Source organism: Arvicanthis niloticus, chromosome X, assembly GCF_011762505.2.
Source record: "Arvicanthis niloticus isolate mArvNil1 chromosome X, mArvNil1.pat.X, whole genome shotgun sequence".
Lineage (NCBI taxonomy): Eukaryota > Metazoa > Chordata > Mammalia > Rodentia > Muridae > Arvicanthis > Arvicanthis niloticus.
This window is the reverse complement of record NC_047679.1, coordinates 112,894,701-113,037,290: the sequence shown is the minus strand read 5'-3', so window position 1 is coordinate 113,037,290 and position 142,590 is coordinate 112,894,701. Positions and strand designations below refer to the sequence as shown.

At 42.5% G+C, this 142,590-nt stretch overlaps 7 protein-coding genes and 2 pseudogenes across 8 annotated transcripts; 4 read left to right on the top strand and 5 right to left on the bottom strand.

Moving 5' to 3' along the window:
- Positions 1-20: 20 nt before the first annotated feature.
- On the bottom strand, positions 21-16,784 carry LOC117695135 (cancer/testis antigen 55-like). Its single transcript, XM_034486003.1, has 7 exons — positions 16,691-16,784; positions 16,186-16,252; positions 11,806-11,909; positions 3,278-3,339; positions 1,530-1,674; positions 783-895; positions 21-215 (listed from the first exon to the last, which is right to left on the bottom strand). The coding sequence occupies exons 1-7, from the start codon at positions 16,782-16,784 to the stop codon at positions 21-23; spliced, it is 780 nt and encodes a 259-aa protein (XP_034341894.1).
- Positions 16,785-20,275: 3,491 nt separating this feature from the next.
- Positions 20,276-24,578, bottom strand: LOC117695134 (cancer/testis antigen 55-like). Its single transcript, XM_034486002.2, has 4 exons — positions 24,400-24,578; positions 21,871-22,015; positions 21,124-21,236; positions 20,276-20,543 (listed from the first exon to the last, which is right to left on the bottom strand). The coding sequence occupies exons 1-4, from the start codon at positions 24,568-24,570 to the stop codon at positions 20,349-20,351; spliced, it is 624 nt and encodes a 207-aa protein (XP_034341893.2). The 5' UTR covers positions 24,571-24,578; the 3' UTR covers positions 20,276-20,348.
- A 7,646-nt stretch (positions 24,579-32,224) lies between these two features.
- LOC117695402 (X-linked lymphocyte-regulated protein PM1-like) lies at positions 32,225-43,780 on the top strand. The gene is made up of 11 exons (XM_034486275.2): positions 32,225-32,318; positions 32,757-32,823; positions 33,373-33,397; positions 35,190-35,205; positions 36,321-36,440; positions 36,867-36,930; positions 37,188-37,222; positions 39,582-39,699; positions 40,381-40,480; positions 42,912-43,010; positions 43,575-43,780. The coding sequence occupies exons 1-11, from the start codon at positions 32,225-32,227 to the stop codon at positions 43,710-43,712; spliced, it is 876 nt and encodes a 291-aa protein (XP_034342166.2). The 3' UTR covers positions 43,713-43,780.
- An 8,143-nt stretch (positions 43,781-51,923) lies between these two features.
- LOC117694062 (uncharacterized) lies at positions 51,924-55,718 on the top strand. The gene is made up of 3 exons (XM_076918225.1): positions 51,924-53,519; positions 53,679-54,490; positions 55,635-55,718. Exons 1-2 carry the CDS (start codon positions 52,100-52,102, stop codon positions 54,470-54,472), a joined length of 2,214 nt encoding a protein of 737 aa, XP_076774340.1. The 5' UTR covers positions 51,924-52,099; the 3' UTR covers positions 54,473-54,490; positions 55,635-55,718.
- On the bottom strand, positions 55,160-55,740 carry LOC117695412 (large ribosomal subunit protein eL37-like; annotated as a pseudogene).
- An 18,443-nt stretch (positions 55,741-74,183) lies between these two features.
- On the top strand, positions 74,184-85,641 carry LOC117694030 (synaptonemal complex protein 3-like). The gene is made up of 9 exons (XM_034484757.1): positions 74,184-74,257; positions 77,855-78,003; positions 78,773-78,833; positions 79,076-79,110; positions 81,077-81,194; positions 81,952-82,051; positions 82,477-82,575; positions 85,044-85,148; positions 85,349-85,641. The coding sequence occupies exons 2-9, from the start codon at positions 77,868-77,870 to the stop codon at positions 85,397-85,399; spliced, it is 705 nt and encodes a 234-aa protein (XP_034340648.1). The 5' UTR covers positions 74,184-74,257; positions 77,855-77,867; the 3' UTR covers positions 85,400-85,641.
- A 3,920-nt stretch (positions 85,642-89,561) lies between these two features.
- On the bottom strand, positions 89,562-102,635 carry LOC117694112 (cancer/testis antigen 55-like). The gene is made up of 5 exons (XM_034484871.2): positions 102,416-102,635; positions 100,008-100,189; positions 94,069-94,210; positions 91,643-91,755; positions 89,562-90,339 (listed from the first exon to the last, which is right to left on the bottom strand). The coding sequence occupies exons 1-5, from the start codon at positions 102,504-102,506 to the stop codon at positions 90,148-90,150; spliced, it is 720 nt and encodes a 239-aa protein (XP_034340762.1). The 5' UTR covers positions 102,507-102,635; the 3' UTR covers positions 89,562-90,147.
- Positions 102,636-109,101: 6,466 nt separating this feature from the next.
- LOC117694580 (small integral membrane protein 10-like protein 2A) lies at positions 109,102-130,171 on the top strand (annotated as a pseudogene). Its single transcript, XR_013106085.1, has 6 exons — positions 109,102-109,630; positions 110,497-110,641; positions 111,199-111,599; positions 112,035-112,171; positions 112,520-112,625; positions 127,010-130,171. The product of XR_013106085.1 is annotated as a small integral membrane protein 10-like protein 2A (transcript).
- A 2,447-nt stretch (positions 130,172-132,618) lies between these two features.
- Positions 132,619-137,873, bottom strand: LOC117694579 (cancer/testis antigen 55-like). The gene is made up of 5 exons (XM_034485549.2): positions 137,275-137,873; positions 135,503-135,687; positions 134,961-135,102; positions 133,900-134,021; positions 132,619-133,193 (listed from the first exon to the last, which is right to left on the bottom strand). The coding sequence occupies exons 1-5, from the start codon at positions 137,423-137,425 to the stop codon at positions 132,999-133,001; spliced, it is 795 nt and encodes a 264-aa protein (XP_034341440.1). The 5' UTR covers positions 137,426-137,873; the 3' UTR covers positions 132,619-132,998.
- Positions 137,874-142,590: the final 4,717 nt, after the last annotated feature.

Sequence of the window (142,590 nt, the reverse complement as noted above, 5' to 3'; positions counted from 1 at the left end):
CAGTGATCCAGAAGGATCGGTTAATACAGAGAATCCACTGGAGTCATAGACACCACTCTTCGAGTGTAGTGGGATTGGATGCTGTCTACCACAGTAGTGTTCACAATGTCGTACAAACCCGGTGTATATCCAGGGAGAGTATGGAGAGAGTCGAGGGTGAAAAACATGGTGGCTTCTACCACGCCATTTCTTCCATCATTGCAAGTAACACAGACCTATGATGAGAAACGATGACAATGAGTCTAGGGAAGGATGTAACCCAACACAGATGGCCCTCCACATCCCCAGAAACCCAGATCCAATCAGCAGGTCCCTCACCCCATCATACCCTCACACTCTACTTCCCTGTCTCTACAACTCATTCTCAGACTGTCCTAACCAAGGTCTGACCAACCTTCATCAGTAGGTTGCCACACCTCAAACCTAGTGCTCTCAAAGTTTCTCCACAATTTTCTCACAGCCAAGACAATTTTCTTACTGTTGTCCACAGAACAGCATAACATCAAGAAAAACACACAACTTAGGAATTAAGCATACACAGACACACACACACAAATGCACACACACACACAAATGCACACACACACACACATACACACACACAGACAAACACTATATTATTCTCTGCTTATTTCCTTTTCAATCAGTAAACAAATGTGTCCACTCTGGCAGAAGTTATACTGCCAAACATACCACACAACACCTTGGTGAGGAAAGGGAACAGTGAGTAAGAAGGAGAGGCAGCTGCCTACCCATGACAAGACAACATCAAGGTCAATTACCTCTTCCATATTCTGAGAGTTGAGGGGGCTCGCAGAGTGGATATTCATGTTTGAAGTGCCCGGGTTCATGGAATACTCAACCAGCAGCAAATCTCCATTAAATGGCCTGAATCCTAAAACAACCATTGAAGTGAGATTATGTATTAATACAGTCAGGTCACAGGACATTTCTAGGGCCTTACTCACTGCCATATGCTGACTAACATTTCCTGCACGTAAACTAATTTTTCAAACACTTAGACCTCCTAAATATCTTCCTATAGCAAGGAAAGCAGAAAGCTATGTAATCACTGATTCTTTACACTGATGTGTTCCCCAGGCATCGAGAAAGACATGTGATGCAAATATTTTCAAGATAAATCGCTTATAGTTATGTAATGCTGTCAATGATTCAATTTTGAATGTATCCTGGGGCAGTGTCACAAAGACTAGAATCTCAGAACCCAGAAGCTTAGTGGCTGGGTTTCCTAATCCCATGCACAATTCTCAGATATGTATGAGTTTCTGGTAACTTTGAGGAACCCTATGTGGAAAACCAAAGTTAAAAAGCTACTTGGCAAACAAAATCAACTGAATCAAAACAACCACATGGCCACATGGTGATGGTCATCACAGGGGACAGGAGCTCTAGGCAATATTTAAAATACTACCCTTTCCCCCTGTATTGTACCCTACTTTCAGTTTCAAGGACCCTCAAGCCCAATACTTATATTTCTTGTTCTATGTTTTGAAAGCTATGACTCCTACCTCCAGAAAACATGCATAATGGGAAAAACGTGTCCTTGCTGATATAGATGTTGTCTTCAGTTACAGAGGTGACACATTTGATACAAAGCCTTCTGCCAAGTTTTGATGGCTCACTGCCCTCAGGAAGATTATTCATAGCTTTCACCTATAAGAGGAGGCAGTGAGTGCAAGTGGAATAAAAATTTCATGCAGGAGATTGTCCCCTTACCAAGGACTCCCCATCAGAACAACAGCATTTACTCCTGGGCATAGAAGGGGTGCTGTTATACCTGTACTGAAGTGAATGGAAACTATGAGTTTTGGAGAAGTTTTTAAATAATAATCAGGAAAACCAGGCCTAAGAAATTGTCAGACACACCAGACCCAGTAAAGGTGCAACTCCCTCATTTTAACCTCATAAAGAGGTGTGCACTTATCACTTTGATAGCAATGGCCCTTAGTGACCTATTTTCTGACACTTGATGGATTAGTCATGGATTGACAGGGACAAGCAAAGAATGACCCTGGCTCTTCAGCTGAGCTCATTCCTTGTTGTTGATAAGTCTACTTACCTGCTTTTTCCAGTCCTGCAGATTACCCCTGTGGCCCTCATTCAAACAGTCCACCCATTCTTGACCCGGGAGAAAGTCCCACTCTATTGCTCTGCATATCTACATAGAACTGTTTCTTTGATGAAAATTCACTGATCCACAACACCTGACTTTACAGAAGCAGTTCCTTCACTACAGTCTGTTTCAGGTTCTAATCTTATCAATAAAGACTCTATTTACATCTCATTTCTGAAAGCTCCCTAAAATCTCCTTCGACCTCTTTAACCTTTTTCATGCAATATGTAACCTGTAAGTTTTGTTCATTTACATATTGATTGTGATGTGTTATATGAGAAATAGGAATAGTGATTAAGACTGAAGAAAAAAACCTTTGTAATCTTGTCCAGATTGCCAAAGAAAGATGATTTTCTGGCAAAATACCACCATTGTAATCACTACATTTTATCACTTTATTGTTATTTGACAATTTCTGACATTGTGGGAAAGCATCAAAGTTTGCCTAGGTTCCTGACAAAGTGCACTTATGAGAGAACTGATATTTTTAAAATATGTGGAAAACAAAAACCCAGAATTTTAAAGAAAATGTAAGAGAATAAATACATATTTTACTAGTAAATATATTTTTGTGATTATGGAAAAATCTATAGAGAATCACTGTATGACAACATTGACTGAATCTTTTTTTAAAAATGGGATTTCACCATGTAACTGGGGCTGGCTTGGAACTCTGCAGATCAGGCTGGCCTTGAACTCATAGAAATTTCTCTGCTTCTGACTCCAGAGTGCTGGAACTAATGCAATATACCACCATGCTCACCCAATGTAGTGGTTTGAATGGTGACTTCTGTAATGAGCTCAGATATTTGAACACTTGGTCCCCAGTTGGGGGCACTGTTAGGAGAGGTTTAGAAGGTGGGAGTTGCTGGAAAGAAATGGAAATTTTAGAGATTACCAGCATTTCTAACCCTGCCTCTTTGCTTTGTGATTGTATTTGAAGAGGTGAGCACTCAGCTACCTGTCTCAGTCACCATACCTGCTGCTTTCTCCTATGCCTCACGGCCATGATGGCCTCTTGCTTTTCTAGAACCATAAGCCCAAATAAATGCTCTTCCTGAAGTTGCTCTGATCATGGTATTTTATCACAGCAAGAAAACAGTAAGCAGTACAGTAAGAGACTCTGGATAAACTCAGCCATACCTTGATTGCTTTGAAGATATGATTTCTTGGGTTTTCTTCTACAATTGCAAGGACATTTGTCCCTAGAAGAAAAACTATGACCCAGACAACTTTGTTTTTTAAAGAAAAGCATTCAGTTGGGTTTGCAGAAGCTCAGTCCATTATCATTATGGTAGTGAACATGGCAGCATGCAGGCACTTGTGGCAATTTAAGTGATTCTTAGACACAATTTGGTAAATTTTATGGATCATAGACTATTTTGTTTCCATAGAATTGGATTTGTATTTTACTAAGCACACAAAAGAGCATATGCATGTAAAATAGGATTCTTGAATATTTTCCTTCAAGAAAAAAGGGTTGTGTTGTGGCACACACCTATAGTACTAGTTATCTGGAAGGCTGAGAAGTGAAGATCAGTTGAGCCCTGGAGTTCAATATTGATATGGGAAATATCATTTGACTCTGTCTCAAAAACAAGAAAAGGTAGAAATCTGCAGCATAAGATAATACAATGCCCAATTTAACACCCATAATAGTATTCTGTACCTTTTGTGAATGATAAAAATATTCTGAAGCCAACACATAAATTTAAATAATCTTTATTGATGATAAAATTATTTGACAGCATTAGAGAAACAATTCATCATTACAATAAAAGTTGAAACTTTGCTACAGAAGAACAGCTGCAAGTCACATGACTTTTTACATTTCAGTTGAACAGTTCATTAATACAGATTTTTAAAGACTTCTGAGAATTTGCAGCCTTTTGCTGTTGCTTTTTCATTAAAAAAAAGAGGTAGTAAATATGCTCAATTTTGAGATAAGCACAACATCGATTTCATCAAATTAAAACTTAAAAATCGTGGGTACTTTGCAGGCTGAGGTTAAGCCCAGAAATGAGAGACCAGTCTGGGTTGCATGGTGAGCTCATGTTTTAAAAATCAAACAAAGCTAATCAAAGCAAATGTCGATTTAACCGTCTACAATTGCACTTTGCATCTTTGGTGACTGATAAGGAAATTTCTGATGCCAAAACAAACAATGTTTAGTCATAAAATTGAATTCCCATTGTTGGAGAGAAAAAAAATCTCACTAAAAACAGAGTTAAAACCTTGACACAGCAAAATAGCTACTAGTCATGAGCCAGGTAAGATTTTATTTAAACTTAAATTTCTACCATGGCTCCAGCTACATAAGTAGCACAGGGTAGCCTTGTAGGGCCTCAATGGGAAGGGAGGCCCTTGGCCCTATGAAGGCTTGATGCCCCAGTGTAGGGGAACGCTAGGGAGTTGAGACAGGAGTGGGTGGGTGGATGGGGAAGCACCCTCATAGAAGCAGGGTGTGGGGGATGGGTTAGGGGGTTGTGAGGTAGTAAATAAAATAACAAATAAAAAATGAAAAAATATAAAAAGAAATGCTTTTCAGCTACCATTAGAATTATATGGTACCAAACAAGTTCAAGTTTTCTTCAAAGACTCATCAGAATAATATGGATTGAAGAGACTTTCGAATATTTACAATCTCTTGCCGCTGCTGTATCATAAAAAGAGAAAGTATGATGAATTTTAGTGTTATGCATATTTCAATAAATAAAACACTTTAATATTTCTGTTAAATTATGTCATTTCAAGGTTAAAATATAACTTACAGTTTCCATCATTTGTTTCTTTTGATACTCAGCAAGTTCTTTTTTAAGTTCAATGAATGAAGCACTACATACATTATCATTTTCATTGGCCATGTTATTCAAAATCTAAAACACAAAAGGCTAGTTCAGTTATTATCCATGTTTCATCTTCGTTTCTAAATTGCAAAATTCATTTTCACAAGTGAGAATTTATCAGTATTCAAATAATGCTCATTATCTATTCCAATGTCCAAAAAATGTAAATAATACAAGAATAAAATGTAATGAAGTGAAATACAGCAGACTTGAGTACAATGTTGTTAAAGAGACAAAAATATTTCTACAAAACAATAGTTCAATGAACTCTTAATGTCAAAATGGTGCAGAAATGTTATGCAAAGTTGCAAATGATTCCTAGATTCTCTGAAAGCTCTAGAAGGATAGAAATCTAGAGATAAACATGAGGAACACAGTGAGACTCTGACTCAAAAGAGAAAAGAAAAAAAAATAACTGAATAAAGACTAAAATATCCCAAGCCAGGCAGTGGTGGCGCATACCTTTAATCCCAGCACCTGGTAGGCAGAGACAGGCAGATTTCTGAGTTTGAGGACAGCCAGGTCTACAGAGTGAGTTCCAGGACACCCAGGGCTACCCAGAGAAACCCTGTCTCAAGAAAGCAAAAGAGAGAGAGAGAGACAGGAGAGAGAGAGAGAGAGAGAGAGAGAGAGAGAGAGAGAGAGAGAGAGATATTAAAATCAGTAAGATAATTTTGAAAATTTCTAGTAAGCTTCAAAACATCATGGTATATTTTATTTGGATGAATGGTAATGTGACATGAATTCACCAAAGGAAAAAATGATCTGTACTGTGTGATCTTTTGATTTATGTAAGGTAAAATTACACTGTTAAGGAAGGGTGAAGCTACGTGATGAGAGAAAGAGAGAGAAGGGGGACATGGAGGCAGATGTTCACTTGTCTCCACCAGTCAAAGATAGTTTATATATCTAGGTTGGGTATTGGGTTACACTTTTGATTGAGCATTACCAAACTCATAAAGCCTTTGATTAACATTTAAAAAATGTATAAAGGCAAAAAGGGAAATTATACCCCAGAAGAGCAAGAAAGTAATCCTTTTTCAACAAATCCAAAAGAACATAGCCACACAAAGATAATTCCACCTATCATAACAAAAATAACAGGAAGCAACAATCACTGTTCCTTAATATCTTTTAACATCGATGGCCTCAGTTCTCCAATTAAAAGACATAGGCTAATTGACTGGATATATAAACAGGACCCAGCATTTGCTGCATACAGAAAACCCATCTCGGTGACAGAGACAGACTCTACCTTAGAGTAAAAGGCTGGGAAACAAATTTTCAAGCAAATGGTCCTAAGAAACAAGCAGGAGTAGCCATTCTAAAATCTCCAGCCCAAGAACACAAAGGGAGGGACTCATGGCTCCACCTGAATAAGGTAGTTGAGTGTGGCCTTGCCGGGCATCAGTGGAAGTGGGCAGCCTTAGTGCGTGAAAGTTTGGATTCCCTAGTGTTGGGGAATTTCAAGAGCAGGGAGGCAGGAATCGGAGGATGGTGGGAACCCATCCTCATAGCAACTCCCATTTAGAAATACCTGAGAGGAGTTAAAAGTCAACACTCCAGATTACCTTACATGAATAATTGGTTTTCAAAACATGAGAAGTTCACAGAATTGAAGTTAAAAACATTTCTGTATTAATGTTCATTTTGATTAGAGACCTGTCTGGTCCTGACAGCTTCCTGTATTGGATTCTAGGAAGAAATTCAGCATCTTTTGATTTACTCCAGTCATGGTGAGACAGCCACTAGGCAAGAATTGCCTCTTGTCATCTACAGACAAATTACTGTCCAGAAAAGGACACACTTGCAGAATAGTCGACTGATTGTATCTGCCTAGACAGATTAATCAGCCCTTAATAATTCTGCACCACTAAGGTCTGTCAGATGATCCTGGGCCAGAAGGCTGAAGATCAGATGCTCCAACATTTTGTAGTATAGGGACTGTCCAGGTGTTCAGCGGTCTCTATAAATTGGCTAAGGTTTAGAAGCTATGCTTAGTGCTTCCCATAATTTCAGTCATTCTGAATTTCTCACGGCATTGAAAACTTAGAGTCTCATAGCCAATCTTGGCTATTTACCTTGAGAGAAAAGATTTGAGTCGATGGTTTCCAGCAGACATTCATTCTAAAGCCAAGAAAAAAGCCAGGTTCAGAACTAAGTGCTTTAGTTAGGAGAGATGACAGAGGTTCTGGTTAGTCAACAAAATGATGGACTGGGTATTAGGAGTATCTTGTACCTCACTGGTACAAATAGGCATAATTATGGTCTAATTGTATTTTGAGAGAAAAGTTTTATTTTAACAGGAAGGGTGATATGTAGGAAGAGCTAAGGTGGGAGGAGTACTGAGAGTTAGAGAAGGAGTAAGGAGAGGAGGAGAAGGAGGAGAGCAGAAGCTAGGTGATGAAAGAGAGAAGGGGGGGCATGGAGGCAGATGTTCACATGTCTCCACCAGTGAAAGATAGTTGATATATCTAGGTTGGGTATTGGGTTACACTTCTGATTAAGCATTGCCAAACTTATAAAGCCTTTCATTAACATTTTTAAAAAGTTGTATAAAAGCAAAAAGGAAAAGGGAGCATGTGATAGGACTTTTCTAGGGAGGGGAAATGGGAAAGGGGATGGCATCTGAAATGTAAATAAAATATCCAAAAAAAATAAATTTAAAAAACTATTTAATATTTAGACCAACATTTAGTAATATGCTTAACTCTCCATCTGGAAATATCCTCAACTGTGTAGTCTTTCTTGGCCATCTTTAATGATTATAAAGTAGCCTATAGAGTTAGAGTTAGTTTGGACAGTGTAACAGTTGTAGAACTGATATGTCAGAAAATATTTCTACAATACATTTAAATATAAAAACTGAAGGTCTATAATGTCAACTCAGCATTTCCTATTCAACAAACACTGGGGATGCACATACAGAAGATAATGTAGAAATAATGCATAGACTTGATCTCAGATAAACAGAAAACGATGACTTAAGTGTTAACCAGCTATCAATATGATGCATGAGAAATACATGTCAAGGTAAAATTCTTAATTTGCCATTTCCTACATTGAATAATCATCATAAAACAAGTAGAACACTATAGCTATATTTAATATTTTTGTCTGAAACAATTCAACCTGAAAAGCAGTTAAAATTTTATACTAAAAATGTCTCATCAACTTTCAAAAAACAGTATACACATATTTTCTGAGGTATTATGCTTCTGGATATGTACCTGTATGTAATGCATATCCACCTGCCTAATTAGTTTCATTCTCCGGTTCTGTTTAATTTTATGCTGTATTAGTAGCATTTGTTGTTGCTGTAAAATATCCTACAAATATAAAAGAAAGCTTATGTAGTAAGAGTTTTTGTAGAATACTTTAGTTGTTCTTCTAGGCATCATATATTATAGGTAAACACTATTTCTATAACCTACACTCCCATCCCTAAAGCAAAATAATAATTCCATACTGAACTCAAAAGCAATAACTTCAAAATGAATACATTCAACATTTTATTTTGACAAGTACATGTCTAAGTAATTTTAAAACTCATTAATATGCAGTATAATGATCCCACTAGTCACTAAATAGGAATTATTTAACATTCAAGACAGCATCACAGTATGTTCCACATGCTGGCTTGTGCCTCTTCTTTCTCAGCTTCCCAAATATTGGACATTAACAGCATGCAGGTTAAAACAAGTAGAAATTTTTAGAGTCAAGTAATAGCTTATTCTTTGATATCTCAGTGCTTACAATATAATTAGTTACAACACTCACTTTTACATGGTTAAATACTATGTCTGGAAAACTCCAGCTAGACTACCTAGTGGTAACATTTTCACAACCTGATGATCTTATTTCACTAAGTATGCAGAAACAAACAAAACGGCAAATCTCACTTCACCAACCTATATCTGTCTATGCTCTCATTTCTCAGGGTCCAGCATACCCGCACTTTAACAAATTCTTGTCACATGCCCATTCAGTCCCAACAATCCAGCTTTTACATCCTCCTCATTTTTTATTTGACTCTCTAGCCAAGCCAGTTGACACCAGACTGTCATAACATCCTTTGCAGGATAAGGCATGAGGAACACAAGGCAATGCCTAGGAAACTTAATGAAACCTTGTCTTAAAAGGAAAAGTAAGAACTATCTGAGAATATAACTTAGTGTTAAGAGTTATTTACTAACTTGTATGAAACCCTTGGTTCTCACTTCAGGGCCCCCAGACCAAAAAAGGTAAATAATTCATTTGTCTAAAAATTATTGCAATACAAATTCACAGACCACATGAAGCTCAAGAATAAGGAAGACCAAAGTGTGGGTGCTTCCATCCTTCTTTAAAGGGGGAACAACATAATCACGGGAGGAAATATGGAGACAAAGTGTGGAGCAGAGACTGAAGGAGGGGCCATCCAGAGACTGCTCCACCTGGGGATCCATCCCATATACAGTAACCAAACCCAGACACTATCGCTGATGCCAAGAAGTGCTTGCTGACAGGAGCCTGGTATAGCTGTCTCCTGAGAGGCTCTGCCAGAACCTGACAAATACAGAGGCGTGTGCTTGCAGCCAACCACTGGACTGAGCACAGGGTCCCCAATAGAGGAGTTAGAGGAAGGACTGAAGGAGCTGAAGGGGTTTGCAACCACATAGGAAGAATAAAAATATGAACCAACCGGACCCCACAGAGCTCATTAGAGACTAAACCACCAACCAAAGAGAAAGAACACATGGAGGGACTCATGACTCCAGCTGCATACATAGCAGAGGATGGCCTTGTTGGGCATCAATGGGAGGAGAGGACCTCGGTCCTGGGAAGGCTGGATGCCCCAGTGTGGGGGAATGCCAGGGCAGGGAATTCGGAGTGGGTGAGTGGGTGAGGGAGCACCCTCATAGAAGCAGCGGGAGGGGAGATGAGATAGGGGATTTCGGGGGGATTGGGAAAGGGTATAACATTTGAAATGTAAATAACCAAAATAGCCAATAAAAACTTATTCCAATACCACATAAGCATGCTATTTCACTTAGCTAAGAATCCAAACCAAATAAAAACCAAATAAACACACAAAACCTCTGAAAACCTCTAATTCATTTGTTCTAATACTACTCAGTCTTCCCTTAGTGTTCTGTAATGTGTCCATTTTAAACTGTTTTTGTTTTATTTTTGAGACAGTCTTGCTATCTGCTCTGGACACAGGCTAGATTCGAGATATACTTGCCTCAGCCTTGTAAGTGTTGGAACTTATGTTGTACAACACCACACCTGGCTCCAATTAGTTTTGTACTCACTTTTCCAACCAAATCATTCTATGCAATGCACCAATGACTTCCCATTGTTAAATCTAGCTTATTTTGCCTATAAGCAGTTTATGGCACACGTAATGGTCTCTTCTTTACAAATAGTTCCTTTAATTGGATAGTTTACTTTCTACCAACTAGGCTGCTTGTCTGTCTTCTTTACCAGTTTCTTCTCAGTCTCAGAACTCTAAACAATGAAGTACACAAGTAGCCTGTCCTCCGACTTCCCATTTACACCTTTAATTAGTCCTTCAGTGATTCCATCTAGTTTTTATGGTTTAAAATTGGATCGAAGCTGAGAATTTTCAACTTTGTATCTTTAGTCCAGACTTGTTCTGGATCCCTGACTCATATACCAGTGGCCATTTCAATATCTTCCTACCAACCTTTCCTGTGCACCTCAAATTGAGAATTTCCAAGACTGTGCTGACCTATCATTCCAAAGTTACTTGATAAGGTCATTCCTCCCAGATCTTAGATTTTAAAAAATTGATGATTATAGGCAATGAAAGAAGAAAATATAAAGAGTAACTAATACACTTGTACATTATATGAGTAGGGGGGCTGACTTGTACTGCAGGTCTAGACATTAAAAGTAAACCATTTTCTGGGCTGATGTTGTGGTTTACCAATAGTGTGCTTTTACTGCCTTGCAATAGGCCCTGGCTTCAGTTTCAAGACATAAAAAAATGTTGGAGAGGGCCTGGCTTCAGTTTCATGACATAAAAATGTTGGTGGGCATGGAGACTCGGGGGAGAAAGGGATAAAGTTGATAAAAGAAAATGAAGCAAAGAAAGGAAAAAAGGGAAAGAGGGAGAGAGATGGGGGAGCGAGAGAGGGATAAAGGAAGGGAGGGAGGGAAGGAGGGAGGAAAGAAGGGAGATAGGGAGGGAGGGACGGAGAGAGGGAGGGAGGGAGATAGGGAGGGAGGGAGGGAAGGAGGGAGGGAGGAAAGGAGAGAGGGAGGAAATGAAGGAAAGCAAAGCTAAACTTAACCATGTTCCTACTACAGTGTTTTGTTCAGACATGAGCAAATGACCACAAGTAACTTATTGATGTTTTTCTATAGGAATTTTTCAACAGTAGCATTGAGAAACCTTGTCTCAGACCACTGCATTTTCTAAAGTTATAGTAACCACAGGATTGAAAGAATTAATTTTGTAATCGCAACAAAGTCTAGAGGATACTACCTAAGTAATACTTCCTGTTTCCTATTCTACTGCATCTAAAGCTAATTTACCCCTGATTTAGCAAGAAGTAAAACACCTTTATTCTTTAAAAAGGTTTTTTTGTTTGAAATTAAAAGAAACCCAACTAATATGAAGCGTCCAATAGATTTTGTGAGTATGATATGTGCCTATACTTGTGTCGTTTACATATGGTTCTGCAGGACAAGAACAAAGCCAACGATGGGTAGTACACCATGGTTTAGTCCTGCAGATGAGAGGATGAGATGAACATCCTGATTCCTACTTGAGATTTTGTTATAAGAGATTATTTATAAACCTAATTGTGATACCAACAATTAGGTTGTCTCGCTGTTTTTCACATCTCTGCTTATCCAAGTCCCACTGCTTAAACAGATCCATAAACTGCTGGTAATACTTATTGTAAACCTTTAGCCTGTAAAAAATAAGAATAAATGCTTACATTTTATATCAATATGAAATATCAAAAAAAAAAAAACTGAATCAACATATTGACATTCTGAAAAAGAAGAAAATTATAACTGTTTAAATACTCTGATGGGAACCCAAGAAATAAAATTAGGCCTTTTAAATGTCTTTTTATTCGTTTTTTCCACAGCTGAGGACCCAGTCTTTGGCCTTATATTTGCTAGGCAAGCACTCTACTACTGAGCTAAATCCCCAACTCCCAAATTTAGACGTATGTAGATTCTGGAAGTGCTTCTTATCCTAACTAAGAGAAATGCCTTCCCATATGGTTTGCCTCTTGAAAACCAAAGAGTTTTTATCCTGTGTGTGTGTGTGTGTGTGTGTGTGTATCTTAGGAAAATCAGTTTCACCTACAAACAATTTTTCTCCTGGTTCTAATAAAAAAGTAAATTATTTCTAAGTCAGAATATTTCACTAAGCCCTTTTGCACAGCCAACTTTTAGTACAAAGAGTAGTTAAGTCAGTTCAAATATACAAATTTAATTTAAGACATAAAATTAACTCTTCTATACATTGACCATACAATCAACTAAAAGACATTTAATAGTTTATATGGCAGCTACCACTTCCTCAATTAATATCATGAATTACTTTAAAAAATAATAACCCTCTCAACTGGTATTTGGGAGGAAAAAATGTAATCTTCACTGACTTCCAAATAAATATATGTCAGTTCTATGACGGCCTGGGGTTATAACACTACTTGCTTACAGGAAACATTTTCGCTGGAGATTCCAATAGACAGGTGATAATATTTCCTAAGTCATTTGCACCACCAATATATACTGAGAAATGATAGAAATATGGCTCTAAAATTACCAGCAAACTTAAAATTGCTTTTGTCTGGTTTTCCAAAATTGTCTCATTTTGTAGCTACTCTCTTTGTAAACCTTTTGAGAGTACATTTGGATTCTTCTTCTCTTCTCGAGAAGAGAATTGTTAACATTATCTGTATTGAAAATAAAGGGTAATATTTAACAATTTCTATTGTTCCTAAACATTCAAGTATGTACTGATATGGTTAAAGATTATTAAACAATATGGATGATATTTTTAAATTAAATTGAAATATAACACCAACATGGTACATAAAAAAGTATCATATGTTTGCTAGGTGATGGTGGTGCACACCTTTAAACGCAGCACTTGGGAAGCAGAAACAACTGGATCTCTGAGAGTTTGACTCTACAGAGTGAGTTCCAGTGTAGCCAGGGCTAAACAGAGAAATCCTGTCTTGAAAACCCCCAAAACCCACAAAGTTTCATATTTTAGTGTACTTAGAAGTTTGCATTTTCAGACTAGGGATGTACAACAAGTGAAGTCAATGCAAATAAAATGAAGTACACAAAACTCTGGAATCTGAAATATTTTTGGACCTATATATTTTGCATATGAAATATTCGACTTCATCTCAGTTCTGATTTTCCTGGTTGAAAATACTTCTAAAATTGAGACATGATAATAAACAACCCAGGAAAAAACAAAAGGGCCAAGGTTACATTTTAAGTGCTTCACAAACACTTAGCTAAAAGGGAAATATTTCTAAATTTAAAAAAGTGCTGTCCAACTGAAATATATAGTGTGTTTCTGTACTGTGGTTAACAGTCAAGCTTTAACTAGATGATCCTGAACATACAATCTTAGAACTCAAGCTTTAAAATACATAAAAATACTCTTAAGAATTAGAATCTAAGTCATCTTTAAATCAAATAGCAAGATATTTGTATGAAATAGGCTCAATAATCAGATAGATAGATAGATAGATAGATAGATAGATAGATAGATAACAAAAAGAGGCAAAAGACCAAAGACAAAAAAAGAGCTTTGGTCTGGAGAGATGTCTTAGTGGTTAAACTGCTTGTTGTGGCAAGCAGGAAAGCCTGAGTTAGAATTTCCACAACCCACATAAAAGCCAGGTGTGATGGTGTGTGTCCTTAACCATAGCACTTAGGGGTAGAGAGAGGCAAAGCCCTGGGACTCTGGCCATTCACTCTCACTGAAATGATAGCTCCAAATATAGAGAAATCCTGTCTCACAAAAAATAATTTGGGGGATCTAAGTAAGATTGCTCAGTAGTTAAGAACATTGACAGCTCTTCTAGAGAACCACGGTTCAATTACTACCAACCATATGATGCCTCGTAACCATATCCAAAGGATCTAATGCCCTCTTTAGGCTTTTGAGGGCACCAGGCAAGCACATGGAGCATACATACATGCAGGCAACATACACACACACAAACACACACAAACACACACACACACACACACACACACAAGATTGACAAAGACATTCCAATTTCAAACTCTGGCTGCCACATGCTCCCACATAATTGCCACACAAGTGCACACCTGCATAAAACACACACTCACAAACACAAGAATGAAAAAATAACTCATGTAAGCATAATCGTGACAAAGACATTCCAATTTCAAACTCTGGCTGCCACATGCTCCCACATAATTGTGCATACAGGTGAACACCTGCATAAAACACACACAAACACAAGAATGAAAAAGTAACTCATGTAACCATGGAGATAATTTAGAAATAGTTTAAAATCATTTCATGGAGCTTTTCATAGGGCATTCTTAGTAGGAAGTAGGGCAGTGCATAAAAATTCAATAGTTCAAATAATGTTTGCAACACATGTTTTTCTACCATAAATAGGAACTCTTCTGTAACTAGAATCAATCTGTACTATTAGATACAAGTTTATTCTTTTAAGTATCTATATACATAAATTTATTAAAACAGATTAGAAAACAAATTCTTTCTCACCACCAAATAGAAAATTATATCTCTGGGAAAACTCCATGATATCAATAATTCTTATAAAAGAACAAATTGTTATTACCTCTTTTTAAAAGAATACTGTTTCCCGAACTGTGTGTGGGGTCCCAGGCCTGTAATTCTAGCACCCGGGAAGCTGACAGAGGACATCTATAGATTAAGCCTAGACTTGCCTTCATAACAACTTCCAGGGCAGTTGGAATTCACAATAAACAGTAAGACCCTGTCTCAAAACCGAGCAAGCAATCTACAAAATTAACAAAAGACTCAACAAAAGAAACTATTAAAATGAGGTCATTCAATTGAGAAACTTCAGGACTTTCTGTTCCACAAAAATTTATTTTAATTCTGATTTTTTTATTTATATGTATGAATGTTTTCCATGTATGCATGTGTGTTTAATGCATGTGTGCTCACAAAGATCAGAAGAGAGGCTCCGATCTGGAGTGATACATGGTTATAGATGATCTAGAATTATGGACTGTTGTAAGCTACCAGGTAGATGACGAGAACCGAATAGAAAAAGGAATTCAGCAAGAGACTCACAAAATAAATTTCGTGAATGAGAGCTGATGCACAGAAACACGCCTGGGTACTACCACTTAGTCTGGGAATAAAAAGAATTGCAACTCTGTCCCATTTGTTCTTGCTTCTAAAGATCTAGTTGAGTCACACACATCTAAAAAGTATCATTTTCACTTTTTAAAAAATGATGGAAAAGTTCAAGTGCAAAAAATTGTTTTATAATCACAAAACTTGTGTAAAATCCTGTGAGGAGAAGGCATTAAATGACACTTAATGCAGAACACTGATTAACATTTCATTTTATAGACACTGATATATAATTTTAAACAATTTTCTGAAAACATTTAAATCTCCAACATGACATGCCTCCAAATTAATCCAAAATACTGTGTATTTCATCTCTGTGAAGAAAGGACAATAAAAAATTAAAGCTGGAAATATAGTTGACGGGTGGGGCGTTTGTCTAGCACACACAAAGGTTTACACAGAAAGTCCTTTAAATTATTCATAATAAATACGTATTGTTTTGGTTTGGAACAAATGTCATATGCATATAAAATACATGTTGGACAACCAGGGTGAATTTGTGTTAATTATATTTAACAATTAATACATGTATGACCCACACTACATTCTTCATAACTCTCCTACTCTTGCTGAGACCCTTCTTCTTCTTTCTAGCTGGTACCCCTCTTATTTTTATGATTTTCCCTTTTGCTTTGTGTGTGTACATGTGAAGAGCTCATGCAGGTGGTCCTATTGTCCTAGTTGCTATGTGTTTGTGATTCCAAGGCCTCAAGGAATCCAGGCTGGGCTTCAACTGGATATAGAGCTAGTGTAGGGATCACAGACACTACTTTTGAAGTACTCTATTGAGCTGACAAAAAAATATTTGAAAATATTACCCCATATCTTCATCTGTTTCTACAGAAGATGATTTATCCTCATCCTTGTCAGGTGCTGGGCTCTTTTCTGTATTGACAATAAGAAATGGAAACATTTGAAATTATGCTATAGTAGTAATAGTTAATAAAGTACTATCGATTTGCATTCCCCTGGAAGAATTGATCATATGAGTTTATGAAGCAGCTTTAGAAATGAAATAATTTCTTTGCAGGTTTTATGAAATAAATACACAATTTGCCAACATTCTATAGGAACACTGTTCAAGCCTTTTCCTGGGGTAAAATCCTAGCAAGTTATTTTTTCTCAACATACTGGGACTACAGTGCCAAGAGAAACTACCTGCATTGCTAAGACTCTGCTATAAGAAGAAATACTTATAGATAAAATTAGAAATGAAGTATATGAAAACCTTTAGCAAAGTTTTATTCCATTTCAGGTAGCTAGGTAAAAGTCCAATGAACTACAGGACACACTCAATGGCCAACACTGAATAATATGCTTTACCTTCAGAAAGATCGTTCTCAGTAAAGTTTATATCATCATCTTCTTCATCATCAAAGTCAAAAAGTATTAAGCACTCCTGCTTTGGTACTGCCATGACTTTCTTAAGGTCCCTTCTTCTATTGGTAAACACTCAGATGTCTTCTTAGTTACAGATGAAAAAGAAGAAGAAGAAAACTCCAGTTATCTGAATCCAAAGGTTTCACTTAAATAGTAAAAAATGTCAAAAACTCAAGTAGTTATCTTAGCACAATAAAAGATCGATTATTCCCTTTTTAAACATTCATTTTAAACACTTTCTCTTTATCACAGAATTTTGTATGCATAGTCAATATGGTGGCATATACACCTCATTTTCCCTTACCATCTCCTCCATGTATCCCACTTAACATGTCCCTCTCCCTCCCAACTGTGTTTTAAAAACCTTTTTAACTTACTTCTTTAAAAAAAAACTTCTTTGAACAAAAGTTAACAATCTGTCATTTCTCAACTTAAAAAAGGCAAAACCAGGCCAACCTATACTATGTGAGTCCTCCCCCCTTTAAAAAATGATCAAAACGTGTTTGAACTTAACTCCCAGGACATCTGAAGTTTGTTCCTATCTCCCACAGATTCTTTTACAACAAAACATGAGCAATTCTGCATGTGTGTATCTCAGTGTTAATGTAAAATCACAGTGCTATCCAGAAAAATAATGAACATGACAGTTGTCCATTCATGACAAAAACACCCAATGTTCCAGATACAACCACCACCCACCACCACCACCCACACAGAAAGGCCTTATTTATATTGGAGAAACTGGGGATTGGGTGAAGCTGACAATTTCAAACATCTGAAGATTGTAAGTTCAAGGCCAGCCCAAGCCAGGTCAGCCTGAGCTACAAAGGCAGATCCCATCCTACAAAAGTAAAACTGACAGAAAATGCTGAACTTGGTGGTGCACATCTATAATCTCATAGGTGGGCGATTGAGACTGGAGGATCAGTGGTTAGAATCCATCCCAGATGCCTTCTCAATGTCTTGCCACGTCTCTTTTTGTTTTTCATTCACTCTTCCTTCATTCCTGCCATCCCCCGCCCTGTCTCCAACGTCCATACCGAACGTCCACACCACAGAGACGACAATGAAGAGGGAGGAATCCTCAGTTTGTTTCTAATGGACTCTGGACACCATACAGGACAAGCACCAGGGACCCAACGGCTCCTCGCCCACAACCCCCAGTCCTGCAGTCAGCTCTCTGATCCTGTCCCGAGGCCCCAAGAGTGTGTCCTCCAAGCATTCCCAATCCTCGAAGGCCCAGGCCTGTTCAGTCCTCTGCCATTAGGATGGTACTCCACCTCCATTTTACTCTGAGGCCACGGGAAACGCCAACCAGGATTTTCCTCACATAGTGGCCGCCAGGGCTTGAGATGCCCCACCCCATCACACCTTGATTAATTACTGTCCAACCACCCTGACTGTCACTTACGGGGGCTCCTTCACAACCGCACCCTCTCAAACTCGGCTCCTCAGAGGTGACAAACCGTTACCAGCAGTGCGGCCCTGGGTCCTCTGAGGACTCTTTGTGATTTGAGCTGGAGAAAAGCTGGTCCCACCCAGGGACTGCGCTGATTGGCTGAATGAACCCTGAGCATGGGCACGTGGAGCACAAGGCACTGAGGGTAGAAGAGAGTTCAGATTCTCTCAACCTGTATAGTTATGCATAAATACTGAGCCATGATATGGGTGATTTGAGCCCGGTCCTCTGCAAGAGCAACAGGTGCTTTTAACTGCTCAGTTATTTATCCTTTTGTTCACTTACACGTACTATTCTGACCTCTTAGGACCACGGGCACACATCTGTTCTGTTTAAACACATGCAGGTCAAACACTCACACACAGAAAATAGGGATTTTGTAAAATTAGGATAGTCCCCTATAACTCCTTTCTTCCTATTGTCTTGTCCAGCTTCCTTGTGAGGAATTGTTGTTGGGATTTCTGGGAAACTGAATTATGAAGCCATTTTCAGTTGGGGAGAGGAAACTTTGCTGCACCAGCATGTAATGGAGTAGGCTTCTTGCCTCAAGTTCAGCAGCATTTTATATTTAGAAGAGCAGAATTGAACAAAGAGGGAGTACAAATACAAAAGCATGTATAAATGATGGCAACAGGGCAGGGTAAAGTTACATACATGACCCCACCTCCTCAGAACCTGTCCTTGAAGATACAGTAACTGTGGCAGGGTCAGCTCAAGAAAACTCTGTCAGCACTGGAAAATTTCTTTTGTTAATATGTGGCACTTTGGGGATCTTATATCACATTGTCTCCTGTTTGTCAGAATCCTTTATAACCATTCTAAAGGACTCGTCTTATAGTGGTAGAAGAACTGGAGTCTGTTTCTATACTGTTTCTAGTTGTGACTCCACAATCTCCATCCTAACTCCTCCAGAGTCACTTTTCTCATCCTGGAAGATGAGAGGCCTGGAGACCCTATGATGTGATTGGGTTACATTAGGGACACCCATTAGAAAGGAAGATATCAGCAAGTCACTCCAGATTATTAGTGTATGTGTGTTGCTTGAATAACCAGCAAGGCAGTTGCTGCCTGGAAAATCATACCCAATTCATCTGCAATTAAAAAAAAAAAAGATGTGGGACAACAGTCTGGAGATGTTGGCAATTATCCCAAACAGGGTGGTGGCTACCACAATGGTGGTAAGAAGGTTTATGGCTGCTCTGAGTATGGTGGGGTTACCAGTTGTGGTGAATTGCTGATAAACATAATCAAATAGGCTTTGTCTGAGCATCCCCTCCTTCTAGAGACTGGATGGCCTTGGAGTTTGACACAATGGACACAAGAGCACTGGATGGCTCAGCACTGGAAACCTTCAAGGGATCTGAACCTTAAGCCATCTGAGGTGAGAGATCTTCTCTAGTGGTCTGTGGGCAAAAGAGCCAATAGAAGCTTTGGCATGAGTGAACTCTTGGGTGGCAAGGCAGAATATAAAACCAACATTGGAGCTTGGGGTTCTGGGTTCTGAGTGTAGGGATGGTCACACAAGCAGGAAGTGTATATGGTGAAAGTTCTGAATCTTGATCCACTGCCTGGAAGATAGGTGGCTTTTACAGGGTTGAACCTCTAAATGATTAGGACAACAGTGGATTCCTAAATGGCATGCAATTAAACCCGATCATCTGGGTGAAGCACAAGGATGTACAAGCTACTAATATAAAGCAACTGGTCAGATAGCCTCAGTCTCCAGTGTAGGCACCCTTAACACCTCAGATGGCAACCAGGTTCAGGATTCCTTCTGAAAACTAGAAAATGATGAAGGAAAGACAGACAACTTCTCAGAAGTACAACAATCTGAAAGCAATTTTCATTGCACCACCTCTGAACCTAATAAAAGTCTGCTCAATCTTTTTGTTTGAAGTAGACCTGAGTCGGATCTATCATTTCTCTGAATTGACTATTTTGTACATGATCATAGGAAGAAAATCTATAAATAGCACGATATTTACCAAATGGAGTGCAGATAGAAAATTTAAATTATCATAGAGAAAAAAACGTTGGAAAGGCAAAAGAGTCATAGCTCACAGATGTTTGGATTACATGCCCATACTATTTTATTACACCATGACCGCAGACAGAAGTCTGAAAATGAATGACAAAGCCTGGTTAGTTCACCGTTTCCAGTGGGGTCATTGATACTGCTCTCCAAGAACAGTGTGGTTGGATACTGTCCACAGCAACAACGTCCACTATGTCGTATAATCCTGGTATATACCCAGAAGGTATGTGGAGAGAATCGAGGGTAAAAAAAATGGTAGATTCCACCACACCATTTCTTCCATCAATGCTGGTAACACAGACCTATGATGAGAAATGATGACAATGAGTCTAGGGACCTATGTTACCCACCACAGATCGCCCTCCACTCCCCCAGAAACCCAGCTCCAATCAGTAGGTCCCTCACCCCAGCATAACCTCACACTCTACTTGCTTGTGTTTACAACTCATTCTCGGACTGTCCTAACCAAGGTCTGACCTGCCTTCATCAGCAGGTTGCCACACCTCAAACCTAGTGCACTCAAAGTTTCTCCACAATTTACTCAAAGCCAAGACAATTTTCTTACTGCTGTCCACGGAACAGCCTAAAGTCAAGAAAAACACACAACTGAGGAAGTAAGCACACACACACCCACACACACAGAGAGAGAGAAAGAGAGAGAGACAGAGACAGAGACAGAGACAGAGACAGAGACAGAGACAGAGACAGAGATGAATACTACACTATTCTCTGCTTATTTTCTTTTCATTCAGTGAACAAATGTATCCACTCTGGCAGAAGTTATACTGCCAAACATATCACACAAAATCTTGGTCAGGAAAGGGATCAGTAAGAACGAGAGGGAGCTGCCTACCCATGACAAGACTCATGGGGGTCAATTACCTCGTCCATATTCTGAGAGTTGAGGGGGCTGACAGAGTGGATATTGATGCTTGAATTGCCCGGGTTCATGGAATACTCAACCAGCAACAAATCTCCTTTGAATGGCCTGAATCCTAAAACAGCCAAGGAAGTGAGATTATGTATTAATACAGTCAGGTCACAGGACATTTCTAGGGCCTTACTCACTGCCATATGCTGACTAACATTTCCTGCACGTAAAGTAATTTTCCAAACACTTAGACCTCTTAAATATCTTCCTATAGCAAGGAAAGCAGAAAGCTATGTAATCACTGATTCTTTACACTGATGTGTTCCCCAGGCATTGAGAAAGACATGTGATGCAAATATTTTCAAGATAAATCCCTTATAGTTATGTAATGCTGTCATTGATTCGATCTTGAATGTACCCTGGGGCAGTGTCACAAAGACTAGAATCTCAGGACCCAGAAGCTTAGTGGCTGGGTTTCCTAATCCCATGCACAATTCTCAGATACGTATGAGTTTCTGGTAACTTTGAGGAACCCTATGTGAAAAACCAAAGTTAAAAAGCTACTTGGCAAACAAAATCAACTGAATCAAAACAACCACATGGCCACATGGTGATGGTCATCACAGGGGACAGGAGCTCTAGGCAATATTTAAAATACTACCCTTTCCCCCTGTATTGTACCCTACTTTCAGTTTCAAGGACCCTCAAGCCCAATACTTATATTTCTTGTTCTATGTTTTGAAAGCTATGACTCCTACCTCCAGAAAACATGCATAATGGGAAAAACGTGTCCTTGCTGATATAGATGTTGTCTTCAGTTACAGAGGTGACACATTTGATACAAAGCCTTCTGCCAAGTTTTGATGGCTCACTGCCCTCAGGAAGATTATTCATAGCTTTCACCTATAAGAGGAGGCAGTGAGTGCAAGTGGAATAAAAATTTCATGCAGGAGATTGTCCCCTTACCAAGGACTCCCCATCAGAACAACAGCATTTACTCCTGGGCATAGAAGGGGTGCTGTTATACCTGTACTGAAGTGAATGGAAACTATGAGTTTTGGAGAAGTTTTTAAATAATAATCAGGAAAACCAGGCCTAAGAAATTGTCAGACACACCAGACCCAGCAAACGTGCAACTCCCTCATTTTAACCTCATAAAGAGGTGTGCACTTATCACTTTGATAGCAATGGCCCCTAGTGACCTATTTTCTGACACTTGAGGGATTAGTCATGGATTGACAGGGACAAGCAAAGAATGACCCTGGCTCTTCAGCTGAGCTCATTCCTTGTTGTTGATAAGTCTACTTACCTGCTTTTTCCAGTCCTGCAGATTACCCCTGTGGCCCTCATTCAAACAGTCCACCCATTCTTGACCTGGGAGAAAGTCCCACTCTATTGCTCTGCAAATCTACATAGATCTGTTTCTTTGATGAAAATTCACTAATCCACAACATCTGATTTTACAGAAGCAGTTCCTTCACTACAGTCTGTTTCAGGTTCTAATCTAATCAGTAAAGACTCTATTTACATCTCATTTCTGAAAGCTCCCTAAAATCTCCTTCGGCCTCTTTCACCTTTTTCATGCAATATGTAACCTGTAAGTTTTGTTCATTTACATATTGATTGTGATGTGTTATATGAGAAATAGGAATAGTGATTAAGACTGAAATAAAAGACCCTTTGTAATCTTGTCCAGATTGCCAAAGAAAGCAGGATTTCCTGGCAAAATGTCACCATTGTAATCACTACATTTTATCACTTTATTGTAATTTGACAGTTTCTGACAATGTGTAAAAGCATCAATATTTGCCTATGTTCCTGACAAAGTGCACTTATGAGAGAACTGATATTTTAAAAATATGTGGAAAACAAAAACCCAGAAGTTTAAAGAAAACATAAGACAATAAATACATATTTTTTTAGTAAATATATTTTTGTGATTATGGAAAAATCTATAGTGAATCTCTTGTACGAGAAGATCAAGAAGTAAAAATTATAACTATCATTATGATGTTAAAAAATCAAAATAACATTAGGACTCTGCTTCTCTGTTTTCAATTTTACCATGATTTTATAATGATAATAATAGTAATAATAATAATGCATCTGATTAATACTGGCAAAGGGATCTTCTGTGGCCTGCTATTGAGACTCTCAATTGGAAAAGTGTAACTAAGAATAACTTGACAATAGCCATCAATATATAAATAGTTGAACTGAAGTGAGACTTACATCTGTAAGTCATTCAAAATTTATAGTAGTATTTAAAAAATTGATTTATGTTAAATGTACTTTAGTTGGGGATGAAGAGTTAGCTCAGGGTTTAAGAGCACTTGGTGTTCCTGCAAGGGATCCGGTTTAAATTCACAGCACCTACTTGGAGGCTCACAACCTCTTCTACCACCAGGTACGCATGCTGATCACAGATACACATACATGTAGGCAAAATACTCATACACATAAATAAAAAAATCTAAAAATTAAAGTAAGCAAGAAAGTGTTCTTTAACTGCCATAGAAAAGTGTATAAAACATACTTTCCTGCTGATTCTGCTAGTTGGATATTGAATAGAAAATAGCTGCTTAGTATATGATAGAAGTTACAGGATTATACAGAACCTTCATTTACATGTTGTTGAAATACTAAGAGAAGAAAAATATTTAGAAAGCAAAGAAGCATCACTGCATTGAAATATTAGAAAATCAAACCCATTAATCTCAGAGAAGTGGAATGTCAACTTTGACCATATAGCAACATTGTCTGAATCTTTTTTTAAAAATGGGTTTTCACCATGTAACTGGGGCTGGCTTGGAACTCTGCAGATCAGGCTGGCCTTGAACTCATAGAAATTTCTCTGCTTCTGACTCCAGAGTGCTGGAACTAATGCAATATACCACCATGCTCACCCAATGTAGTGGTTTGAATGGTGACTTCTGTAATGAGCTCAGATATTTGAACACTTGGTCCCCAGTTGGGGGCACTGTTAGGAGAGGTTTAGAAGGTGGGAGTTTGCTGGAAAGAAATGGAAATTTTAGAGATTACCAGCATTTCTAACCCTGCCTCTTTGCTTTGTGATTGTATTTGAAGAGGTGAGCACTCAGCTACCTGTCTCAGTCACCATACCTGCTGCTTTCTCCTATGCCTCACGGCCATGTTGGCCTCTTGCTTTTCTAGTACCATAAGCCCAAATAAATGCTCTTCCTGAAGTTGCTCTGATCATGGTATTTTATCACAGCAAGAAAACAGTAAGCAGTACAATAAGAGACTCTGGAAAAACTCAGCCATACCTTGATTGCTTTGAAGATATGATTTCTTGGGTTTTCTTCTACAAGTGCAAGGACATTTGTCCCTATGTTCAGAAGCACATTGTCACTGATTACGTCCGTATTGAAGAAGATGGTTTCATTAATCCAGCCATAGTCATTACACAGAGAGGTCACAACTCCCTGAATAGACATCAACTTGGAGTTCTCTACAACACAAGTAAACAAAGGTCACACGGGTTCATGTCAAATGCAAGCACCCACTATAGACAAGTTCGTTTTTGAACACCCTTGTAGATATGAGCACATAGCATCACTCCTCTGACCATAAGACAACAGCCATCACTGCATCCTAAGTTTGTGACTCACGAATGGCACCTCCATGGCATCTATTTCAGCTGTGGCTGACCTGTTCCAGTGGGAACACAAGTGCTATGTTCATCTACCTGCTCAGGAAGCCCCTTTAAACTCCCACTGTTACTAGTATATGCCTGACTCAACAGCAGCAGCAAATGCATAGCCATAGCTCTACATTCTCCAACATCCCTTCTGACAAAGCATTAAAAGATATGTGCAGATGTAAGGACACGTCGCCAAATTTCCTTTTGCTCTTCATAAGTCTTATGGGTAAGTACTGTTTGGGGATCTGCCTCCTGTACCATGCTGGGACAATTGGTCACCTTCCTCTATAGTGCCTTCCTTACAACCCTGCCTCCTGGCTTCAGATACATGTGTTCATGGAAAACAAGGCTGAATTCACTCTCAAAGTGCGATGTTCCCTTTCTCTGGGGGATAGCCAAAGACATCTTTCAAGGGCAAGATGCGAAGGCAGGGACATTACAGCCCACAAAGACTTGTGTCACGTGTTCTGTGAGTTGATCCAAACACCCTCCTGCTTTGGCATACCACAGGAGCTTGGGGCACAGTTCAGTACTGGCCTTACTTGGAAACTCAGGAACGTCCTCTTGCTCAATGGCCACTCAGGTTGGTGGCAGGTCCCTCTCAGGTCTTTGTGCCCCTTTGCATCTTAAAGTGGAGGAAAGACTTTCTGAGGAGTCTCCTTGAATGGGGGTAGTGTGAAAAGTAGACTCTCAGAGGCATACCTTGAGTCCATGCATATGTCTTTTCCTCCGACTCTGTTTTCCTCAGAAAGAGTGATGTAATACGGCGCCAAAGCGTCTGCATACTGGCTTGGGCAGTGTCTTAACACTTACAGATGATTCATCAGACCTCCTTTGAATGACTCTCGCGATCTCTACCCATTCCAGAGCTTCTGTGAAATGATAGTGAATGGTTAAAGAGAGGCTCTCAGTTGAGCTTGGGACAGGGCACCTTCTGGCTGCTGCCGTAAGCTTCCCATAAGACTTTCTGTTCAGATCATACAGAGGCTAGACCTAGTCCTCCTAGGGCTTCTTGTGGGTCCCCTAACAAGTGGGGTGAGGGCTGTCTCAGTCTCTGTCTCCTACCATTATATCTTCTTCCCTTACCTGGGCTGCCTGGTTGTGTCTCAATGGGAGAGAGGACGTGTCTAGTCCTGCTGGGTCTAGTTGTCCCAAGACAGGGTAGTATCCAAGGGGGGCTCCCCTTCTCTGAGGGAGAAAAGGGTAATAGGGGGAGGATTTTGTAAGGGTGGGATGGGGGCGAAAGGAGGGAAGGGGGGGCTGTGGTTAGAATGTAAAATGAGGGGAAAATAAACAAATTATTTTTTAAAAATCTCCCTGCTCATGGAGAGCCCACCTCTTTGAACCCACCAGCTAAGGAGAGTCAATCCTGAGTGTAACCTACTACCAGCCAAGGAGAGACAATGGTATGCATACGTCACTGCTTATGTCATTGGCTACAGCCAATGAGCTGCACTGGGCAGACATTTGTGCCCGCCCACCCATTATGAGGGATTAGCGCACCAACAGGGAAATCTTTGGAAAATCTGCTTGCAGTTTTGCCCTTGGGTACTCACTTTGGTTTTATGGGGCTGGCTGTTTTTCACATTCTCATGAGAGGGTCAGGACTTTGTTTGTCTTAGGAGGTGTGGCAAAAGCTTGTATCCCTGCTCTGCCCACTAAAAATCGAGCTTGGTGGTAGATATAAGCACTAGTCACATAGTGGTATTGTTTGAATCAGGGACAGTGTGTGTGTGTGTGTGTGTGTGTGTGTGTGTGTGTGTAGGTCCCCTGTTATATGAAAGTTTGGGGATAGCATGTCTATTGTTTAATGTGCATTGATGCTTTGCCTGCCTGTTTGTATGAGGACGTTGGGTTTCCTGAAACTGGAATTGAAGACAGTTTTGAGTCTCTGTGTGGGTGTTGGGAATCAAACCCAGGTCCTCTTAAGCACTGAGCCATTTCTCCACCACACCTCTACCTCCCTATTTCATAGTAAGACATTGTTTATGCACTGCAGTAAAATTCTATTTTGTTTGCAGTGTTACCGTGTGGGGGCTAGAATTAACATTGAGAATATATCAGTTTTATGTGTCAGTTAACCTCTAAAATAAGTATTGTGGAATTGCTTGATAATATTTATACCACTTAAAAAATAACTTTAGGGCTGGTGAACTGGCTCACTGGTTAAAAGCACTCTTCTAGAGGTCCCGAGTTCAATTCCCAGCAACCACATGGTGGCTTACAACCATCTGTAATGCGGTCTGGTGACCTCTTTTGGTGTGTCTAAAGACAGCTACAGTGTACACAAATACATAAAATAAATCTTTAAAAAATAACTGTCTGGGACCAAGCACTGAGCAGATCCTGGGTGGCAAATCTGCCCCACTCTCACAGAACCCAGAAGAAGCAGGACTCCCAGGAGCTCTAACCCAGGCAGTATCTTAGGTAAGCAGACAACAACACCCGCCCCAAACAGGGAGTAACTGGGACCCACTAGGACACAGGAAGTCACTCCTGGACAGGAGCACTGGTTCTTTCCTGTCTGGACCTGAGCACTGAGCATTTTGGGGCCCCAGCTCTTACCCCAGAAGTAACACCCACCCGACACAGTTCTGATACATCCAAGATAATAGGAAAGACAGGCTCCAGTCAGAGACAGGGCAGGTATCACTAAGGAGATCCAGATTGCGAAAGGCAAGCTCAAGAACATAAGCATCAGCAACCCAGGGCACTTGGAATCATTAGAACTTAGTTCTCCCACACAAGAAATTCCTGATTCCCCATAATATTAGGAAAACAAGATTCAGATTTAAATTCATTTCTAATGATGATGATAGAGAACTTTAAGAAGGACATAAATAACACTCACAAAGAATTTGAGATCATAGGTAAACAGGTAGAAGCCCTTAAAGTGGAAACACAAAAATCCCTTAAAGAATTACAAGAGAATACAATCAAACAGGTGAAGGAATTGAACAAAACCATCCAAGACATAAAAATGGAAGTAGAAACAATAAAGAAATCACAAAGGGAGACTACCCTGGAGTTAAAAAACCTAGGAAAGAAATCAGGAGTCATAGACACAAGCATCACCAACAGAATACAAGAGATAGAAGAGAGAATCTCAGTTGCAGAAGATACCATAGAAAATATTGGCACAACTGTCAAACAATACGCAAAATGCAAAAAGTTATTATCACAAAACATCCAGGAAATCCAGGACACAATGAGAAGACCAAACCTAAGGATAGCAGTTATAGATGAGAGTGAAGATTCCCAACTTAAAGGGCCAATAAATATCTTCAACAAAATTATAGAAGAAAACTTTCCTAACCTAAAGTAAAAGATGCCCATAAACATACAAGAAGATTACAGAATGCCAAATAAAGTAGACCAGAAAGAAAAATACCTCCCGTCACATAATAAGCAAAACACTAAGTGTGCAAACAAAGAAAGAATATTAAATGAAGTAAGGGAAAAAGGCCAAGTAACATATAAAGGCAGATCTATCAGAATTACACCAGACCTCTCAGCAGATACTATAAAAGCTAGAAGATGCTGGACAGATGTCAAACAAACCTTAAGAGAATACAAATGCCAGCCCAGTAATTGTAGTTTTCTTTAAAACACATACAGATGAACTCTCACCCAACATTCAGAAATAAAGATTGGCTGAAAATGTATCTCAGTGTTAGAGTGAAAGCTATGAGTTTCATCTTCAGTGGTGCAAACAAAACAAATAAACAAAAAACACCAACCAATCCACAAAATAAACAAAAAAAAAACTACCAAACAACCAAACAAACATAAAATACCAGTAAGCCTCACAAATGAAATGTTGGTTTGTCCAGTTTGTCCAATTAACTCCAAACCATAAACTGAGCAAGAAACCCAATTGCTGTTGTGAGGAAACAAACAAAACCAGCGTTAAGAATTTGGGGAGCCTAATCTTAGGTGTGATTAGAGAAATACAAAGAGTGGCTACAGCAACAGAACAAACCTCTCGCAGAGGGGCTAGAGAGATGGCTCTTTTGGTAAAGTGCTTTCCTTGTAAGTATATAGACTTAAGGTGGGGAGCCTAGAATCCACTTTAAAAATGCAGGCTGCAGCCCAGTGCTGGGTAAGTGGAGACAGCTTTCTGGCTAGCCAGGCTAGTGGAATAGGTGAGCTGCAGGTTCAGAGAGTCCTTGTCTCAAGATATAAGTTGGATCGTGATAAGGATATACATGCCCTCCAGCTACACAGGCAGGCATGCATCTACACACACATACAAACACACATACACACAGAGGAGGAAGAGGGAGAGGAAGGGAGAGAGGGAGGGAGGGAAAGAAACAGGGGGAGAGAGACAGAGAGAGACAAAGACAGAGAGACAGAAAGAGAGAAAAAGAAAGGGAGACATGATTGCACACAAACATAAGTGTATTCACATATGTACACAGGGACATGTGGGCACACATATACATAACTTAAAATTATCATGTTTTTCAAGACTGTGTTTCTTTGTGTATGTCTGGCTGTCCTGGAACTTACTTTGTAAACCAGGCTGGCTTCAAACTGAGATCTTCCTAACTCTGCCTTCCAAGTGCTGGGATAAAAGGTGTGTGCCACCAACACCTGGCTTCAAAACTTTGTTTCACTTAGTGTGTGTGTGTGTGTGGGGGTATTTTTTCTCGTTAGGATATTTCAAAAATCATCAGGATATAAATTTCCTTAACCTACTTATAAGATTAAAGCAATCCCTATAAAAATATGTCAGTTATTTTCTGGAGACAGGTAAGTTCACAAGAAGCGTCATTTAAAGAAAAAATTTCTGGGACTGGTGGGAAGGCTCAGCAGTTAAGAGCACTGGCTACTCTTTTAAAGGTCCTGAGTTCAATTCCCAGCAACCATATGATGGTTTACTACCATTTATAAAGCAATCTCTTATCCCCTACTGTCATGCAGGTATACACATTGACAGAGCACTCATATATTCAGATAATATTGTACGTAACTAAACACATTAAAATATTTCTATTATTATTATTCTATAGGCACGTAATATTTTCTTGCCTTTTCTTTGTACCCAAATGGCCCAAAGATCGCTCTTTGCTCTTTTTCAAAGTTATAGGATTTTGAAAAACTGATGCACAAGTAGGAAAACACTGAAAGCAAACAACTTTTGGGAGAAATGCCCTAGTCCACATAAAGTGAACAAAAGAGTGGTTGGAAAAATGGAAAAATAACTCAGCAGTTGAAAGCACCTGTTGTTCTTGCAGAGGACCAGGCTCAAATCACCCATATAGTGGCTCAGGATTTATGCATAACTATACAGGTTGAGAGAATCTGAACTCTCTTCTACCCTCTGTGGGCAACAGGGAGGCAAAGTGAAAGGGGCGGGGCCTAGCATACTCTTGTAATCAAGCTCAGTAATAGGAGGGTGGAGAAAGGAGGGTTCCAGAGGTTGTAGGGGATCTGGATGCTCACTTCTGATCTCTGAGAGCAACAGCCTAGACTCATGTGGTACGCATATGTACTTGCAGAGAAAAGTCCACACATTAAATGTATAGAAAAATAAATAAAAAACAAAATGCCTGCAAGAGCCTCTACAGTTGAAATAAAGTAGTGTTTCGTGTGATACACATTTGTTTCAAATGTTTTTTTAAGTCTGTAAGGGATTATAAACCTACAAACTGGAATACATTTGTCCTAAAGCTGATAGCTCATTCGCAGGTCCTGAAAATTTGCTCAAGACTCTTCGCAGGTTTGCCCTTCAATGAGAGGGATGGGTGATCCATGTGCACATGCCCAGGGTTTATGGAGCCAATCAGCGCAGTCCCTGGGTGGGACTGGTGCCTTGCAGTTTATGTGAGCATGCGCCAGGTTTATTCAGCCAATCAGCTCCGTCCCTGGGTGGGCTCAGTGCCTTGTGCTCCACGTGCCCATGCTCAGGGTTCATTCAGCCAATCAGCGCAGTCCCTGGGTGGGACCAGCTTTTCTCCAGCTCAAATCACAAAGAGTCCTCAGAGGACCCAGGGCCGCACTGCTGGTAACGGTTTGTCACCTCTGAGGAGCCGAGTTTGAGAGGGTGCGGTTGTGAAGGAGCCCCCGTAAGTGACAGTCAGGGTGGTTGGACAGTAATTAATCAAGGTGTGATGGGGTGGGGCATCTCAAGCCCTGGCGGCCACTATGTGAGGAAAATCCTGGTTGGCGTTTCCCGTGGCCTCAGAGTAAAATGGAGGTGGAGTACCATCCTAATGGCAGAGGACTGAACAGGCCTGGGCCTTCGAGGATTGGGAATGCTTGGAGGACACACTCTTGGGGCCTCGGGACAGGATCAGAGAGCTGCCTGCAGGACTGGGGGTTGTGGGCGAGGAGCCGTTGGGTCCCTGGTGCTTGTCCTGTATGGTGTCCAGAGTCCATTAGAAACAAACTGAGGATTCCTCCCTCTTCATTGTCGTCTCTGTGGTGTGGACGTTCGGTATGGACGTTGGAGACAGGGCGGGGGATGGCAGGAATGAAGGAAGAGTGAATGAAAAACAAAAAGAGACGTGGCAAGACATTGAGAAGTCATCTGGGATGGATTCTAACCACTGATCCTCCAGTCTCAATCGCCCACCTATGAGATTATAGATGTGCACCACCAAGTTCAGCATTTTCTGTCAGTTTTACTTTTGTAGGATGGGATCTGCCTTTGTAGCTCAGGCTGACCTGGCTTGGGCTGGCCTTGAACTTACAATCTTCAGATGTTTGAAATTGTCAGCTTCACCCAATCCCCAGTTTCTCCAATATAAATAAGGCCTTTCTGTGTGGGTGTTGGTGGTGGGTGGTGGTTGTATCTGGAGCATTGGGTGTTTTTGTCATGAATGGACAGCTGTCATGTTCATTATTTTTCTGGATAGCATTGTGATTTTACATTAACACTGAGATGCACACATGCAGAATTGCTCATGTTTTGTTGTAAAAGAATCTGTGGGAGATAGGAACAAACTTCAGATGTCCCAGAAGTTAAGAGCAAACACATTTTGATCATTTTTTAAAGGGGGGAGGACTCACATAGTATATGTTGGCCTGGTTTTGCCTTTTTTTAAGTTGAGAAATGACAGATTGTTAACTTTGGTTCAAAGAAGTTTTTTTTAAAGAAGTAAGTTAAAAGGTTTTTAAAACACAGTTGGGAGGGAGAGGGACATGTTAAGTGGGATACATGGAGGAGATGGTAAGGGAAAATGAGGTGTATATGCCACCATATTGACTATGCATACAAAATTCTGTGATAAAGAGAAAGTGTTTAAAAATGAATGTTAAAAAAGGGAATAATCGATCTTTTATTGTACTAAGATAACTACTTGAGTTTTTGACATTTTTTACTATTTAAGTGAAACCTTTGGATTCAGATAACTGGAGTTTTCTTCTTCTTCTTTTTCATCTGTAACTAAGAAGACATCTGAGTGTTTACCAATAGAAGAAGGGACCTTAAGAAAGTCATGGCAGTACCAAAGCAGGAGCGCTTAATACTTTTTGACTTTGATGATGAAGAAGATGATGATATAAACTTTACTGAGAACGCTCTTTCTGAAGGTAAAGCATATTATTCAGTGTTGGCCATTGATTGTGTCCTGTAGTTCATTGGACTTTTACCTAGCTACCTGAAATGGAATAAAACTTTGCTAAAGGTTTTCATATACTTCATTTCTAATTTTATCTATAAGTATTTCTTCTTATAGCAGAGTCTTAGCAATGCAGGTAGTTTCTCTTGGCACTGTAGTCCCAGTATGTTGAGAAAAAATAACTTGCTAGGATTTTACCCCAGGAAAAGGCTTAAACATTGTTCCTATAAAATGTTGGCAAATTGTGAATTTATTTCATAAAACCTGCAAAGAAATTATGTCATTTCTAAAGCTGCTTCATAAACTCACATGGGCAATTCTTCCAGGGAAATGCAAATCGATAGTACTCTATTAACTATTACTAACATAGCATAATTTCAAATGTTCCCATTTCTTATTGTCAATACAGAAAAGAGCCCAGCATTTGACAAGGATGAGGATAAATCATCTCCTATAGTAATTGATGAAGATATGGGGTAATATTTTCAAATAATTTTTTTTGTCAGCTCAATAGAGTACTTCAAAAGTAGTGTTTGTGATCCCTGCACTAGAGAGGTAGATTCAAGAAGATCAGGAATTCAAGGACATCCTCAGCTCTGTATCTAGTTGAAGCCCAGCCTGGATTCCTTGACGCCTTGGAATCACAAACACATAGCAACTAGGACAATAGGACCACCTGCATGAACTCTTCACATGTAAACACACAAAGCAAAGGGGAAAATCATAAAAATAAGAGGGGTACCAGCTAGAAAGAAGAAGAAGGGTCTCAGCAAGAGTAGGAGAGTTATGAAGAATGTAGTGTGGGTCATACATGTATTAATTGTTAAATATAATTAACACAAATTCACTCTGGTTGTCCAACATGTATTTTATATGCATATGACATTTGTTCCAAACCAAAACAATATGTATTTATTACGAATAATTTAAAGGACTTTCTGTGTAAACCTTTGTGTGTGCTAGACAAATGCCCTATCCGTCAACTATATTTCCAGCTTTAACTTTTTGTTTTTCTTTCTTCACAGAGATGACATATACAGTACGTTGGATGTATCTAATGGTAACTTATTTTTTGGAGATTTTTGCCTGGTGTCCAAAGAGGCTCGAATAAGACAACAAATATCTATAGACCCTATAACATAGGGGGATACTTTTATGTTTCACAGTAATTGTAGTTTTCTTTAAAACACATACAGATAAACTCTCACTCAACATTTAAAAATAAAGATTGGCTGAAAATGTATCTCAGTGTTAGAGTGAAAGCTATGAGTTTCATCTTCAGTGGTGCAAACAAAACAAATAAACAAAAAACACCAACCAATCCACAAAATAAACAAAAAAAACTACCAAACAACCAAACAAACATAAAATACCAATAAGCCTCACAAATGAAATGTTGGTTTGTCCAGTTTGTCCAATTAACTCCAAACCATAAACTGAGCAAGAAACCCAATTGCTGTTGTGAGGAAACAAACAAAACCAGCGTTAAGAATTTGGGGAGCCTAATCTTAGGTGTGATTAGAGAAATACAAAGAGTGGCTACAGCAACAGAACAAACCTCTCGCAGAGGGGCTAGAGAGATGGCTCTTTTGGTAAAGTGCTTTCCTTGTAAGTATATAGACTTAAGGTGGGGAGCCTAGAATCCACTTTAAAAATGCAGGCTGCAGCCCAGTGCTGGGTAAGTGGAGACAGCTTTCTGGCTAGCCAGGCTAGTGGAATAGGTGAGCTGCAGGTTCAGAGAGTCCTTGTCTCAAGATATAAGTTGAAGTATGATTGTGAAGACAGCAGATGTCTACTTCTGGCCTCCATGTACACACATATACTGGAATGTACACATATGATTATGTTTAATATATACAATTCAAAATCTTTTTTGCTTAATAAGAAAACAGGATATTTAAGCATCCTCAGCATGTCATTTTTTTCTCAATCAATTTTTAAGATTAAGACAATTCATTAAAAATATGGTAGTTTTTTTCTTTTTCTGGAGAGAGGCAAAATTCTGAAATTGTCATATTTTTATAATGTATACTATATAATAAAAATAAGCATCAATCAAATGATCCAGCATACATTAAAATAGACACAGGACAGGTCTGGAAATATAGCTTAGAAATTGAGAGTACTTGTTGCTATTGGAGAGGACCAAGGTTAAGTTCCTAGTACCCACATGGTGGCTCACAACCATTTTTAATTCTAGATCCAGGAGATTTGACATTCTATTCTGGTTTCTAAGAGGCATGCATGTTGTATAAATACATACATGCAGAAAATGCTTACATTCATTAAATAAATAAATTAAAACAATTTAGAAGTACATGCAACAGCCCCTTCAACTGAAATAATAGGAGAGTCTTCATCGGGGTTCATATTTTACACAATTATTTTAACTTTCAAATTAGTATTGCAAACTTGGAAATTGGAAAGTATCTGGGTAATTTTCTAGTAGTGGCAGCTAGAATAATACCTTCTTTTGCTGCTTCGATGACAGATGACTCAGTGACCCTTACTAGGTATGTGCAAACATGGCCAGTCAGCAAGGGACTTGGTTAAGATTGTTTTTCTCCTGTCCAAATCCTGTTACCCAATATGCCTTGTGGTAGCTATGAAGCCAAGTTCTTGAGGAAACCTTGCCCGTGGAGTGACGTGTTGAGAGATGATTAATCATGGTTCAGCTGGAGGGGGGGAAGGGTAAGGTGGGGAAGGGTGAAGGGGTAGAGGTGTTACTTCAGGCTTGAGATGACTCTCACTGGACTCTAGAAGGTACTGCTTCCTGGTTCACAGTTGACTTTACCCTCTTAGGCATCTGAGGAGAAAAAATGGAGAACTTTGCTAAGGGCAGGAGTTTAAACAGAATAGCTTCTAGCAGAAAGCAGGAAGGCCTAGTGGATTGGAGACCCTGAAAGCCTTCTCCAACCTGGGGATGTGAGGTGTGAGTAGAGTGAAGGTCATTTTAGGGTCAGGAAAGGACTAGAACTCCACCCCCAGGAATTCCTTAGAAACTGAAGACTGGTCTTCATTTTCCTCTACCTGGTGTTTTAAGGCCAGATTGTTGAAATTTGTATATATAGGCCCCAAATTGCCTCAAAATCCTGAGGCTCCTCTCAACCTCCGAAGTGCTGGGATTCCAGACATAATTCAGTGCAGGCTGCTTTTCTTTATGTGTTGTTTTGGTTTAGGGAAGTAAGCTCTAACTCTGCCCTGAAACTAAAGTCCTTATAAATGTCCTGGGGCCTGAGGAAACATGCCTGCTTTCTTTTTTATTTTTAATTTTTCGTTTTTTTTTTCATTGTTGAAGAATGAACCCAGAGCCTCTTGCTGTAGCAGTGAAATATATGTCCAACCAGGCAGAACTTTATATTTTTAGATTTGCTTTAGGTTTATATTGCTATGGAAAATTTGGGGAACTTGCTTGTGACAATAGCAACTCTGATTTTATTTGGAGATTGATATGTAAACACATTTGCTCACATTTATTAAAAACCTAGCAGAAATGAGACCAAAATGCACATCCCCCTATGATTAGGTATAAACCCACTTGGAGTCACAGTTGAAACCATCAGTGTGTGTGTGTGTGTGTGTGTGTGTGTGTGTGTGTGTGTGTGTGTGTGTGTGTGTTTTAACCTGAAAAATGACAAACTCTTAGTCCTATAAACTAAGGAAGCCCAAAATATTTTATTCAACTAAAATCATTCTTTTTAAAAACATGTTTATATTAAAGTTAAGATTATTAATGGCTATTTTTGAAACCAACTATTCTGTTCAGTATTTAAATACTAAGTTGTTTAGTATTAAAGCAGAAGGTAATAGAAATGTGGTTTTATCTTTAAACCCTTCATGCAATTATTAAGTGCTGTTTTTATAAAATCATTCCTTAATGTTATTTTATATTTCAATTTTATTAGTTTAAGTGAATTTTTTTTATTCAGATTGCTTGAGAAACTTTTTTTTATTTCTTTTTGTTTTAAATCAGAAAGTCTCTTTGTGGAAAGGCAGGATTCTGAAGACTTTTTAGAGTCACCAATGGAGAATTGGTGCTTATCAAGTGATGAGGAAGTAGGTAAGAATGCTTCAGAAAAGGACATTTTTGAAGGTACCAGATATCTAATGTTGGACATTGATGCTACACTTCATTTTTTTTCTCTGTTGTTCTTTTTAGGGTTGTATTGGAGATCGAAAATCTCATATTATATCTTTTGCCTTTAATCACAACATGTAGATAAATAACATAATTTAGTATGACCTTGTCCAGAAAGGCTTAAAAACATATTTTCAGAAGATAATTATAAATTACTTGATTTTGTTTAACTTTCAGACAAATAATAGATCTACTTTAAAACCTAATGTTGACAGTATGCCTGAAAAATCATAAAGTAGTTCATTAAAATTTTAAGAATAGCATTTATTTTAATATTTTATTTTAAAATAAATAAATTTTATTTGTTTTAATAAATAATACATTTATTTTAAATAAGTAAATTTATTTTAATAAATAAATTTTGTTTTATTACCAACACAGAGCAGAGTTCAGTTACTCATGATGCTGGGAATTCAAATCCAGAAGAAATAATCGGAGATACACGGTAATATGTTCAAATTTATTTCCTGCTTAGTTTAAGTACTTCCAGAAAAGTTGAATTGATTGTATAACAAGTAATCTATATTAATAATTGGCATATGATGTATATTCCAAAACAAGAATTACATAAGATGAATCCTCAATTTGAATGTTTTTCTTAGATGGGGATCAGTTCTTATGTTAACACTTGTAGGGCAAAAGCTGGACCATCAAACTGCATTCCCAACATCTTTAATTTTTAAAACTTTAATTTCTTCACAGGTATCAAGTGCAAAATATTCTGGGAAAATTTAAAGGTACATTTTTAGATATATAATTTATTTAAAACTGTATAGTATTAACATAATTTATATAATAGGAAACATTAGTTAATATATAATATGACTTCTTAATGCCTTATTCCTATTTATAGAATTTTGTAAATATTTTTGATTTAGCATCATGGATTTTTTCCCCTATGGTACAGAAAGTGAAAATGGTGTTTTTTTGAACAGGTGTGACTTTAATGAAACTTAATTTTTATTTTTTGTATGTTTATGTCTATGGTACATATATACACATGTATACATGTAGAGGTCAGAGGAGGATGTTGGGTGCTATTCCTCTATTACTTTCCACCTTATTCCCTTGAGACAGGCTCTTTCACTGAATGTGCAGCTAGACAGGCAGCCAGCAAGTCCTAGCAATTCTCACTCTGCCTATTACAGTATGCCATTACAGGAACAAGCATCCATGGTTGGCTTTGTATATGGGTGCTAGATTTAAGCTCAAACCTCCTCCTTTCATAGTAAACCCTCTTATCTACTGAGGCTTCTTCCTAGCTGCTTTGAAGTGATTTTTAGAAGAAAAAATAGATGTAAACATTTTTACAGTTCCATGTATTCAAAGCTAAGTGATATATGCACAAAATTCTGTATATACAACAGTTTTTCATTGACTCAGTGTTAATTTTATATTAAGTCAGTTTCTTTTCTAGGACTCCTCTCTATATGGTACCATGTAAAACTGAATTCTTTAATGTAACCCTTCTTCATTATTTTTTTTAAATTTTATTTTATGGGTATGGTTGTTTTGCCTGCATGTGTATCTGTGCACAACTTGTGTGTATGGTACCTGAGGAGGCCAGATGAAGGCACTGAATCCCCTGGAACTGGAGTTAGAGGTTGTGACCACCTTGTGGGTGCTGGGAATCCAACCTCAGTTCTCTGGAAGAGCAGTCAGTGCTTTTAACTGCTGAGTCAGCTCTCCAATCCCCTTAGTGTTTTTAATAAAATAAATTATGTAACTGAAAGTGAAAGCCAACTTTACTAACTGGTGAGAGAATGATACTCAGATCCCAAAGAATCTTTTTTAAATTATATGTAATTGACAGTTACATGACCTTTCTTAGAAGGCAATACTTTTGTACTTCAGGTTGGCCTGAATTTTCCTATGCAACCTATGTTGACCTTTACAGTGGAAATCTCCTGCTTAAGCTTTTCTAGACTAGAATCATAGGCTCAAAACATCTTACATGACTTAGGAAACAACGCTCTTAACATCTATTTTTAGACTTATTTATTTTATGTGTATCAGTGTTTTGCTTACAGGTATATATGTGTGCCACATGTGTGCTTGGTGCCCATAGATTTCAGATGACTGTGTCAGATATCTTGGAACTGGAGTCACCTATAGTTGTGAGCCACCATTTGAGGGCTAGACACCAAACCTGTGTCCTTTGCAAGAGCAGCCACTGCTTTTAACAGCTGAGCCATCTCTCCAGCCCTGAAACAATGTTTTATTTAAAAAATTAGTGGTTTTTTTATGGTTACCCATTTTATCAAATCTTTTTGATAACTGAAGAATTTGCTCTATTTGAAAGAGGCAGAGTAATCAATTTATAATCTGTTTTATATAGTACTATATATGTTGAAAGTATTAAATATGCGCACCATAACATAGGTTCATCCTAATGCCTGAAAGCTAACTATGTATGCTACAAAGGTACTAAACATTTTCTGAAACATTATAATTTTTATGAACTTCAGTACTTACTGGTGAAAATGTCCTACAAAAATATTCTTCAATTAATAGCATTGATATTTATGTAAAGTACTTTTTCATTTTTATTTTTGGAAAAGATATGTTCTAAAGTATAATTGACTATACTCTTTAGAAATAATTTTATTAGATTTAAGCAAACTTTGGGAATTCCCATGAAGAAATCAAAGCCCATCCTTGATTCTTTCTTTGTTTTATATATTCGTTCTTTTGAAAACTGTTCTTGAAGTTTAAAATTATTTTCCTTAGGGAAATCAAAATTATTTTCCTTAGGGAAATCAAAATTATTTTCTTTAGGGAAATCAAAATTATTTTCCTGAGGGAAATCAAAATTAGGATAAGATTAGATATTTATTAGCCAAAATACATGGGAATGGAATTTTCTGCATTTTGGAACATTTCTGTAGACTTTACTGGTTGAACATCCTTCATCTAAAATATAAAACCCGAAGTATTCTAAAGTATGAAGCATTTGGTATACCATGTTGTTGATATCTTTGGATTTAATTTTAAGTTTCCTTGGCATTATTGAATGAATTTTATCTATATTTATATTACTTGAATACACGGAATCAACTAAAGTTTCTTCAACATGACACTTTATCTTTAATTTAGGTGACATTCACAAGACTCTTTATATAAAGAGAAAACACATGGAAACTTATGTCAAAGATTCTTTCAAAGGCAGTAACCGAAAATTAGAACAAGGTTGGAAAATCAACAAACAGGAAAGGTAGAGTTGTCAGTTTTATAGAGTCACATTTGTATCATTTTAAAAATTATATGTGGCTGAAGTTTTAAAAGATAGCCATGTCTGAGCCTTTAGTAAAAATGTGTGGCTTTAATTTTGTCTAAGCAGTTAACCCTATAACTTCATGCCTTCAAAGAAACTAGATGTAATTCTTAGAAATCTGTGAATTTTTTTTATTTTCTCCTTTAAAAAATTGTTAATGAGATTTTAAATTTTGATTTACATTCATTGTGAAAATATAGGAATCTTGCAAAAGGTCTTAGAAATGTAATTTATGGTTTATTATGTTTAACAATATAGAAAAGATCAATTATATATGCAGACAATTTGTATATTTTAACTGAAGTTTTGCACTATGTCTTAACTGAGCTAATATAGGAAAAATAAATTAGACCCTATATTTAGTAGAAAATAATGAAAAAACCCTACTTGGAAATACAATTAATTTTCTGAAAATTTTATATATATGTTAAAACTTTTTTTAATTTTGAAAAGATAAAACATAAAAGAAGACTTCTCTAATAATTTGTTAAGGAAAAATCTCTAATGATTTTTTTACTGCTGTTTTTCTTTTTATAGTATGAAATGGTGAATTTAATTTGTTTTGAGTGTTCTTTTCATATTGCTATGAAATGTGACTGCTTTCATTATTTTGCTTTACAGGAAGAAGATCAACAACAAATTTTTTAAGCAGTATATAACTACGTTTCAGAAGTTTGATGTGGATATACAGAAATTCAATAACAAACAAGAAAAATCAGCTGTTGGTATCATAACTAACTTTATAATTAATCTAGTATAACTGAGTATCAAGTAGGAACGGAGAAACTAGCCTTGTGTTGGGTACATGAAAGTAAACTAAGTTTCATTATCCATCCTTGGCTCTATTCTAGTCCTACTGAGTTATAAACCAGAGATGTATGATCACATACTATATCAATGAAAACTACTGGGCATTTTATATTAGACCAGATCATAAATTTTCAAGAGGCAGACATTTGCTGAAAGATGAAGGGAGGATTACCAGTTTCTATAAAAAGAATAACAATAGATCAACCTCAGATGCAGTTGAAAGGAGAGAGAAAGGTTACTAGTGTCATCTGGACTCTGTTGTTAATATTAGAAAACCCACTCAAACTGGTAAATCAGTTCTTACAATTCTAAACTTAGTACAAATCAAGTAACAACAGTGGATGGAAACAACCTTTTTCAACACCCCTGGCAGAATATTCCTATGGGGGGATATCACCAAATTATTTTAAATCATCTCTCCATTACTGTACCAATGACTGTGGTCAGCACAGGATTTCCAAGTAAGATCTGAGATGATGACTGTATTAACTCATTTTGTATTTGCTTGGTTAGTAGTCTGGGAAGGTCTCAATTTGAAATGAACAGGAGCTCCATTCCTGCCTGGAAGATGTTGAGGAAGTTCAGAAGAGAGATAGGGGCTAAAGATACAAATAAATAAAGACTCCAATTGAAGGCAGTTTTTAAACCTTGAAATATGGATGAAATCACAAGGGGGAGTAATCATCCATATAAGTGCGGAGTCTAAGGATAGACCCCCCCAGAATAATTCAATATTTGTACTTCTGCATGAGGTGGGGTCAGAGGGAACCAGTAAAGGAAGAGAACAATTGGTAGCAAGTAAACTACCATGAGTGAAGGAGACCTTTGAAGGAAGAAAAGACCACTAATTGTGTCATATGCTGCTAATGGACAAAATAAGATAGATTTGCAGGGCTGGGAGATGGTTTAGTTGGTAATCTTTCTCCTGTGCAGGCAGGAAGACCTGAGCTTATATTCCCTGCATATGCATACACACATACCACCACCACCAACACCAACAACAACAACAACAAAAAAAAAAACAACCCAGCAAAACAAAAACAAACCACCACAACAAAAATGTTGGTGTGGCTGTGAGCGTTTTGCAACCACCAAACTCAAATTTGGTTCAGAGATAAGAAGAGTTCCTGAGCTTCTTAGCCACCAGGTCTAGACTAATGGATGAGCTCAAGGTTCAGTGAGATCCTGTCTCCAAAAAAGTGGGGTGCAACCCAGGAAGACACTCACTGTTAATCCTTGGTCTCCATATGTATATACACGCACGTTTTTTTTTTTTTTAAAGGTGAACTTGGCAATGTGGAGGTCATTGTACTTAATCAGGATGAGTTGAGTGGAAACATGGAGTCCAAAACTGCTCACAGGGAATAAAAGACAAAATAGGAATGTTAGTAGCCCAAGGACAAAAGGTGTACATAAGGCTTGTTTTAATTTTTTCGAATGCAGATTACATGGTTGTGTGCCAACATAAAGAATACAGAGAGAAATTTATTTACTACTTCCCTGTGTTACTTGAGACTGGAACCTAAAGAAAACCAATCTACCACTAAAGTTTGTCCCCAGACATCTTTTTACACTTTATTTTGAGGCAGGGTATCTTTAAGTGATCAAGGCTATTCATGAACTTGCAATCATTCTAACTCAAACTTTATAAAAGTCAGTTTTATAGGCATCACACTGACAGGCCCAGCTTGAGTCACAAATTTAAAATAGCAGTTATAATTGCTGAAATTCTTGACAATAGTTGAGACAAGTGAAGATACTGAACTTAGTAAAGAACAAGTATAAGACATCCTTAAGAAAGGAAGAAAACAAAGAGAGAGGACATGGAATATACAACTTAGGTGAGTGGTAGATACAGAGATGAGGTAGTGAGCCATCTCCTGGGATTGCTTCTGCTGTTTAGTAAAATGAGTCAATCACATGGTAAAAGCATTAACACTAGCTAGAGTTAAGCTTTCTAGGCTTAGGATTTTACCAAGTACATGTTTGCATGGTGCATGCCTATAAACATAAGTACTTGGGAGGCTAAGGCCTGTGCAGCATGGCAAATACTTTCTCATAAAAAAAATGTTCTTCTAACAGACAATTGGTAGGATAATTGTGTTTCATGTTACTGTAAAAATGTAAGTAAAGTATATTTAGTCATAATAGTTGTTAAAATGTTAAATCAGTTGGAAAACTTCCTTTTACATTTTATACGGAATTATTTTGGCTCACTTAAACATTTTAGGGTTGGAGATACATTAAGGGGTTGGTTGTCAGCTTAGGATTCATGGTGCACAACAATAGCAACAAAAAACGAACAGAAGGGTTATAGTAATGTTTTCCTTTTATATTTGTAGAAGAATTATCAAAAGAAACAAAAAGCATTTCAACTGTCAAAAACTAGTCAGAACCAGGCCCTGCAAGCAATTAGAGACATGCATAATAAGTTCATGAAGGTATGTTGTACATGGTCCATAAAATGTCCTTTGGAAACTAAATATGTTTTAGGAATCATGAAGATATTTTTATTGGATATTTGCTTTATTTCCATTTTGAATGCTATCCCCTTTCCCAGTTCCCCTCCCTCCTCCCAGGAAACCCCCTATTCCATCCCCCTACCCTGCTTCTATGATGGTGCTCCCCCACCCACCCACTCCTGCCTCCCCTTCCTGGCATTCCCCTACAACTACACTGGGGCATAGAGCCTTCATAGTCCCAAGGGCCTCCCCTCCCATTGATGCCCGACAAGGCCATCCTCTGGTTTTATCTACTTACTATTTTGAATTATTTCTGACTGAGGTGACTGATATATCTGTAGAATCCTAATGGTTTTGTAGGAATTATTCAAGACATGAAATGATAAATTGGGAATTTGATGTCAGATGTACCTCATAGTTTATTATTAACACTATAATTATTCTGCTTAACTAAACGTAGCACGTCTATGCATCAATTCCACAGAATCTTTCATCTTTGTATCCTTGGGGATTTGTTTAGTAAGAAGTGCTTTTCTGTTTTAGAGTTTGAAGAACTTGGAGACCAACAACTATGATACACTTTTTGATGTCGATGGTGAACTGAGAAAAGAAATGTCTGCGTTTAAAACAAACATCATGAGACATACTCTGAAGTACTCTTCTCTCAATACTTCAGACTAAGAAAGCATGCATATTTTTCACTTGCTGATACATTTGTAACAGCAAAGTTAAAAATTCACTCGGTTTTTTGTCTCCCATGAAACAGCAACAGGGAGTGATTGCAAACGTTTGAAAGACTTTAATCCTTGTTATTCTGATGATTCTAAGAAGGAAGTTGAACCTGAAAGATGTAATTGCAGTGTTAACTAGAAGGTATACCCTTAGAATCAAAATAGAAATCCTTTACTTTTAAACATCTTAAATAATTTTCTTGTTTAAGTGTAAAAGCCTCTTTATATTAACTTCCAAATAAAATCTAAATGAATAACAACTGAGTAACAAATAGTCCATTGTATTGAACCCCACACACTAATGTAGTGATTTTGTTTTAATTTATTATTTAATCTTTTTTTACAGTCCAGACTTTATTGCCCTCCAGGTCCACCCTCTGACTGTTACACATCCCATACCTCCTCCCCCCACCCCCTACCCTTGGCTCCAAGAGGATGTCCCCATCATCCCTACCCCACTCTGCCAGACCTCCCCATTCCCTGAAGCCTCAAGTTTCTTGAGGTTTAGGTTGACTGAGTCCACACCCTGCAGTTCTCTGCTGTATATGTGTTGGGGGCCTCATATCAGGTGGTGTATGCTGCCTGGTTGGTGGTCCAGTGTCTGAGAGATCCTGAGTGTCCAGGTTAGTTGAGACTGCTGATCCTCCTACAGGATCACCCTCCTCCTCAGCTTCTTCCAGACTTTCCCTAATTCAACCACATGGGGCTTCTGTCCATTGGTTGCCTCTAAATATCTGCATCTGACTCTCAGCTGCTTGTTGGGTCTTTTGCAGAGCAGTCATGATAGGCCCTTTTTGTGAGCACACCATAGCATCAGTAATAGTGCCTGGCCTTGGGGCTTCTCCTTGAGTTGGATCCCAATTTGGGTCTGTCTCTGAACCTCCTTTTCCTCATTATTTTCTCAATTTTTGTCCCTACAGTTCTTTCAGACAGAAACAATTCTGGGCCAGAGTTTTGACTGTGGGATGGCAACCCCATCCCTTCACTCTATGCTTTGTCTTTCTACTGAAGGTGGACTCTACAAGTTCCCTCTCCCCACTGTTGGGCATTTCATCCCTTTGAGTCCTGAGAGTCTCTCACCTCCCAGGTCTCTGGTACTTTCTAGAGCCCCCCCCCCCACCTCCTACCTCAGGAAGTTGCCTGTTTCCATTCTTTCTGCTGGCCTTCAGGGCTTCAGTCCTGTCCCCCCACACACAATACCTGATCATGTTCCCCTCTTCCCTTCTCTGTCCCCTTTCCCACCCAGGTCCCTCCTTCCCCTGTAGTGATTTTCTTTTTACCTTCTTAAGATTTCCAATTATTTTTTATTCATAAAGATGATTGAAATTTATATTTTGGATTTATTATCTTATCAGTTGCCAAAGGTACAAGATACAAATATAGGAAATAATGGTTTGACTTGATTTCACTTCATTTGATTTTTGAGATAGGCACTTATGTTGTGTGTTGTCCAGGAGGGTCTAGAATGTTTAGGGTCAAGGTAATCTCAGCATTCCATGTAGGTGCTGTTACAGGTATATGCCAATATACCTGGCTTACATTGCTTTTTAAAAAGTCCCACAAAATCTCCTATAACCACTATATAATTAACACTGTCAGCTCTGAGAAATGAAAATATTTCCTGTTGACCTATAAAATTCATTGAAAGAAAGTATATTGTGTCTTGAAATGAACCAAACTGTGAACTGTGAGCATACAGGCTATTCTGCTGGCCAGCACTCCCTAGTTATTGCTTAACCTCATGACAGGCCACCACTGACAGGTGTGACAGGTGTATGCCTGGCAGGATAAAAGGACTGGTCAGCCTCTCTGTTCCAGGCCCAGCCCCCTCTCTCTGTTTCCATTGTTCTTGTTTCTCTCTCTCTTTTCTCAGCTTCCCCTCCATCTGTTCTCTGCCCCGACTTTTTTCTGCTCTCCGTGGCTCTGCTGCTGTCTGTCTGGCTCTACCCCTTCCCCAGCTTCTCACTCCTCTCCTCTCCCATAATAAATCCCTTTTACACTAAGTCTGTTGCATGGTGTAATTTCTCAGGGGCACATCTTGGCATGGGCCAACCAAAGGTACCCGCTTGCCACATTATATTCCATAACACTAACACATTGAATGCAACTGACAAAATCTATAAATATTAGTTTGACATATGGATTTTTCTATTTCCATAAAGGCATCAAAACATCATTTCATTGGGCTTGGCCTTCAGGTAAATGGCACCTACGTTACTTAATGATTAAGAATACTTCACATGTGTCTTCAAAAAAATGATCAAGAATGCCTTCTATTTTGATATTCAGCAAATATATAGAAGTTTGATTTTTAGATTCATTCTTAAGCTGTTAATTTTTATTCCTCATTATTTAAAATATTTATACTTAGAATTGAAATGTTTGTTTTACCAAATAATCGGTATTTAAACATTTCTTTTAAGTCAATCACACTTACTATTTTTTCTAAAATGACTTAAATGAATTAAGCATTCTGAATAAGCCATCAAGTGTCTGCCTCTACTGTTGTTCATCTTATTTTGAGATATTTCTTATTGAACCTAGAGCTGATCATTTCAGCTACACTGCTACTTCTGCTAACCCCAGCATCTGTCTCTCTGCACTCCTCCAGTGCTGGCACACTTAGTATTTACTGTGTGTGCTGGGGGATGTGAACTCAGGCCCTCATGTTTGTGCAGCAAGCACAGTTACCCGGTTAGCCAACTCCCTAGTTCCTGTCCTACTATTTTCTAATTGACATTAAACATCTTATCATTTTTAAAATAAAAACAATACCCTACTTTATGCCTTGAGCTCCAGACTTGTTTTTCTCCTTGCAACAATGTATGTCTATCTGTTGCCCTTTGACACACATAAATCCACAACCTTGTTTCAATGGCTATAGCATTGTTCATTTAATCCAGCAATAACAAAAGCAGGAGTAGCAGGAGCAGCAGGTGCCACAGGTCCTCCCAGGAGCTCTCCCTTTCAAGAGTCCCTAGAATTTCAAACATAAGCTATCTGCAGCTGGGGACAGTCTGAAGCAGCCCCATATTCCACACCTGGGATTAAAACAAAACATTCTCATATAACGTTACTGGGTTATTAAAGAAACCAAACTTCTCACACATTCCTTCCCTATAGGGCGGATGGAGGATCCTACAACTCAGAACTAAATAAAACTTCCAAGTTTTAGGAAGCTCAGAAAGCTGTGAGGTTTGTTGGGGTCCTCCCAAAGGCTGGAAAAGAGGCAAACAATCACTAGGGTGAATAGATTATCTCTTTGGTGGAGCTGCCTGCTGGTTAAGAAGAGAGCTCCTGGGGACAAGGGTTGTGAGTTAGCACTCACGCTGGGGTGGCTTCTCTGTGATGCAGCTGCATTTGGAGTGAATCCTGTTCCTGTAAAGAACCTCCAAAACTCACTGGTTCACAGGGGAATGCTTAGGTAGAACTATTTCTGTCACTGGTGCCCTATCAGGAGTAAATAGGCAGCTAACTGGACCTGTTGTGAAAGTTTCTATTAGCATTTCTTTACTTTCTATGGACAGGGTACATAGTGACTACTTGCTATTACTGATCTGGCCCTGCTTTGTGGGCCCAGCCTGCTTACTCTGTTATCTACTGTATTTGTCTGACTCAGTTGGGCCAAGGAATTACTTGGACCGTACTTTATTTAGCACATCCACTTTTCAAGTATAACAAAATCACCTATGCCATCTGCCAACATGGGAGACACTATGTTTTGATACACAGTGCTCCACAACAGAGGAATGATTAGAAGTCCAGAGCCATCTCCTAGGACGAGGGACAAATGATCCAAAAGATACTACTCTCTAACCTAGGGCAACCAGTGCCAATACTTTTATATGTGTGTGCAACCATAGTTTACAGCTGATCAACTTCATTGAACAATTGGCAGGACTCCACTGGGAGTGGGAAGCTAAGCCAAATGATAACTACATGTGTGAACATGCTTCAAGCTCAGGCCAGATGCACCCTTAAAGCCCATTTTTACTGTTCCTACTGGGAGCATATCTTAGGAGGTACCTGGCAGGAAACGTGCAAAATGGTGTTCCTTCAAAAGGAGCCTGCTGCATCAGACTGTCAGCTAAGAACCTGATAACCTTTGCATTTCAGTATCCCCAACTTAAGAAACCCTGGATGGTTTCTGAGTTCGAGGCCAGCCTGGTCTACAGAGTGAGTTCCAGGACAGCCAGGGCTACACAGAGAAACCCTGTCTCAAAAAAAAAAAAAAAAAAGAAAAGAAAAAAACAAACAAACAAACAAACAAACCCCGGATGGAAAACTAGCTGGCAGATTGGAATGGGCAGGAACACAGACAGGGACTGTGTGTTATATTTCAAGAGAGTTTCTGTCATGCAGAAAGCCACATCCAGGCCTTGTATTCTTTTTATGAAGAAATAAAACACTTCTCATTCCTGCCATAGCAAGAAATCTGTTTTTGGTCCTGGTAGACACTATAGCCCAGAAGCTAAGGGTCTATTTTGGCCACATATGTAGAGAAACTAATATGGAAGATCAGTGGCCTTAAGAGACAAAAAAAGAACTAGATTCCTGCAATCCTTAGTATGAGACAAGGTGCCCCAGTCCTGCTATAGACGTTTGACTCCCTAAAAATTTAATTATTGGGGCTGGGTATGGTAGGAGCACAGGCCTTTAAACCTAGCACCCCAGAGGCAGAGGCCTCTGTGAGTTTGAGGCCAGCCTGGTCCACACCATGAGTTCTAGGTCATCCAGAGCTACATAATGAGACCCTGGCCAAAACCAAAACCAAAATAAAACTTCAGTTATTGGGGAAAACTGTCTTGCCTAGTGGAAGTGTGATTTAACACTTCTGTTGGAAGCCCCACATGCCTGGGTCAAATATTCTATAATGCAGTCACTTAGGAAATCCAATGATGTGGATCCCCAGACTACTTTGAACGAAACCTCTATCCCTTGTCAAGTTTCTCTTATCTCTGACAGGCCTGGAACAATGTCAATGCAGATATCAGGTACCATGCCCTCAGTGTACTATACTGGATATGTGAAGGCACATCCCAGATTATACTTCCTCCCAACTCATCAGGATTGTGTGTGTTGAGGTCTATCCATACAGCTTTCTTCCTGTTCCCACTTACCAGAGGGGACCAGTTGGAAATCTTAAGTACTGGGAGTCTCGAAGTAAATGGTGTGCCCTACAAAGTGGCAACTAGAAATACAGTGAATGGCCACCTGAGTGTAAAATTTATTATTATGGTCCAGCTACCTGGACAGAGGATGGGTCCTGAGGCTACCATACCTACCGTGTATATGTGAAACCATGTTATCATGGTAAGGCACAGTTGAAGCATAAATACATATGCTCTGCACCTGATACCTGCATTGACATTGTTCCAGGCCTGTCAGTTGAAATGATTATTATTATAATATTATATTGTGATATATAAAATTATTATTAACCATACAATACAGGTGCAGTTGAAATTATTACTAATATAACCCCAAAGGCCCTAAATATATTGTTGTGTAACAGTTTCCTCAGAGGATTGAAACATTCCACCCTGCAGGAAGCTCCTTAAGCAGGGAGATAAACAACTCAAAAGCGCTTCAGGAAGCTCCTTAAGCAGGAAGGTAAACAACTCAAAAGAGCTTCAAGGAGTCCCCCAAACTGACAACATTCCCAAGGCTCCTCCCTGCCAGAGAAAGGAATAAAAGCTGAGCGCCTCTCTCCCTCTCAGAGGCAGAAAGCTGTGGCTGAGATGAGAAGACCTGCCCAGGAAGAAGCAGAAAGCAGCGGAGGTGAAGCTGCCTTGCCTGGAAGAGGTTTAGCCCAACTGCTGCACTTGGAAAGGACCCTCTCCAGCCTGTTGAGCTGCCTGCAGGCAGTGCAGTGAGCTCCAGGTTCCCAGCTTTGTGAGCTGCCACCATGCTGGGGTGGGCTTTGGTGATGAAGCTGCCTTTGAGTCAGTTCTGCTCCTGTAAGTAACCCCTCCCCCATATTCCTGTAAGTAACCACGATAAAACTCATTGGTCAACCAAGTTGGACTTCAGTGCCATCTATACTATAGTCTGTCGTGGGTTCTTTCTGGAGTGAATAGAAGTATGTGTTGGACAATGGTGGTATCCCCACTTTAGTCTGTCATGGGCTCCCTGTCTGAGGTTAGGAGATAAGTGTGCTGCATCTCCCCAGGAAAATCTTTGTCATAAAACATCCAATAGCCATACTACTTCAGTACTCAGTTTGCCCCAGAACATTTTTTTTCTGAGCATAAATACATATGCTCCGTTTGAGATCCAGCGAATCATATAGTCAACCCTAATTCTACCAGAGTGAATGCAATAGCCCAAATCTGACCTTCATTATTACAGTTTATTCGCTTGGTGTGTGTGTGTGTGTGTGTGTGTGTGTGTGTGTGTGTGTGTAAAAACAACTTAGTGAAATGGTTCTCCCTTTCTCCAGTGTGGATTCAGGTCTTGAACTCCAGTTGGCAGGCAGGGAAACAAGAAATTTGACTTGCTGAGCCAGCTCTGATTTTGACATCCTTAATGCATACAACAGGAAATGGCCTAAAATTCAAATTATATTTATTTATTCATTCATTCATTTATTCATTAATTTAATGTGTGTGCACATGCATGCGCTCGGCGCATATTCTCATGCCACAGTACACATGTGTGGATGTCAGAGAACAACTTGCAGAAATTGATTTTCTTCTACTATTTGCATATGGGGGATCAAACTAAAGTCTTTAGGCTTGGCAGTAAGCACCTATACATGCTGAGACATCTTGATAACCCTAGTTCTACCACCTTGGATGTGTGCAGCAGAAAATGGGCTTTATTTTATTTTATTTTATTTTATTTTATTTTATTTTATTTTATTTATTTGAGGAGAGGCACATTTCACTCACCACTGCACAGACCTGGCAGCCAAAAAGAGAACTTATAAGAATTGTTTCTCTGCTTCTTTTTTGGTTTTTCCAGACAGGGTTTCTCTGTGTAGTCCTGGCTGTCCTGGAACTCACTCTGTAGACCAGGCTGGCCTCGAACTCAGAAATCCGCCTGCCTCTGCCTCCCAAGTGCTGGGATTAAAGGCGTGCACCACCACCGCCGGCGCTTCTCTGCTTCTAAATCATGGATTTGGGAACTCCAGCTCAGTTCACCAGATTTGGTATCAAGTGTCTTTTTACAACCCCTCAGCCATTTTACTAGTATTAATTCTACCATGTTGAAAAATATAACCCCCTAATGGTTTAATTTATTCATTTTTTCTTTGTTTGTTTGTATGTGAGCACAAGGGCACAGTAAAATCCGGTCTCAATTTCCACTGTGGAGCTCTGGACTCAAATTTAGGTTGTCAGATTCAGTGGCAAACCCCTTTATCCACTGAAGCATCCTGATGACTGTAATTCCACCTTCAATGCATACAATAAAATTGTCTATTTTTAAATTACATTTATGTGTTGGAGTGTAGGGAGGTGGGTCATGCACACATGTCATGGCACACACAAGAAAGTCAAAGAACTGGAGGAAGTGTGTGGGCAGGTCCAGGAGCACCCTCATAGAGGTAGGGGGAGAAGGGAGGGGATAGAGGGTTTGTGGAGGGGAAACTGGGAAGGGAGATAACATTTGAAATGTAAATCAATAAAATAACCAATAAAAAAAAATGGGAAAAACGAAAGAACTGGAAGAAATCGGTTCTTTTCAGGGTGTGGATTGCAGGCTTCAGTTTGTCAGCAAGTCTGTACCAGCTGAACCGTAGGGTATGTGGAGGTTGTGGGGAGGAGTGGGGGGTGTAGGGACATTGACCGGACTACTCTTTACATGAACATGGGAGTTGTGGGATTGTGTGGAGTCTAGTGATTCTCTTTTATTGCTTTACTCAAATATTAGAAGAACAAACATAAAAATCTTAACACTGATAAATTAGAGTAGAGCCCTCCTGACGGCCTGAAAAGCAGCTTTGCTCACTTCTTAGTTCCAGAGGCTCACATGCCACTAGGGGGCATATATCGCTCAACAGAATGCATGCTCATAAGCTAGGCGCTAAGATCTTTGCTGCTACTCCTCATCCTCCACTTGGTGGCGTACCTGCATCTTCCTTCTGCCTTACGTTACTTTCCATCCCCCCCCCCCGCCCCCCCTCCCGGTGGGCTGGGACTCCAACTTTTGGCTCCTCCTAGCTCCTCCTACTTGCCCTTTTTGCCTCGTGTTTTGAGCTCGCTGGCTCTGCCTCCCTCGAAGGTTTCTCCGGGTCCTCCTTACTTATAGCTCAAAACGGAGCAGGACACAGGACAATGTCCACACTTCTACGGACTCTCTACAATAAAGACAGTAGACAAGACCGAGACAACGATGGCCAACAACAACCTGAACCGCCCGCTCAACACTAATGCGGCTGATCCTTCCAACTCCAGCTCAACGCCTGGCACCACTCCGCCACCGCCGCCACCACCACCACCGTCTTCCGACAATCCGCAAGAGCTCATCCACCAGGCTCCCAGTGCCTTCAGCCGCACCGAGGACTGGTCGTTCAGTTTCGAGAGAGAAGTGAACAGCGGCATTAATGGTCAGTTGGGGGCAACTGGTGCGGTGTCCCGTGAAGCTCCCCAGGAACCCTCAGGGGCTAACACGGTGCTGCAGGTCCACCCAGGGAATGGCGAATATAGCCTGCAGCAGAAGCCTAAGCAGCAGAAGGCGAGCAGCTCCCAGGCCACTTCTGAGCGCTACAAGACTGAACTGTGTCGGCCCTTTGAGGAAAGCGGCATTTGCAGGTACGGCCACAAGTGCCAGTTCGCACATGGCTACCGCGAACTGCGTACCCTGTCAAGGCACCCCAAGTACAAGACGGAGCCTTGCCGCACCTTCCACAGCGTTGGCTTCTGCCCCTATGGCACTCGCTGCCACTTTATTCACAACCTGCCTGAGCAGCAACCTGTGCCTTCCGAGAGTGCCTCCGAGGAGCTGAGCTCCTTCAATGGCTCCAATGAGCAACATTTGGGCGTTAACGAAGAACAGCAGCTCAGACTGCAGAGTGACAACCCTTCGGGCTTCCTGTCGGGCAACAGCCATGCCCTCCAGGCAACTCTGCTGCTCAACCAACAGGCGATGCTCAGGATGATGTGCTGCAGGACCGCCTCCCCTACTCCGCCCTTCTACGACGCTGGCAAAGGCCCGTGCAACAACAACTGCGCCAACAATGCCTTCCACCAGGAGCTAGATGGCTTCTCGTCTGCTGCCGTACAGAATCCTAACTTTGCTACCACAACTCCCACTGCCTCCTACAACAACCAGCAGCAGATGGGCCTGGCAGCTTCTACTCAGTTCCAGATGCCCCTTGCCGGGCCGACGCCTTCAGCCACCATCCTTGGCCAGGCTGGTGTTGGCCCCACAGCTGCTGCCCTCGCTCCTGGGGCTGCCCTCACTCCCGGAGCTGCCCTTGCTCCTGGGGCTGCCATGGTTCCTGGGGCTGCCCTCGCTCCTGGGGCGGCTGCCCTCGCTCCTGGGGCTGCCCTCGCTCCTGGGGCTACCATGGCTCCTGGGGCTGCCATGGCTCCTGGGGCTGCCCTCGCTCCTGGGGCTGCCCTTGCTCCTGGGGCTGCCATGGCTCCTGGGGCTGCCCTTGCTCCTGGGGCTGCCATGGCTCCTGGGGCTGCCCTTGCTCCTGGGGCTGCCATGGCTCCTGGGGCTGCTGCCCTCGCTCCTGGGGCTGCCCTCGTTCCTGGGGCTGCCATGGCTCCTGGGGCTGCTGCCCTCGCTCCTGGGGCGGCTGCCCTCACTCCTGGGGCTGCCGCCCTCGCTCCTGGGGCTGCCGCCCTCGCTCCTGGGGCTGCCGCCCTCGCTCCTGGGGCTGCCGCCCTCGCTCCTGGAGCTGCCATGGCTCTTGGGGCTGCCATGGCTACTGGGGCTGCCATGGCTACTGGGGCTGCCCTCGCTCCTGGGGCTGCCCTCGCTCCTGGGGCTGCCCTCGCTCTTGGAGCTGCCATGGCTCCTGGGGCTGCCATCGCTCTTGGGGCTGCCATGGCTACTGGGGCTGCCCTCGCTCCTGGGGCTGCCCTAGCTCCTGGAGCTGCCATGGCTCTTGGGGCTGCCATGGCTACTGGGGCTGCCATGGCTACTGGGGCTGCCATGGCTACTGGGGCTGCCCTTGCTCCTGGGGCTGCCATGGCTCCTGGGGCTGCCCTCGCTCCTGGGGCTGCCCTCACTCCTGGGGCTGCCCTCACTCCTGGGGCTGCTGCCCTCGCTCCTGGGGCTGCCCTCGCTCCTGGGGCTGCCATGGCTCCTGGGGCTGCCATCACTCCCAGGATTGCCCTTGCTCCCGGGGCTGCCATCACTCCTGGAGTTTCCATTGCTCCAGGAGTTGCCACAGCCTCTAGCGGTGTATTGGCTCCCGGTGCCTCTGTTACAGCTGCCCGTGCTGCAACTCCAAGTGTGGACAATACATCCTTGACCACTATCACTACTGCCACTGCTGCAGAGCATGCCACACCACACTTCACCTTCCAACTGCCAGTTGTCGAGTCTGAGTCCGAGTCCGAGTCCGAGTTGCTCGAGTTCGATGTGATCACCAGCACCCTGGATTCCCTGTTTGTCTCTGATGACGACGATGATGATGAAGAAGACGGCTTTCTGAGGGGTTCCTCGAGCTTCAGCAACCTCAGTGATTCTGAACTCAATTCCAGCCGCCGTCTGCCCATCTTCAGCCGTTTCTCAGACTCTGAAAAATGAACCAAAAAGATGCCAGTGGTGAGGAAGAAGTGGTGTTGTGGTGTTGGGGTATGGGGGAAATCTCTTGCTGTTTCTTCCCTGTTGAAAGCACTGGGAGTGGGGGTGGGGGTGGGGGTGGGGTGGGAGTGGGGGTGGGGGTGGGGCTGGGGGTGGGGGTGACAAAGCCACAGGTCAATTTGAGGGCCTCGCTGAAAGCTTGGTCTCAGAACTATAAACGGGGGCAGTGCAGGGGAGGAACCCATTCCCATTTTGGTTTTCTTGTCTTGGTTATTATTTTCATTGTTATTATGGAGTTTAATTCTTGTTGAAAGGAAAGGTAGGGAACTTTTTGGGTTAAGCATTGTATGGTTGTGAGGAAGATTAAAAACAACAGAAACCCACACGTTTTTGTGAGACACAATAAAAAAAAATCAGCCTAGTAGAATTTTTTTCTTGATAACTTTAGCTACATCTCTGATGTGGGAATTCTTACCTTGAAGTGAATGGCTTAGAATTGTCTTAGACCAATGTCAGCAAAGCAAGTGGCCCCTCCCTTGCTATACTTTTAGAATTTAACATTTTTGCCAAGAGTATGCCTTGATAATAACCCTTGACTGCTCCATAGTCTGTGATTATTTCTGTCTGTTTTTTTTAAACAAAGTTAGAAGTGTCTTGGGAGGACAGAAGCTTGCCTTCCAAAGTTTGATACTGGTTTCATCACCACCACTTAGCTTAGAGCCATTTCATGGGCTCTCTGGAACCCCCGAGGAGAGATTAGCTTAAGCTGTTGGAGAATAACTGCTTAACTTTTAAGTGTTTTAGGTAGATTTGCACTGCTGTGCCACATGTCAATGAAAAGAAAACCGTTTGTGTTCCTGTGAAGAATATATGCTGAAAGTTCTGTTCTTGCTGTGACCATCTAGCTGATGAAAAGCAACAGTAGACACATTCTTTTCTTTTTTGAAACCAGAACATTTATTTTATGACTGATTGAAATCCTCAGGATGAACTGGATGCTGCAACAGCTGCCCTCTTCTTGGGTTTAGGTGTTGTTCCTTCATGGAATCCATGTCTGAATCTGTGGTAGACAATCTTCAGTTTAGGTGCCTCATCCGACCAGTCCCGGTAGTGTTTCGTCTCTTAGCCTTGGCACACTAGTTATACTTTCTCTTGTGCTTTGCAGGTGCCATAGGACGTCTTCTGAAGGTGGTGGCCTGGGGGCCACAGCAGCAGCGCAGCGTGTGCTTCTTATTGCGACACTTTCCAAAGGATGATGTTCCTTTCATCATCCTACTTCTACTAGTGAGGCCAAAGAGCTCATTCTTATATTATACTTGTCATTATTAACTGATAGGGTGTAAAGATGTTCTCTCCATGGTTATATACATATATATATATATATATATATATATATCTTCTGTAACTTCACTTGGTTATTTTACTGTAAAAGAACAAAGTGTAGTCTATTAAATGTTTTCTTTCGCAATTTCATATATGTGTAATGGCTCCAGTTATTTCTCCCTCAACCCTCTCTTATCTTCCTCCCAATATTGTCAGTACTATGAGGCAGAGTGGCCTCATTGGAGTTGGTATAGCCAGACACCAAATTCCTCTCTTACAAGTACCTCTACGAATTGGTCCCTTTCCAGTGATCGGGTGTTTTTGTTTTGTTTTGTGATATAGTGAGCCTAACCAGGGCTATCTCTGTGGATACATGTCTGATGATATTGACTCTCCCTCCCTTTACTCCTTCACTAGCTAATAGCTCAAAGGTGTAGGATCCCACAAAACACCTCCATTCATTAACTGAAGATAGTGCATAATTTCACTAATTTCCTTCCATGTTTATATAAATTTCAAAATAACACTATTTTTTAAGAAAATTAGTGAGAATGTGTGGAGGCCAGAAGGCCACAAACACTATCTGTGGTAATAAGTTATTTCTTTCTACCTCTTGGATCTTGGAGATTGAACTCTAGTCCTGAGGCTTGCTGGCAGGTACCTTTACTCAGTGTTAAATGAAGACAGTAACCATTTCTGCTCCATATGATTCTTGCGACTACAGTTTCAGGTCTGGGTGACGTGTTCAAATAGAAATGCAAAGGTTTATGGGCTGAAAAGATGGCTCCTCAGTTAAGAATACTGGTTGCTTTTCCCCAGCACCCTAATTAGAATCTCCACACTCAAACATGGGCTCCCACAGGTCTGAAACTCTAGTTCTAGAAGATCAGATGCCTGCTTCTGCCCTCTACTAGCACCAGGCACATGAGATGTACACACAGACAAAACAACCATACATATAAAATAATTTTTAAGTGCTAATGTTATGATTAGCACTGCTTAGTAAACATTATCATCATCATCATCATCATCACTTTGATGGGAGGGGACAGGGTCTCACTGTGTAACCTTGACTGACTTGGAACTCACTATTTAAACCAGGCCGGCCTCAAACATCTAAAGATTCACCTGCCCCTTTGGTTGTTTTCTCATTTTGGGGAGTTTTTGGTGCAGAGGGCTCACTATTATCATAATGCAATATGTATTTAGTCTAACTTCAAAAATCCACACAGCTTTGTTATCATCTCAACACTACTTAAAAGTTCAAAGTCTGTCGGTGTTCTTTTTTATTTTAATTTTATTTTTTACTTATTTCCTTTACAACCCTCTCACTGTTCCACTCCCAGACACCTCCTCCCACAGCCTTTCTCCCTCCCCATCCCCTTCTCTTCTGAGCAGGTGGGAACTCCCCCACCCTGGAACATCAAGTCTCTAAAAGGCTAGACACTTCGTCTCCCACTGAGGCCAGACAAGGCAGCCCAGCTAGAAGAATATATCCCACAGACAGGCAACAGCTTTTTGGGTAGCCTCCCAGTTGTTCAAGACCCATGTAAAGACAGTGATGTGTGGATGGCAGTTTTACTAGGACAGTTTTACAGAGACAGGTTACGGACAGAGCAAGCCAGACACAGGTTAAGACAGAACAAGCCAGAGAATGAGAAGGAGCCAGAAGATTATAACATATTGCCAAATTAATATGAAGCCAATCAGGAATTCAGGCAGAAGCTGAGAGAATTCAGATTGACTCAGTCATCTTGGAAGATTAGACAGTACAGGGGCTAGAAGCTTCCAGGCCTAGGTGTAGGGATAGTTAGAGCAGTGAAAGAGACATTTTGGACTCCTCCCAATCCCTGTATTTGGGTACAGCTCTCATCTAATCTCTTTATCTGAGGAAATAAAAGAGGCATTTAAATTCTTCAACTCCTCAATGATTGGGAAAGTCGTGAGCTGATAAATCAGTCTTGGATCTCTTATATTAGCTTCTGAAATATTATATATTTATATTTTTTATATTTGGATCTGAAATATTTGTTTCTCATTGAGATTAAAATTTCCTTAAATTGTAACTATTTTTGAAATATTTGATGTGATCTATTATGATGAAATAAGAATAAGCAGTTATAAAACAAAAATTATAATAAAAGAACATTTTGTCACCTCAAAAAAAAGTTCAAAGTCTCTTCTGAGACTCATAGCAATATCTTAATTGTAACCCCTTGTAAATGATACAATGGCACAGGATATACATTACTATTACAAAAAGGAGGAAAGGGAGTCTAGTGAGGAAATACTGGACCAAAGGAAACCAGCTGGGCAAACTCCAAACTCTGCATCTCTATGTCTGATACCAAAGTACTCTTCCGATCTCCAACTCCTTTCAGCTTTGCCTGCAACGCACATTTTTCTCTTGAGCTGTTTCTATATCCTGTTAGCAGCTTTCCTTGGCAGCTATCCCAGGGCTCTGGCATCTCCAACATCTTGGGGTCTCCAAGGCAATCCAGGCTTCACCTTCATGGCTTTATGCAAAGGCCTCTCTGGGCCTCCATTGCAGGGACATACCTGACACATCCCTGACGCACACCTGACTTCAGTGGTTTTCCTTAGCCATCATCAACTCTAAAGCCAGAAGTATAAGTTCTGTTGCTTCCTGGGAATGGAACATAGCCCTTTTGTTCAATTGCATTTGCATCAGCTTTCTGTTGTTATTACTTTTCACAAGGTGAAAGCTTAGCTGGGTAATGTTGTGCCCTGAAGTCACCACTCCCTTTATCCCACTTAGTATCAGGGTCTTCTTCAAACTTATCTCCTTGAGACCTGAACTTTGTCTTCTATATTACATTTTCTGCTTCTCCTTTTCTCTTTAAACTGTACATTTTGTATTTGTCCTTGCCCAGGTTGCTCCTTTTCATTATAGGTTTGCAGAAAAGTGACCACTAATAATCATATGACATAGTCAATACGAAGATTTCTTGAAATCTCTGCTGTTGCCATTAATCTAAAATTTAGCCTAAGGCATATTTTTAGAACACAGGCAGAAAGCAGTCATATTTTTTGCAAAAATATCACAAGAATGGTCTCTAGGCCACTTACTAATATTCTTCTGCTCTGAAACTCCTTAAGCTGGGCCCACAGCATTCCATACCCAAATCCCACCTGGAGAGAGCTGGTCTCTCAGGAGTGTTGGTATACCTGTGAGCACAGGTAAGACCTCCATTTCTGCTCAAATTTCTGGCCTAAGAGAGACCTGCCAAGAGCCATCAGGACACAAAAACCAAGGAACAGCTGGAGACAAGATTCTTCCAGTTTCCATCTGTACCCCTGAGCTGACACTGAGCCACAGTTCTCCATACCCAAATTCCTTCTGGAGAGAACATGACTTCCAGGAGTGCTGACACACAGGCTTACAGGAGGGACAAGCCACAGTCAGAGAACGCAAGACCAGCTAATACCAGAGATAATCAGATGGCGAGAAGCAAGGGCAAGAACATTAGCAACAGAAACCATGTCTACTTGACATCATCAGAACCCAGTTCTCCCACCACAGTGAGCTCTGGATACCCTAACACACTGGAAAAGCAAGACTGGGATTTAAAATTACATGTCATGATGATGATAGAGGACTTTAAGAAAGACATACATAACTCCCTTAAAGAAATACAGGAGAATACAGGTAAACAGGTAGAAGCCCTTAAAGATGAAACACAAAAATCCCTTAAAGAATTACAGGAAAACACAGCTAAACAAGGGGAAGGAATTGGACAAAACCATCCAGGATCTAAAGTGGAAATAGAAACAATAAAGAAATCACCAAGCTCCCTACCCTGAAGATAGAAAACCTAGGAAAGAAATCAGGAGTCATGGATGCAAGCATCACCAATAGAATACAAGAGATAGAAGAGAGAATCTCAGGTGCAGAAGATACCATAGGAAACATTGACACAACAAAGAAAATGCAAAACGCTCCTAACCCAAAACTTACAGAAAATCCAGGACACAATGAGGAGACCAAACCTAAGGATAATAGGTATAGATGAGAGTGAAGATTCCAACTTAAAGGGCCAGTAAATATCTTCAACAAAATTATAGAAGAAAACTTCCCTAATCTAAAGAACGAGATGCCCATAAACATACAAGAAGCCTATAGAACACCAAATAGAGTAGACCAGAAAAGAAATACCTCTCATCACATAATAATCAGAACACCAAGTGCACAAAACAAAGAAAGAATATTAAATGCAGTAAGGGAAAAAGGCCAAGTAACATATAAAGGCAGACCTATCAGAATTACACCAGACTTCTCACCAGATACTATAAAAGCCAGAAGATCCTGGGCAGATGTCATACAGACCCTAAGAAAACACAAAGGCCAGCCCAGGCTATGATACCCAGCAAAACTCTCAATTACCATGGATGGAGAAACCAAGATATTCCACGACAAAACCAAATTTACACAATATCTTTCCACAAACCCAGCATTACAAAGGATAATAGTGGGAAAGCTCCACTACAAGGAGGGAAATTATACCCTAGAAAGACCAAGAGAGAGAGAGACCCTGACAATGAAGTAGAAGGAAGAAAGAGCAAATGAAGCAGGACACAGAGTACATAGTACCATGTTAGTGGAAGATGTATATGCATGGGCAAAAATAGAACAATATGCTAAGAATTTCTTCAAGTATGAAGTACCATAGAAGGTACATGCTATGGTTAAGGAAAAGAAGAATGAAGGGGTCTTCTAGACATTGCAAGTTCTTGCCAGATGTGGAGAAGGCAGACAGCTAGTTTTCATAGAACATAGCTTATAGTGTAAGGAAGTTGGGCCTATTCTGTTGGCAATGGTGAACTCAGGCTGGACAACAAATAGATGCACAGTTATCATATTTGCCAAATTAAATAATAATATAAGCTATCTTCCTGTTGAAGTTTTGGTTTTCATTGACGTCTAGGATTTTCTACTTGTTTCCTTTATCTCTACAGTGGGAAGGATGGCCTCTTCACTGAACAAGCTAGATACAGAGATGTATGGCCTGTGAATTTACGTCTTTCTGAGCCATTCTTTCTTAGCTACTCAACTGGCTTGTTCCCACAGTTTATTCACATCTTTGCTTAAAAAATGCCACCTTGTTGGTAAGGCCATCTTCTAAAGGCCTTTCTGATTTCTCTATACAAAACTCTGACAGCTGTGCCAGGCTTTGTAAACAACCTGGTGGGTAAACAAAATTCACAGTGAAGGGTGCCTGCAGGTTGATACCTCATCTTCATTTCTTTAAGTGTACTTGTTTGTCTTTTTACATGCTTTCTAATTCTGCAAGGCAAGCAAAGTTAAACATTATATCAGCAATGTAATAAAAACTTTTCACAGAGGGTAGATGGGATAACAGGTCACCATCCCATAACAAACAGTGGGATCTGTGAAGACCACATAAGAGCAATATTCAGAACGCCATTCAAAGTGAATAGGAATTGGTTTGGGGAATTAGCAGGTAATGGAATACAAAAAGTAAAGAAAGAAAAAAGAAAAAGGAAAGAAAAAAAGAAAGGTTCAACACAAGATGAAAATTTCCTATCATTTTTTATCAGCTATTTTGTCAAAAGAGTGATATTGGGTACAGTAGTATGGCTAGGTCAAAGTACTTTTTTTTAACTCTATATGACTGCTTTTACAATTCTCATTTTCAAGGTGGTGGTGTGTGGTATGTGTCCCAGCAATAATTCACTCATAGAACATTCTTCTTGCAGAGGAGAAATGTGCAGAGGATATACTTGGGGTGACTGCTTACTCCTAAACCAAACCTAGTCCTTTCCACATGCACTATTTTACTCTGATATTCAACTTCTGTCCATCTGTCCCAGTGCTTTTGGGGTTACCACAGATTAATATCTTCTTGGTTCCAGTATTCACAAAAACCCAAGTGGTTTGTTTTTTTTTTTTTTTTTCATATTAAAAAAGCACCAAACAATTGGCAATTCATTGAGCCTCTGGTTGCTACATGTGGCTACCCTCAATCTTGGGTCACTTTGGCCACAATATTAGGGAAGTTGTTAGTATGTTTCCCATCTCATGAAATTTCTTTAGTCTTTAGTCTACGGTGAGGACCACATGGCTACCACTGTTCTACATTACTTCGTCTATCCCTTTGATGAGCTGCCACTGGGTGCCTCAGAACCTTCCGAACACTCACAAGCACATTTTGTTTCTCATCAGTTTTCTCCTAGAAACACTAGCTCAACATAAATCTTGCCATATTTTCTTTTCTGTAACCTGTATAGTAGGTCCTATCTTCTACTTTTTTTTTTTGTTTACCCCCTCTGTATGCTTCAGCTTGTTATGAATCCAATTCAAATGCTAATCTATGTCATTCAGATCTACAATAACCTCTTTTTTTTTTTTTTTTTTTTTTTTTTGGTTTTTCGAGACAGGGTTTCTCTGTGTAGCCCTGGCTGTCCTGGAACTCACTCTGTAGACCAGGCTGGCCTCGAACTCAGAAATCCACCTGCCTCTGCCTCCCAAGTGCTGGGATTACAGGCGTGTGCCACCACTACCCGGCCTACAATATCCTCTTATACCTCTAAAGACCATGTTTAATCATCAATATTACACCCCCATTTTAGTTTCTATTGCTGCAATGAAACACCATAACCAAAAGTAACTTGAGCAGAAAAGGGTTTATTTTGCTTACAAATCCATATCACAGCTCACACAGAGCAGGAACCTGGAGGCAGGAGCTGATTTAAAGGCTGCTTACTGGCTTGCTCCCCATGGCTTGCTCAGTCTGCTTTTGTTTTTATTTTTTACATATACCTCTTCTCCAGAGAGAGAGAGAGAGAGAGAGAGAGAGAGAGAGAGAGAGAGAGAGAGAGACAGACAGACAGACAGACAGACAGACAGCAGGCCTCCCACAGATAAACAGAACATGGCATAACAAATTACAATAAGACTAGGTACAAAACTTCATATCATCAGTCTGATTTCTTACAGAAGCCAGGACCACTAGGGCATGGATGACACCACCCACAATGGGCTAGGCCCTTTGCCATCAATCACTAAGTAAGAAACGACCTAGGTTTGCCTATGGCCTACAGGCTTGCCTATGGCCTAATTTTATGGAGTCATTTTCTCAATTGAGGTTCCTTCTTCTCAGGTGACTTTACCTCGTGTCAAGTTGACACAAAACTGTCCAGCATACCCCCTCTGCCTAAGGCTCAGGGACAATCATGGAAGAGATGGCAAAAAGATTATAAGGGAGAAATAAGGCAAAACACTGTCTTCTGGACATGTCAGAACAATTGCAGTTACGAATTCACAAAAGCTGTGCTTGCCTCCAGAAGACCAGTATAAAATCAAGCCAGTCAACATTCCATTATGAATTGCAAAGAGGCTCATGATCCCCTCCTCTTAGCTGAGGAGCTACTGGTTGTTGATAGCTACTAGAAGAGGAAGAAACAGATTTCATTAAGAATGTGGCACCCATTTAATCAATTATTAAATGATTAATAATTAATCATATTAAGAATATGATTAATCATAATCATATTCATTAAGAATAGGTCAGACATACTCCAGTGGATGTCCCTATACCCATGAATTGAAGAAGAAGAAGGAGGAGGAGGAGGAAGAGGAGAAGAAGAAGAAGAAGAACAACAAGAAGAAGAACAAGAACAAGAAGAAAGAAAGAAAGAAAGAAAGAAAGAAAGAAAGAAAGAAAGGAAGGAAGGAAGGAAGAAAGAAATTGGTAGAGGATGGACCTGGGGAAAGTTAGAGAGAAAAGTAGGTTGAATATGATTATATATACATTAGGTATATTCATGAAGTTTTCAAAAACTTAATAACATATTTTAAAAAAAGATTATATCCCATGATGGGCAGAGCAAAGCCACTAAACATCCATACCAGTGCTAAGTCTCTTGCTGAATCAATCTTTTTACCTTCTACAATGGATAGTCATTTATAGCCTATAAAGCTGGGCAGAAGAAATTACTTCCATCATGTCAAGTTTCTTCAGTAATGCTTGCACTTAATTTGTCTTCTGGTTCCTGATATTAGTGGAAAACTGAGGTAGTAACAACTAAGAATCACTAATAGATTGTATAAGCCAGGGATTTTGTTCCTTCATATTGACTCAGGATATAAAGCTTTTATCTTGGGGAGAGTTTAAGCACATTATTCAATTTCTCTATTTCCACATCGCTCAGACAAATTCCATCCATCCTTATGTCCCATACCCTCAAGAGATAGGTTGTAAGAGGCCCTTTCATTGTTGTTAAAAACTCTCCCTTAAAGAGACAGAGAATGCCCTGAGCTAAGCAAATATCAAGGCCAGGTCTGCATGCTGCCTTTTACCTCCCCAGTGGTAAAGGTTAGATCTAAAGGATGACTTCTGTTACTCCTACCTTGTTCTCCCCCTACCCACACCCCTTACTGTCTAGTTCATCTCATTGGTTCCAAGTTTTGGGTCTCCAGAAGTGCTCTTCAGCACAGATCCATTTTGCACCATCACACCTCTAAATCCAACTGATTTTATGAAATGACAAGCTGACACCTTCATGTCATCTCCCCACCTCACTTTTCCTGCCAAATCAGAATAATGAGGAGAATCACATCCACTTGTCTTATCCTTGTTGTAGTTTCTTTCAACAAGTACAGCTTCTTTCTGGGCAGAGAATGTTGTTTTGTAGGGTGGCGATAGGTTCTGAATGGATAGTGTCATGGAAGTATGCAGGTATCACAAAGGCAATGAATTTATTCTGGGAAGATTAAGTAGAACAGATATTTGGATTTAATGGACCATTCTACGGCTATATTAACATAGTCTCTTGTGGCTAGAATTGATATAAAAGCTTTAATAGACACTGGTGGATATTTATAACCACTACTTCTAGCTCACTGAATTCCATCCAAAAGTGAAGGAATGCCAAATAGTGTACTGTGACTTGCACAAAGCTACCTACTTGCAGACCTACTCCTGGCAAAGCACTCAGGAAAAAACTGGCTACATAAGCCCTTCTCTGTCTGCTGAAGCAGTTGAGATGTTTCCCCATCACAAGCTTGGCACAGTGACATTCTATGAAATTTAGAACTATTAGCAGTCCATTGAACTCCTGATTCCCAAACATCCCATAGAGCATCTGGTGGGAAAAATTGCTCCAGGACTAAAAATAGAACCGAACTTCCAGAGTGTGGCTATTGGTACTTTGCTGTGGGCAAATCAATGATATCTAGCATATCTTTGAAAGTTACCAACCTGTGTGCTATCCATGCCAAACATGTAACGATAATGCCAAAAGCCACAGAGGTAGCATACTATGTATGTAGTAAGTGTCTCAAGAACCCAGCATGAAGGGGAAAGTTTCATTCTCATATTTTTTCATTGGCTTGTTTTCACTGGTACTAAATGTTTGACAGTTTCCCCCACATACTGCAAAGGTATGTACACATATGGTTTGCTAGGAGAAAAATAATGGAGAAAAAAAATCAGATAGCAGCAGTTCCTCTCTTTTCATGTTTGTAAGAAGTTTTAGTATAAATGCTGAATATAAAGCATAAATGTAAGTCAGAATTTTATAGTGAAAGTTTTAGCTGTTCAATATTATAACAATTATAAATAAGCTCGTGGGCTAGGGAGATGGCTCCGCAGTTCAGAGCATTGGCTAGTTTTCCAACATCCATATAGTGGCTCGCAACCATCTATAGCCCCTTTCCCAGGAAATCCAATGACCTCTTCTGACCTCCAAAAGCAACAGGCATACACATGGTACGCACAAGTACATGCATACAAAACACTGGTATGCATAAAATAAAATAAATCTAAAAAAGTGTCATTTTTATCAAAATAAAATGCATTGATTAAATTTATCTCTTAAAAAAGGCTAGACAATCACGGAGATAAATACAGTGGAAAAACCTCAGGGAGAAAATTGTTCCTCTAAGAAAGAAGAGGTCCCTTTATAACAGTTAATAAATTTATCTGGCCTGACCTCTTGGGTTACTTGAATAGGACTATATTTTAACAGATGTCAGACCACTATTTTGGGATAATAAAATGTATAATGTCATGTCCTTCTTGAGACTATTTAAGGTGAGGCACCAGGACCAAAATAGAAGTTAGTCTCTACTTGTTTTTATAAGGCATATAAAAAATTAGGCATGTTCCAAGCATTTCAGCTCTAGAAAAGGAGAAATTTTGCTGTTATTTAAAAAGAAAATTATTGTTTTGCCTCTACAGAATTTACACCTATCTAGAAGTTTAATAGTGATCACAGTGGACAACAGAATCATAAAATATTCATAGACTAATTAACCTAATGATATTATTAGTATAGAACTTAATACATAAGTAGTAAATGGCCTTCAGAAGTTTTAAAGTTTTGGAATAATTAGTTCCAGTGAAATTCTACAGAAGAACAGAATGTGCCTTAATCCATTTGTACTACTGTACAAGAATATATGAAACCAGATAATATTTAAAGAATAGAAATTTCTTTTATTATATACCTGGTATCTGAGGCTCCTAAACTGAATTTGCTAGCAGTACAGTTGTCTAATAAGGACTGCTCTGCTCCTAACACAACATTTCCAACAATGTGCCTTCTGAAGGGGAGGAAATTCAGGTTCTTAAAATGCCAGAAGGCAGAATGGTAATGGTAATGACTTCTCCCCATCTAGCCTTTCTTTTATAAGTCTCATTCACAAAGGTTCTACCCCCATGAGTTAAATCACTCCCCAAAGAACTCACCTCTTTACACCATTAGATTTCTGGCTAAGTTTCAACATGAATTTGGGAGAAGAGAAAAACTCTAGTATCCTTTGCTACAGAAGAAGGAATGTTGTCCATGTTGCCCAATCCCATGAAATCTCCAAACACTCAAGACCTGAAGAGAGACTTTCAAAATAACTGTCTTAGTTGGGCAGTGGTAGTGTATGCTTTTCATCCTAGTTACTCAAGCGACAGAGGCAGGCAAATCACTAATTTTGATGCAAGTCTGATCTATAGACTAAGTTCAAGAATGTTCAGGACTCCAAGACTTGTTTTTTTTTTTTTTTTAAATCAATGAGGATACCCGAGGCAAAAATAATATAACATACTCTTGGTTTGATAACCTGTTAGAAGAAGAAATTTGGGTTAGAATTCAGACCCTTCCTCCCTCCACCCTGTGGAGGCTATTCCTCCTTCCAGGCTATCTCATCTCCATATGGCATATGTGTGTTGTCATACTCTGGAGCTAGACTACTGGGTATCACATTCTAGTTCCTGGATGTAATGCTGTAAAACTCATCTTTCTCTTATGAAATGTGGGCGAGCCAACACTGGAGGCTGTTCCACTGACTTGGGTGGAGAATCAGGAGATCAAAATTTTTCTCGACTATGTATAAAGTTTGAGGCTAGTCAGGGCTACATAAGACGCTATCTCAAAAGTCAGCAATATAAGCAGAAACATTTGTAAGTTATTGCCAAATATACAAAAAAAGCATGAAAATAATGACACAAGGGATAAGGATTAGAAAACAAAGTATAAGCACTCGTGAGATAAAAAAAAATTAATAAAACTATGGGGAAAAGTCAATGTCAATCTAATATTCTCTAATTTATTGAGGTTAGCACAAATTCTGACAACCAAGCTGACATCAAATAGAGGACATTGTGTGCCTCATGAGAAACAGAAAAGAAACCCAGCAAACCAATTTCAATTATTTCAATTGTTCTCCCAAATAACTTCTGTGACCAGAGTAGTTTGCTCCAGGAATTCAAGGTAGGCTGAACACTTAGAAAGCCCTGGAATTCTTCATATCAGCAATATTAATAGTATAATAACAATTCAGCTCAGTGATAGTGAGTAAACCATAAAGTTTGGGATGGCAGTAGTATTCAAGGGGGACTCTGAGACATATTACTAGGAAGTAAGGACTTTATTCTAAAGGTTACTAATACCATGGAAAGACAGGCAGCAGTATGGTACAGATGTTGAGAGGAGTTAAGGACCCTAGCACCGGAGACAGACGATATGGTAGGTGCTCTGAAGAGAGGAAATCAGGGCACACATGGCAGCTGCAGGGCTCTCTTCCACATTTTAGATGATGGGAAAGGCTTCACAGCACAAGCCTGGAGTCAGGCTTTCTGACTTCTATGCAGAAAGCAAGGAAGAGGTAGGCAGGAGGATATGTAGCCATCATAACCCCCTTTAACTTAAACTCACTTCTCCAGGTGAGAAATCTTGGTACCTAAAATGTATGTTACCTAGGGATTTAGAGATTATGTCTCATTAAGGTGCCTTTCTGTATCCATGAAAGGAGAAAGGGTATGCTAGCTATTGTGGTCTAAGCAGTAGCTGGATTCTGATATCACATTCTTTTGGTAATAATTTATTCTCTGATAAGTATGTATCAGAAAGTAAAGTCACAGAGTGACTTTATACTAATTTCTATACAAATGGATATTTATAATAGTTTAATTGACTGTATGAAAATTATAGTGATCAATCAGACTTTCAATCTGTTTGGAATTACTTCATTTTCTTCCTTCTCACAGAGTCTCTTGTGTTCTTCCATCTTATTTTGGACCTGACTCAAATTTTTCCAAAGAGTGTGTATCAAGAAGAGGTATTTTACCTTTCTTCAGGTGGTGACTGAAGAATACACCAGTGATAATATGGAATATGCTCAAAGTATATAGCATATGTCTATAAAAATGACCTTGTGCAATGTGGTATAATGCAATTATAATTAAGTGAAATAAAATAATGACCTTCATTTCTAAAATAAAATTAAAGATCCAAAAGGGGAAATTCTAAAATGTATATAAGAAAAATAGAGGGAAAAAAGAAAGAGTTCACAAAGAAAATATTTTTAAAAACTCAAATTAGAAAATCTCAAGGAAAGAAAAAGGAACAGCAATGTTCAGAACCTTAATCCAAACTAAACAGAGAACAAAATAAGGACAAAGGTTCATCTAGTTTCTGTCACATATATAGGCACAAAATAATTAACAAATAACACTACATGCATTCGAAACCCACTAAATTGTGGTCATCACACATTTATTACCAGATGGTTAATTTGTTTTAACGTGAGGAACACATATAAGTTTTATTCAGCATAACACCTTAAAGGGGAAAGGCATATGATCATTCAAATACATATAGAAATACAATTTAGTAAGTGGTAATATATTTATGAATTAAAATACAACAAAACAAAGAACAAGCAAAGGTCTCTTAACAAATTAAAAGCAGAAGGTAAACATTCAAAAGGGGAAACTACCAGAAAACCTACATAAAGCATCATCATTAACAGAAACCACAGAAGCATGCTCTTAACAATGGGTTTAAAACCTCCAGCCTGAGAACACAAAGGGTTCCACATGTATAGGTAGTTCAGGGTGGCCTTGTCAAGCATCAGTGGAAGAGGAGGGCCCTGGTCCCTGAAAGTTTGGATTCCCTAGTGTTGGGAAATTTGAGAGCAGGGAGACAGGAATGGGAGGATGGTGGGAGCACACCCTCATAGAAAAAGGATGAGGGGGGATGGGATAAGTGGTTTTGGAGAAGAATGGGAGAGGAGATAACATTGAAAGGTACATAAATAAGATAGCCAATAAAAAACCAGATAATGGGTCTGGCAAAAAGCCGAGACTTTTTGTTAACAATTTATTATGGGGATTTTGTATGATCCTCAAGGACAAGGTATTGTAGAAGAGGCCCATGGAATTTTAAAAAGATTGGTGAGGCATACTGTTGCTGAGATAAAGAATGATGCCGATAAAGAATGTGAGCTTGCTGAGTGCCCTGACAAGGGTGACTGGGGAGCTGTATTGGACATATGTTCCTGACCCACCTTTGCTTGACTATATCCCAGATGGAACAAGCTGCCTTGCCTCAAGTTTTTAGACCTTGTGGGATAGAGAATTGAAAAGAGAAACTATGTCTCTTGTATTCTTCTTAAAGGTGACCAGCTATTAGGACTCAATCATGGTCTAGAAATCAATCCAATATGGGAAATAACAGTCTACTTTTGGAAGACTGGATCTAGACTTTGTCAGAGACATATTTGGAAGCTAGCTGTAGCTCACTATGATGTTATGATAGCAAGAGATAATGTTGGGACAGTATCTGGATTTCAAACAAGAGTTAGTGCATGTTTTAAGGCTCTTTTAATTGTCAAGCTAAAATTGGTTTTTTCTCTTCTACAGTATTTATTGTAAAAACCATTGACTGTATCCAGTTATGTTAGTGTGTTGAAACCTGGCATGTCTGTTACCGGGGTCTATCAACCAGCTTTTTTCTCACTGCCCTGAGTATTAGAAAACCTTGATTCTCTGAATAAAGCTTGAAAGTGCTGGAAGAAATGAGTTAGGCTTTAAGCAGAAGCAAGAGGGTAGCGGGCTTGATTATTGCTGGTATAACAGCTTTAATTCCATTAATTGCTAGCACCACTGCTTCTTCAATAGCATTGACACAAGGAGTTACGACTACTATTTTTGTTAACCATCTAGCAAAAAAAAATGTTACTAGTGTATTGAGTATACAAAAGGATTTATATAGGTATCTGGAACAACGAATGATGCTCTATAACCCATTCAAATTATCTGAAGGAGGTTCAGGGTTCAAGAGTTAGGAGCCATCTCAAGTGTCATGACAAATACCATTGGAGTAGTGTTACTTTTGAAATTCACAATGATTGTCATTATAATTAGAAAAAAGTTTAAAGACACCTGTAGGATATTTGGCATAATCCTAACAGCTCTCTGGATGTTTTAACTTTGCATAGTGAGATTATGAATTTAAAGAATGCTGCTCTGTTGAGCTTTGATGCTGCAGATAATGCTGATAAAATTATCCATGGCCTGAGGTCAGTATTTCCATTTTGGTCAAACCTCAGGAATTACATATATAGCTTGATCAGGATAGCCCTTCTTGTTTTGGGAATACTTTTATTCCTTCCCATTGTGCTAAAGCTTATCTTTAACAACATCAACATGTTGACAGCCAAAGTACATGGCTTGAACCTGAAAATGGATCCCCAGATAGAGTTATTAAATCAACAGGCTGGCAAGCCAAGGATGGGTAAGATTCTGCACAGAGCTTTACCAACCTAAGACAGAAGTGCATTGCCTTTGATAATGCATATTTGATGATGAGTAAGAAAGGCATTCTTGTCAGAACTACCTAAGACAGGCTCAGACTTGTTTATGAAATAAAAAAAGGGGAGAGGCTAAGAGCTTCTGCAGCTGCTTGGCAAGAATCTGACATTGGCCAAGAACAAGGAAGTAGGCTTCAGGCAGGACTATGACATTAGGCTAGAACAAAAAAATAATTGCAGATAGGAATCTAAATATTAGTCTAGAACAAAGAAGTAATTTCAGGCAGGAATCTAAATCTTAGGCTAGAACAAGGAAGTAGGCTTCAGACATGAAAATGCCTTTGGCCTAGGACAGAGAATTTGGCTCAGATATTTTGGTCATCCTGATAAGCCCCTAGAAACAGTGATCACTTGAATGATCACAGAAATTTGTTTATTGTCTTGCTTGTTCTTTGACTAATTGTGTTTATTGTATTGTTTTTCCTTGACTATTTGCATCTATTGTATTGCTAGTACCTCAATCTACAACTGACCTTAATACTTGCATGTAACTAAAATGGTATGAAAGCATAAAGGAAGAGGGGGTATAGGATAGGGGGTTCTAGGGAGGTGAAATGGGGAAAGGGGATGACATCTATATTGTAAATAAATAAAATGTCCAATAAAAAAATGAAAAAACCCAATCGGTTTAAAGGAAAGAGTATCAAATATTGATAGTCTAGTCATTCATAATAAAGCATCTTGTCAATATAATCAAAAAGGGGAGAAGGAGAAAGTAAGAGTTGGAAAGTAAAAAAAAGTCATTACTTTCAAATAATATTATTCTTAAATACCTACATTTTCTAAAGTAATTTACAGATTAATAAAAATCCTCATCTTGAAGACAATGACATTTAACAAACAACTAGAAAAACATTTCCCTAAACAATGACTCACATAGCATATGTTAGAACTACAAAAGTAATCTTTCAAAGCATACTAAAGAGAGTAAACAAAACAGTAGGCAATAACAAAGAATCACAAATATCACATTTATGGTGACACCTGAGTGGGTAAGAGCACTTGTTGCTTTTGCATAGGACAGGGGTTTGATTCTCAGAACCCAGATGGTGGCTCACAATCATCAGTAATTCCAGTCTAAAGAGAGCAATTCTGATACTAAGGTCTTGTTCTCCAATTGGTTCTTGATTTGTCAGTAAAGAAAGCAGGGGACTAATTTCTGGGTAGAAGGTACTCTTGGGTCCCAGGGGGAAAAGGCAGACACAAGGAAGAAGAGAGGAGTTTTCTGCCATGCTTTGGAGGGAGAGGAACATAGCAACCATATGTCTGGGGGAGTGTGGGGGAAGAGGGAGTTGGGGCCTGCGGCCATTAAGACAGGCAGTTGTCCAAGGCAGGTGAGACTAGCCACTAAGTTTAGGGCATGTGGGGAGACTGAGATAAAATATTATTAAGGGCATGCTTTTCCAGGGGAGAGATATCTGAGCTCAGTAATTATTCCAAGAAAGCAAGTTGTAAAGTAACAAACTGTGTGTGTCTGTGTGATTTATCCTCCAAGTCAAGAGAAACTGGTAAGGGGCTGGTACCTCAGTCACTTCCTGGAGAAAAGGTCAATAGAACAAAAGGGAAGCTGGGTTGGGGCTGGTCACTCCGCCAATCCTGGAACAAAAGGCAGTAGCATAAAACTACAACGCCAGTCCTTGCAGATTTAACAACCATGGGCATCAGGTCCATATGTGGTACAAATAAACACATGTAGGCAAAATACTTACCCATATAAAATAGAAAATAAATTAACACAAAATTTTAAAGAAGAATCATAAACACCAAGGGAAAGAATGGACAACTCCCAAAGGGAAGCATAATGACTTCTAAATTAACTGGTGTTCAGTAAGCAAAAGTGCTTACCTAGAGTAGCCAAGACTTCTGTTTGCTCCTAAGCCCTACAAGAAAACAAAAATAAGATATATAAATCAGTTAAGAAGTTTAATAGCAACCAATTTTAAAATACAAAAAAAAAGCAAAGCAAAACAATAAAAACTACAAGCAAATATTTTGAGGAAATGGAGGCCAGGGTGGGGGCATATTTTTCCCAGTTGTGCCAAGGGGAAAAGTGATAGTTCAATTCCAACCCTGTACTTCTCTACAAGTGATATTTGTACAATTAGAAGACCCCAAACCCATTCATTTTTCACACAAACTACAGGCCTTCATCAGCCTGTTGAAAATTGTTTAAAAGTAAAGGTACCTGCTGCCTGGCCTGACAAGGATCAAATAATGGACAGAAATGACTAACTCCTTCAAGGTGTCATCTAACCTATACACAATTGTTATATGCCTTACCCACAAATAAATGTAAATTTTTATTACTTTTTAAATTTTTTAAATTTATTTTTCCAAACAGGGTTTCTTTTGAGTAGCTCTGACTGTCCTGGAACTCATTGTGTAGACCAGGCTGGCCTCAACTTGGTGAGTGCTGGGATTAAAGGCATGCACCACCACTGCCTGGCTTTTCCTTCCCCTTTATTTTATTTTATTTTATTTTATTTATTTTATTTTATTTTATTTTATTTTGGTTTTTCGAGACAGGGTTTCTCTGTGTAGCCCTGGCTGTCCTGGAACTCACTCTGTAGACCAGGCTGGCCTCGAACTCAGAAATCCGCTTGCCTCTGCTTCCCAAGTGCTGGGATTAAAGGCATGCACCACCACTGCCCGGCCCCCTTTAATTTTTAAAATTATTTTATTATGCATATGGGAGGGTATGTTCATATGAACACAAGTGCCCATAGAACTTCATGGTGTCAGATTCCCCCTTGAGTTGGGGTTAAAGTTAATTGTAAGCTCTCTGATGTGCTAGGAATCAAACTCAGTCCCTCAGGAGGAATGGTGCATGCTCTTCACCACTGAGCCCCAAATATAAATTTTAAAAACAATTCTAATGGGCTGATTAATGGCCACATCCATTCACCTCAACTGGTTCTTTCCAATAACATGTACCTCACCCTATATCAACCCACATGACCCAAGCCCTACCCCTCTGGATTCGAACCTTCTCCTGCCTTCACCAACACATTCTTTTCCTTTTTGATGGGGCCTGCCTCCTGCCCACAAACCGTGATCCTTGCCTGTGCAACCACCACCCACATCCAAGCCCCGCCCCTCAAGGAGCGACTCACCACGGGGTGCCCCTCCCACACCCAGATTTCTGCCACACTCACAAAAGGGCCTAGCAACCCGCACACACATGCGCATAGCATTCAACCAATCAGCGAGGCTCCTGGTCAAGACTTTCCTGCTTAAATTCACTTACCTCAGCCTCTCCTCACAGTAGTGGAGCAGAGCGTCGTTTGAACCGGAGGTCTTAGCCTCTCCTTGAAGCCCGCTAGAGCTGACCAGAGGTCAGTAAACCTGGTTCAGCTAAGGGAGTTAGTTCAGGTGGGAAGATGGGATGAATGTGAGGAGGGAACAAGTGTAGAGGAGGCGGAAGAGTGAAAAAGAAGGATTTTGAGAAGGAAAAGTGAGAATGAAAGGGAATGAAGTAGGAAAAGAATGTGCACCCTTGGGGTAGGCCTGGTCCTGTCCGGTACCAGCGGCCATTTTATCTGTGAGACAAATCCCTTTGGCATCACCCAGGAGGTGGTGGGCTTTGCCGAGGTCTCCGAGGGGAAAACGGAGGCAATGAGGGGAAAATAGAGGCGCCGGTAAACCTTGCCGATGTCTCTGAGGGGGAAACGGAGGCGCTGAGGGGAAAATGGAGGCACCAGGTTTGCTGAGGTCTCCGAGGGGAAAACGGAGGCGCCGAGGGGAAAGTGGAGGCGATGGTGGGCCTTGGTGAGGTCACAGAAGGGAAACTGGAGGCACCGGCAAACCTTGCCGAGGTCTCTGAGGGGAAAATGGAGGCGCTGAGGGGAAAGTGGAGGTGCCGAGGGGAAAATGGAGGCGCCGAGGGGAAAATGGAGTCAGTGGTGGGCCTTGCCGAGGTCTCTGAGGAAAAAAACGGAGGCGCCGGTAAACCTTGCCGAGGTCTCCGAGGGGAAAATGGAGGCTCCGAGGGGAAAACGGAGGTGTCGGCAAACCTTGCCGAGGTCTCCGAGGGGAAAATGGAGGCTCCGGTAAACCTTGCCGAGGTCTCCGAGGGGAAAATGGAGGCGCCGAGGGGAAAACGGAGGCGCCGAGGGGAAAATGGAGGTGCCGAGGGGAAAATGGAGGTGCCGAGGGGAAAATGGAGGTGCCGAGGGGAAAATGGAGGTGCCGAGGGGAAAATGGAGGTGCCGAGGGGAAAATGGAGTCGGTGGTAGGCCTTGCCGAGGTCTCCGAGGGGAAAATGGAGGCTCCGGTAAACCTTGCCGAGGTCTCCGAGGGGAAAACGGAGGCACCGAGGGGAAAATGGAGGTGCTGAGGGAAACCTTGCCGAGGTCTCCGAGGGGAAAATGGAGGCTCCGGGGGGAAAATGGAGGTGCTGATGGGAAAATGGAGGCACCGAGGGGAAAATGGAGGCTCCGGTAAACCTTGCCGAGGTCTCCGAGGGGAAAACGGAGGCTCCGGCAAACCTTGCCGAGGTCTCCGAGGGGAAAATGGAGGTGCCGAGGGGAAAATGGAGGCTCTGGTAAACCTTGCCGAGGTCTCCGAGGGGAAAATGGAGGTGCTGAGGGAAACCTTGCCGAGGTCTCTGAGGGGAAAATGGAGGCGCTGAGGGGAAAATGGAGGCGCCGAGGGGAAAATGGAGGTGCTGAGGGAAACCTTGCCGAGGTCTCCGAGGGGAAAACGGAGGCTCCGGTAAACCTTGCCGAGGTCTCCGAGGGGAAAATGGAGGCTCCGGTAAACCTTGCCGAGGTCTCCGAGGGGAAAATGGAGGTGCTGAGGGAAACCTTGCCGAGGTCTCCGAGGGGAAAACGGAGGTGCTGAGGGGAAAATGGAGGAGCCGAGGGGAAAATGGAGGCAGTGGTAAACCTTGCCGAGGTCTCCGAGGGGAAAATGGAGGCGCCGAGGGGAAAACGGAGGCGCCGAGGGGAAAATGGAGGTGCCGAGGGGAAAATGGAGGTGCCGAGGGGAAAATGGAGGTGCCGAGGGGAAAATGGAGGTGCCGAGGGGAAAATGGAGGTGCCGAGGGGAAAATGGAGTCGGTGGTAGGCCTTGCCGAGGTCTCCGAGGGGAAAATGGAGGCTCCGGTAAACCTTGCCGAGGTCTCCGAGGGGAAAACGGAGGCACCGAGGGGAAAATGGAGGTGCTGAGGGAAACCTTGCCGAGGTCTCCGAGGGGAAAATGGAGGCTCCGGGGGGAAAATGGAGGTGCTGATGGGAAAATGGAGGCACCGAGGGGAAAATGGAGGCTCCGGTAAACCTTGCCGAGGTCTCCGAGGGGAAAACGGAGGCTCCGGCAAACCTTGCCGAGGTCTCCGAGGGGAAAATGGAGGTGCCGAGGGGAAAATGGAGGCTCTGGTAAACCTTGCCGAGGTCTCCGAGGGGAAAATGGAGGTGCTGAGGGAAACCTTGCCGAGGTCTCTGAGGGGAAAATGGAGGCGCTGAGGGGAAAATGGAGGCGCCGAGGGGAAAATGGAGGTGCTGAGGGAAACCTTGCCGAGGTCTCCGAGGGGAAAACGGAGGCTCCGGTAAACCTTGCCGAGGTCTCCGAGGGGAAAATGGAGGCTCCGGTAAACCTTGCCGAGGTCTCCGAGGGGAAAATGGAGGTGCTGAGGGAAACCTTGCCGAGGTCTCCGAGGGGAAAACGGAGGTGCTGAGGGGAAAATGGAGGAGCCGAGGGGAAAATGGAGGCAGTGGTAAACCTTGCCGAGGTCTCCGAGGGGAAAATGGAGGCAGTGGTAAACCTTGCTGAGGTCTCCGAGGGTAAAATGGAGGCACCGGCAAACCTTGCCTAGGTAGCCGAGGGGACAATGGAGGGTGGTGGGCCTTGCTGTGGTCATGGAGGGGAAAACGGGAGGCGGTGGTGGGCCTTGCTGAGGTCATTGACAGGAACATGAAAGTGGTGGTGAACCTTGCTGGAGCAACAGGAAAATGAAGGTGGCTAGGGATGAGAAAGACCTGAGAGGGAATGAGAAGCAAGGAGAAAATAGAGAATGAGAGAGGTATGGAGAAGCTGGGGAAAGGCTTAGGGTTCAGGAGCTGAGGAGGGCTTAGGATGAAGGACAGTTGAAGAGGGTATGGGAGAGAGGAGGAGTTAGGGTTGAGGAGGATCTGGCTAGAGATATTGGGTGAAGAAGAGTTGGGGAGAGTTAAGAAACAAGGAGGAACTCAGGATGAGAAGCTGTTCAGGGACTAGAGATGAGAAAGACCTGAAGAGGTCCTAGAATAGGGAATAAATAGCTATTTACTGTATAATCAAGATGGATTCAAACTGGTGAGTCTCTGGTCTAATGTTCCTGCATACTGGGATCAGAGGCATGTACTACAACATTGAGCTTTTTCTGTTTTAATTTTGTAAATTAGGATCTTACTCTGTAGCCCAGGCTGTCCTAGCTTGGGTAGGTCTTAAAGTTGCAATCTTCTGCCCTTGCCCCCTCCACTTTTGAAGTAGGGCTGTGCTTGGGAAGATCCAAGGGCTTCTCTTACATGCCAGACATGAGTTGCACTGTCAAGCTACATTCCCAGTGCTGTAAAATTTTCACTTATAATATTCATTTTGTTAGGAACAGATTTTGGCATGCTCATGTTGCAGGCAGCATATATCTTTGAAAATGACATACAAATTTACATATTTGCTCAAATTTATCGAGAACTAGCAAAAAAAAAAATACATGAAACTCAGAACATTGAGTGAATGGATACAAACATGGTCTAAGCTAAACCACCATTGTTTAAACTTCCTTTTACATTGACATTGACAAGTTGTTTACCTGGTATCCACTAAAGTAAGAAAACCAACATTATTCAAATATGGGCATCCTGATTTTATATGATAATTTTCTTTGTTAATTTAAATAATGCTTTTGGATTTGGATAGCTTGAGATATTTGTTTTTCTTATTGTACTTTAAAACAGAAAACATACAATTATGTTTCCCGGTGGACATGGACTAAGCGACCCTGAAGAACTTGAAAGCACACCAACTGAGGAAGAACATCTAACAGTTTATTCTTTTGATGATGACTTTCAGCACCCCAGTGTTTCACAACAGAGTAACATTGAAGGTATAAGGTGTCAAATTTGGGGGGCTGGAAAGCTGCCTGGGGGGTAAAATTATTTGCCATGTGAACCAGAGAGGACCTGAGTTTGATCCCTAGAGTCCACACAGTAGAAGAATCTACTCCAGAAAGCTGTCCTCTGATTGCTACATTGATGTGTGTGTATACACCTAATACTAATTTTTGAAAATGTAAAGCTTCTAAGTGTTGAGTATTGATGATGTCTTCTAGTTCTTTTGTTATGAACATAATGCACTTAAAATTTGTTAGTTTCTTCCATGTGCTTTGCTCTCATCTGATCTTCATATCTCCATATCTAAATTCTAGAAATCCATGTAGTCTTGCCTTTGAAGTTCTAACATGTTAATCAATAAATGATGTATAATTTACTATATTATTTTATCCTAGAAAAACTTGAAAATTTGTTTCTATGAATGGCCATGAATTTGCTCTAACTTCATCTGTTAAAGAAAATTTTGTATTCATGTATCTAATACAAAAACTTAAGTTGTCAAATATCTGTGAAGGAGCATAAAATACTGTTCATTGCAATTTTTTTCTTTTCTTAGGTTTTTCAAGACAGGGTTTTTCTGTATTACAGCCCTGGCTGTCTTGGACCTCTTTGTAGACTGGGCTGGCCTCAAATCCACAGAGATCTGCCTGTCTCTGCCTCCAAGTACCGAGATTAAAAGTGTGCACCACCATACCTGGCTTAATTTTAGTTTCTTAAAATAACATTTAATTTCAAAAGTGTTTTTCTCTTTCTTATCAACAGAACTGAGTTCAACATCTGATTCACAAGGGAGAAGTCCTATAGAACTGTTTTCAGATCCGGGGTAAAATACTAAAAATTGTTTGTAAAATAATGTACTTCAAGAAATGTTTGCTTTGTTTATATAACAAGTAGCATACATATATTATTTGACATTTGCTATTTCTTCCAAACTATTCTACCTTATGAATCCTTAATTAAACAGTGTTTTGTATCCAACAATGTTGTATGCATTCTTGGGAAATGGTCTATTATTGAACTACTGTGCCAGCTTTAATAATTTTTAAAAATGTGGTTTCTTCATAGGGAAAAAGTAGAAGTCATTCTTGGAAAAATTGGAGGTATGCTTTTGAATATCTTTATATTTTTATAAAATTAAAACTACATAACTATTTGTGTAAAATATGTTAGCCAGTGTACTATATATCTGCTCTTCAATGCCTTGTTTTTATAAGATTTTTCATAAATACTTGTGATTTAGCATCATAGATATTCTTCCTTAATTGTTTCCTTGGTGAGAGAAGTAAAAACAGTGTTTTTAGACATGTGACTTCAATGGAATTTCAGAAGAAGAAAATAGGAAAAGTCTTCATACTTCTTTGAACAAAGTAATGTGCTATTTCTGTATAACAGTTTCTTCTTTTATTGTCTATATATTTATTTCCTAGGATTTATACTGTATTCCTTTCTTTAGAGTAGGCAGTATAAAATTGAAGCTTCTAAAATAACTCTTTGTTATTATTTTCATTCTAATAAATTATAATGTGTGAAACTTTGATAGACAGTAAGAAATTTAAAATATAAGCCAAAAAAAAAAAAACCCTTGTGTTTTAAGAACAGTGTTAAAGGTCAGTTATACTAGCTTTCTTGGAGGGAATATTCATTGTTGTTTATCTTGTTTTGAGAAAGTCTTAGTATGGGGTTGGCATTAACACTGTAGATTATCTGACTTAACCTCACAGATGTTGGCGTTATAGGGACAGACAAAACCAAGGGAGCAGGAACAGTACTCTTTTTCAAAAGTTAATAGAGGACAGAGAAATGGCTTAATGGTTTAAGAGCACTGGCTGATGTTCTAGAGGAATCCAATATGATTTCCAGCATACCCATAGTGGCTCACAGCCATCTGTAACTTTAGTCCAAGGGGATTCAATGCCTTCTTTTGGCCTCAATGGGAACCAGGTTCATGGTGCACTGCCTAGATACAGCCAACCCTTACCCCCCCCCCAAAGTTAATATTAGACCCCTCTAATGATTACTCATATAATCAACTACTTTGGAAGAAGTACATGTTTTATAATCTGTTGTTTCATCTACATATTAAAGCTGCTGAGATCATCTCATATATTTATTATAGGAAACACTTTTATTTAGCTGCTAAAATGATAAATTATTGATATAATAATAGAGCTTTGCTGTGGTTACTAAAAGTAACTGGTGAAAAGAATATTTCTTCTTTATTGAGTCACAGTTTAATTATGCATCTCTGGATGGCCTGGAACTTGGTATGTAGGACAGGCTGGCCACAGATTGAGTTAGTGGTATATACTACCATTCCTAGCTACCGCAGAATATTTAACATTTAAATTTTTGTATGAACTGCCTGCTGTACATCAGGGTAAAAATGCCCTATAGAATCTTGGTGAAGTATAAAGGATAACCAAAGCATGCTAAGAAGATACAATAGGCAAGCACTTACCAACTGAACAACAGCCCCAGCTTCTCATTGACAGTCTCTTTTACAAGTAATTTTAATAATTTAATTAAGTTTTATTTTGGTTTTTAAAGACAGGTTTTCTCTGTGGTTTTGGCTCTCCTGGAACTCAACTCTGTAGATCAGGCTGGCCTACAACTCACTCTGTAGACCTGGTTGGCCTGAAACTGACAGAGGTCCACCTGCCTCTGCCTCTCAGATGCTAGATTTAACCTTTTTTAGATTCTATTTTAAATAAATACTTCATTTCTTTCTCTCAAACAATAAGTCAGGCAAGCATGTCCTTCCAGTATAGAATGTTTTATAAATTTTTTATTTAATTCTGTTCTCATAGATAAAGTCTACCTTCTCCCTTTGTTTTGATTATCATCTTTCTAAATATCATCAGTTAGAAAAAGCCTAATTGTGGTGTGGTTGCGAAAAATGATTAGGACAAGAAGTGTTTCAGATTTCAAAGTTTTAAATTTGGAATGTTTTCATAGAACTTTGCTATTGATGAGTGTACATTACTCAAATTTGTAATTATTTGAATATATAGGAACAAAATAATTTTTATTAACATTGCATTCTAATCAACATTAATTTTAATATAGTTGACATTAACCGTGCCCTTAATGCTAAGAGGCAAAGAATGGAGACAACTTCTAGACAAACTTTTGAAGGAGTTGAGCAGAAAATGAAAGAAGTTTGGAACTCACATGAAGATGCAATGTAAGTTTTTCTTTAAGAACCATGTTTATATCAATTTTTAATATATACTGATATAAATCACTCAAGAAAAATGCTATCATCTGTTTATTTGGGAATCTAATGAATATGTTTGGCTTGAGTTTTCTCTAGGAAGGTATAGACTAGCTTCATAGAAGCCAGTGAAGATTATGTTTTTCTCTTTTAAGTAACAATTGAGGTTTTGTTGCACCTCGGTATTCACTCTTTAAATTAGTTGGATAAATTTTAAATGAATAGAATCTAAAAGTTGTTAGCTATGGCTGACAGTGTAGAGAAAGGTCAATTTGAACATGTTAAACACTTAGATCTTGCTTTATGCTAAATTGTGGCTGTGCCAAAATGGGGAGTGGGGAAATTAGTGGAACGTTTGCACTTGTAAATCATTTGATATTTTTGTGAGAATCTACATTCAGTAGAAAAAAATGAAAAATAAACTATTTAGAGATTATTCTGAAAATTGATATGTATGACAAAACTTCCCTAGTTTTCAAAAGCTGCTGCATGAGAGGGACATTTATGTTAGGAAAAAGTACTTCTGGAATCAGTATAAATCTAATTTACTTCTGAGTTTTCCATCAACATATTTTTGATGGAATATCATTATTTCCTCTTTATACTGTGATGGGGTGTCAATTCAATTTTGTCTCAAATGTTGTTTTCATGATAGTACAAGAGGTAACATTATTATTGAATGTTGTTTTCATAATAGTATGAGGTAAAACATTGTTTTGTTTTACAGGGCACAGCTTAATGAAGAGTCTGCTCAGGCATTTGCAAATCTGTTTGAGCAATGGAATGAGGATTTTAAGAAATTTCAAGAACAACATAAGAAACTCGTGGTTGGTATCACAATTGCAATTAATCTATTATAAATAAAGCTCAAGTAAGAATAGTGAAGCTATTTGAGTTGAATGAAACACATTCAGGCTTGTTTAGAGATTGAAATGTCCAAGAATGAGTGATGTGTGGAAGATGATCTCCTAACTTGTGTAGAGGTTATTTTAGAACACTGAGGAAGGGGAAACAGAGAATGTGAGAAGTAAAAGAGTAGCCTCACTTAGACATAATGCTTGCTAAAGAAAAATACTAAGGGCAGTCATCTTAAAATGTCTTTTACTGAGTTTAGAATAGTATTGTTTTCTAAATTTAAAGTTTTAGGGTTTAAGCTGTACCTCAGAGGAACTATATTTGTACATACACAGCCCACAGCAACAACCAGCTCTTACCAAATTGTTAATACAGCTTTTTTCTTTTGTATTTGTAGAATGATTTTCAACAGCAGGAGAAGATTTTTCAACAAGCTAGACTTATCCAGAACCAGAGACTGAGAACAATTAGACAAGTACATGAACAATTCTTAAAGGTATGTTTACATGATAATGTTATGTTCCTTAAAACAAAATGCACATCTTTCTTTATAAGAATATGATAATTTCCATTTTTAAATTTATTGTTTCTAATTGATATGATAATTAGATACGCAATGGTTTCATGGCAGTTTAATAACTGCCATGTCTTTAATACGACAGAAGATGGTAAGTTGTGACTTTTCTATAGATACTTGACATGCAGTACAGCCATGCTTTATGTTTAGTCAGTGTTTTTTACTTAACTGAAAAGAGAAAGTCTACGTATCATTTCCATGGTCTTTGTCTTTGTAATCCCAGTATATATTAAATAGGAAAGGCTTGAAATAAATCTTAAAGATTTAAGGCAAAAGATGCCCTGGACCTGGAGTTAAAAGTTGCAAGCTGCCTTGTGGGTGCTAGGAATCAAAGTCAGGTCTTCTGGGAGAACAGCTAGTACTGTTACCTGCCTAGTCATCTCTCCAGCCTCAGGAAGGAGCCAAATTAAGTTAAACCCTTTTTTGAGAGAGAGGAACATGGAGGCCGATGTTTGTGTGTCTCTGCCAGTCAAAGATAGTTGATATATCTAGGTTAGATATTGGGTTACACTTCTGATTGATATTGAGCATTGTAAAACTTATAAAGCCTTTGATTAATATTTTAAAAATTGTATAAAAGCAAAAAGGAGAAGGTGGCATGTGATAGGGGTTTTCTAGGAAGGGGAAATGAGGAAAGGGGATAGCATCTGAAATGTAAATAAAATAAATAAAACATAAAAATTATAAAAAAAGAAAATTAGTAGGGAAATATCTTCTGGTAGGTAGGTTTTTGAATGATTGCAGTGGCTAAAATAACTTTATATATTAATTTATAATGTTAACTCCGAATTTAATAGTTAAAGATTAAAAGTTGTTGCTTGAGAATTAAGCATATGCTGGAAAATTGAAGTATAAACAATAATTTTAAAATAAGTACTTTCAAGAACTTTAACTTCTACACAAGTTATTTTATGTGTTTCCAAGTACAGCTCTTACCAGTTTGCTCTATTGTTCCCTGAAAACAGTTTATCAATTGGCACCAATAAAAGTATCTGCTAGATAATATCACCAGATATAACTATTAGTTAGGAACTTTAGTATAATTTTTAATTTTTCCATAGCCCATACTTCCACATTCAGTAACTACTAGAATTCTACCATTTTTCCCAATAGTATTTCATTATTTCTTTAACTCTTATTTCATAAATAGCTCATGCTATTTAATATTCTTATGATGTACTATGAACGCTGTTTTTTCTGTTCTTCAGTCAATGCTTCATAGCCTTGTCATATTATAATTTTAAAATGAGTCTTTTTCCCTATAAATTTATTAACTTCCCATTTTCTGTTCTGAAGAAGCCCTATGACATGAATCTCTTTTGAAGTTACATTTATTCCAATTGTCCATTAATATACACACCTTTCTTTATAATCATTTTCTCTGTGCCTGCTGCCTGGATACACTACTATTAACCTCACTTAAATATTTTTAACTCCTTTTCATTAATTCAAATTGGTTTCTTTGTCATGCAAACTGGAAACATTTCTGTTTGTAGTTTATATTTATAAGAAGCTACATTATAATTTCCAAAAGTTTTTGTGTTGTTCCAGTTTAAATTTTTATTTTCTCTGGAAAAAGGAAGCAATTATGTATTATCATCTTTTACTTTCTCCGTAGTACTTAACATGGTATTTGTCAGTTGGTTAGTGATTTATCTCACTGGAAAATGATTAGAAAAGATTTAAAGTATAATTTTAAATGGATAGCACATACATACAATATTAGTGCCGAAGAGACTCGGACAGATGGATGGATGGACAGTTAGAAGGTAGCCTAGTTAATATAGTGAGCTACTGTCTTACAAAGCAAAAATAGAAATTTTGCTATTAATTACTAGAAAAAAGATCTCATTTTGTAGATTATTTTCTCCTTTAGTAAATTCATGTCACATTATGTCGCACTGACTTTTGGTCTTAAGTTGATGGTAGCCTGATGTTTGAGAAAATTACTAGAACTATTCACAGTTATGATGCTTGCTAAGAAGACCCTGCCTTTCTCTATTTTTCATTTTCTTTTCCTTAAGAAAAAGTGCATGTACTGTACAGGCTAGCTTTCAAGCTCTCAGTCCTTCCTGCTGTGCTGGCCAACTTTGTTATCTTGTGCTCAACTTTCCCCTCTCCTCTCTCCATCTTGACCTAAATATTCCCTCAAACTATTTCTTGAAAAGAATGTACCATTGGATCTTCTATAATTATATTTGACTGATGCCTGAGTTATTTTGAATCTCAACAGTAGGAATTCGGGTCTTGTATTGGAATTTTTTTTACTTGAAATAATGTGTATTACTTCAATAATTAAAATTCACTTTTGAAATTTTATTTGAAAATTTTACAACTTGAGGTGAAAAGATAATGCTGTGGGGCTAAACTAGCCTTTTGTATTTTAGAATTTGGAAGACTTGGAGAAGAGAAGTGATGCTATGCTTACTGGGACACAAAGTGAACTTAAAGAGGACATTAATAAGCTGCGGAGAAAAATTATGAGAGAATCTGTAAGTTGTATTTCAGACTAGAAAAATGAATTAATGAAAGTACTGCCTGATGGATAAGTACCACTAAAATTAAAATATATATATATATCCTTGTTTCCTCTCCCTCTCCCTCTCCATCTGTCTCTGTCTCTCTTCCTCTCCCTCCCCCTCCCCTTTTCTCTCTCTCCCTCTCCTTCTCCCTGTCTCTTTTTAAATAGCAGCATCAGGAGATGATGAGTGCTCGTCAGTCTTTCCAGTCCACTCTCTTTTGATGGGAAGAATATTTGAAGAAGGAACTTAAACTGAAGCAATACAGTTCAAATGCCAGCTATGAGCCATGCTTTATGACAAGTATTAGTATAAATGATAAGATCTTTAGTCATTAGTTGTTTCCTTCATCCTTTATTTAGAATAAAATCCAGTTATGTTAATATCAACTATCCCTGTATGTCAAGGATTTCTTTATGACACTGTTGAAGTTTTATCAATAAAAATGATTAAAGTTTGGATATTGACTTTAGTATATTTATTATTCCCAAAGGCACAAAGTTCAGGTATAGAAAGTTACATTGGTTTTATTTCATTTATTTTTCTGGCAAGGTATTACCATGTTTGCCATGATGGTGTCTAACACTGAACCAAAAAGAAACTTAGATAGAAACTCAGGTAGTCCTCAAACCTTGGCCTCCAAAGCACCTGAGATAACAGGCGGGAACCACTCTGCCTAGTTTACATGGTTCTGTAAAGAAAACCCCTTCAGTTCATTTTATATACTTACTAAATTGCTTAGCCCATTCTAAGAAAATGTATTAAGGAGCTTGAGTTCATATCTTGGCATTAAGCAGTTAAGACATTGATTAAGCTGACTATATATACTATTATGCAGCCTTGCTTGGCCTGCAACTTGTTATGTAGACCGGGCTAGCCTCAAAATCATATATGCCTGCTTCCCAAGTACTAGGATTAAAGTCATGTACCAGCATGCCTTGCCTATATACTAGTTTTAGGACATTGCAAATTTCATTTCCACGGGGCATCAAAATGTCATTGGGATTGGTCTGATGTTAAGTAACATGTGTCCTCAGTAGTGATTGAGTAATGATTATCATGAAGGCAGGGCATGGAGGTACATGCCTTTACTCTCAGAACTCAGGAGTCAGGGTCATTCAGATCTATTGAGTTTGAGGCCAGTTTGGTCTATCTAAAGCAATTTCCAGAACAGTCAGGGCTATAAAGTGAAAGCCTGTCTCAAAATTTAAAGAAGGATATCATGAGTATAGATTGCTACTTTTTATTGTTTAAGGATGTTATGTCTGCAAAGATAAATTTCCAACTGATGCAAACAGATGCAGAGACCCACAGCCAAATATACAGAGCTAGGGGAATCCTGTGGAAGAGGAGAAGGAAGGATTGTAGGAGCCAAAGTGTGAAGGTCACCACAAGAAAACCCACAGAATTAGCGAACCTGGGCTCGTAGGGGCTCATAGAGACTGAACTTACAACTAGGGAGCCTTCGTGGACCTGACCTTGGCCCTCTGCACCTATGTTACAACTGTGTAGCATGTTCTTGTGGGACTCCTAACAGTGGGAGCAGGGGTTGTCTCTAACTGTTGCCTGCCTTTGGACACCTTTCTTCCTACTGGTTGCATTGTCTAGCATTAGTAGGAGATGAGGTGCCTAGTCTTAGTGCAACTTGATACATACCATGGCTGTTAGATATCCATGGGAGGCCTGGCCTTTTCTGAAGAGAAAGGGGGGGGGATTAGGGGAGGGGAGGGGGAGAGGCAGGAACTGAGAAGTGAAGAAGTGAAGAGGGAGGGAACACTGGTCTGGATCTAAAATAAAAAAATTTCCTAGAATAACATTTCAAACACTTGACTATTAATGTTATTAAATATTTCCAAGTTTTGTTTTTATATTCATGATCAAATATGAACAGTTTAATAACTTGTCTTTTTAAATGTGCATTTTGAGCCAGGAGGCCTTGGTTCGCACCTTTAATCCCAGCAGTGGAGAGGCAGAGGGAAGTGGGTCTCTGAGGCCAGCCCGGAATACAGAGCAAGTTCTAGGACACCCAGGGCTACATAGAGATGCCCTGTCTCTAAAAGACAAAAAGCAAAACAAAACAAATCATTTTTCCAGAGAAGCTTAACAAAAAAAATGTGGTTATAAATGTGAAACTTTAAACAAATTTTTGGACTTAGTAGGTTAAACTCACTGTAGTTAACATTGCTCTCAATGAAGCATTTGGAAGAACTCTTTAAATTCTATTTTTCTCTTATATAATCTACCCTCATCTTACAGTGAGTGTTCTCCAACTTAAAAAAAAAAAAAGATGTGTATAAGTTGTCCTTTTCTAAACTTATATAGCTTATATAGAAAGAAATTAGTCTTTCGCTGTTAGTGCATAATTAAATTAAGAGAACGGCTTCATTCCTTTTTGTAGGTGTGGTTCTGGGATCCTTCTGATGTCTTCCTCTTGTACTGGAGGGAATCTCTCAGGTCACACATTACATAAAGGCCAGGTTCCTTTCATTGCTAAGAATTGAGCAAGACACATGGTGGTACTAGTAGTTAAAGTCTAGACTTACTAGAAGTAAAATAAAAGCATAAACTCTGCTGCACAGAACAGGAATGGCCTGAATAAGTGAGTGTATGTTTCAAGAACCCCATTTGAGGTGTCCAGGTGCTTCTTATTACAAAAGGAAAAGTAAAGGTTCTCTAAAAGGTTGGACCCTTGGTTGGTTGGTCTTGTGATTTAATGTGCTTTGCTGGGAGGGTTTTGTACAATTCTTAGGGCCGTCAAAGGGATGCTTTTGCTTTGGTTTTGTAATCCTATGATTCATGGTCATGTGTGGCTGGCCCTATTTTCCTGCCTTATTTTCCACGGGTCTATATTTCCAACGTGAAATAAGAATTTTAAATATTAGCCGGGCTGTGGTGGCGCACGCCTTTAATCCCAGCACTTGGGAGGCAGAGGCAGGTGGATTTCTGAGTTCGAGGCCAGCCTGGTCTACAGAGTGAGTTCCAGGACAGCCAGGGCTACACGGAGAAACCCTGTCTCGAAAAACCAAAAAAAAAAAAAAAAAAAAAAAAAAAAGAATTTTAAATATTAATCAAGTTTCTAAGGAGTTGTTTATGTTTCAAGTTTTACCAAGAGTTCCAGAGATGAAATAAGCACTTCGAGTGTTCTCTGTGTACTTAATTTACATAGCATGCTTTTCCTTTTAAGGTATATTATCTTTTTTCACTGTGCCTGGTCTTCATATATATAAAGTACATGCTTCTTACTCCCTTAATTTATCAACAGACATATGGCATATGAGCAGTCCGTGTCTTTGAAAATGCTCCTTTATTCAACAAGCCCACCTTCCTCTTTTCCTTTACTGAGCTGACTTAAATGACAACTTTTAAAAAGCTGTTTGCTGTGTCCCTACTACACCCTTCCTGTGATATTGCCCCCAGGTAAGTAATAAGGTCTTTCCCAAACAAACCCCCAGACAGTTGTGTTGTGTGCTAGAAACATTCCTCTATGGAGTAAGTATGTTGTAGGCATTGTCTGTCACTGTCTTGTTAAATAGTATGCCCTACTGCAAGAATGGAGCCATGTTAATGATAATGCCACCATGTAAATGGCCAGTTGTTATCTGGTCAGCCAAACATTCAGTCTCTTAAATCTCCAAACCATCCAAAATAGCAATGTAGGGAGTAATTAAATAAAGGGGCACATATTATGCAGTATAGTATACTGGTTCAAGATACAGGTGAAAGTACCTAGGCAGGAGTAGTATATTGCCAAATATTCCTGGGGTCAGGAACCTAAGAAACAGTGAGTGAGCCAAGTTCCATTAAAATCTGAACATGTGCTTTTGATTTCATTCCAATGTCTAGATCACAGCCTGATACATAATACATAGTTATTAAATGTATTTAAGATTGAGCCAGTTCACTCCTATAATCTTAATTACAAAGTGGAGTAAAACCGTAAGACCATGGGGAGTGCCTACTAGAAATAAAATGCAAATTCATAATCAAACTCACTCGGGGCCAGGAGCATGTGGTAAAATATTGACTCTTAGGATAGTGTTAGAGCCCACCGTTTCTTTCTGTAGGCTTCACAAGATGGCAGTCACCTGGGTGCATGTTGTTAAGAAAAATCAAGGAATCTCATAGGGTAGACCAGTGGGATTCTGGGAACAGTCCCCAGCTTGATTAAGCAACTTCCCTTCCTTCATATTTGGATTTGCTCCAATTCTTGCCTGTAGATAGGAAATATCTACCTCTCTCACAAAAGGGGATCATGGAAAATGATGGCGTACCCCATGCAGCAATGTTTTTGTTTCAAAAAACACCACCATGTAAACAACTAATAATACACAGAACAACTTCATTCCTAGAGACTGAACAGCAAATTAACCACAGGTAAACAGGATTGATGCTCAGACAACAGCTTTATTGAAGGTATTAATGTGCAGTCTGCCCCAACTACCAGGCACTGCTGAGAGTCTACAGAATTAACAACAACCCTGTGTGTATGGCTTTGGCATTCTAACATGGGCGTATGGGTTCTACTAGAAAAAAAATATTAAATTTAACAAACTGAGTAGGTAATGGAAAATGGAAAATGTCATGGAAAAAGTAAACACTACACAGCAGAAGAGGACTCAGAATTGAAGGCATCTATGACTTTAAATTATACACATTCACTTGCTGGCCTCCCTCTGCATGTTTCTCAAGGGACAAATCAGGCCACTAGCATCATTCTTGACCTTGGACAAACCCAGAATTTAACCTGATGTGCAGTGTTCTTTGCTGTAGACAAAAAAAAAAAAACAGTTTGGGGATGTCTTTGAATAGATCAGGCACCTTCCTAAAGTAAGTCCATACTTCCAACAAAATTACCAGGGCATTTCTAAGAAAAAAAATGTATTTAGCATGCATTTGGGCTTACCATTGCTATTACTATTCTACAAAGCAGGCCCTTCACTACCCATACAAGTAACACTGAAGGATTTGGTTCCTACAGTACTTGTACTGGGGTCATTGTAACTGCTCTCCAGAAATAGTTGGGTTGAATGCTCTGCACAGCAATCACATTGACGAGGTCATCTGCTTTCGGCATATATCCAGAAGGAAGTTTAAGAGACTCCAAGGTGAAAAAGATGGTGTCTTCCAACACCCCAGTTCTTCCATCTATTTTGGTAACTCGGACCTATGGGAAAAATGGCAGCAGTGAGTGTAGAAAATCATAATCCATGGTCATAGACTCTGCCTTTCTCTCCGGCCCTAAGCAGCAGACTCCTGCATTCCATCACTGATTCCCACCCTGCTTTCCATGTTGGCTAGGTGTTGTGTAAACACCCGCACCCCCACCTCCACCTCCACTTGGGTCCAACCTCACAACGATCAAAACAGTTTCTGAGGATGGGCACCCACCAGGTCTCCACTGAGAGAATTTTGCTCTAAATAATTATAATGGGTGTGAACTTGTAGTTAAGGCTGATTGCTTGAAAAGAAAGGAGTGAGAAAGGAATGTGTTGTTAACCTTTTCCTCTACTTCCTTGGGTGATTAGAAGCACATTCCTTCATTTTTCCAATGGTGCAAAACAAATTCCAGCCAACTTGTTTTCAGTTTTTACTACCCATATCATACCCACAGTGAGGAGTTCAAGTGACACTCCACCCATTTTTCTTAACAATTCCAAGAAACCTGATCATTGGGTATTTTTTTTTTGGTTTTTTTTTTTTTTTTTTTTTTTTTTTTTTTTTTTTTTTTTTTGGTTTTAGAACATTCTAATGCCTCCCAGATAAACTATACTAAGTTCAATTTTATTACATACTACACTAATCTCATCATTTCCTTTCAGAATTACAATAATTTTTATTCAATTTACATCATGATCATAGCCTCCCTTGCCCACTCCTCTTCTTGGCTCACCCCCCAAATCTTTCTTCCGTCCCTCTCCCATTGACTATCACCCCACCCTGGGACATCCAGTACCAGCAGGACCAGGGACTTCTGGTACCAGCAGTGCCAGGCACATCCTTTCCCACTGAGGCCTAACCAGACAGTCCAGGTAGGGGCAAGGGGATCCAATGGCAAGGAACAGAGAAGACAGTCCCTACTCCACTTGTAAGGGGACCCACATGAAGACCAAGCTGTACATCTGCTACAAATGGAGGGGGGGGGCTAGGTCCAGCCCATAGGTGCTCTTTGGTTGGTGGTTCAGACTTTGTGAGACCCTGTGGGCCCATGTTAGATTGTTCTTCTGGTTTCCTTGACCTCTCCAACTTGCTCACTTCTATCCCCCACTCTTCCACCACACTCCCCTGGCTCTGCCTGATGTTTGGTGGTGGGTCTCTGCATCTGCCTCCATCCACTTATATAGCCAAACAGTTATTTTTGGTTTCCTAACACTTGTAATATAACCCTGAACAGCAAAAAAAAAAAAAAAAAAAATCACTAAATGTAAGATAAGCAGAAACAAAGGACAAGTACAGCACACAAAAAGTACCTCATTTACATGACGATGTTTCAGGGGCTTCACCAAGGTGACCCTTCTGCTCTGTGTGTCTGGATCATCAGAAAACTCAATTTCCACCAGGTCACCATTATAAGGTTGAAAATCTGTGACAGTCATGGAAGAAACTCAAGTTAGAAGAGGCAATGTGACATTTTACTATTTCCTGGAATGTTAGCCCTGACACAGTTTCCGTCACACATAAAGTACATTTAGAACCCTAGAGTTGCCAAGAACACAGGTTCACCTCCCAGTGTCCCCAGCCACCTCTAGTGTATCTGTGGATTCCTCTGATCTCTGCGGGTACCCGCATACATGTGGCATATGCTTGCACAAAAGCACACATACCCATAAATAGAGGCACTGTTTTGTAAAAGATGAGGGCTGGAGAGGTGGGTTTGCAGCTAAAGGCACTTGTTGTTCTTGCAGCTCATCTGGGTTCAGAGTTTCCGCACCCACATGGAGGCTACAGATGCCTATAACTTCCATCCCCAGGGCCTCTGTTGGCATTCAAATAGTGCTGTACACATACATGTGAGCAAACCTCTCTCACATACACAGAACATTTTTAAAAAGATAAAAGTAAAAAAAATATGTCTGGAACAGTCTGAGGCAGTACAATGACCTGCGCAATGAACAGAAAGGAAGTAACAGATTCATTACGCAGTATAGGGCAAAGCAAGATGATTTTCGTTCTGCTTTCCATTCTTTGAGTTTCTCATTGAGGAAATGATGGAGGCTGTAGCTTAGTTAGCATGGGCAAGAACCAGGATTCTATTTTGAGCAACACAAAGATAATAAAAACAGCAATGAAGAACTGTTTGCCATTTTCACTAGATTTCATAGTGCTCACTTAACAGCATTTATTCTGACAAATATAGATGTGGCTGGCTGAGGCCCTTAAGACTGCTGGGGCTCAGCAACACCTTCTTTATTAGCCACTGTCTTTTCTTACCCTAGAACAGCCTGCTACTATGACTAACCCTATTTCACAGAAGTAAGCCTCTCCGCCTATGCCTTGGGTCCTATCGTCTATTTATAGCTCAGGGACCTGACTCCATCATTTCTTCCTGCTCTCTTCAGCACCTTTAGTCATATCCTTTGCACTACAAACATGTCCAAGTCCCTTCCACTCTGAGAAGAATATTCTAGCATCCTTCCCTGTTGTTGACAACTTCCTGTTGGCATAGCGACAGGCTAATAAACTGTCTTTGGAACTTAACAATCACAGGGACCCTTTCCTCTGAAAACAGAATTTCTGAGGGAAAATGTCATAATGTCCTAGACACCACCAAGCAGTCATGATTGGAGAGTACCTAAGATAACAACTAATATCAAGTTGAAATTTTTGACATCCAAGAAAACTAAACTAAAAAGGAGTTTTGTGTAGCTGGGACAATGTCACTCTTTTTGTCCAAGTTAAATGGCACTTGACTAAGCTACAGCTACAGGAAGTCCCTGTTTCAAGGTGAGGGAGCAGGGTGTTATAATAAAGATATCAAGCTTTCATTAGGTTTATATTATATGAGATTTACATTTCATTATGCATAAAACTGTTTTTCATTTTGTCTTGGTTTTCCAATTTGGTTATTAAAAGCATAAAGTGGCTGGGTCTAAAGTCCAGGTTACACAGTACACAGCCCAGTCAGCCTTCTCTGATTCTTCCTAGCACTGCTTTTGCCCAGTGTTTTTCCCATCAGCCTAGTTTAATGGATTCACATGTCTGTCTCTCCTGATGATACTATGAACTCTTAATAAGCAAGGTTTAATGAAGCCTTCTATATTTTGTCCTCTGCCTTCAATATCTAGTATTCTCTTAAACAAAATTAAAGTCCGACAGACTCTTTAGATGAACATGTCGTTGTTTTAGATATAAAACAATAAAATGTTGTATCAGATAAATACAAATAGAATTCAACACTGAGTACACATATACATGACTTTTCAGGCTATTTCCAGGCCTTACTTTAAAGCATTTGAAGTATTATGAAATGGTATCTTTTCGTTTGTGTAATGATGTTAGAATAGAAATTCAATACCTATATAAATAAAAAGTTGTACAAATATTAGTGTGTCCAAACAAATGAAGATGTAACAAATGATAGCATGAGACTTTTGTGGCCCTTGTTACAAACTATTTTCAAACTCCGGTAGTCCACTTCACATATTGAAGTGAAGATAAAAAGTACGGAGTACGGGACTGGGAATGTAGCTCAGTGATCAAGCCCTTGCCTAGCAAGCACAAGCCTGAGTCTGATCCATGCAAAGATCCAAGTACATTGCACTAGTAATTGTAATACGAAAATCCTCTCATCAAATAAACATGTTCCAAATTTGACCCTGAAAATGAAGCCTACACCGAACTGGTAATATTTCAAATGGGTGGAACCTAATTTTACATTTAAAAATGTGAGTTGTACCTTTACAAGCAATGTCTAGAGAGAAGGTCAATTCTTGATCATTGTTGCCAGCCTCACCCACTAGAGAGGTGATACAGCCAAGTAAAACTCTCATGGGAGTTTCTGATGGTTCTTCACCATGGTCATTGAAGAAAGCATCCACCTGTATGTCAAACAAACTAACTTAAAAATGTTTCTTCAAACAAGCCAAAAGCTAAAAATAAAAAAATAAAAAAAATCTGACCCCCCCAAAGTCATTGTTCAACCAATAGTTCGAATAATGATCATAGACAACTGACACATAAATTGGCATGCACTAATGAAATAATACTTGGGCTTCATATCATCTACTGTGGTTTTAGAGTAAATTAGGACACTTGAGAATTCAGAGCGTTGCTACATACATTGATTATAACTGATAAGCCAGCATCAACACGCTATAAAATCCATAGTTTACAGCAGGGCTCAGTCTTTGTGTTGTTCAATCATAAATTTTAAAATTTTCTTCTAAAACCATTATTTGCATGTCTGCCAGACTTAATACACTGTTAGTATTTATGCAAAAAATATATAGCTTCTACTTATCAGTAATTAAGCATCAAAAGGGAGTAAAAGACAATTCAAAGTAAGTCATGGTATGTGATAAGAACTTTAAAAATTGGTCCCTGGACTTCCAAAGCAAAAGAGAATTAAGATGAAGAATATTAAGAATATTAAGAATACAGAAAAGGTTTTCAGGAAGTGATTTTTGACCTGGGCTGTGAAAGAAAAGATTATCTGGTAAGTTGAGCTGGAATTTATGTTTGTCTCTATGTGTGTTTGTATATCTACATGTGTATGTGTGTGAGGGTCACTGAACTGGGAAAGGGATTATGAGACAGGAGGAACAGGGAAAAACAGGGTAATAGAATTCATGGGACATAAAAGCAGAAAGGGGGAGGGGAGGAAGGTAAGGGACACACAGTGAACAATAGGGAAGCAGTGGGGACAGGGGGAAATAAGGGCAAAGCATAATAATACATAGGCATAAAAACGGCATAATGAAACCCATTACTTTGTATTCGAACTTTAAAACTCATTTTAGATTTTGTGTTTGAGTGTTTTGTCTGCAAGTATGTATATGTGTCATTGTTGCTAAAATTTCTTCCCATGGAGAGAGGTGAACAGCATCTATCTACCCTCTCTCCTGAGATCCCAATGACAATGAGAGACAGGATTCCACCGGAGTTCACTCTCAGGAACCAATGAGTTTCTTAGGCTTCCTTCCAGAGCATAGGTGAGGGGTTACTTATGGGGCTGTGGGCACTGCTTCCCCAGCCAGCCACATCTGGAAAGCTTTACCTAGCAGAGAAGAGGGTTTCCTATGGCTGCATAGACAAAACTATCTCCTCACCCCAAAACAGTCTTCCCTGGCCTCCATATTGACTCTAGCCTCTTCTCCAGGCCATATGCAGAGTTAATCATAGAGTGCAGTTGGATATTTAGGTGGAAGCAGGAGAGTGACTGAACAGGTAACAAGCCCAACTGGCATGATCTTTTGAAAGGAGGCATAGCTAAATGCACCAAATACCAGTTGCTTGACTTGACATGGACCTGTCCAGTTCCTTCAGAGATCAAAAGCAGAGACCTGAAGATGTTACCAGATCCCCTGGATCTGGAGTTACAGATGGTTGTGAGAAACCATGTCGGGGCTGAGGATCGAATTGGTCCTCTGCAAAAACAGCAAGTGTTCTTAACTGCTGAGCCATTTTTCCAGTTCCCAAGCTAATTTAAGAAGATTCAACAACAACAGCAGCAGCAACAACAACAACAACAGTAATAAAAACTAAAAATCAGGAAAAGGGAGAAAAGGAGAAATTGGTGTTGGGCAGAGGGCTAGGGAGACAGCACAGAAACAAAAGAAAGGTAACTAATCTAATGCTAAGATTCCAGAATAGAAAGCCGGGCAGTGGTGGCGCACACCTTTAATCCCAGCACTTAGGAGGCAGAGGCAGGTGGATTTCTGAGTTCAAGGCCAGCCTGGTCTACAGAGTAAGTTCTAGGACAGCCAGGGCTATACAGAGAAACCTTGTCTTGTAAAACAAAACAAACAAAAAACAACAACAAAAAAAAACCCCCCAAGATTCCAGAGTAGAGCATCTGGGGAGACGAAAGAACATTGAGCTAAATGTGAGAAAAGAAATCTAATGGCCATATGCCACCTTAAATATGATCAGTCTCCTCTGATCCTGGAAGCTAAGCAGGGTTAGGTCTAGTTCACTCTGGGATGAAAGAAAATAACCAAGAGCTGTAGGGTCTAAAAATCACAGCTAATTTAGAACTTTATCTAAAATAATAATAAAGCATCTGCATTTTTATTTCTTAGAATTATAGACATCTTTATCTTATGTTTTGCTTTTCTCATTACAAAAATAACACATGTTCAGCATATAAAATGTAAAAAAGACAGAAAAGCAAGAAAATCACATATAATTCACAAATCCATTCCCTAGTCAATAACCGCTGGCCATGTTCTCAAGAAATGACCAAGATAACAACATCTTGACCTGCTCTTACCCTGACTCCATTTTGTATCTGCTCAGGCAATTTTCATTCCTAATTCCATGAACAGTCGCATCTGCCTTGGCCACACATTAGAGGCTTTTTAGGGTCCTGACCATGGCCTAGATGTATAATCTAAGTACCTATTGAACACATAACCAAAACTAATCTAATGGTTTTCTCCTGACCTATATCTAACAATGTCATTGCAGTTTTTTTGCCTTTATAAACTCTGTATCTTGAACATCGGTGCCCAGAGTTCAGTGTAGCAATAACCTACTCTCTACTGTCAGCTAATAAAGGACTCACATTTGGTTTTATATGTTAGTAGTCTGTAACTTTCTTCCCCGGACTTGTTCCAGATAATTTACCTACACACCCTTTTAAAGGAAAGTGTAATACCACACATGTATAATAAATACATAAAAAATGGGCACAAATAAACCAGTTTAGTTTAACTTTTAAAGGATATCATGGCATCCTATGAAAAGGAAGTGTCGTTAATTTAGGGGCACCATTCCACAGTTGGGCATAAAATTTATAATCTAATACATTACATATTTTCCTAATAATATACATGTTGGATCAGGAGCAGAATGTTGTGCTCAAAAGTTTCCAGTGAGAGTCTCCACAGCTGCTGGCCTATGGTATGAGCCCAGAGGCCCTGGGCTCCATTGTGCCTTGCCTCAGCTTAGCTCCTACTATAATATCTGCTGTGGCTCCTGAAGCCTACAGAGCCCCTGGGTACCCTGATGGGAGCAATGCCCTGCTGAAGGGAAGAGTTAAAAGAAACCATCCTGTTGGGAGGCCTCCTGGGAGGCTGTACTGAGGCTGGTAAAGTCAGCCAGGCAGGGCCAGCAGTCCAGAAACTGAAGGAAGCCTGTGCAACCTGGGACAGTGGAAGAGCAGCCTTTGTTAGCTTGTAAACTTGGCTGCCTTGCTCATCTTACCAGGTCCTCAGAAAGAAGAAAAGGACGCCATTGCACAGACTCAACATTGTCCTACTTTTTCTCACTAATCCCTGCCCCGTCTAACCCCTAGCCTTAGGCTTCACCCAGAGCTGAAGCTGTTGTCTCAATCCTGGGGCAACTGCCTTTGCTGCAGATTGGCCAGAATGTACCCAGCTGGCCTTGTCCTGCCTCTGTGAAGATTTCCTTTGGGGCATGGAGTAAATTGAGGCTGCTTGCCTGAAGTTGTCTCTGAACTGGCTTGGTCTTTGGGACATTCTGTGTTTGGACTGTTTAGAGAGCTTCATCAGTTTTCTTGTTTATCTATTTTTAATTTATTTACTTTTTCTTCTCTTGTAAGATACATCCCTACCACAGCATCCTCCACTCTTCCCAGTCTCCCTCACCCTGCCCCTTTGTGTCTAGTCTTATTGTAAATGACTTTGTTTGTTTGTTTGTTTGTTTGTTTGTTTGTTTGTTTTGAGACAGGGTTTCTCTGTGTAGCCCTGGATGTCCTGGAACTCACTCTGTAGACCAGGCTGGCCTCAAACTCACAGAGATCTTCCTGCTTCTGCCTCCCCAGTGCTGTGTAAATGACTCTTATGTAGCTATTTGCTCTGAATTGCAAATTCACAAGGCCCATTTCACAAGACGTCACTGATGCTGGGGACACTTTTTGGTGACAAAGCTGCCTTTGAGTCACCTGTGATCCTATGACTAATCTGCCTGTATGACTCCAATAAGCCCACTACATATCCAAGTTAGACTTGGCTAAAGTCATTTCTTTGGTCCGTCTCTGGTATTCTATCTGGAATGAGTAGACTTCTGTTCTTACATCCCTAGAAACAAGTAAGGGTGACTCGATCCATGGTTTTTACTGTGACTGTCTAGAAGGAGGAAGTGTTGGTTTACCCTACTCTTGTAAAATGTCTGTCTTGGAGGAAGCCGTGGCCGGGAGATGTTCATGCAGAACTCAGAGGCTCACACTGGGATCTTCTGCGATTGGTCTCCACCTTACCTTTGAGACAGGCTCTCTCACCAAACCAGAATGCCATAACTGGCTAGACTGGCTGGCCAACAAGCCTCAGGAATTCTCCTGTCTCTGCTTCTTCAGCACTGCGATTAAAGGTCAGGCTGCAAGTGGGTGCTGGCCCAGGCCATTGTGCTTATGCAGCAAGTGCTTCAGAGGCTGAGTCACTTCCCTGAACCTCCTTACACTCCTGAAAGCTGATGGCACTTTAGCAAGCATCTAAACAATCAATGGCTTTTTCATCCTCCAGATGTAGCTACAGGCATAACCCATTGCAAAAGAATAACTGAAACTGTGGTGATCCTGATTTATGGGGCTTATTAATTAAATTTGGTTTGGGGGGAAGGAAATGAATGAGAATTTCATGCATTATAAATTCATTTGCACGTTTTCAATTTGGAAGACCTTAGACTCTCCATTTATTATTTAATCTCCATCTCCAGCTGCTAAAACCAATTTCATGATTAGTTATTCACTCAGTTTTATCCACAAATGAAGTACTAGGCTCACATTTGTCTACCACCACTGAGTAGCTATGTGGATGATCCACTGTGCCCTCTGACTTCAGTGCTCTGTCTTCACACTAACAAACAGCCACACTACATGTGGAAACCTAACTGGGTTTCCTCCTCCTCCATTTCCTACTCCTCTTCCTCCTCTTCTTCCTCCTCCTCCTCCTCCTCCTCCCCCTCCCCCCCCCTGTGTGTTCAAGCTCATGGTATGAAAGTTTTGAGACAGGGTTTCTTCGTGTAGCCTTGGCTGTCCTGGAACTAGTTCTGTAAAGCAGGCTTGCCTCAAACTCACAGAGATCTGCCTAGCTCTGCATCTCTAGTGCCAGGATTAATGGCATGTGCCACCACTGTCTGGCTAGCTTTTCACATTTTAGATAGCTAAAAATCTCAGAGATTGACAATACTTCCACTCTTGCCAACCCTGAGAAATAAGGAGTCTCACATTCTGCTCCTGCTGGTGTCAATTAGTACAGTAATAATAATAACCTTTATTTGCAAGTTCGATCAAAATGATAAGTATCTGAACTGGGGTGCTAGATTCAGATTCTGTAAATATAAAAATGTTTTAAACTGGGAAACTCCATAGTAAGTAAATTATACGTCAATAAAGTTATTTAAAAAAATAATTAAGGTATATGTCTGTTCATCTAGTAATTAACAAATAACACAGACCTATTATTTGCATTATAAAAGGAAGTTACAGGATAATATAAACTCTAATAATTATTGTTAAATACTGAGTAATAGATCATGCAATTTGCACTTTTCTAAATACATACTACTACAAACTAGAAGAGATGACCCATGAAATTCCCTAAATTACACTTCAGCTTCCATCCACTGCAACATGTCTATTTAAGAGGGCTGAAAACTAGAAGCCACAGTGAAGGAACTCAGAAACAGAGAGAGTATCCAGGATACAAGTCTTACTGTGACTTCGTTCAGTCCATCAGTGCTTTGTTCTTCCACAGCTGCAGGAAGTTTTTGTTCAACTTTCAGAGGGTTGTTGTCAGTCCCGACGTCAGCACTGAAGTGGACGTGCTCAGTGATCCAGTTATGGTTACTACAGGACACTGTCACAACGCGCTGTTTGTTTTGTAATGTGGTATCATCTAAAAGATGAGTAAAGACAAATTTATTCATATAAATTATTTTCAAGTGCAAACACACACTAAAAATAAACCCTATCAGAGAAACTGTGGTAAATGATCATCTAAGTCTAGAAATAAAGTAACTTTGATTTGAGATAGACATTGGGTTGGTGAGCAATGATTAAACATGGAGGACTCTGGAGGGAGAATGACAAGGTTTAAATTGGTGTGTGTGTGTGTGTGTGTGTGTGTGTGTGTGTGTGTGTGGTCTTTTGTTTGTTCAATCTGGGTGTGTCAGGGCATGATTTCTGCTGAGCCACAAACTAGCTTGCGCATTCTCTTTGCCGTCTACCCAATTTACTTGGCTCTAGCACAGACAAGGTAATTCTGGAGTTTCTTTTGTTAGAACAGAGATAACCATTCACCCCAGCTACATTTTACATCATTTACTGGCTTCTCACTAACAAACCTTCATAATAACCCATTGTACAGGCAATCAGTGGCAGACTCCAGAACATGCAGGAATACAAAGTGAGTGAGTAAACTTTGATTCCTGTCTCCTTACTGATCATAGATATAGAATTAATTTGTTTGGCTTCTGATATAGGTTGGTCTTAAATATCATCTATAAGCTAACTTATCAAAAGTTTGGTCCCCAATGTAGGAATGTTCAGAAGTGAAACCTTTGGGTTAGGAAGGCTCTAACATCATTAGCTGAGTAATCTATTTATGAATTTCTATAGCTTCATGAATTGGGACTAAAGGCCTTTATTATAAAAGTTTATCTTTTTCTCTCCCTCCTCCTGACTGTCATGAGTTGAGCAGCTCTGATCCACTACATCTTCCCCACCAAGATGTTCTGTCTTACCAGAATCCCAGAAACACAGTCAAGTGATCATCGATTGAACTCTCGGACAATATAAGCCACAAGAAACCCTTCTTTTAAGTTAACTTGTCTCAGGCATTTTAACACAATAACAGAAAACTGGTTCAAACACATGCTCAGTTAAGAAACAAAAGCAGTAGGCTAGCAAAATGGCTCATCGTGTAGATGTACTTGTCCCCAAGCCTGACAACTTGAATTTAATCCCATGATGCTGCAAAATGATAGGAGAACTGATTCCTGAGGTGTGCTGTTGCACAGCTGTACACACACATGCATCAAAACAAATAGATAATTCTTAAGATAAAGTAATCAAGAGAAACTACTACTGTAAATACAGAAGGGAATCTTCCTATAACCTATGGTAAACTAAAACAAATGAGTTGATGAAAACCTGGCTTAACTGGGAGACCTGGGCTTAATTTTTTTAAGTATGTAGATAAGTGCAAAAATAGGACACAAACACTTCCCCTCTCCCACCCCCACCCTCTACCCTTTCTCTGATTTCCTACCTCTGACTTCTTTGTTTAAAACCTATCTTGTTATTCGTTAAGAATTCCCTACAATATATTTTTTATCAAACCTACCCTACCTGTTTCAGTTCCTCCCAGATCTACCCCACCTCCCTAGTCACCCAACTTACTAGTCTCTCCCAGTTTTTCTTTTAAGCCCATTGAGTCCAATTTGTGTTGCCCAAATACTTTTGGGTCTAGAGCCTGCCCTGGAGGGTGGTCGACCTAGCAGTGGTCATATCCTTAAAGAAAACTGGTTCTCCCTTTCGTAGCAGCTAATTGCCAGTAGCTCCTCACCCCTCACTCCCTTTGCTTTCTTTGCCTTTTGCCATACTTTGTTCTTTTTATTTTAAAGAATTTTTTAAGAAAAATTGTGGGTGTGTATGCACACACACACACACATGCGTGTGTGCGTTCGCAAGCGTGAACATGTGTGCATGCTTGTTGCTCCTGAGTGTATGTATGTGAACCACGTGCCCTCAGAGGACAGAAGGATACTTCTGAGACCGAAGAACTAGAGTTATTGGGCAGTTGTGAGCAACAATGCGGCATTGGGAGCTGAACCCCGATCATCTAAGAACAGTAAGTGCTCTAGAGTTATCTCTGTAGCCCCCATTATTTTAAAGCCTTCGTCATTCCTTTGGGAAGGGGAGTTCTGGAGTGAGTCCATGCAAGACTATTCAGCGGGTGGCATACCAGGGTGCGGGGCAAGGAACTGGCGATGCCCTACTCTGTCAATAAAATGGCGCTGCTCTGACCAGGCACGGGTTTTCTAAGTTTCTTGGACTCTGGACCAGAGATAGAACACACCTCTAAGAGAACATCTCTTTGGACAAAGAATTAGTGCAGTACCTTCCAGGAGCCTCTGCTGCTCTTCTCTCGCCTCCGTTGGGTCTTCTTTCCTTTGAAAGAGGGCATGAAGTCTGGAAATTAACCGGTGCATAGTTCGTTGTCTGAGCAAGCTTGGGCACCAGGTGGTACCAGGAATAAGGCTTCCTTCTATCTAGTTCTTTGTCTCCCAGGAGAGCCCGAATCACAGCACCTCTCACAGACACAATTCCGTTCTCTGTACAGCCTCTCTAGTCTAAGACTCCCACGGGGAGGTGGGGGCAGAACTGGCACGTGTGGAGTGCCAGTGTATCTGCCCAACCAGCCAATAGGAGAGCAGTTTACTCAAGGAACGCTACTGACCTATGGCAAACAGGGAAGATGACCTTTACATGCTTGCCCCCATCACGTAGCACTGAAATCCAGTACTCAATCTAAAATGGCCTCCACCCATACAGTTTTATAGGTTCGGGTTTTTATTGTTGTTGTCATTGTTTCATCGGTAAGGCTTTTTTTCCTGTGTTTTTGAGACAGGATTTCATTCGAACCTAGGTTGCCTCAAACTCATGACAATCTCCTGTCTCAGTTTCCTGAGTGCTGGGATTATAGGCATGAGCTATATCACATCCTACTGGACTGTTTCTACTAGAGGAAAAACACAGGAAACAGACATCGCTGTTTGTTTACAGCAAGAGATTATTGCTTTAAAATCTTAAAAAACAAGCCATGGTTTCCTGACTAGAACTCCAGAAGCTCTGGAAACAACAGCAAGAATGAGGCAATCAGTAGACGACCGGGTTAACAAAAGCTAGTATGTGCCTCTCTTCCTGCAGCCGAGCAATGTGCTGAAAGGGTGGGCCCAGCCTCTGTTGTCAAGAACGAGTAGGAGTACAAAAAAGTGGAGAATAGTCTTTTAGAGACTTTTAAAAAGTAACAAAAAAAGAACAAAAAAACCCCTCTAAGAACTGGCATTGGACAGGACATGCAGCTCAAAGGAGATCTTATCTGCTTTGTCAGACCGCTCTGCTACAACAGGCTACAATGGCAAAAGGCTCGCTTCCATAAATGGCCAAAAACAAAACAGCCCATGCCTCTTGTGAATAACCAGATCATCAAATAGCTACCCAGCTGCTCAAGCTCACCTACAAGTACATGCCAGCTCACAAATGACCACCGTTAGAGCTGATGGTCTTCCTGTCTCCCTTATGTTACAAGTTGAGGTTCTCCTGTTGCATCATCAAGGGAACACCAGAACAGGGAAGCTGCTCTACAGGAAGACATGGACCAGCACTCTCTTAACACAGATTAAATTTGTCTTTACAAAGGTGCTCTGGTTAAGCCGGTTGAAGTTCTGAGAACTGATGACAAGTAATGCAGGGAGATGTGCCATCTTGGGTCCCAAATCTGTGGCTCACAGAGCTAAGCTGCAGAAGAGTAAGGCTAAGGAACTTAACTTTGCTAAACAGACTGATTTTGACCATCGCTGATTTTGTTGTGTGTGTAGGTGTAGTGTGCGTGTGTTCGAGACAGGGTTTTTCTGTGTAGCCCTGGCTGGCCTGGAACTCTAACTGTAGACTAGGATGGCCTTGAACTCAGAGATCTAACTGCCTCTGCCTCCTGAGTACTGGGACTCAAGTCCCGCACCACCACTGCCTGGCCTAAATTTCTTGCACATAAGTATAATTTTTTTAAAAAAAAAATCATTCAAAAAATGCTATGTGTGTTTAACAATGGACTATTAGCCATAAAAATTAATAAAACATGAGGCAGTGGTGGTGTATGCCTTTAATCCTGGCACTTGGGAGGCAGAGGCAGGCAGATCTCTGAGTTCGAGGCCAGTGTAGTCTACAGAGCAAGTTCTTGTACAGCCAGGGCTATGTAGAGAAACCCTATCACAAGAAACAAAACAAAACAAAAATAAAAAAAGGAGGAGGAAGATGAATAAAATCTAAACTACAGTGAAGTGCTATATCGTATCTACTTAAATGTTCAATATTTTAAAAAGATGGGCATTAGCAAGTGTTGGACAGGGTATAAAACAGCTATAATGCTCACACAATGAGCTCGTTCACATTGTTCAGTGGCAAAGCAGCTAAAACAACATCTCCCCTGGGCTGGGCTGTTCCTCAGAAAACTAAAAGCAGAATGACCGAATGCCCCGTGATTTCACTGCTAGACATATTTCCAAGAGAATGAGACTATATGAGCACCTACTCATACATTTACAAACAAACAACTTTGAACATTTTGTTCTACGTGAAAGAAGTCAGTCACAAATACCAAATACTAAATCAGGCATGATGGAACATTCCTGTTGTCCCAATACTCAAGAGGTGGAGACAGAAAGATTGCTGATAAAAGATTGCTGAGTGCCTCAGGCTAGCCTGCAATATATGACGTAGTACACAGAGAGGGAGGGAGAGACAGAGAGACAGATGTTTTTCTTCTTTTCTTTCTTAGTAACTGACTTGCTTACTTCTCTCTCTTTCTCTCTCTCTCTCTGTCTTTCTTTCTTTCTTTTTTTGAGAGGATCTCACTCTGTAGGCTGGATATGGGCAATTTTCCTTCATCACCCTCCCAGTGCTGGGATAACAGAAGGAAGCTACCACGTCCAGTTTCAGTTCTGTGGTTTAAAAAGATGAACTTTGCACTATGAGAATCACATGGTGTCTTAGTCACTGTTCTATTACTGTGAAGAGACACCATGACCAAGACATCTCTTAGAAAAGAGATCACTTAATAGGGGCTGGCTTACAGTTTCAGAGGTTTAATCCATGACTATTATGGCGGGGAGCATGGCAGCAGGCAGACATGGATTCCTGGAGTGGACTCTCAAATGTGCAAGCACATGAGCACAATAATAGAATTAAAAATATCGAAGGAAACCTTAAAATAACAAGATAAAACTGCTACTTTTCAGCATAAGGCCTATATTGAGAGACGATTCAGTTCTTGTCAATCATTCTAGCACCAAGTGCTCAGGAACCTCGTGACAGTACGTTACACATGATGGGAGACACTTCACTGTATGATCTGAAGCATCCTTTCCAGTTTCAGAATTTGGTGGCTCCGTGTTCAAGTTCTAAATTCCATTGTCATTACAAAGTTATATATAGGCTTTGGTAAGACATGTTTGTTTATAGGAAGTACACCATAAATCCATGAATAAGCAAACTGAACTAAGGCGTGTAACTCCGTGGTAGTGAGTTTGGCGAGCACACACAAGAGCCTAGCTTCTATCACTGGTACTGAAGGGGAGACTCAATGGGTTAAAGGGGCTTGCCACCAAGCCTGCTGGAGACCTGATTTTCATCCCTGAGCCCACACAGTGGAAGGAGAGAAGCAGTTCCTCCAAACTGTCTTTTTACCTCCACATGTGTGTGACTATTCACATGAGCACATGTGTGTGTGTGTGTGTGTGTGTGTGTGCTTTCACACACATGTGCTCATATTGACATTCACACACACACACACACACAGAGAGAGAGAGAGAAAGAGAGAGAGAGAGAGAGAGAGAGAGAGAAACACACACAAATAAATGAATGAATGAATAATAATTCAAAGATAATCATGTTCTACTTGACATCTTAGCACTTACACTTCCAGTTGCTGCCAAAGTTCAGTGCCACCGGCTAGGGCTCATGCTGGCATGTGGCCTAACAGTACTATAGCTGCCAGCATCACAGACAGTGTCACGGGGAGCTTTAGTGGGGCTCTGCTAGGAGTTGTCTTTTCGACAGGAAGGATATAAAGGCAATCAAGGCGTCAGGAGCTTCTCAATCTTAAATTTACTCATTTTTAAAAATCACCTTAATTAATTAATTAATTAATTAATTAATTTAATGCCCGTGAACATATACATGTGTACGTAGAGTGCCTATGGAAGTCAGAGGATGATCTAACCTGCAGAGTTGATTTTCTCCTTCTATCATAAGGGTCCTGGGGATTGAAGTCAGCTCTTTAGGCTTGGCAGTAAGGGTGCCAAAAGTGTAAAAATTTTGGCATTTGGGCTACAAACAAAAGAATACTCTGAGAAAGGAAATGAAAGAAAACTTCAAATTCATTCAACAGCCAAACCATCTAATCACTAGTTTCATTTTTATTTTTCAGACAGAGTCTGTGCAGACTACCTTGGCCTGGAATTCACAGAGGTCTGCCTACCTCCAGCTCGTGACTACTGAGATTAAAGGTGTGTTCCAACAGGTCCTCAGGTTTTAACAGTATGTTCCCTTATGATTTCATTGTTAGTGTATTAAGAAAAGGCTTATAATAACAAAAATGCTTTAGAAATACAAATTAGTGTTTGTAGTGTCTGAGAAGCTGAAAATAAAATACAAACAGCAAGGGGGCTGAATCGCAAGCTGGTTGAGGTCTTGGTTTTAAATGTTCTCTGCTTTGGTTTATTTGATTAGGCTGACTCTTGCAAGATGAACTATAAGGTATTATTTCACAGAACAAAGTATGATACTTTACAGTTATCATGGTTTTCGTTACTGGTCTTTTCATCATACCCTAAAGAAGTTTAAAAAAAATTGTTTTTCGTATTTAGCGACGAAGCATGTGTGTCTGCTGTCGGTTGCTGCAGCCCTGAAGATATGGCTTACCTTTGCTTTGTCTTGAACCTGATGCCGTAGGGCAAACTGAATTTTAGTAAACATCAACTCCCAAGTTGTTGGCCGTCTTTTATTTTAACAGATTTTGTTTAGGACAGAGTAGAAAAACTTGGGGACAATGGGGTTAAAAAATTCATAGGAACACAACAGGGCTGAAGATTTTTGGCTGTTTTCTTTGAAGTGGAACATTTTTAAAAATATTTGATATTTTATTCTAGTTGAGTTTTTAAAAAGATTTATGTATTGTATCATACTTGTCCTTATATAATAACTACCAGTAATATCAGTGTTTGTTTTTATTTTTTATTCATTTGTCAGCCTGATCACAGCCCCCTTCCCTCCTCTTGCTTAGCCCCCTCCCCTTCTCTGAGGAGAAGCCCCCCCCCCCTTGGGTACCACCACACCCTGGGACATCAAGTCCCAGTAGGACTAAGCACATCCACTGAGGCCCAACCAGGCAGTCCAGGTTGGAGAACCAATGGCAGACAACAGAGTCAGAGATAGCACCTACTCCACTTGCTAGGGGACCCTCATGAAGACCAAGCTGCACATCTGCTTTAAATATGTACGGGGTCTTGTTTGTTTTCTAATGACTGAATACTATTCTATGGTGTTTGTGGACCACATTTTGTTTATCAATTTGTCAGATGATAAACATTTTTTTGGGTTTTTTTGTTTGTTTGTTTGTTTTACTTCTTGGCTAATTGTTTCCTGTGTTGTGCTAACTAAATATTTTAAATTAATAAATTTTGAAGTAAGCTTTTAATATATTGTAACAGTATCTGTCTTCTAATTAATCTATTTAGAACACTTAAATTGAAAAGAATGCTGGGCATGGTGGTGTATGTCTTTTATCCCAGTACTCAGGAGGCAGAAACAATGTGGATTTTTCTGTGTGTGAGACCAGTGTAGTCTATATAGAGAATTACTTGGCAGCCAGGACCACATAGTGAGACCCTGTCTCAAGAACAAAATTAAAATGAATACTAATAGAATTTGAGTAAGACATGTTAACATATTTTTGTCTCTCAATTCTATTTATTTTCCTGTTCCTATTTTCTTCCCATCTTGTAGGCTGTATGAAAACTTTTAAAATTTCATTGTGATTTATGGAATACATTTAAGTAATACATTATAGAATGCAGTCATTTACACTATGCATATTATTGTCTCACACTCTGCTGACATTGACATTTTAAGTTAGGACAAGTGATATAGAATTCTTCCTTCCTTTAGGCCTGCTTAACTTTCTTTTATACATACATTTTTAAATGTCACAACTGCAGGAGAGCATTATGCTAGATGGTGTTTATTTTTTGAGGTTTCAACTTTCAAACATAATTTTTAAAGCACATTAAGGAGGCTGGAGAGATGGCTCAGCAGTTAAGTGCTTACTGATCTTCATGAAAGCATAAGGCCATTTAAGCACACTAGTGTGTAGGGATCATAATTCACAGGAACAAATTAACACCTTCTAAACCATCCTTGGCCTAGGCCCTGAGAAGCCAGTAAGGCAGTGGAGGTTAATTCAGATGTGTGCTACAGGATGACACTGGTCTAGGCTCAGAGGAGACTTACCAAGAGAAACCCAGGCTCAAGGCCTTAAAATTAATAGCTCTGAACAAGAACCTCCTCAGAGAGCAAAGTGGGGTTCCTTTACACAACCTTTGAGGTGGGGCCCTTAAACCAAAGGCTCCAGGCCATGATCTCAGAGTGCAAAGGGGGTGTCCTTTACCTGACCTTTGAAGTTTGGCCCTAAACCTTAAAAGAACACCTCCAGAGGGGACTGGGTTTAGCCCTTTGCAGGACCTTTGAGACTTTTCTGTTTGCAAGTACACAGCGGGGGGGTTGCCATCTCATCCTTCCCAAAGCCTGAAGCAAAAGGGCAGAGCTGAACAGCTGCAGTTCAGGCGCCACTGGCTCCTCGGGGGTCTGAGGGGCGGGGAGCAACTGAGGCGGACGTGTCCGGGTGGAGCAGTGGAGGCTTCACGGACCCGGGAGCCCTAGGGCATAGCTTCAGGTAGCCTAGGCTGGAGCCATGTGGCTGATTGTGCTGTTTCTGCAGCAGGTGAGCACGTGAGCACGTGAGCTAGGCCAATGGCAGTGACTGAGGCCCTCTCAACTGTGGCGGCTGCAGCCCTGTCTGGCCTGGCCGTGCACGCAGCTCACGCGCACGCTACTCACTTTCTTCGACCTGGCCTGGCGCCTGCGCGTGAACTTCCCCTACTTCTACATGGTGGCCTCCGTGATGCTCAACGTCCGCCTGCAGGTGCGGATCGAGTGAGCAGACGCCCGCCGCCGCTGCGGAGAGGGCCACCCGCGCCTTCCGCGCCATCGCCATCCTGGCGGCCACAGGAAGGACAGCGGGGCCGCACAGTGCCTCGAGACTGCGGCGGGGGGCGCAGGCGGCACGGCCCGGGCCTCTCCATTTTAGGTCTCTGCCGAGGGCCTAAGGAACCGCATCCCACACCGCAAAAACCCTCACAGCCCAGCCCTTTCCCTCTGCATCCAGAGAATCACCAGTGTCTGGCAAACCTGTTGCCTCCCCATTGGCTGAAAGCGGCACAGCCCAAAAGGAGGGATGCTGCTACCACAGGACTTGATTTACCAGGCCCTGTGCCTGAAGGTAGGCGACTGCAGGTTGGAATGGGGGCAGGTGGGCATGTGGCCACGGCATCTAAATGCCCAGACACCTGGTTTGTGGGAGTAGACAATACAGCAGGACACACCTGCTGCCTAGCCAAGCTGGGAAACTAAAAAGGTAGGCGAGGCTCTTCCAGTTCCCTGGTAGTGTGATTCCTTAATGGGGTGGGTGAGGGGCATCTTGGAGGGTCAGCTTATCACCAGCACACAGACAGGGAGCCCATTCTCACCCACCTTCCAGGCATCCAATGCCTTTTTATGCAGAGGACTCATGAGATGTCACCCTGAATGGGAGAGGATTGGGCCAGTGAGCTCCCAGGAAGGCCCTAGACAATTAAGATTTATCCATCCATCTCAACCTAAGTCAGGTGAGCAGATAAAATGAACAGTTCTTTTTGAACCAATCAGCAGGCCTGTCCCCTTCTTGGCAGGGAGGCCCAAGGATAATCTCTGCAGCTGTTCACAGCCCTTCCCAAATTGCCTCTAGCACTGTTGGGGATGGGGGCAGGGGACTGGACTCAGCCACTTATTCCCCTAACCGGGTCTGAGGGCATTCCTGAGGCTCTGCATCTGCAGACAGGGAAAACAGGAAATACTTGGTTCTAACCATCTCTTCCCCCACAAGCTGCTTTCTCCAGCCCTCCCTGTCTGCCCAGGCTTCCTGAAGGACCTGCAGTGACACTCCAGAGACCCAGAAGCCTGTCTACCAGCCAGGAGTGGCAAGGCTGCTGTGTGCCACAGGATGTGAAGAAGTGGGAAGGACTCCAGAAGCAGGCAGCTGCTCTCAGAATAGGACAGAGAAGGGGAGTGTACAGGAGGCCAACTCTGAAGTCTCTCTTTCTTTCTCAGGCATTGGTCTTCCCGATGATGGCTCACCCCTTCTCTGAACAGTTCAACTTGGATCCTAGAGGTGCCACTGCTCCTGTGGCAGCCCGGGGAGCAGCTGAGAGAAAGGCCTGCCTAAAAGAAGGACCTTTCTGCTGAGCCCAGAGGGGTAAGGTGGCTCAGGTCTCCTGGTCCCTCCACAGAAAAGATGCCAGTGTACCTTGGACACTGGTATCTTCTAGCAACACTGTGAGGGAGATGTGTTCTCCCATCTCATGAACTCGATGGGGCTTAAGGAAGGGCTTGGGGTTTGCCCTTGTTACACAGAGAAGAGGAACCTGAAGCATTCCTCCACCCTTTCTGCAGTTTCTTCATGACCTGGCAGGACACTGGGGTTGGGAGGGAGTAGAGAGCTACCAAGGGACATAGGGAGAAAGAGAGGCCATGAGATAGGGTAGCTAGGCATCTGTACTTCACTGGAGTGGTCTGGAAGACAGGTGAACAGTTGATTTTATAAACAGAGAAGAAGATTCAAGAATTTCCTAAAATGTCTAGTCCCCCACCAGAGCCAAGCCCCCCACTTCTCTGGTGCTTGACCAAGGGCTCCTGAGCACGTGTGTGCTAGTGGATTGCAGTGATAAGTGCATTGTGGTTAATAGGGTCATGATGGAAGGCTGAGGAGATGTGGGCTGAGACCCACGGTATGGCCCTGTTTCTCTGTTCCAGGCTTTCAGGCGCATCCCTGGCATCACATGGGAAATCTCGTCCAGATAAGCTGAGAACAGCCTGTCCAGGAGGCCCTATGTAGGCTAGAAGTTATAATCTCTAAATGCCCAAGGATGGCCCAAGGGATACTTTTACTACTTATCCCATACTCCCTCAGCTCCTCTGGCACTGGTATCTCAAGGTCTACTCCTTCCATTCCTGATACGGAAACCTTCAGCATGCCAGCCAGCCCCGGGGACAGAGTGGCACAACTGGCCACTCAGAGTCAGGGACCCAGATGAAGATCTCAGTTTGTCTCACCCAAAGGGCACAAACTGAATGGTGGCTGCGATGTGGCCTCTGCCACTCATCATAAGACAGGGCTGATGTCTCCCTTCTCCCAAGTTCCACTAGTAGTCCATGTATGTATATCTGAATGCATGTGTGTGCTTGTATGTAAATGTGGGGGGGTGGAGCCATTGGGTAGGGAGAAGAGCTCCTGGGGGTCCCCTGTTTCCCAAGTACAGGAAAGATCATGGACTACTAGGAGAAACGAGTATGAAGTCTGAGGCCCCTTCCTTCCTCTTAGACCTTAGACTACAGAAAGGCCCGTCCCTGAGCATGCTCAGGCATGGCTATGGTGTGAGATCAGAGGCACTGATATTGGGCTGGACTTTGGACCCAGTGCTGTCAGTCAGGAAGGGGCAGAGCTAAGACCCAGCATTGAGTTCATGTCCCATTCTGGTCCTGGTTAGTCTGTGAGCTTCTGCTTTCCATCCCCTTGGCTACTCTTGTTCATCCGTGGTGCCCTCTCTGTACAATGTCATGGCGCACTTTATTTGCAATCTGTATTGCAGGCAGTGGAGCTTCAACAAATTCAGAGACTTAACCTGGATGACCTTACATTTCTGTGTGTGATGGGACTCTGAATGGCCAGTGCTGTCTGGACAGAGGTGTGGCTTCTGAAGTTGTCACATGTTGTTGTCTCCCAAAGGTAAAAGAAAATCTGTACACCGAACTGCCTGGCTTTCTCTTGTTTCTGCTGAGTGCCATGCCATACCCTGGGTCGGGAAGTGGGTGGGATATGGGACAGCAAGCTCCAAGCCAAGAGGGCAATCCAGAGCTGACCAGTGAAACCCCGCTCCTTCAGAACCTTTTTCCATCAGATCACCTTTGACAGAAAGACCACCCTCTGATGTCCCTCTCACCCCCTCCCTTTCTCTCTCCCTCCCCCCCCACCCCTTAGTGGGCAACTGTGGAGCCAGGCTCAGAAGGCTTCAGTTGGCCTCATTCACACTGTTCAGAGAAGGAAACTGAATCAAAGGCTTTTCTATCATTCTAGGTCTGGAGTCAAGGAGTTGAATGCAAGTTGAACCTCAAGAGTAAGGGGAAATGCAACACATCTCTACAAGCCACCTTGTGCAGCCCCGAGTCCACTCTGCAGTTACGTAAGTGGTAAAGTCCTCAGTGCCTTCTGGCAGACAGCTTGCTAGAGACTACTGAGGAGATAAAGCACCCAGCAGGTGCTGGAGTTGGGTGCCTGCTTTCCTCTCCTGGCCTTAGCTCTGGGCTCTCAGTGCTCCATTAGGAGAGATTACCAGAAAAGCCAGGAACTCTAGGGCTGAGGTGAGGTGTGACTTAGAAAGGAGGCTCAGTGGGGAAGAGGCCAGAGGAAGTTAGACAGCAAGGCTATAAAGAGAGTCCCCTCAGCAGGGAAACAGGAAGTAGTAAGACAGCAAACTGAGAAGGGACAAAAAACTTGTGAAAAGTACAGGAAGCCATCAAAGGAGGGCATGATGCAAAAATTTATTCTGGGAGATAGGAGGGAGTCTGGAGATTTTTCTGGGAGGGTAGAATCATGAGGCACAGGGCTGGAGGCTGGGGCGTGTGTAGAGCAGGCAGGAGGCTCTGGGGAACTCTAGACCCCTTGGAAGGTAGAGGTCTGGGGGGAAGAAGACAAAAACCTGAAGAGATGGACCTGAGCTTCATGGGAAACAATAGGAGGCTAAGGTGGGGGTGGGGGTGGGGGTGGGGGTGGGGGTGGGGGTGGGGGTGGGGGTGGGGGTGGGGGTGGGGGTGGGGGTAGGGATGGAAAGGCTGGAGAGGAAGGCAGAAGAAAGAGAAGAAGGCAGGAAGCTCAAGGGAAATCTACGATTCTGGGGAGGGTGACAGCAAGCTAAGGACATGGTAGAATATGGGGATAATGGGAGGATAGTGGGTGCAGGAAACCCTAAAAAGGGCAGGAGCCTTGAGGCGTGGTTACATACTCAAGTGGGCAGGAGGCTCATAGAGTGGAGTTGGAGGCTAGAGAGGCAGGCCGCAGGCTCAGGGGGAAGTCAAGGATGACAAGGGGTATCTGGAGTAGGACAGGTTTACAGGAGGCCCAGACTGAGGAAGAGTGCAGGACCCTCGGGAGGGATGGTACCTCAGCCAGGACAGAGGATCAGAAGAGAGCATGAATCTGCTAAGAGCATGAGCCAAGAGAGGCCCAAGGGATGGAGGCATAGCATGAGGCTGATCTGGAAAAGGAATGGCCTGGGGCTTGTGAGGACAGAGGGCTGAGGAGGCAGGCAGAGTGTCATGGAGGGTATGAGGCTGGGTTGGGGTACGAGGAAAAGGTCTGGAGCACGGAAGCAAGGAGGATAAAACTGAGGAGTCTGCTGGAAAGACAGCAGGAAACAGAAGCGACTGAGGAGAGGTGGCATAGGAGAGGTGACCAAAGGCTGAGGGGAACCAAAGGTCTTGGAGAAGGGCACATGGGCTAGGAAGTCAAAACCCAGGATGGATGTGAGAGGCAGAAGGCTAGGTAGGAGAGGAGGAGGAGACTCAGGCAGATGGACTAGGGAAGGCCTGAGGCTGGTGAGGACAGTCCCTAGATGGCAGGAGAAGAGCAAAGGTGGGTGAGGAGGGCAGGAGGTTCTGGGACACTAATGACTCTATGGGAGGGCCTACTACTGAGAAGAGCATGAGAGTCATGGGGAGGGGCGGAGAAGGGCAGAAGGCTGAGGCAGTGTGCCTGAGGCTAGGGAGTGGGGTTGGAGTCTGAGGAAGGGCAGGAGTAAGGGGGAGGAGCCTAACGGGGAGCAGAAGGCTGGAGAGGAGCAGGGATAGAGTAGAAAGGTGACTATAGCCAGAGGCCCATAGACGCAGAAGGGTCTGTTTGACCCAGAAGGCAGAGGAGGAGGGCAGCAGGCTCAGGAGGAAGGCAGAAAGAAAATTGATGGCTGAAGGGAGATGGAAGTTTAGGGGAACATAGATGGCTTGAGGAGACAAGAAAACTGGGGACGAGGGACAGAAAGCTGAGGAGCAAGATGGGAGGCAAGGGAGGAGGAGAAGATGGTTCAAATCCAGAAAAGGGAAGGAGGATGGAGGGGAGGCTTCAGGGAGGGCAGACATTCTAGGAGGACGATGACAAGGATCCTTGAGAGGAGGATAGCACTAAAGGAGCTCAGATGTGCACTTGTAGCCGAGGAAGCTGAGGAGAAAGGCCAGATGCTCAAGAAACGGTTGTGAAATTGGGAGCTAGGCACTAGACGGGGCAATAAAGGGATGAGAGGCAGAGGACGGAGGTTCAGGAGATTCTAGGGTTCTCGAAGTAGGTAGAAGCCTGGAGAGGAACTCTGAGGGATGCCAGAAAGCTGGGAGAAAGCTAGCTGCTGAGGGGGCAGACAGGAGGCAGAGGGGAAGAGGGGAAGAGGGCTCAGAGAGGATGGGCAGGGATGGGCAGGATGGCAGGAGACTCAGGAGGCAGGAGGAGGCTAGAGGAACACCCAGACCTAGGATGATGGGATTAAGGCTGGCGAGGATGCTTAGGAGAGCATAGGAGTTTTTGTAAAGGCACAAACCATGGGTAGAATGCAGCGGGGCCTAGGTAGAATAGCAGGAGACTCTGGCAGGGACCAATAGGCTGTTCAGGACCAAAGCTGGAAAAGCAGGGTAGAGATCAGGGAGGTAAGCAAGCAGGTTAAGTAAAGATAGGCACTAGAGTAGGCAGATAGCTCAAGAGTATGGAAATAGGCTAGAATGGACGGTCTGGCGTAATTTAGGAGGGGGCTATATGAGGAGATATGTGGACAGAGGAGGGTAAGAATCTGGGGAGACAGACCCGATGCTAGGCAGTGGACAGGAGGCTGATGTGTGGGTAAGGGCTTCAGGCAGCTTGGGGAGTGACAGGACTCTGGGGAGGTAGCGGGGGCTAGAGGATAGAATGCATGAGAATGAGCACTCGAGGGTCATAGGAGACTGAAGAGGGGGTCAGAGAATTAAGGGGAAGAAGTAGAGAGTAATGTCTACAGAGGATGGTAGGGAGAGAGGAGGAAGTAGCATGGGAAGGTGAGGGCCAGAGCAGAAGACTCAGGGCAAACATTGTAGGGTGAAGAGGAGGCCCAAGGCCCTCAAAGGGCAGAAGCCTTAGGAAGACTCCAAGAATCTCTGCAGATGGACAGATCTCTGGTGAGAGAACACAGAGGAGCCTGAGTGCGAGTGTGGAGGCTAATAAGGAGGTTCAGGGTGAGGATATCATGTTCCAGGTGGTGCACAGAGACACAAGAAGGTAGAGATGGTGTCATGATGTGTAGAGGCTGAGAATGGGGGCAACAGCTCTTGAGAGTGTGAGGCTCTGGCATCCAGAAGGGTACTGAGGACAGGGGCTAAAAGAGAGGGGGAGGGGGGTCCAGGGAACAAGCCTGGAGAGGAGGTTAGGAGGACGACAGAGGAGAGCAGAACACACAGTGGGGTTGCTGGAAACTAGGAGGGAAGCAGGAGGAATGGGGTGAGTACAAGTCGTGGGTAGAGGGCAACGGTAGGACAAAGATGGCCAAAGTCTAGACGATTGGAAGTGCCAGCCCTGTGGATAGGTATAGGAGCCTTCTGCAGCTGACAAGTTTGATAGGAGGGAAATATATTTCCAGGGAGAGCAGGACAGTGAGGACCAGAAGCAGTCCCAGGGTTTCTAAGTCCCAGGGTTTCTAAGCATCTGAGTACCAGGTCAGGAGGCTCCAGCTGAAACTTAGAAGATGGAGAACAGAAAGGTAGCTTGTCTGAAGGGTATAGGACACTGTAGGTGACTGGGTTGAGATGTCAGGAACTTGAGGAGAGAGGTTAATGGCTGGGGATAGAGGCAGGAGTATTAGGATGTCTGAATCAGAGACTGAGTTGAGGGAGAAATCTAGGTGTCAGAGCCGCATAGGGAGATTGGAAAGAGCTGAAGAAGTCTGGTAGGATGCATAGAACAGGAAGGTCAGTGTGTGCCATTGGGAGACAAGAAGCAGTGGAGGAAGGCCTGTTTGGTGGTGCATGTCTTTAATCCCAGTAAATGAAATGCAGAGGCAGCTAGATCTCTGAGTTTGAGAACATCCTGGTCTACAGAGAAGTTCCAGGACAATCAGGGTTACAGAGAGAAACTGCGTAGTAAAAGACCAAGCAATATAATAGTAACAACAACAACAATAATAATTTGTAGTATTTTATCATATGCATCAGCAGAGGGACAGAAAATTTGAGCAGGAGGATAGGAGACTATGGTTGAGGGTAGCAGATTCCAAGAGGTCCCAAGGGACATGAGCAGATGAGTAATCTTGGGCAGATATCAGGAGACTTGTAGGATTTGCATGAGCAAATATTCCTGAGTTGCTTAAGAGCATCCAAGAAGACAAAGATGTTGAGGCTATGTGGCTAGACTAAAGAAGAGTGGGAATAGGAAAAAATAGAATCTTGGCGAATGTGTTAGTGGGATCATAGAGAGGAGGGCAGGAGACAGGGATTTAAGAAATGAAGGGACAGGGTGGACAGATACCATAGAGAGGGGCGGGGGGTTGGAAGTGATGGCAGAGATCTGGAAGATTATTCTATCTTGGGGTCGGATTCTCAAGAAAGGGTAGGAGTCTTGGACAAGTCAGAAAGATGGGAGAGAAAATGAAATTTCTCCGGAGACGAGGACACTGGTTCCCAGAAACACCCTCAGGGTGTCTAGGAATCCCGGTTCCTCCGATCAGGAAACTCCAGTGGTGGCTTAGCAGTAGAGGGTAGAAATGTAGAGAGGTAAGTCGTTTGGCTCAGGACTTGGGAGCTGGCTGGGTAGTGGGTAACATTTGGTTTGAAGTGTTGGAGGCAGCAGAGTAACAAAGAAAATGGCTGAGGAGTAATTGGTTTCCAGAGTCGAGGTGCAGAGGCAAAGGTAAGGCAGAGTCCTAGGAAAGAGAAGGCCTTGTCTTGGGAGAACAGGAGACCCAGGGAGGTGCCTAGGAGTCCAGAGGAAGACAGGATTTTGAGAGGAAGGGGAGGGGACTAGGAGGAAGAGAGGATGGCTAGACTGAGCACAGGTCCCTGGAGTAGGGGACCAGACTCTGGGTACTGAGCAATCTGTAAGGAAGAGAAGGCTTGGGTGGAGGGAGCACAGTGCTATTGAGGAGTGCAGGGTACTCACAGGGAGTACAAAGAGACTGGGGGAAGAGGACAGAAGGTGAGAAGCCTAGGTGGTCAGAAGGACAGGGTAATACATACGGGCCAAGGAGGAGAAGAAAAGACCATGGGAGAGTAGAAGTTTAGAGGTGTCTCAGGATATCGGGATGACAGGGCTGCAGCAGAGAGGAGACTCAAGGAGATGGGAAGGAGTCAGTCCAGTGAAGGTTGATGTTCTACATGGCATTTTGGGGTCTGAGGGGAAAGCATGCTGCATGTTTCAGAAGAGATCATGAAACACAGAGTATTCACTAGGCTGGGCTTCTAAAACTGATGAAGGTGAGAAATGCTGAGGAAGGGTACCAGTCTAGAAAGAAGTGTCAAAAGCTGGTAAGGGCAGGAAGCTTGGGGAGAGACCAGGAAGTTCTCTGCAGGGGAATAGGAGGCTCACATAGATGGTAGGATGTCAGGAAACAGAGGCCTAGGCAGAAGGACCGGATTGTGTGCAGGTAAGCAGGAAGCAGTGACAGAGAAAAGGACTTAGCCTGGAGGCTGAGTGAATCAGGGTGAAGAGACACGTAGCAGAGAAGGTAGAGGTTCACAGAAAAAGAGAGCCTGCTGTAGAAACATTGGCTTAAGAATACTGTCACAATTCCTGATAGACAAGGAGGATCTGGGGCTGGACTTCTGGCTCAGCCCTTGGGACCACTCTCTGCTCTTCCACAGGCCTGAAGTTTGATTCAGAGGATCCACATGGGGCTCACAACACTGCAACTTCAGTCCAGAGGAACCAATGATGTCTTCTACACTATCCTGGGACCAATTGTGTACTCTCCACTAAGATCATGCACACAAGCAAAGTGGCTAGTGAAAAGAAATTCATGATTTTTAAGAATGTGGAAGTTTTTCTAATAAGGAAGAGTTTAGTTTATGCCTAAGAAGCTTGGAACACAGAGTATTGGAATGAGGATGTGTTGTATGGCACATGAGGGTGTATTTTGTATAGCAGCTAGAGAAGGATCCAGGGAAGGGGAGAGAGGGAGTCGTGGGTAGCTTGGGAGGCTATGGAACCTAAGAAGCCTAGAGGAGACAGGAGAGAAGTTGCCTATGGAGGTGACACAGGGCATAAATTGGAGGCTTGGGTTTGGGCAAAAGAAATCTTACGAGGAAGGCAAGATGCAAAGTGTAGGGAGGAGGGCAGGGGAATTGGGGTGAAGGAACCAGACTCCAAGAAGTCCCCAGGGTCAAGGGGCAGTAAGTGGACTGAAGCAGATAGCAGGAAAGTTGCAGGCTGGAAATGAGGAGTGAATGTTCCTGAGGATTGTATGAGGCTATGGGAAGGCAGAAGGATGGTGATAAAAGAGAAGAATTAGAACAGGGAGAAGCAGGAGACTGAGGAACATGTTAGTATGTGAGTGGGGAGGAGGACAGGAGAAATAGGGATTGCAAGAAACTAAGGGGACGGCATGATCCATGTCATTTATAAGATCGAGAGGTTGGAAGTGATGACAAGATTCTGGAAGACTGGAAAGGTTCAGTGTCAGGGTGGGATGTTTGATCAAGGGTAGGAATGTAGGGCAGTTAAGAAGGCTGTGAGGACACGAGTAGGACACTGGCTTCCGGAAGCCATCCCAAGGTGTTCTGGATATCAGCCTGGGAGTTCAGTTTCAGCTTGGGAGGCAGAGGGCAGAAAGGAAGAAGGTAGGTCAGGTGACTACAGTAGCCTGGGTGAAGACCAGCATCTGGGTTGAAATGTTAGAGGTTTAGTGGTATGAGAGCAAACGGCTAGGGTGGAAGGGTAAGGTCTCACGACTCTTTGGCCAGAGGCTCAGGGGAGCCAGAAGTGTAGGAATCAGCTCTGTGTAGAGGGACCTAAAGAAGGGCCAGTGTCTGGGGAGGGTGGCAAGACGTCACGCAGGAGGACAGCAGGCTCAGGGTGTGCCTGAGAGGACAGAGGAAGTCAGGATTTAGAGAGAGATCAGAGTACACTAGGAGGATAACAGTATGGCCTGTTGTGAGTATAGATTCCAGACTGGAGAGAAGGAGGGTAGGGGCTCTAGAGGCCGTGAGGATGTAGGACTGTCTAAGGGAATGATGCTGCTGAGGAGAACACAGTAGTCAGTCATAGTACAGAAGACTGGGGAGGGAGGCTGGAGACTGACACACTGGAAGGCAAGGGTCAAGGAAGAGAAGAGGAGGCTAATGGGAAAGTAGATGGCTAGGGAAGGGCAGGGTGGGGGAGAGGAGCACAGGACAGCAGGGGATAGGGCAGCTGCTTATGGGACAATCAAGGTGGAGAGAAAATACTGAGTCCCAGGGGAGCTCAAGTGTTTTACACGGTTGGTAAAGAGTCTGAGGGGAAAGAAGGATAGGATGTGGTAGGGTGGATTACCTGTTATCTAGAGATAACCCAGGAAGGTTTCCAGTAGGGTGGGCTAGGAAGGACAGATGGGAATGAGAGCTGTAGGGGAAAGTCCTAGCCCTGGGGGAGAAACAGACCTGGGAGAGATAAGCAGGAAGCCAGGGAAGAGGCCAGTGGGAAGGAGGTGGCCTGGATGGATGGTAGCAAGTCAGGAGAGACAGAAAGGAGGCTGTGGAAGAGAGCATGAGCCACTGCAGGACGAAAGGAGGGTGACGGACATGCTAGAAGGTCTGGCACTTGGCAGGAGGCTGAGGATGAGGTTGGGGAACGCAGGAAGTTAAAAGAGCCAGGATTGGAGTAGAAGCCTCATCGAACATTTGAAGTCAGCTGGAGGAAAGAAGGTTGCATAAAAAGGCCAAAAGTTCAGACAGACTAGGAGAGGACCATGCTGGAAACGTGGCTTAGAAGTCAGGACAGCTGTCTACTCTTCCAGAAGTCCAAGGTTCACTTCCATACACCTGCATGGAGTCTCAAATGTACTGGCATCTCCAGTCCCAGGGGATCCAGTATTCTCTTCCAGCCTCTCCTGGGACCAGCAGTGCACCTCTTACTTACAACACAGGCACTTGAAGAGCTAGTCACAGAACACTTTTAATAGTTATAAAGAATGGGCAATGTCTTTAATAATAGAAAAAATGTTCTTTTACTGTGCTGAGAGTTGGAACACTGAGTGCTGGAGAGGTGGTAGGGGGCAGGACAATGAATAGGGAACAAGAAGCTATGGGATGGTAGGGGCCTGGGAGATCAGGAACCCAAGGGCAGCTTAGAACGCCATAGGAGGAGCCCAGATTAGGGAGGGGGAAGGGGCCTGCTGAGGAGGATTTCAGTGTCTGAGCATGGCTCAGGGAGCAATGTGTCTAGGGAGGAGGGCAAGACACACTGGTAGGTCCTGAGGCTTGGGAAAGGTACAAAGTCTGGAAAGAAGACATTCCCAGGGAAGGTACCAGGTGGCCCCAAGTTTCAAGGGTCAGCAGTAGAGGATCAGATAGGCTGGGGAGGCTCTCAGGAAGGTTGAATCCTTGCCCTTGCGACCTGTCCTATTCCTGCCTGTGCTGCCATCTTGTCTGTCCTTCTTCCCTCCTAGGCCTTTAATCTCTCTCTGAACTTCCTACCTTCCCCAACAGTCCTGTGCCCTCCTTAGCAGCACTGTGCTCTCAAGGCCTTTCTGACTCTGCTCAGGTCTCCACTGCCCTGCAGCTGCCAACGCCTCCAGTCTCTCCCCTCCAATGTGGGGACTTTCCTCACTCTGGACGCCCTGTCATCTTCCAGTCTACTAGCCTCTCCCTCAGCATGCTGACCTCTTCTGGCCTCACAGGCTCACCATGAGCTTCCTGTTCTCATGAGCAGTGCACTTCTGGTCCCAGATAGGTCAGAAGAAAGCATCAGAGGGGGAAGGGGAATCCTTCCCCCTCCTATGACCTGGAGGATTGTAGGACGCTGTGGGAGGGTGGGAGGATGAAGAGGTCAGGGGAGGGGCAAAGGGAGTGTCGAAGGGGAATATGAAAAGCAGAAGGCTGAGGATGACAGGGAAGAGGGCCTGAGACACAGTAGCAGAGCAAGAGGCTGAGGGGGAAGAAATGCCGGAGAGACAGAGGGTGACCAGCTGTCATGAGGAGGGGCAAGAGGCTGGAGGTGATGGCAGAAGTCTGGAGGATTGGAAACGCTGGTGCTGGGAGCGGATGATCAGGGAATAGTAGGGGATGGGAAGGAGACCAGGAAGCATTGGGGAGAGCAGGCCATTGCATGTAGTCCCATATAGGACTGAGTGTGGAGTATAGGAATCTGAGTGTGGAGTCTGGAGGATCCAGTGATGGTTGGGAGAGAGGGGCAAAGGACTAGACTGGAGATCAGGTGACAGCACACATGACTAGCTGGTGAAAAGGCAAACCCCAGCGTGAGCTTTGAGCAGGCTGATGACGAGCAAGAGTGGAAATGGCTGGGAGGAGGCAGGCGGCAGGGCTGCTGAGAAGGAGACTGGGATAAGGCGGATGTCGAAGTATCTAGGCTGGGTACAGAAGCTGCACAGGAGGGCAAAAGTCTGGGCATTCTGGGACATTTCTGCTCATGAGAACAGGAAGCTCATGGTGAGCCTGTGAGGCCAGAAGAGGTCAGCATGCTGAGGGAGAGGCTAGTAGACTGGAAGATGACAGGGCGTCCAGAGTGAGGAAAGTCCCCACATTGGAGGGGAGAGACTGGAGGCGTTGGCAGCTGCAGGGCAGTGGAGACCTGAGCAGAGTCAGAAAGGCCTTGAGAGCACAGTGCTGCTAAGGAGGGCACAGGACTGTTGGGGAAGGTAGGAAGTTCAGAGAGAGATTAAAGGCCTAGGAGGGAAGAAGGACAGACAAGATGGCAGCACAGGCAGGAAGAGGAAGAGAAGGCTAAGGGGTAAAGGCCCAAGAAAGGCCAGAGTGCTAGAGAATGGGGCAGCATTTTTGGTAGAATAGCAAGTGGACAGGTCGCAAGGGCAAGGAAGGTCGAGTGTTCTATCAGGAGGTGAGGAATATGAAGGGAAAAGCAGGATTGGATTCTCCTGGGAGGATACTGAAGCAGACATTAACTGTCAGGCTGGAGTGGAAAGGAGATGTGGGATGGAGGAAAGGGTAGCAGGCAGGGAGAGGACTGAGGCTGAGGAAGATGTCGGAAAGCCCAGGAAGAGGATAGGAGGCTCTCTGAAGGATGGGAGAAGGCTCAGGTGGATGATGGCATGGCAGGAGACACAGAAAGAAAGGCTATCGAGGAGGGCCAAAGGATGTGGGGGTGAGCACAAGGTGCTATAGGAGGGGGGAGGATGTGGGCAGGAGAAGGAGGAGCTCACTCAAGGATGATGGGAGGGCAGAGAGCTTATGAAAAGGTGGGTTCCAGCTGCAGGAAAGAGCTGCAGAATAGGGCCAAACGTTCAGGCAACTGGGGGAATTTGGAGCTGGTGACATGGCTCAGCACTTATGACGACTTTTTGCTCCTCCAGAGGAAATGGGTTTTATTCAAAGCACACACATGGAGGCTCACAACCACCCTTGACTCCAGTCCCAGGGATTCAGTGTCATTTCCTGGCCTCCCCCGAGACCATACATGCGTTTGGTGTTCAGAACACACTCACGCAAAACATCCATTCACAGAAAAATATTTTGTAACCTTTTTAGCATGGGGAATTTTTAACAATAGGGGAGAAATGAGTTTACTCCAGTCCCGACTGAAATAGAGTTGAGGAGGAGGAGCCGGTGAAGGTGGGATACTAATGAGGGGTAGAGGAAGGGAGCAGGCTGGCAATGCGGGCAGGAAATCAAGGGCAGCTTAGGATACTATGTAAGGGAAAGAAGACTAGGCTAGAGAAGAGGGCAGGTTTCTCTCAAGGCATGTCAGTATCGGGAAGTCGGGATGTCAGGATCAAAGCATGGGTTGGAGGCTTGAGAAAAGCACAGGTGTCTAGGGAAGCTCAAGGGCATCACAGGTGGTTGGGAGGCAGGGAGCCAGATCAGAGGCCAAGAGGCTCTTTATAGGATGGGAAGACGCTCTGAGGTTCCATAGGATGGTAGGAGGGACAGAGCAGAGCCTAAGAGAGAGGGTGGGTGTATGTGGAGGTGAGCAGGAGGCACTGTTGGAGATAAGGAGGAGAAGATGTAGGCAGGAGGGTAAGAGGTGACGGGTTGGCAGACGGATGAGGGAATCTGGGCCAACTATGGAAGACAAGACAGGGTTGAAGGAGGCAGAAGGCTCACAGAAAACTGGGAGCTTGCTGGAGGGAAATGAGCTCTAGTAAGGGCCACAAGTTCAGACAGACTGACACAGTCTGGGACTGGACATCTGTGTCGGCACTCAGTACCACTGCCTACCCCCCCCCCCAGGCTGGAAATTTGAATTGTAGCATCTACATCAGCTCACAACAATCATCTACATCAGCTCACAACAATCGACAACTATAGTCCCAGTGGATCTGATGCTTTCTTCTGACCTATCTGGGACCAGAAGTGCACTTGCTGCTTTGAATATACACATAGGCCAAAAAACCACTCACAGAGGAGTGCAACGATTTTAAGAGTGGGTTGTTTGTGCTAGTAGAGAAAAGTATAGATTATGTGTATGATGTTTGGAGAACTGAGTAGTGCAAAGAGACTCTGGTGAGGGTGGGACTCTAAATAGGGTTTTCAGGGGCATCTGGTGAAGGTAGGAATCTAGGAGAAAAAGTCAAGGGAAGCTTTAAGGTGGAATGTGAGGGCAATAGACCAGACTAGGGAAGAGGACAAGTGCCTGGGAAGCAAGATTACACTGTTAGAGCCTGAATTGGAGGCTTGGGGTGTCAGCACGGGAGCCTGGAGGAGGTTAAGATGCCCACTGGTAAGTCCAGAAGCTCTGGGGGGGGGCAAAGTCAATGAAAGAGGTCAAGAGGCTTGGCATGAAGGGAAGAGGCTCCAGGAAGTCTTGAGACATGAGGAAGTGAGGAGACTGGGAAAGAGATCAGGACAGTTGCAGGTTGGTCATGAGGAACTCATGCTCCTGAGGAGGGTATGAGGCCCTAGAAAGGCAGAAGGATGATAAATAATGAGGGAGGAGGGGGAAAACAGAATCCTAGGGAACAGGCATTGAAAGAAACTTAGGGGGAAATAGAGGAGGATTTGAGCAGATGCTGTAGGTATGGGTAGGAGGTTAAAAATGGTGGCAGATGTTTAGAAGACTGTAAATATTGGCTGTAAGGACAGGATACTTTAGAGAGGGTAAGAATCTTGGGCAGTTGAGAAGGCTGTGAGACGGGCAGGAAGTTCCTTGGGAAATTAGGACTCTGGGTTCTAGAAGTAGCCCCAGGGTGTCTAGAAGTTTCAGCTCCAGGCCTAGAGAACTGGGTGGAGCCTTAGCAGATTCAGAGCAGAAAGGAAGAGATCACTTGACTAGGGACAGAGTGTCTGATTGGATAAAGACCAGCATCTGCATGAAAAACTAGAGGCTTGGGGCAAGAGAGCAAATAGCTGGGGGAAGAGTGGGAGTCTCCAGAGTCATGGGATGGAGGCTGAGGTAAAGCAGAAGTTGATGTGTCATGCAGGGCTAGATAGGGAGATGGGAAAGGAGGGTAGAAGTCCGGAAGATAGCTAAACTGTTGAGGAGGATGGGAGGATAGGACTATGACTGAGAGAACAGAGGAACTTAGGAGCCTGTGAGGGAGGGTTCTGGCCAGTGTCAGTGTGTCCCCACACTGTAGGATGAATGTCTTCAGGCTTAGGAGGCTGTGGGAAGCACAAGATATTCCCTGTAGTGTGGAAACTTTGTGTTGGAACTTAAAAGACTGTTCAAGGGCACACACCTACTGAGGGGGGCAGGACATGTAGAGGGAGGACCAAAGACCGGGGTTCAAGGCAGGGTATGAAGGGAGACATGAGAAGCTTCGGGGTCTAGAAGGTCGGATAGTGCAGAGGCATGGGCGAAGACATGGAAGGAAGTAGGGAGCCCTGCGTATTTTGCTTGCAGAGTCTTGGAGAGAGTGGTTCATGCTTAGCAAGATAGGGGATGGGGTTGCAGTAGAGACAAGGATCAGGGAAAGGGGAGACTATGAGCAGGTGATTGTGAATGTTAGTAAAAGCAAGATGCATGCTACAGAGAGGTTTACTAACCAGGGAGAGACTAACTAGACTGAGTTAGCCAAGAAGAAAACAGATGAGCAAAGCATAAGTCTGAGGGTTTCAGGATCAGGGCATGAATTAGATGCTCAGGGGTGGGCAAGGTATCTGGAGGAGGGCAAGATGCCCATTGGTAAATCCAGAAACTGTAGAGGGACACAAAGTCTAGGCAAGAAGACAGAAGTCTCAGGGTGAGGGTAGGAGGTCCCAAGTGCCATGGGGGAAAGGGATAGACTATACAGAGGATGCCAGGAGTGTCCCATACTGGATATGAGGGATGAATGCTCCTGAGGGTAGAAGGCTCTGAGAAACAAGAAGGATGCTGAGGATATTTGGCTAGAAGAGACGAGAAAGGTAGGAAAATACGGAATAGAACCGGGAAACAGGTTAGGACGAGGATGGAAAAGCAGGAAACGGGAATGCAGGATGGACATGGTGGGCAGATGCCATGTAGGGAGGTTGGAAGTGCTGGCAGAGGTCTGAAAATGCTGCATTTAGGAGAACCATGTTTGAGAGAGTGGAGGAGGTTTTGATAGGTGAGAAGGCTAGACGGTCGTATGGGACACTAGGCTTCAGAAGCAATTCTGGTAGTTTTAGAAACTAAAGAAAAATTCAGAAATTCAGTGGAGGCTTTAGAATGTCAGGCAGAAAGGAAGAGAGGACATCAGTTGGCAGAGGACAGGGAAGTGGTCAGGGACCATTAAGAAGAGAAGACTGTGAGACAGTAGGAGGCTAAGAGGGGACAGAGTACAGGACAGAGGGCCACATGCTTGGCAAGAAAGCAGGAGAACAGAGCTTCAGAAGAGAGGAAGTCAAGGGAATGAAAATGACAAAAACCAGGGAAGTTCCATTGTTGTACAAGGCGAGGCAGGGAGGTAGGAGTCTGGGAGGAAGGCAAGACGTATGCTGCAGAGAGACTCATGAAGCAGGGGGTGTAGACACTATGCTGAGTTAGGTAAGGGTGTTGAATATGGGGGCAGTGGGGTAGAGACAAGAGTTCCAGTGTACAGAAACAATCAAAACCTGGGATGGGCAGGAGGCCTGGTATACTCTCTGCTATGCTCTCAGCAGGAGGGGAAGTGGTTCATGTATATGCTAAGGTGGCTGGAAGAGGCAAAACTATGCAGGAGGACCAGAATATTTGCAGGTGAGCAAAAGACAGCATGGGAAGGGGGAGAAAGACAGAAAGATGAGAGAGTAATAGGAGGCCAGGGTTTAGCAGGATGATGGAAGGATCGTGGTGAACAGTGGAGAAGACACGGGTAGGGAAGGGAAAGGCTCATGGAAAAATGGAAGCCTACTGTAGGAAAGTGAGTTGAAGAATAGGGACACACGTTCTGTTAGCCAGGGAGACTCTGGAGCTAATTATCTGTCTCAGCACTCAGGTCATCTGTCTGCTCTTCCACAGGTCCAAAGCTTGATGCCAAATACCCACATGGGATGCACAATGGTCCACAGCTCCATTTCCAGGGCAACCGAGGCACCCTTCTGCCCTATTCTGGGACCAGGCATGCAGTTGCTGCTCAGAACATGTGCACAGGCAAAACAGCCGTTCACAAAAAAAAAGTGTAAAAATGCTTAAGAGAGGGAAATTTTTTTTAATACTTTCAGGAGAGTGTCTACAGATGTGATGGTTGGAGAACTGGGTACTGAAAGAAGGTTCTGGTGAAAGTGGAATTCTAAATAGAGGATAGAGGAGTATCTAGGAAGGTAAGAGACTTGGAGAGAAGGGAAGAAGTCAAGAGCAGTTTAGGAGTCAATGTTGAGGTAATTATCTTAGACCACCTACAATGGAAGGAAGGAGGAGGGTTTTAGGCTCAAAGCATGGATTTGAGGCTCTTCTGTGGAAAAAGATATCTGTGGAAAAGGATAAGATTCCTATAGTTGAGTCCAGAATCTCTGGAGAGGCACATGGTCTACACACAGGAAGGCAGGAGGCTTGGGGTGAAGGCCATAGTCCTCAGTAGGAAGGGGACATTAGGGAACATTAGGAAGTGAGTAGAAGACTAGGAAGGATATCAGGGGTGCGGGAGGCCAAGTTTGAGGGCCCAGTGCTTGCAAGGAGGATACGGCACTCCAGATAGGCAGAAGGATGGGGAATGAGGGTCTGGAAAAGCAGAGTCCTGGGAAATGGGAGGAAAGTGTGAAGAGGGAGAAGACACAGTGGAATTGCAAGAAACTAAGAATGCAGGAGGGACGGTGACTGAGCAGAAGTCACGAGAGGAGCAGGAGTTCAGAAGTGATCACAGAGGTCTGGAAGGCTGGAAATGTTGGGTGTGGACACAGAGTGCTCATGTGTGATAATAGTTTGTTTGAGGCATATGAGCAGGGTGGGACAAGGGAAGGAAATTTCTGCAAGACATTGGAACACTGTGTTCTACAGGTAGTCCCAGAATGCTTAGGAATCTGGGTATCAGTCAGGGAAGGTCCATTTGAGACTAAGCAGGCAGAAGGAAGATGGCGAGAGATTGACTTAGGACAATGTAGGTGACTGGGTGAAGGCCAACTCCTGTTTTGAAATATAGGAGGCTCCTTGGGCAAGAGAACAAATGGCAGGAGAAGAAGAGGAAAGGGACTCTTACGTCAGAGGCAAGCTCAAAATCTAGGTATTAGGATTGTTATTGCGAAGAGCCATAGGTGAACAGGAAGTGAAAGAGGACAGGAAGCTGAGGCAGAGGGGCAGAAAGATGAGGGTGGATGCAGGGAGTCGTAGAGATCGGCAGACAGCTTGGGTGTAGGAGCGCTGGAAGGATAGGGGCTGGGAGCCTTGTGTTGAGTGGAACTGGCAGACATAGAAGGTTTCTGCGGAAAGACCATCATGACCATAAAGGAGGGGAGACATCTTGGAGGATGACAATGTTTTCTTAGGAGGACATTGCCTAGTGTGTGCCTGGAAGGACAGTGTAAGTCAGGATTCAGAGGGGCATGGTAGGAGGCTAGAAGGATCACAGACTGAGCGCAGCTCCCTGGAGTGAAGGACAAGTGTCTGAGAGCTAAGGAGTCTGTGGAAGAGCAGGATGTTCACAGACACTTGAAAGCCCGGGTGACATTTCAAGGCTCTCCGAGGGCACACATAGTGCTGCTGTTGACACACAACATGAGAACAAATGACGAGGGGTAAGGCATGAAGTTCAAGGACACTTGAGATGACTAGGAGCACTGAAGGGCAAGAAGAGGGCAGAGGCTAGGAAGGAGAAGTGGAGGCTGTGGTAGACTAGACTACAGGAAGGGGGCACAGTGCTGTAGAGGAGGGCCGCATGTTTGGTAGTTTATCAGAAAAACAGGGTAGCAGCAGAGAGGACTATCAAGGAGTTCAGAAAGAAGGTGGCCAGTGGCGTTCTCAAGTATTTACATAGTCTAGGGGAAGGCAGGGTTAGGGATGCATTAGGACATCATCCCAACAAGCAGGGCTGAGGCGGCGGGTGGTGGTGGTGGTGGTCAGATACATGATTTGAGTGACAGAAAGCTAGTCAGAGGCCAGTAGGCTCAGTAAGGTGGGAGGTGGCTTTGATGGATGGTAGGATTGCAGGAAAAGACAGAATGCTAGGACAAAAAACAGGAATGTGTGTAGGTCGGGAAGAACAGTGGTGGAAGTTAAGGAGATTGTGTGTTGCAGAAAGATGTGGTGGAGGTACGGTGGGGGTCCAGAGAGTTGCAGGAGGCTGGCTAGGAAACGAGGAATGGAAGACAGAAGACCTGGGGAAAGGCTGGAGTCTGAGAGGAAGGAAGGCCGCAGTGTGATGCCAAAACTTGTGTTGAACAGGAACAGTTTGGGGCCAGAGAAATGCCTCAGTTGTTAGGACAGTTGTCTGCTCCTCTACAGAACCCAGGCTCAATTCCAAGCCCTTTCCACCCAAAGTGCCAGCAAACAAACCTGGTGCCTTCTTCTTTCCTCCCTTAGGAGCAGGCAAGCACCTGGTTGTCAGACTCTTCACATAGGGCGAAAGTTCAGGTAGGAGTATGGTAAACAGAACAAAGGTGTCGATGAGGTAATGAGCTGATGAGGAAGAAGCCTCTCAGGAGAGATGTGTACCTTGAAGAGGAAACAGACCATGCATGGGAAGCATGGCCCATGCAGAAGGGACAAGGTGTAGGAAGGGATTTGGCAAAGACAACAGTCTCTGGAATGGCGGGAGGCCAGGAAGGGCAGAAGTCTGGAGAATGGAACAAGATGAAGAAGGAGATAACAGGCTCGGGAGGAAGGATAGGAGGTCAAGGGAGTGCTGGATATTAAAAGCAGTTGCCAGAATGGTTGATGGTTGTCTAAGACAATGCTGATTACAACATGAGGTTCAGGAGGCTATAGGAGCCTGACCCATGATACAAGGTGGGAACTTTGGGTAGGAAGCTCAGGAAGAGGTTTGTTTACTCTCGTGTTGGTTGGAACATGAAGTTCTCAAGGAAGTAGTTGTAGCATGGGATACTAGGGACTGGAAAGAGTAGGGAAGAGGCTTACTGGGGAGGCTGGAGGTGGTGGGGACTGCATGAGGTTGGAGGGGACTTTGGAAGCAATGAGAGAATATAAGCCCAAGGAGGAATGCAAAGTACTTACAAAGTGGTACAGCTTAAGAGACCAACCAGTCTGGGGGTGGGGGGCAGGGGTGGGGGTGGCGAGAATAGAACAGACTACAGAAGGGGCAGGAAGTCTCCAAGGGCAAATGAATAGGGATTTGGGCCAAAAAGCTCAGTTGGAGGGCAGAATCTGTTGTGGGGATTAGGCATGTGGCTGGAGGCTGGAGGAGAAAGCAAGCAAGCCATTCATGGCTAGATAGGCCCTCAGGAGGATCAGTGATTCCTGATATAATGGGACAACATAGCCTAAGTAGGAGCTAGAGGCTGACGAGGACCGGAGGATATGGGAAAGTCAGAGAGCTCTGAGGAGGAGATCAGGAAGTTCAAGGAGATGTTAGGAGGCTAGTGAATGGCAGAACACTGTAGAGGACCACAGGATCTAGAATGAGAAGTTAGAAGGCTGTGGATGAAGGCTACGGTTTGCAAACAGTGGGGGAATTGGAGAAGAGGGCAGAAGGATTAGTGGGAGCCCAGACAGCCTCAGTGAACAGGAAGTGAAAGACAACAGGAGGCCAAGGAGGAGTACAGAAAATCTAATGTAGATGTGGGAGTCTTAGAAGGCAGCAGACAGCTTGGGTGTAGGAGCACTGGAAGGATAGGGGCTGGGAGCCTTGTGTTGGGTGGAACCAGCAGACATAAGTAATAGGTTCCTGGGGAAAGTTGATGTCAGGCAGAGGGCAGAGGATTCTGGTAGTCCATGAGCCTGTGGAGCCTGTGGAGGATGCCGGAAGTTGACTAAGGAGAAAGAGCAGGAGCCTCAGGGTATGATGTGAGCCTCAGAGAGTGTAGATGGTCTCAGAGTAGGGCAGGAGTCTCGGGCTGATGGTGGGTGCCTGAGGGAAGAAAGAAAGTTGGAGAGAGGTGAAGAGACTCACATGGATAGGGTGGGAGCATACTACAAGTTTCCTGGGGGAGGGCAGAAGACTCTGAGGAGGAATGGCAGCTGGATTCGGTAGAGGTGGTCCATGTAGATGTTAGGAGTCTGAGGATTATGAGTGCAGTTCAAGGAAGGGGAGGAGAGTAGGAATCTGGCACCCATCCAGGTAGATGTTAGGAGTGTGTTTATGATAGCAGCAGGCAGTGGGATTGGACACTGCTAGGACAGGGTCTAAGGCTCTGGAGGAGTACAAGACACTGGGGAAGGGGCCAATAGTTAAAGGGACAGTAAGAGGCTTGGATCAGACACAGGGCTAAGATAAATGTGAGAAGCGTTGGGCATGAGAGAAGTCTGGGGGAAAGCAGACTGATGCATACTATGGGGACACAGGCATAAAAGCAAGGAGGAAGGCAAGAGTCTCAGGGCAGGAGGAGCAAGGACACTTGGGGAGGCATGGGTGTGAGCAGAGACAGAAGGGAGGATCTGAAGAGTGACAGCAGGATTTGAGAGAGCAGAGAGAGGATTTGTTAGGGTGTCAGGTGGGCTGAGGAGAGGATGGGAGTCAGAGATGGAGGAGGGCAGGAGCATTAGGAAGGGTGTTGATGGTTGAAGAGGAGGCCTAAATGCTGTGGAGGGATGCAAGAGCACCCTGGGGAGGTATGGGAGGCAGTGAAGCAGGTCCAGGGTGAGAGAAGGAGGCTTCAGAATGTTCTAGGTGTGTGGCTCAGGATGTCCTAGGAATGTACAGGCTTAGGAGGAATGCAGAGGGGAGGGGAATAGAGGCAGAGGGCAGGCAGGAGGCTTGTGGCAGGGTGAGAAGATTCTAGAGGGAAGCTAGGAGTTGTTCTCAGAGGCTTAGAAAGTTAGGAGCTCAAGGAAGGACCAGAGTACAGGCTAGGTGGGCAGGGCAGGGCAGAAAGTCTGAAGGACAGAAAAGACTGGGGAGAAGGGCAGTAGGATCTGGGGCGGAGAGCAGGTAGGAGAAGACAGGAGGGGGCAGAAGGCTGTAGAGCAGCAGGGCAGGAAGGCACTAAGGAGGGTAGGGAGTTCAGGAAACGGTGTGTGGAGATGAGGGAAGATGGCTAGATAAGAGGGCAGAGGGTTCAAGAGGAAGCTAGGGTCCCAGGGGTCAGAGCAGGAGGATGTGGAAGAAGCCAGAGGCTGAGGGTTAAGGTTGAGGACTGGGTGGATAGATGACTTGTGTTCATGTGTGAGAAAGGCCAGAGTCCATGAAAAAATGGGAGGAGGAGGAGGAAAGAGGGCCCAACATTTCCCAAGTAGGGGGCTCCCTGGGACACTCAGAGGTAGGCCTGAGCTCTTCAAAACAGCCTGGATCTAGGTGTTCAAGTGACACTTGCTTGTCACCAAGAGCTCCCCGGGGATCAGAGGTCACTGATAAGAAAGTGTTCCCAGCAGCCTTGGTGGTGGCTCCTGTACCATCTGCCAGTCCAAGCATATACCCAAGTCCCTGAGCTCCAGTGGCTCTGTCCCAATCATCCAGCCAGGTCCCCAGTGTCCCTCCTACTTGTGCAGGACCTGCAAACCTAGAGGCCAGACCTATGGATGACTGTGTGATGCTCTACTGGGATGCTGACCAACTCGATTCCTGGGGACTGGATGATCAGTTGGCCATGGCCGTGGATAAGCACTGTTGCTGCTCAGAAACATCATTTATTAAAATTAATAACACGAACCCTGGTCTTGTTGTCTATCACTAGCGGTGGAGGGTTTTCTGGGATTCTTTCTCCAGAAGACAGTGATCAGAAAGTGGGAAGATGGACCCCTGCCCACAGTGATGCAAGTCCGCTGGGCATAGATCTAGGCAGTCTGTTGACTGAAAGTTCATGATTAACATTTTCTTTAGAATTCCTAACCTAAGCATCGCATTACATGGATCCCTCTATTGGTATAAGAATAACAAGGAGGAGGGATTCTCAGGGCCCCTGCCCTATACTGCTTCTGTAACTGGGCTCATGGAGATTGCTCTCCAGCTGTAATTGGGCCGCATGCTCTGAACCATCACCACGCTGACCATGTGGCCTACAAAAGGGGTGTATCCCAAGGGGAGGTGCAGGGAGTCCAAGGTAAAAAAGATGCTGTGGTTCAACGTTCCTTCTCTCCGGTTGATACTGGTCACATGCGCCTGTCGGGGAAAGGGTGGCAGTGAGTGTGAATCCTTGCTCATCCTGTCCCTCCAGACTGGCAATAACCTCTTGTTGACCCTGCTCTGTCACTGTCGCCTGTCCTGCCTGCTACACTGCCAACACTGGCTTGCTGTGTTCCCCACTACCCTTCCCAGATCTGACCTCCCTCTAATGAAAGAGGAAGTTCTCGGGTGGAGCTCTTCTGCTTATGGAGACTTTGTCCTAAACAACGTTAATCATGTCTGGCCATTAACGTTGACAGAGCAAGGACTGAATGAAACAGGAAGACAGCATGAACTGGACTATTACTTCTGCCCCCTGTCGCTCTTCAAGCTTCTGATTTCACCTGCGCCTACATGGAATCTCATTTTCAGGTTAGCTTGGCCACTGCCCCTTCCCTGCCTCCTCCCCACTTTCCATCCCCCCTTCCCAGCAATGTTCTCTGGACTGCTCCTTTTTCTTTCAGTTGGTTTTAGAACGTCCCAAGTAATAGTCAACCTAGGAAACCCTGTGCCTCGGAACGGAAGTATGTCCATGGATGTGCTTTCTCTGTTGCCCCTAGTTACTCCTTTACAAAGTCCTACCGTTGAAGCAAATGGCCCAAGGTTGCATGCTTCCATAGGTCACAGATGCCAGCACACCCAACAGTCACTAATATCACCACAAGAAGCTTTCCAGAAACCCAATGATGTGGAAACCAGTTACCTCTTCCAGTCGCCTACGTTTTGTGGCCTTCACTGAGTGTACTATGATTTTTGAGGATCCTTGTACCACAGAGTACTCAATATCCAACCAGTCCCCGTCATAAGGCATAAAACCTAAGATGGCTAAAAAAAAAAAATGGAGTTGAAAATTCTATATCTAACCCCAGTCCCATCTTTGCAGGGTTCTGGATAAAAGAGATTATGTTTTAACTTTTGTCAAGAAAAGGGCACTGGCTACATTGACTTGTAAGACCAGGATCAAGCAAGCAGTAAGTGTAGAGTGCAGGCGGCTTCCTGCCCACAATGGATATTTATCATTCTCAGGCGTTGGTTTTCCTCCATTCCCTTGGCAGAGTCAACTGGGCAGATGGACAATGACATCACAGTCATTTCTTTGGGTACCCTGAGGATTTACTGCTTAATTGGTCACATTCAGAGTCCTTTGTGGAGACAGTGTCTCAGGGTCCCAGGTTGTCTTGAAGCTACCAAACTCTCTCTCCTTCCCTCCTGTCTCCTTTGCTGTCTCCCTCTCTGTATATCCTCTCCCCCTCTTCTGCCTTTCCACCCCTCTCTTCCTCTCTCTCCCACTCTCTTTGTTATCTACAAATCTCTCTCCTCTCTCTATCCCTCCCCCTCTATCTCATCTTCTCTGGTCTCCTTCTCATCTCCGTCTCTCCCTCTCCTTCCACCCCTCTCTCAATCACGTTCATTTTCCTGCCTTTTCTCTTTCCCCTTCCCTTCCTTGCCCTCTCTCCATGGCTCTCTCTAATTCCCTCTCTTTTCCTCTTTCCCTCACACCCTCCCTCTCTCTCCCACTGCATTCTCCCTCCTCTCTTGACCTCTTGCCCCGTCCCTGTATGCTTTGCATCCTCTGCCTCTCTGCAGCCCTTCTCCTCCTGTTCTCTACACACATGCACACAAGCGCACACAAACCCACGCACACACACACACACCCACACCCACACACCCCCCCCCCACACACGGTAGGAACCCAGACTCAGGTGTTCTGCTAGAGAAGTATGTGCTCTTAACTACCACACATGTTTAATATTTGAAACACACCTTTAGTAATGCTGTCTAGGTAGAAGTGGTATTCATCAGCGATGTAGATGATATTTTTCTTCACATTGGAAACACAAGCAGATAAATCTTTGATCTTGGAGTCAGCTTCTTTAGGTGCATCCTGGACTGAAAAAATACAAACCTACGAGAGAATTAAGCAGTTATAAAACCTGATCAAAAATAAAATGTAAATCTGGGTGTCGAGAACACTGTCCATAGAAGGGCTGTGCTAGGAATGACCTTAGGAGGTCCAAACTTCCAGATTTATGTCATCTGTCTTTGTTGCAAATCAGCTTATCTCATTGGGAATTCTTTCTCCTCTGGGGACTTTCTACTTGTCAACATCAATACCATGGTCATTTCTCTCAATCTGATCTTCACTGAGGAGTGAAGTGGCAGGCACTTGCCTATCTACTACCACTCCCAGTAGTCCTCAGGCCTGTGATCTATTGCACCACAGGCTTGTCTCTACCAGGAAACCACAAAACCTCACAAAACCCCCATGGGAAGAGCAGGTCTTCACCAATGTATGTAAAGCTTACTTCTGTTGCTTTCAATTCACGAGAGAGTGGGTCTTCCTCCACAAAAGCAAGGACTTTGTCTCCAGCACGCAGCGTCATAGCACCAATGACAACATCAGTGCTGAAGAAGACACAGTCATCGATCCAGCCATAATCATTCCCACAACTCGTCACAATGCCCTTCACAACTTTAGTGTTTGGTTCATCTGTAAATCAGGGACACAGGCAGGTGCCATGAATTAATCTCCAAAGCAAATGCCCACTCCAAAGAATCCTCCCCCAGGGTGATATGATTCAGGAGCATGTCCTTCTGCAAACAATGGTTCTGATGTAAGGAGCACATGGCAAGGACTGGAAGCACTATAGGGCCTCTGCAGGATTCTGAAGGCAGAATGCCAAGCTGCAGTCTTGGCTTTGCCATACACTTCAAAGGAGGATCCTGGTGAAGAGCAAGAGCTGAGACCCAGATAGCCTTGGTTATAACCCCAGTGTCCTTCCCTGATGGTCTGCATAACCACAACTACATTTCTTCAAGTCTCTGTCCAGTTTTGCAATCCGTGTCTCCTGATTACTTGTGCACATTAGTCAGCTCATACGTGACAACTCCTTGTCAACCGTGAGTGTCTTCTATACTTTGGAATTTAAATGCCATTTCTGTCACTGTGTCTGCGGGTGGGCATTCTTTCTGGGACCACAGTCACTGTAAAGTGTTACTTAACAAGTTACCATGGTCAGAGGCAGCAGGTAGAGATTTTAAGGACTCATCAGGGACAGGCCTGTGACCACAGGTGTTTCAACCTTGCTGCTAGGGAGAATGACAGAGAAGGATCAAATGTTCAAGACCTTCCTAAGCCTCAGATCAAGCCTGAGGCCATGCTGGGCAACAAAGTGTGTCCTTGAGTCAAACTCCCAAGAGAAGAAAAGACCTGGAGTGAGACTGAGTTGTACACTGGTTGTCTGGCATGCAGGAGACCCTAGGATCCATCTCCAGTATGACAACCGGGTCAGTCACAAAACTGATGTGTATTCTTAAGGCCAAGGCTCACATTGTGGCACTAGACAAGCCCAGGACTCATTTGTTATGCATCATAGGTTAGCATCAAGCTTATGACCCTCCTGCCTTCGCAGCCAAATGGCTATAGGATTGGCATGGCAGGACTAGGGTTTCTCTGAAAGGATTGCTCATGAATATTAACCACATACTTGACACAAGGAATCGCCAGACACAAGTTAGAATGACTTGAGAGCTTCGGTGCCATCCACCTCAGGAAGTCTTACGTTACCCTAGACTCCCAACCACCAACAGGCCATCTACCCATTCCACTTGAGGGCTGACTAGATGTGAGACCCACCTTGAGGGAACAAGTTGGGTGAAATCATGGCCCTGAACTTCCACCCATGGCAAAGAACATGGACTGACTCCATTCTTGCCTCCAAATACAAGCTGGGAGGGGAAGCAAGGGGAAATCTGTGTTCAGGTGAAGAGTGCTTCCCTGCTCCTGGAAGTACAAGGAAGACTCTCAAGGGCCTTTTGTATCCCAGATGGGGAAAATTGGTCAAAGTCCCTTCCCACGTAGGCCCACCAAGTGAAACTGGTAGAGGTTCAAGTTCACCCAAATCATGGGTACCTCGGATACCCTCCAGCTCAACAGCTACTAAGGACAGCTGCAGGCATGATCTCCCCATCCTCCCCACCCCCACCCCCACCCCCGCCCTAGTGCTCCCAGCTAAGGAGGGCCATTCTCAGGGATTTCATGCCAAGAAGCCTAGGATACCTAGTTACTAAAGAATACCTTCCAGGTGTGTCCTGTCTCTTTCCACAGACCCAAACTTCCACGGAAAGAAGTAAACTACCCCAAGCAGCAGCCTGAGTAAACATCTGCCACCACAGTCAGAGAAACAGCTGCAGCAGGTGCAGGAAGGCCTGGAAGTCTTAGCCCCCATGGTTTCACCTCTTGATTTCCTCCCTCAAACCTGGGAAATGGTACCAGATGGATACCGGTCAGCCTCCTGGACAGCCAGGGTCATCTTACCACCCCAGCGGCTCAGCAGGAGTCCCTCCCAAGCCTCTCCTGAGAACTTAGTAACCAGTGGGCATTGTTCCGCAAACCAACCAATGGGGGCGTGGCATGTGCTCACAATGCTCTTCTGGCCAATGGCAAGCTTCGGGAGGAGACACATGGATCCTCTTATGCATTTTGTCCCTAGTATGGGAAGAACATATAAATGTCCGGTCCGATGATCCCTGAGGTGTTCTCTGAATTGAGAAGGAGATTACTGCAATGTTCCCTGGGAGGCTGTAGTACTTGGGTGGAAAACGGGAGGCCCGGAAGTGCCCTTGGAGTATTAGAGCTCTGGCTTAGGCACTGTGGCCGAAATGTGTCCCTGGGCAGACAAACAAAATCAAATATGTGTTCCAAATAAAAATTGGCCTTTAAGTGATTAGACAATGTTCCACAGGGATTTCTCTGGGAGCTGCGAGGGCTGCAGCTGTGCTTGTTGGGTTCCTGTAAGTAAGACGGGTCGAGTTTGGCAAGGTATTTTTCTTGTAGAGTATGTGCATCCTGGATGTATTTCCCATTGGGGCCCTGACCGGGATAGGGATTCTGTGAGTAGGTCACAGCCCTCTTCAGCACTTGCTGTTCATGCCAGAGCTCCTCTGATGGAGAGCAGTCCTGCATTATCACAGAAACTTCTAGTCCTCATTGCTACCACGCTTTCACTGCTAGTCTTAGTATGCAAGACATCCGATGGACCTTTACCCATTCCTTCATCCACCCCTGTGGGCCACTAATTCCACGACTCTAACGTGGAAGTAGTCAATACACTGGGCAATCGTCTTGGCCCTGTGACTTTACTGTCCTTAGAGCCCAAGGGAAGCTCACTTGATACAAAGGGTGAGTAAAAGAAGAAAAAATGCCCACAGTGGTTATGTCCTCAAAGCAGACACATAACTTCCCTTCAGGAATGAGGTTTGATAGAACCACAGGACTTCAAGGTCATGATTGATCCTTGATGTGGAATGACAATCATCAGACAGGGGTTGGGGGAAGGGATCCTGGAGAGAGATAAGTGGAGGGGAGGCTTCCCTTTAACGCCCAGTCAACAGCTTCATTGAGCATGAGATGAAGTGCTGGATGTGACTAAGGGTGAGAATGTTCTGGACGTGGGGGTAAATGCCAGTCATTCCAGCACTTTCAATGCAGGAACAGAATGAACTCTGGGAGTTTGTGGACAACATGGTCTACATAGTGAATTCCAGGCCAGGCAAGCCTGTGTAGCCAGACACTGTCTCCACAAGCAGAAAGAATGACTGAACATGAGAAAGAAAAGGGATGTGTGAGAGAGTGCCAACAAGAGAAAGATGGCAGGGGGGTAGGCAGCCAGAAGAGCCCTCCCCACAGCAGCCTGCTTCATCTCCAGTGATGTCTAGTAACAGTCTTCCTGAGGAAACTCACACCAATCCTGAGAGGGAATGCGAGGTCCAATCCCTCATAACCATGTAATGGTGGTAAGAATGTTTCATATCGCATGGCTTAGTTCAGGGTGGTTTATATGACAGGAAGTGTAGGGAAGCAGGATGCCATAGACTGAAAGCTCTCAAGCCACATCCTGTACTGTACTGGCTCTTAATTCTGTGGCAGAGGACGCTGCAGGAAGTGCAGCCTGATTTAGGCTGTGGGACCTGGGGGAAATGTGGAGGTCCAAGTTCTACCACAGGGCCTCAGGGCATCTTTCCCCAGGAAAGGCTGACCTTTAAACCAGGAACTACCTTTAGTCCAGCTCACCTGAATGCCCAGCAGACACTAGCCAAACACTAACAATCAACTCTGCCTCTCCCACAGTGGGCATGAGAACCCACATGGCTCTGGGTTTTCTGGGAGCCATGTGAGCCACTATCACTAGCTCCTCATGTTGAGACCTGTTAAAATCATCTCCAGCATTTACCCCAGAAAACATGGTCGCTTTTCCCTTGACCCATATGTGCACAGAAGCCTGTTGCACAACAGTAAACTGAATACATTTGAAAAATCCTCCATGTGATGACAGAGTCCACAAGAGGGTGGGGGAGCCAGACATCAAGTGTCTGGCAGCTTCACGTCAAGTGAGGGTGGTCAGCTTGGGTGGAAAACAAGAGGCCTCTGAAGTGCAGTCACCAGGAACACTGCTGCCTACATTGTCTGTCGCACCTTCACTGTGGGTCATTGGTTACTTTGTATAGAGGCATGTTATTCACTCAGGGAGTATCTGTCCTGGAATCTGTGATGCCTAATCTGTGTCATTACTCTATATGGTTGAAGGCACAGAGCTGACCCTCCTGGTCCAGTTACCTTGAAATGCAGACAAAGAGAAGGAAATTTGTTTTCATGGAGGATAAACTACCCCAAGATGTGAACAATTTTTGGTGGTGGACAGTCTACACCCTGGCATAGACCATCTTACAGGATGCAGATTGGGCCTCTCCACTGAGGTTAGCAGAGGCATACCTTCTTGTAGGTCTGGGCCTGGCATGCTTACAGGTCTCTTTGTTTCACAGACCAGACTGCCTACCTTGCTACTGCTGTGCTGTGAGTTACACATGCACCAGGGTAGCATGCTGTCCACATTGGTGGCAGTGTTGCTACCTCTTTGACCTCTGCCCTCTGTCCTGGTTCTCGGACCTCTCCATTTTCTCCCCAGGAATCCTTAAGTTTCTGACATGGAATTCACCCCAGAAGTACCACCCAACCTTTCCCAGCAGGATCCCGTTGTGGTGGCCAGGAGAACACCTACTCTCCCTGGCCATAAAAAGCTGTCTGTGTCCACCAAAGATGCCATTGTGCTTCTAACTTCAGCTTACATAGAAACCAGCTTCCGGCCACTTGCAGGGCTTTCTCCCTGTCCCCTATATGGTGTAACCATGTCAATTCACCTCAACACTGGTAAAACCCAGGAATGCTGCAAACCCCAGGACACCCTGAATTTGGGCTCACATCCTCTTCTAGGTGACTCTCCACGGGTGACCCCTAGTTAGGACCTGGTCCCAGATACCTCATGGGCCCAGCTACAGGAGCCAGTTAGGAGGCACACAGGCAGAGAGGGTACCTAGTGCTGTGAGACCTGGTTTTCAGGAGTGTGAGCTCAGAACTACCCTCATGAAGCAGGGATGGCTATGGGAAGAATGCTTGCCTCTGGGGGAAATGACTGGAGAAGAACCAGACGGGCCACAACTGCAGAAGTGTGTACAGAGTCCACTGGACAGAGATGTGTCTTTTTCAAGTCCCATACCATAAGAGGACACTTCAGGAGATGTTTAGCAAGGACCCCAGTGGATAACACTAGTCAAGGATAGGAGGCTAGCCACCAAGAAGCACAAGTTTGCATACTGGACTATTCCAGTCCCTACTTGGCAAACTTCAATGCCTTTTTGATCCCTGTGAAACCAGTCTCCCTCAAAATGGCACCCCAACCGTGACTTCAGCCTCTGGTTAGTCTCCCTACTTCCCTGTGCTCCAGGCTCTGCCTATGCTCAGGGCAGAACAAGGTCCTGGGAGCACCAAGGATGGGCAGGGACTCCTGCTCACAAGATGTGAGAGCATCGTGGGGAGCCTCTGAGAGATCTGCTCCAGTCTGCCTAACTAATCCCTAGGATGTGGACACTTCAGTGGTTACATCAGAAGGGACCTCAGACTCCCTGCTGGTGACTTAAAGCCAAAAGCCACAGACTCCTTGCTCTCCCCACTGTACCTGGTGCTCTCAGTTGTATCCAGCTGTCACATGACATGTGGCCTTGCAGCACAACAGGGAAGCTGAGGCCCCACACCTTCCTACTGACTCTTCACCTCATTACCATTCCTGTCCTGTGATCTGAGACCTTCAGGGAGTGGCTGCTGATGTCAGTGTTTGGGCTAGGGCAGGAATCTTGAGGGGAGAGACAAGGAGCAGCTATCCCAACATCTTTGACCAAATCTATTTCTGTGTTGTCATAAACAACAAGGTATAGGCTTTTGTGTTTTGGAATAAATAAGCAGTGCTGGGATTTTACCAAAATAGGAACTCAAGAGGTGCCTGTGTCCTTCTGACTCCTAAAGAATCCCAAGCCACAGAATGATTAGACAACACAAGTGAGGATGCTTTTGTGCCAGGTAGTTCCTTCCCCAGGGGTGTCCAGAAGAGCCCTGAATGTTTGGACATGGACAGGCTACTTTGTAGCCCAGGCCTTCCTGTGCAGACAAACCTGCAGTGTAGGCTGAATGAGCCTTGGGGGAGATTACTGGGGAAGGGAGACCTTCCCTGCTTTGTAATGAGCTGGATGCTCTGAGTGCTCTGTGGGCTTTCCTTCCTGTCTGAAAAGTGGGGCATGTTTGTAAAACCCTGCAGCACAGCCCTGCTTCTCTAGGTTTCAGGGCCCTGGAAGAAACTCCTACTAAGCAGCTGACTGACAAAATGGGCAGGTGATTTACTCAAGCTCTGCTGGCTCAGACTTTCTAACCCCTTGCTGCCCTGGAAAGCTCTAGGAGGAGATCTGTCCTTGCCTCTTCAACCTTCTGCTGGGTGGAGCTGTGGTCTGCGTCTGTCCTCTCAGGAGCTCTCAGGTTTGAAGCTTTCTGAGTTTGCCAACCTTTCCCCACTCTTACTGTTTTCCTTGGGGAAAAAAATGTATGGCTTTCTTTTGGGCTTGCTCTCAGAGGCCAGAAGAGGGGATCAGCAGCCCTGGAACTGAAGTCACTGGATGTGTAATCCACCTGAATGTGAGCTCTTGGACCCAGATTCCTGGTCTCTGACAAAGCCAGACATGCTCTGAATTGCTCAGCCACATCCACAGCCCCTGACTTTGGAGTTATCCTAAGAATTCAAATCCTTGGATTCAGGACCTTCTCTAATCCACTGTGGTCTCCTTTTTACTTAAATTATTCTTGCAAGGACCTTATTTCCAAGTGAGGTCTTATATTCCTGTTACAGGCTGTCGTAAACTGTGGGACACTGCTCCAAAAAGTCCAGTGCCTGTCACACAGTGTAGTCAGCTAATGGATCTTAGCCTGTCTACTTATAACCCTTCTTTGGGCTCTTCCCACTGAGGCACAGGGACATCCAAAAGGAAGCTGAATGACAGGGCTCCAGAGATAGGG

Bases quoted from the DNA above. Each gene is read 5' to 3' on its own strand.
- LOC117695135 (XM_034486003.1), bottom strand. From the start codon at position 16,784: ATGGCAGTACCAAAGCAGGAGTGCTTAATACTTTTTGACTTTGATGAT. The intron at 16,253-16,690 runs GTAAAGCATATT...TTGTCAATACAG, and splicing joins TGAGAACGATCTTTCTGAAG to AAAAGAGCCCAGCACCTGAC. The intron at 3,340-11,805 runs GTATCACAATTA...TTTTTCTTCTAG, and splicing joins GCGAGACAACCTAATTGTTG to GGACAAATGTCCTTGCAATT.
- LOC117695134 (XM_034486002.2), bottom strand. From the start codon at position 24,570: ATGTCTATTCAGGGAGTTGTGACCTCTCTGTGTAATGACTATGGCTGG. The intron at 21,237-21,870 runs GTAGGAGTCATA...TGGCTGTTTTAG, and splicing joins ATTATGCATGTTTTCTGGAG to GATTCAGGCCATTCAAAGGA. The intron at 20,544-21,123 runs GTAATTGACCCC...TTCTCATCATAG, and splicing joins ACTCTCAGAATATGGACGAG to GTCTGTGTTACCAGCATTGA.
- LOC117695402 (XM_034486275.2), top strand. From the start codon at position 32,225: ATGGCAGTACCAAAGCAGGAGCGCTTAATACTTTTTGACTTTGATGAT. The intron at 36,931-37,187 runs GTAATATGTTCA...ATTTCTTCACAG, and splicing joins GAAATAATCGGAGATACACG to GTATCAAGTGCAAAATATTC. The intron at 37,223-39,581 runs GTACATTTTTAG...TCTTTAATTTAG, and splicing joins TATTCTGGGAAAATTTAAAG to GTGACATTCACAAGACTCTT.
- LOC117694062 (XM_076918225.1), top strand. From the start codon at position 52,100: ATGGCCAACAACAACCTGAACCGCCCGCTCAACACTAATGCGGCTGAT. The intron at 53,520-53,678 runs TCACTCCTGGGG...GGGCTGCCCTCG, and splicing joins CGCTCCTGGGGCGGCTGCCC to CTCCTGGGGCTGCCCTCGCT.
- LOC117694030 (XM_034484757.1), top strand. From the start codon at position 77,868: ATGTTTCCCGGTGGACATGGACTAAGCGACCCTGAAGAACTTGAAAGC. The intron at 78,834-79,075 runs GTAAAATACTAA...GTTTCTTCATAG, and splicing joins GAACTGTTTTCAGATCCGGG to GGAAAAAGTAGAAGTCATTC. The intron at 79,111-81,076 runs GTATGCTTTTGA...ATTTTAATATAG, and splicing joins CATTCTTGGAAAAATTGGAG to TTGACATTAACCGTGCCCTT.
- LOC117694112 (XM_034484871.2), bottom strand. From the start codon at position 102,506: ATGCACCGGTTAATTTCCAGACTTCATGCCCTCTTTCAAAGGAAAGAA. The intron at 94,211-100,007 runs GTAAGACTTGTA...TTTGACATACAG, and splicing joins ATGGACTGAACGAAGTCACA to GTGGATGCTTTCTTCAATGA. The intron at 91,756-94,068 runs GTACAACTCACA...TGACTGTCACAG, and splicing joins TCTAGACATTGCTTGTAAAG to ATTTTCAACCTTATAATGGT.
- LOC117694579 (XM_034485549.2), bottom strand. From the start codon at position 137,425: ATGGGGGCTAAGACTTCCAGGCCTTCCTGCACCTGCTGCAGCTGTTTC. The intron at 135,103-135,502 runs GTAAGCTTTACA...ATTCTCTCGTAG, and splicing joins GTGAATTGAAAGCAACAGAA to GTTTGTATTTTTTCAGTCCA. The intron at 133,194-133,899 runs GTAACTGGTTTC...TTTCCCCGACAG, and splicing joins AACGTAGGCGACTGGAAGAG to GCGCATGTGACCAGTATCAA.